The sequence below is a fragment of the Triplophysa rosa genome, linkage group LG18, assembly GCF_024868665.1.
Source record: "Triplophysa rosa linkage group LG18, Trosa_1v2, whole genome shotgun sequence".
NCBI lineage: Eukaryota > Metazoa > Chordata > Actinopteri > Cypriniformes > Nemacheilidae > Triplophysa > Triplophysa rosa.
This window is the reverse complement of record NC_079907.1, coordinates 5,261,390-5,405,568: the sequence shown is the minus strand read 5'-3', so window position 1 is coordinate 5,405,568 and position 144,179 is coordinate 5,261,390. Positions and strand designations below refer to the sequence as shown.

General features: G+C 38.7%; 5 protein-coding genes across 30 annotated transcripts in view; 2 read left to right on the top strand and 3 right to left on the bottom strand.

The window, feature by feature from the left end:
* camk2g1 (calcium/calmodulin-dependent protein kinase (CaM kinase) II gamma 1) overlaps window positions 1-4,292 on the bottom strand; it is a 74,086-nt gene extending 69,794 nt beyond the window's left edge. For 7 of the 12 annotated variants that reach the window (XM_057358829.1, XM_057358836.1, XM_057358830.1 and 4 more), the window contains exons 1-2: window positions 4,106-4,291; window positions 3,042-3,136 (exon numbers count right to left, since the gene is read on the bottom strand). In XM_057358829.1, the coding sequence (XP_057214812.1) occupies window positions 3,042-3,136; window positions 4,106-4,242 (232 nt within the window). In that variant the 5' untranslated portion in view covers window positions 4,243-4,291. Of the gene's footprint in view, window positions 1-3,041; window positions 3,137-4,105 lie in introns of all 12 variants that reach the window. The other 5 variants (XM_057358837.1, XM_057358841.1, XM_057358839.1 and 2 more) reach the window with 2 other exon arrangements.
* Window positions 4,293-23,160: 18,868 nt separating this feature from the next.
* Window positions 23,161-40,160, bottom strand: sec24c (SEC24 homolog C, COPII coat complex component). Of its 4 annotated transcripts, XM_057358822.1 has the most exons (25): window positions 40,023-40,160; window positions 37,585-37,745; window positions 37,247-37,333; window positions 35,525-35,642; window positions 35,213-35,382; window positions 34,316-35,107; window positions 34,059-34,201; window positions 33,448-33,516; window positions 31,803-31,914; window positions 31,417-31,544; window positions 31,131-31,269; window positions 30,923-31,038; window positions 30,686-30,810; window positions 30,282-30,473; window positions 30,086-30,179; window positions 29,745-29,861; window positions 29,415-29,585; window positions 29,209-29,305; window positions 28,798-28,943; window positions 28,564-28,702; window positions 28,279-28,397; window positions 27,118-27,297; window positions 25,524-25,715; window positions 24,996-25,085; window positions 23,161-24,792 (listed from the first exon to the last, which is right to left on the bottom strand). In XM_057358822.1, the coding sequence occupies exons 2-25, from the start codon at window positions 37,730-37,732 to the stop codon at window positions 24,652-24,654; spliced, it is 3,825 nt and encodes a 1,274-aa protein (XP_057214805.1). In that variant the 5' UTR covers window positions 37,733-37,745; window positions 40,023-40,160; the 3' UTR covers window positions 23,161-24,651. The 4 variants fall into 4 exon arrangements, with proteins under 4 accessions (XP_057214805.1, XP_057214806.1, XP_057214807.1 ...); XM_057358823.1 differs by lacking the exon at window positions 33,448-33,516; XM_057358824.1 differs by lacking the exon at window positions 37,247-37,333.
* Window positions 40,161-40,623: 463 nt separating this feature from the next.
* On the top strand, window positions 40,624-43,838 carry chmp6b (charged multivesicular body protein 6b). The gene is made up of 8 exons (XM_057358862.1): window positions 40,624-40,842; window positions 41,343-41,452; window positions 41,542-41,629; window positions 41,946-42,032; window positions 42,191-42,256; window positions 42,392-42,472; window positions 42,603-42,672; window positions 42,867-43,838. The coding sequence occupies exons 1-8, from the start codon at window positions 40,780-40,782 to the stop codon at window positions 42,920-42,922; spliced, it is 621 nt and encodes a 206-aa protein (XP_057214845.1). The 5' UTR covers window positions 40,624-40,779; the 3' UTR covers window positions 42,923-43,838.
* Window positions 43,839-46,592: 2,754 nt separating this feature from the next.
* On the top strand, window positions 46,593-99,452 carry baiap2b (BAR/IMD domain containing adaptor protein 2b). 9 transcript variants are annotated; one of them, XM_057358847.1, is made up of 16 exons: window positions 46,594-46,995; window positions 58,697-58,772; window positions 61,957-62,043; window positions 71,555-71,566; window positions 72,174-72,235; window positions 72,782-72,853; window positions 73,597-73,734; window positions 79,193-79,345; window positions 83,650-83,880; window positions 84,305-84,503; window positions 85,799-86,000; window positions 86,304-86,372; window positions 86,487-86,649; window positions 87,356-87,393; window positions 93,114-93,141; window positions 99,229-99,344. In XM_057358847.1, exons 1-15 carry the CDS (start codon window positions 46,924-46,926, stop codon window positions 93,139-93,141), a joined length of 1,602 nt encoding a protein of 533 aa, XP_057214830.1. In that variant the 5' UTR covers window positions 46,594-46,923; the 3' UTR covers window positions 99,229-99,344. The 9 variants fall into 9 exon arrangements, with proteins under 9 accessions (XP_057214826.1, XP_057214828.1, XP_057214832.1 ...); XM_057358843.1 differs by lacking the exon at window positions 93,114-93,141 and having other exon boundaries at window positions 46,593-46,995; window positions 99,229-99,452; XM_057358845.1 differs by lacking the exons at window positions 93,114-93,141; window positions 99,229-99,344 and adding an exon at window positions 91,628-91,927 and having other exon boundaries at window positions 46,593-46,995.
* Window positions 99,453-100,300: 848 nt separating this feature from the next.
* aatkb (apoptosis-associated tyrosine kinase b) lies at window positions 100,301-142,643 on the bottom strand. 4 transcript variants are annotated; one of them, XM_057358819.1, is made up of 14 exons: window positions 141,991-142,643; window positions 121,322-121,455; window positions 115,534-115,675; window positions 110,290-110,369; window positions 109,459-109,577; window positions 108,922-109,009; window positions 108,504-108,622; window positions 107,568-107,652; window positions 107,303-107,424; window positions 106,875-107,024; window positions 103,263-106,770; window positions 103,032-103,176; window positions 102,719-102,928; window positions 100,301-102,058 (listed from the first exon to the last, which is right to left on the bottom strand). In XM_057358819.1, exons 1-14 carry the CDS (start codon window positions 142,070-142,072, stop codon window positions 102,030-102,032), a joined length of 5,013 nt encoding a protein of 1,670 aa, XP_057214802.1. In that variant the 5' UTR covers window positions 142,073-142,643; the 3' UTR covers window positions 100,301-102,029. The 4 variants fall into 4 exon arrangements, with proteins under 4 accessions (XP_057214802.1, XP_057214803.1, XP_057214804.1 ...); XM_057358820.1 differs by lacking the exon at window positions 141,991-142,643 and adding an exon at window positions 139,925-140,019; XM_057358821.1 differs by lacking the exons at window positions 121,322-121,455; window positions 141,991-142,643 and adding an exon at window positions 118,553-118,799 and having other exon boundaries at window positions 100,302-102,058.
* Between the last annotated feature and the right edge of the window lie 1,536 nt (window positions 142,644-144,179).

Here is a 144,179-nt window from a genome sequence, read left to right as displayed (position 1 = left end):
GAACAGTATCACAAATATCACAAAATGCAGAGACAATTCCGATCCTATGCTGGTTTTCTTTAAATAAAACATGCAACTAGACGTTTAGGTGACTGGAGCTCAAGTCAGCCTAAGGGAGGTTAAGTGTTGTCAACAACGGCTTAATCTGAATCCACTGGATTAATTCAGATAGTTCAGTCCATCGTGCTGTATCCAAACATAACCACTCAATTTAAAACAATGTAATTCTGCAAGGACAAAGAAACAGGACCAAAAAAATTACGTGTGAAGAGATGGTTTTGGCACCCATCCCCCCCGATCTGAGCCAATGGACTACAATTAAATAAGTGGATTAACCTAAATACAAAGCAATCCTCCATGCAACAGTACAACAGACAAACACATAAATGAGAAAGCCAAAAACACACACATACAGTCTTCTCTGGATAATAATGGAAGCTGCAATAATGTTAAGAAAATCCTGGCCACCGCCCATCAAAAAACATATTTAGGTCCCCAATCCCTACAGGGACAAAAAGGACAGATTCTTGGCACTCCTAAAAATAAATAAACAGGCATATTAAAAAGTGCACTATGACGCCACTCCTTTATAGAAAATTAGTCAGCAAAAACCCTTCGGAGATCGACAGCAACCCCAGGAAGGGGACACACACACGTGTCTAGCAGACCTATGCTATAGTGACTCACAGAAATGAAGCCGAGCTACTTGCTTTATGTATACAGCTGATTTCATAAAGGCATACATCATCATCATCATCACAGAGAAACCCGCCCACCCACTAATAAGGTCATTGTGTGACCTGGTCAGTGCACTAATCACACAAATATTTATATGGTGAGGCCCCCAAGGCCGTGTGTCTCGCAAAGAACTAGTCAACCGAAATTAACTTTTCGGTAAACTGTTTGACACAAGCAGGCGGAAGGTTTGCTTCATGAAACTACTACTCTAAGCTTCCGTCAAGCTCACGTGCGGCTATTCTGCAAACATGTGGTCAGGGCACTGAGGGATTATGGGAGATTTTTTCCTTTTACATTCATCCTCAACCGAGACCATCAACACAAGTCTGGAGCTCCTCGTTTGAGGCAGCCAATCAAACACACCCCAAGCGAAAAGCGTTGCCTAGCTACAGCAACAAGCGCTTCGTCGAAACCCCCACAACCGTCGAATTATGCGCAACTCCTGCTTACTGTTCAAATGAACTCAGAATAAAAGGGATGTAAAAGACAGAATAGATTCGATTTACTGTTGTAATTAACACGGTACCACATCTGGGCGTCAAGAAAGTTCGATAGTAATTTGAATTTAGTTGGCAAGTGCACTCATCACATCTCTACAATACAATAAATCCAACATGATTTAAGACATGAAAAACACTTTGGGTAGGGCTTATTGATCTATTCAAATTGAATAGATATCAACCAAAAATTAAATGCACGCACATCAGAGCCGAGGGGATCATTAAACCAACCATCCAGACACAGATGAATTGATATAGACCAACACCAGGGCAGGCTAACAAGAACCACACCTCTCCGCTGCTAACTTCCAGAATCTTCATATTAGCGGTTAAAGGGTTTCCGTCATGCCTCTCTTCCTCGGCTAACAGGACGTCTGCAGTATGCTCCAGTCCTGAAGCCCTTAATTGGCAGGGCTGCTGGAGACAAGCACTCAACAAAGAAAATGGCTGGGCCATAAACAAGACCCTCGCTGTCCATACTCTCTGCTTAATTTCACATTAACTGAACGAAAAACTGCTAATCAGCAAATCGAGAGTGGGAGAAAGACATAGCGCATAAGGTACCTCGCTGGCTAACCTCCTGCCATTATGACAAATGAGCACCTCCGACCTGCTGAGGCAGGAACAATTAGTTATAAAACAGCAAACCAAAAGTCAACAAGCTAAAGCGGAGCTAAAGCTCATTTCATTAAAAATGGAAATAATTGAGCCTTGTTCGCCTAAAAGTGGTCTGAACGATTTTTCAGGCAATCGATGGGTTGGAACTGACGGCGACACTGTCATCTTTTAACACGGCAATAAAAAGTGTACTATAGGCTCAAATTACCCAGAATCCTCATCAGCATATGACTCAGATTGTAGGCCTTTCTGTCATTTACGTTGTACCGCAACTTTCCTAGGAATCAGGGAAGCAACGGCAAAAATTAACATATGGCATTTAGAAAAATCCTGCCACAGTAACCACCGCAGTGCCTTTACGCATCTTGGGCCTTAAGTGTGCCTGTTCCTGGAAAATCCATCCTTCATTATTTACCTGAAATAACTAAATTTCTCATCAAAAGCAGCTTTTCAGGAGCATGCGGGTCTGCGACACCACACGGTACTGATAAACACGTGCTTGAGCGAAAAGGTTTAAGAAATTATTGCAAAACTGCAGGTGGGACTATTTGCCAGATTTTTGCTGCAGGGCAGAGAACAAACATTCATGTGTCTCCCACTTCATGTTCTAAGAAATCAGGGCTGAAAAGAGGCAGAAAGAGACTTTCTTCGCTCTCATTTAGCTATGCAAGACTTCTGCATGCCTTTTCCCCTAGAAACAAGGCTGTCTGAGAACATATGAACACATTGGGACCTATTTGAACAATTGCGGTCATCCCAGAGGGCCAAGTTTCAAAGCACAGATCCTGAACTAAACAGGTAGGTACAGAACAGAGCTCAAAGGGAATTCTGGGTGCATCCACCTTTCTGTTAAATAGCAAATCGTTTGCATTATCTATTGACAAGACTGGAAGAGTTGTACCTTTTACAGGTACAAATGTTACAGGAACATTAGCCCATAGTGTTCCTGTGACTCGATTGGTAGAGCACTGTGTTAGCCACGCAAAGGTTGTGGAAACACACATACCGATTTTAAAAATATATCTTTTTGGGGATAAAATTGTCTGTAAAATGCATAAAGCAAGGAAACTGACAAAAGCCACAAAACTATGATCTCACGGGTCCTCAAAAACTTGATAGCTCAGTCAGGGAAAAAACACGATCTGCACTGTATGTACCAATGAACTGCTGAATCCAATGCCTTACCTCTTGCTGACAGTTTCTTTGTGTTAATAATTTTAGCAGCATATTCCTGGCCAGTGGATTTTTTCACACATCTCCGCACCACGGAGAACGCGCCCCTGCGAATGAAGAACACACACACTTTGATTTCCCTCGAAAGTCAAATATTATGTATCTGAAGAACGCGGAAAGAGCTGTCAATCGTCGGTGACGTAACAGCAGCGTCATTACAAATGCCCGCATCGGTCATGATTTTGAAAGGTGTAAATCACTGAATACTGTCTGCAAGATATTAAAACAGATTTATGTACAAAAAAACTTAACATAAGCTACAAAAAAATAGGAGAAATGGACGGCAAGCAAGGAGGTTCACATCTGCATGTCAGAAAAAACTCTGTAATTCTCTCCCCAAAAGTGATATTGAATTCTCAGAAAAGGCGTCATTGTTCATTGATTGATTTATTAAATCCCTCTTTATCGCTCCCCTCCTAAAATATTAAAGTGTGATGAACTGTGCGACACACTCAATATTTCATTTTAATATCATATAAACGTTGATATATCCTTTAGTGCACTACATAGTGCATTTGCAATTTCAAAGAGCTGCACAACACATTCATTTCGCCCGCGGATACGAGCACAAAACAATATACAGTACAGAGAAACAGCGATGTCGTTACATGTCAGGCAAAGTGCCAACAAAATACACAAAGTAACAAAAAAAGCTATCCGTCAAACTACAAGCCCTTAAAATAAAACAAGGTGTGGACATTCAACATTGCATACACACTATATCCAACGTTCTATGCTACACGTACCCAAAAGCCACTACGGACCAGCAGTAAAGCTGAAATTAATCATCTTTAAACCTCCGTCAGTCACGCAGAGGGGCTTGATCGGATCAAGTCCAGAACCGACACAGTCCCAGACCTGAACCGACGAAGACCCCGATGCGTGGCTGTCGGAAAGGTTTACGAGTCTCTTTGCAAGTCATAGCCGCTGTCAACATCCAAGTACAGAAACGGAACGAAACAAACAAGAGTAACTTGCGCCGATTACGTCACAATGCCACAATGTTGCGCACTTACTTTCCCAGCTCTTCGTAAAGCTGATACTCGTCCGTAAACCTGGTCGAGGTTACGATTGTAGCCATGTTGTGTGTGCGTGTGGGGAGGGGGTCGATGCCTCTGCTGCTGCGGTTCAGGTTTCGGGAGGAGAATCTCATGTGTTCCAGTGAGAGAAAGAAGGGAGAGATACAGACGGAAAGAGCCGAGGGGAGGGGCCGCTCTGTGGGGGTGGAGAGAAAACAACGCGGGATAACGCGAGACTTCCTCGCAATCGGCAAAGTCACGGGTAGAGTGACAGACTGAATGAAGTATGCGAGCCGAAATAGCTGGGTGTGTGCGGTGTCCCCTACATACAAAAATAAACAAAATTTAGAAGTGTGATCACAGTATTATGAAGTTTAAATGCACGTACAATATTCAGAGAACAAGTACTTTACTCGTAAGGTTTCCATGAACTATTTATCATTTGGAATTTTAGGTTAAAATGTCACTTATTGTTTATTTTATATAGTGCATTGTTCACTGTTTTGTATTTGTTTACCTCTGTAATTAATATTACACTTTTAATTAGACATTTGAAGATGCCAATATTAATGTAATATACATCTACCCATTTAGACTGAAATCATCAATACTACCGGTAAGTGGATAACATGTATTATTATGAAATAACATATTTTACACACATCTTTTTTAAACGTGGACTCAGCATGCTTCTTTCCTGCATTTAACATCATGATACTAATGCACTTTCTTTTTCGCCGGCTGGCCATAATGGTCTTATAAATCTCCATTGAATGCTCGAAACTTTTTAAAAAGGCTTTGCTTGTCAGGTTGTCTCACCTTGTAAGTGCTTCTATTACTTTGCTCAAGGGACGGCTTGTTCTCTCACTGTCGTGCCAGATTGCAAAGATGAAAGTCTGTTCTCCATTTAAAGTGTCAGGCATTAGAGTTTGTATTTTGAAAACAAACCGAGAGAGGACAATTACATCAACGTAATAACATTTGTTATGAACTCTGAAGATCCGTTCATGTGATTGATTCCCGGGAAATCGTAGTAAAAGATATTGCAGTGATGCAACATTATTCAGCCCATGTCATGACTGCCATTCTAGCAATGTTCTTAGTCACTTTAGTTTCTTTCATCCACAAAACAGCTGTATTAGTAATGAGATGTGGTGTGTTTTGCAAATAAGCGTTTTATTGATATTCCTTAGTAAACTCTCTAATTATTAATCCCAAGTAATCAATAAATACAAGCAAACATTCATAATTGATGCAGTTTTACTATTCATCTTAAATATTCAGCACTCCTCCATTAGTCCATGAACATAAATCCGCTTTGTCCATCTGAATGCCTCTTTCAAAAAGCTCATATTCAAAAGTAACTATATTCTGATAAGCAAACATCCTTTAAGGTTTGTTCAGACTTTTCGTTTCTTTGTTGGCATATTTGCATATTTAACACACATTGTTTCATCGCTGTCAGCTATTGTAGCTTGGCACCTGCTTACGCACATGCATTACTGCACAGAACATCCAAATGCTTAACATGAACATAAAACTCATATCATCATGCATGCATATCGGAATACGTGGAGGTATGCCTCTGACATCACTGCGGACATTTAGCCAATGACATCATTATCATCACAGTCAGATCTCAAAACAAATGAATGAACACATGGAAATAAGATGAGGCTTATTCCATCTCCAAATATAGTAGCCATCCAAAGCACCCACATGCTGCCAGGTTACTCATTTACTTATCAAACTACCGAAGTGATTCAAACAATACTGTTTGCAGCTTCGAATCCACTGCAGTTGTTCTGCTTATTTAGACTTTACACTGGCAGCCAAATGAAGTAAACTCTGGACAACTCATGCTGCAAGACATAGCACTCTGTTCAGAGGCCCATAAATTAGTCATCAATCAATATAGATCAATGGGCTTATTTTCACCAGGCAGGAATTAGGAGCACAGGGTTCAGCTCTCGTCTGGAAGATGGAGAGAGAGATCTAAACACATGGACAAACAGGTAAGGTTTCACTGTATTTATAAAGAATACTAGATAAACAGTTTGTGGCAGCTCAATGAAACATTCAACAATTCGAAGCACTACGGTGGCTGACACAGAACTAAGATATCGTCGCATTTTCTCTTTTATGCAGAAGGAGATAAGGTATTTACGAAATGCGCTCTGTAGAGCAGTTTGTCCGTTTAGGGCTACTGTAGAAACAACATGGAGAATTCCATGTAAAGGGACCCGCGGTGTGTGTAGATAGAAATATCTCACATAACCCTTCATTATATAAGGTCTTTATACACCTCTGAAGACATTGTTATGTATATTATATTGCATTTCTGTCAATAGTTCCTCCAAAAATGTACACATTGGACCGTTAAAGGGCTAGTTACTTAATATTACAAACATGCACATACTTTCAATACGTAATTCTCAAGAATATCGCCTAGTTATATGACTTATATAGCCTATTTTTTCGGCATTGCAGGTAAGAGAGTGTGAAAGAGATTGAAAGTGACCGAAAGAGACGTTAACAGGTTGAAAAAACACATGACCGAGTTTTTTCCAACTGTTAATGTCACTGGCCCTTATTTTCTGACGTGTCATTGTGGAGGACGCGGCTGATGTCATCAGTCATTCTTGATGCGATGCTGCCAGCGTCTCCACATGGTGCCTGCAGGAACACTTTCACTCCTGCACGTACACTTGCGAGCACATGGCACACCCGTAGCATGAAGTGCAGTCTGTTTATTATACGCTCAGTGTCACAGGATCCTCGCTGTCGTGACTGATCTTGCATCAGTGGCTATCGGACGGATGTGTTGGCCAGGCTGATTAATTGGCCGATATCTGTCCGTTTTAAGCATCGTCTGATAACTGCGTCTGGCCGATTAACAGATGTGATAGATTTCACAAGAGTACGTTTTGAAGTTTCATGGTGTGTTAAATAGATAATGCGCATTTTTGTTTTAGATTTCATTTTGAGTGAATATATAAAATATCATCTACTGCCCACACACAAGAGGACACAGAATAGATAGAAATACTAAGGTAATAAAAACATAACGCTTCATTATGTAAGGTCTTTATACACCTCTGACGACATGCGTAGTTATGTTTAATATATTTCATTTCTGTCAAAAGATCCTCCAAAAATTGCACAAAGCACCTTTAAAAAATGTAGTACAGCTATAACCATGTATTGTCCAATCAGCATCCAGAACCGGAACCACCCATTTAATAATGTTACTAAAATCAATAAATTATGCACCATTTTGTAATTTGCTCATCTTGGTATATTTCATAACGCAATCATTCTCAGTATAACTTCATATGTAATAAATAAACTGTACCTCAGAGAGCTTTGTGTATAGATATGCTTATCGATTAATGTATTTTGTAACCTAATATATCCGGAGCCTTTTAATATAGATCAAAAATGCCCTTGAACCCACAATGACTCGAAGTGTTCTTTAAGTGGTGTTTTTATCATATTATTGACCGGAGCCCTTAAGTGACAGTGGTTGTGTACATCAGAGGAATTCAGCGGGCCGGGTGTATGAGGACGGAGCATTGCACGATAGAGTTAGCTTCAGTGTTAGCGAGCACAGGCCTGTGGGAAGGTGTCCAGAGGTTCTCCCACAGTGTTTATGTAACAGAGCACACTTCAGTTTGTGTTAGCATCTTCCCCCTCAATGCTCCCAACTGACCTGCTAAACACAGTACACCAATAAGAGACGAGCAGAGAGGTGAAATAAAACCAGCAGCGAAAGCTACGAGAGAAAGATTGCAATTTATACTGAGCTCAGCAGTGATAAGAGTGAAAGCTTGAAAATGAGACAGAGAGAGAGAGAGAGAGAGAGAGAGAGAGAGGAGGTGAGGGAAGAGAGCAATAAAGAGAGATATTGCTGATGTGATGACAGAGCAACTGGATTATGAAGTCTAGTGTGGTGGATTTTGTGAGTGTGTGACTACCTTACTTTTGATACTGTGAAGTATAAACTGTATGCTGTTTACTTTTTAAGAAAGTGCGATTCCAAACACTTTTGTGTAAAATATCCTAATTGCCTAACAAAAAAAGATGTTTTTTTTTCATCAACGTGGAGATTTTAGTGGCATCTAGTGGTGATCTTGGGAATTGCAACCAACGGCAGTCGTCACCTTTTCGCTTCTTTACTGAAGGAGATACCGTGTTTACGAAGCGCGTTCTGTAGAGCAGTTTGTCCATTTATAAGGCTAATGTAGAAACAACATGGCGAATTCCATATTCCATAGAAATATCTCATTCTAAGGTAATAAAAACATAACGCTTCATTATGTAAGGTATTTATACACCTCTGAAGCCATAGCTATGTATATTATATTGCATTTCTGTCAATAGATCCTTCAAAAAAATTACACATTGGACCTATATATTCCATTCCAACAGACCCATTCATTCCACATAAACCTGCACATCACAGAAATATCGTAGTACGGCGGTATGCAATAGTTAATGCCTGTGTGTTTTCCGAGATCAGCTCAATAAGTGGTGACAAGCAGGACTGTTCTACAAACAGAAGAGCTACTGAAGGTTTGGCCACTGTAACCGTACCACACACACCTCTTCGGCTCTGAATTATTAAAGAGAGAAATGGAAAGAGTCTTCCTGGACAGAATGAAAAGTGTCGAGAGATGAAGGGAGAAAGAATATGATGGAGAGCAGTGCACGTTAGATGCTGAAATGAAAGGCATAAAGGAGACAAACGCAGAAAGGCCGAATCGAATGCAATTGTTGTCTGCTCTCCGGAGAGCCGTCTCTCGTTCACAGAGCACATTGCTCTGTGATTCCCGCATTCTTATTCTACCGTCTGCGGCTGTTGTGATGAGATGTGACTGTACTTGATCTCTGTATAGCCTCTAGACAATAAATGTAGGCTATTTCTTTATTTGTTAATAAGAGCACAGGCCCTTAAAATGTCAGTGTCTGGAAAGTCATTATTTGGATTTACATTGGTTTGCGCAAGGGGTGTGTGCTTGCTTGAGGGAATAAAGCTCAAACGCCCTTTATGTTTAAACCTGTGTAGCTGTTGTAAGTGTGTGTTGTAATGTGAGGGTTTAGTGTCAGAGAGTTTACCATGTTTTACTGTATTGTATTTATTAAGGTCTTATCATTGTGTTTATTTAACGTAAGCTGGGTGTGTGAGCATTTACTCGTTTCTCTTCTGTGAAAAGACAAACTTTCATGTGAATATTCAGTGGGAAGTTGCGTAAGGTGGTATTTGATTGGTTAATATTGATGTTAGAGGTAGCTTAATTGAATAAACCTGGAATGTTTGTGAAGAAAGTAATTGGTAAGTAATTTGTTTTTCATATTGACTTTGATGGCTCCTGGGTATTTTGTGTTAGTATGATTTAGTTTTTCGGACACATTCACAAACGTTGATTTTGAAATTGGCAAACGTGTGTGAATGAATGGAAATGTAAGGGACTAAAAGCATGTTTGCGGATTGAAGGTTTTGACAGTAATATGTGAATAATGCATGAAGATACAAACAGTGATGTATACTTAGCTGCAAAATAACTGCACTGCTCATGTCGTGTTGTGTGTGTTTGTGCTTTTTGTGTGAGTGTGGACAGAGGAAAATCGTAAGAGTCTGTTGTGATATCAGTTATGTGCGTTTGTGTGTGTGATGTGCGTGGGTCGATGTATTGCTATGAGATGGGCTGCAGTTCTGATGGTACATGACAGTTCAAATGCCTTTCGTACACCCACAGAGCAAACGCAAAGAGGCTTCCTCCGTCTCTGAGTGCATATTTATTCAAGATTACAATATATAACTCATGAATCAAGAACTAGTACTATTTCATGAATAGTGTGTATTGTCTTAGTTGTGCAAAGGTCATGGGTTCAGAAATGCATATCAATTGCAATTGCATAATTTCAAATATAAATTTGTGTTATAATTTGCACATTGCAATTCAGGTAGCAAGGTAAAGCAAAGGCCTGAAAATTATATGAGATAGTTGCTGTCTCTCTCTCTTTTTCTTCTGCAGAACACGAATTAAGGTATTTCGAAGAAAGTCGGTAACCGAACAACGGCGGTACCCATTCATTTCTATTATATGGACACAAAACCAATGCAAGTCAATGCTGTCGTCACTCTTCGGTTACCAACATTGTTTAAAATATCTTCTTTTGTGTTCTGCAGAAGAAAGAAAGCCATACAGCTTTAAAATGACAAGAGGAGGAGTAAATGATGATATAATTATTTATTTTGGGGTAGGGATGCAACGATTATAGATTTTGTTGGTACGATTATAGTCTGAGGAATAATCACGGTTGCACGATTATGACGATTATTATGCATACATTCATTTCTACATTTTGGCCCTGACAAATATTTTACTTGCCCGCCACAAAAAGTAATAAATAAATAATAATTTCTAGTTATTATTTTGTTTTTTTACCTATGCAATCTTAATAAATAAGCTCATAAAACCATAACACTATTAGCCTAACTCTAATAATAATAGTCAATCAGTTAGTAATAAAATAAGAACAAAAGATCAAATTATGAGCAATAACACAAATAAATGTAATAAAGCACACACACAAATTAAATGAACAGTTCTTTTTAGGTGTTTCAGGTTGGTCTAACTGTGGTTATCAGGTACAGAAACTGAATAAAGGAATCAAATGTAAAATACTGTAAAAAAACACTTCATAGTCTTCACAGTATACTGAAATATAGATCAAACCATATTAAAGTTATTAAAGTTGATCAGTCAGGAGCAGTGAGTCTGTTTCGTCTTCGTTTTTTGTTGTTTGATGAGCATTAAAACAGATATATTTATTATGCTGCTGTCCCTTTAAGTGCTAGTGCGCACTGATCACATGCTTTTTTTCCACTAGCCTATTCGCTAAATAATAACATAAAATAAGTTAAATTGGTTCAACTTGTGTCAGGAGTAGACTTTGAATTTGAGCTTGCGCATACAGAATGTAAGCATCCTGAGAGCTGTCCTCCACGCTTCTTGTCTGGTGTGCTACTCCGTTAACTTACATGCCGCTTTGTTTGTTTACGTTGTACGGCCTTGATTGTGAATGTACATGCAAGATTGGCTGTTTGGTCTCTCTGCCATAGTTAATATAGTATGTGTCGTGGCCTCCGTGTCTCTGATAAGCACGGCTCTTTAAGCTGATGCACCGCTGGTGTAACTTTGTTTTCATTTTGTGCAAGTTGCAACATTTCCATTCCGTGCAACAGAAACATGCGGTGTAACGGAGGCTTTACGATTAATTAACCATGACGTTTTTAAGCACGGTTAATAGTGAACCTCGGTAATCACAGCGTCCCTATTTTGGGGTGTACTATCCCTTTAAATACACAGTATTCACTGAAGGACTGCAGCACAAAATGTTGTCTCATATCAGATCTTCTATATCATAATTCTCTGCTCTAATCAGACTCTGGAGTGGCTTGTAGATCAGACACGGTCAGCACTTCTTCTCACTGCTTCTCACTGCTTCAGAGTTTCACTATAAAATCCACTGGGTTGGAAGAATCTGAGCTGTATTGCTCACAGGAGATATTAAAAGGGCCGTATAATCATTTTGATTACTTTCGCCCTGGAGTATAGCCAACTTATAACGTTAAGATCAGCAAGATTCTTCTTTTGTTTCACAGAATAAAGAAACTCATAAAGTAAGGGTAGGAATAGATTAGGATTAGAAATAAATTATAAATTTGTACGTATATTATTTTGGTTTACAAAGACACAAATATCAAAACAGGTTTTTCGTTCTGAAGAGAACACATTACACAATGCACACTGTTATTTCAGAAGGTGAAGAAAAATGTGATTTCTCACAACATGAGCCACTTTAGAGGACAGATTGAAGTAAACAATGTTCGAAGGGCAGGCTGAAGTGTTATTGGTCTAAATAAATGCTCCATTTTCCATCACTTTGAAATAATGATCAACTATCAACTGGAAATTCAAGAAGCGCTAAAGACAACATAAGATCGGAAATCGAGCCTTATTTGCTTTCTTAACAAATGTCCCTGGTCTATTATTGTGCACAATTCATCAGTCACTTGAAATGTTGGGGCCATCTAATGTAGAAATTAAATAGCTTTATCTAAGCCACTGACTGGAGAAAACATTAATTCATGAGTAAATATATAAACAAGGTCATTTCCAGGTTGCCAATGCAAATCTATACAATCTGTTTATTAATTTTATCCAAAGCAACTTGCACAAATAAAAAAAATCAGCTAGTTGGATTTGCTTATTTTTTGGGTTAAAGGGCTAGTTGAATGAAAATTCGGTCATCATTTACTCACCCTCAGGTTGTTTCAAACCTACAGTATATACATTTCTTTGTTCTATTAAACACAAAGAAAGAAATTTGTAAGAATGTTTGACATTTTCAGTTCTCATCCACTACCATAGTAGGAAAAATAATAGTGTAGCTTTAAAATGAAATATTTTGAAGAATTTAGGAAAACAAACATTTCTGGGGCACATTTGACCAGGGGCGTCACTACGTGATGGCCATAAGTGACCACGGCTACCCCTGAATGATGGATGGCCACCTATCTGGCCACCTCTGTTGTGCAAAGCAGTTTTAAGATGTGTGTCGGAGTTTATGGAGTGCTGCGCAGATCATTTAGCGAATGCACCGAAAGTAACGCGAGAACATTACTCTGGCGTTAATATGATGTCATACACTGACGCACTGACGCAAACAGTCTGAGCGCTATAGCTGAACAGCTGCTAACCGCTTCGTGACAGTGTACTGTCTGTGTACCATGGAAGTTCATCGCGAGCTAGAAGGATCGGGTCAGTAAAATTTTTTTAACTGTCTTGTTTAACTGGATTTCATTCATTAATTACATTTTCATGAAAGTTTATGTTGGGGTACTGAAATGTTTATTTTTTATAAAAAATGCTAACTTACTGCAAATGATAGCTAGCAAATTATTTTAAAATAATGTTAGCACACGAAAGCATTGCAAATAAATTGTTTACTTCACGTTCTCTTTGTGTATGTTTTTGACCAGCAAATGTGTAATGAAGAATTGGTGTAAATTACAGTAGAAGTTAAAGAATTTCTGTCTGTAAGGATTTTTTGGTCACCCTAATAAAATCACCGGGTCTTACCTGACCACCTCTAAAAAAAAGTTCTGGCTATGCCCCTGCCTTTGACTTTGACTACCATTTCATTTTTCCTACTGTGGCAGTTAATGATGTCACAGCATTGAAAATTGATAACATTCTTCTAAATATCTTTATATGTGTTCATCAGAACAAAGAATTGTATACAGGTGAAATGACATCAGGCTGAGTGAATGATGACAGAATTTTCATTTTTTGGGTGAACTATTACTTTAATTTACTTACAGATCTAGTGAAAATTAGCGGCGTCTAGAGGTGAGATTGCAAATTGCAACAACTTGCTCACACAACCATTCCCACCCTCCCTTTCGAAGCTACAGTGACTGACACAGAACTAAGATGTCGTCACGTTTTCGCTTCTTTGCCGAAAGAGATTTCGCACACAGTTTAAAAAATCCTTAAAAACTATGTGCAAAAGTAATTTAACAACAGCAAAAAAAATTGTAAATCCTATCTTTATTTTTGTGTTTAAATGTGTCATAATGCGGCACCAGGTGAGTTACAGTATATAGGAATAATACAATTCACTTCATTCAGCCATTATTTTCATGGTTATTTTTTGGATTTTTCACATGATTCTTTCAAAGAAAATATGTTCACTTTCTCATATTGTATGAAAATTTCCAAAAGTCAAAACTATGGAGTGAAAATTGTGCCAAAATCCAGCGTTTTGCAAACAAACACAACCTTTTTTGCAAAAGAAACTAAACTCTGAAACAAACAGAAAGCGTATTACAAATACATAATGCAATTCGAGAGAAAATGCAAAGGTGTAACATATAAATGTACTGTGTTTAAGTCTCACCTTTTTATGAGATTCTCTCAGCTTGATTTTCTCACAAATGTGACGTCCAGATTTTCTCACAAATGTGACTTCCAGATTTTCTCACAAATGGGATCCTGCAGATTTTCTCACAAATGCATGTGTAACTTCCTCTTACAAAACAGCAGGTGGTGCTATTGGGAATTTGACACTAGTTTCTATAGGAAGAAGCCATGAATACTACCTTATTAATTTCATTCATCAAGTTTCATTCAGTTAGTCTCATGAAATTTATTGAAACTGTTAATAATAATCAGTTGCTGTTCTTAATAATAAATAATGAATTATGCATTGGTTTTAATATACAAATAACGTACAACAAACTGGATGCATTTGCAATGTTGTCACCCCTTCCACCCCATCTCATTCTCTCGTTCTTGTTTTCCAACTGTTTACGTTCACGAAACACACTACTTTTACAAGGATACTTTCTTATAAGGGAATTTTGACATAATTTTCTGTTTATATCAGGGCCGGCTCTAGGCATGGGCATGGGCATGGGCATGGGCATGGGCAGGGGTGGGCTGACCTAAACGTCTGTCTTGCCCACCCAATGAGAATCAAAAAATAACACGAAAAATTGTTGTATTTTCTATTGGCTGAAAGCAATGTCTCACTTCACTGCTCTGGCTTTAGTTTGAAGCATGCTACATGCTACAGGTGGAAGCAAAATACTGGAAGCAAAAGGAATTTTAGATGCACTGCACATATGTAAAATTAAGCATGTAAAATTAATTGTGCAGTTAAATCTGATTAATTTATCAGTTTTTGCGCTCTTATTTTGTGCTGTTAACAAACAGCTATTATTTGCCTGCAATATATAGGCTAGATTTTAACCTATTGACTTTCAGTAATGACTGAAAGCTCCATCTTCCGAAGCTCCCGCTTCAGAAATAAATCTGTGTCTCTCCATCTCAAACACCCCAATTCACACTGCAGGTGGTAGCGAAACAATGTGCAAAATAGTTTAGTTTAGGCGTGATGCGCGCTCACGATACCAAAAAACAGCAGACACAATGTAAAGTTCATTGTGCAGTGTAATAAGATTGATTCATTCAATTCATTAAACGAAATTAAACAGAAATCAGTGATCGTTCAGTGATGGGGAATGTTCTTAGCCCGCTTTCTTTTGTAGGCTTCTATTTATGTCCAGTTTACATAACCGCTTTATTTAAGTTGTAAAACATCAACAAAATTACTATATAATTTATACACAATTACTATATAAGAGGCAATAATCAACAATATTTTTTTGTTTGTTTTAAACTCACAGTTTTCTGTAATGAATGCCTGTTTTTTATATTTATAAAATCATAAATCATTTAAATCCTGCATGTATTGCAGTCATATACTGCAGTGTTTGTTGAATTCCAACAAATTCATGAGAGCATGATAATAAACTAATTTTTAAAAATCTGGCTTATTTCATAAAACATTTTTTTTTTACATTTTCTAACGTATACAAACATTAGTTTTGTGTTGCTTAAAACTAAATATGAACTTGTTTTTTGCTGTGTTTCTGTTTTAAAAATACAGATCATCTTTTCTGTTTCTCCAGTTCATTTTCTCCAAATAAATAAAAATAAATTATATAAAATTTGGGAGAAATGTTGTCAGAAGTTCACAGAAATAAACAAAAATGATAATTTTACCAAAACACATTTTTATCAGAAAAAAAGGAAAATACTTTTTAAATGGACTCTTAATTTTGTCTGCAGCTATACTGTCTGTGTGGTTGGGGTATATGCCCACCCAGGATATCTGCTAGTCCACCCTTCTGCACCTGGCAGGAACCGGGCCTGGTTTATATGTCAATTTTTTAATAAGATTTCAGTATGGTATTTTGCGCTCTTTCTGAGATGCGACTCGGTTTTTAGTGATTTTTCTGCATGAAAGTTGCATTGATATATATGTTAGATTTTTATCCATAGCAACTCATAAATAAAAAGTATTTAACATTATGTCTAAATTCTATGGCATTAAAGAGAGTTTTCTAGGCTATAAAAGATGAAAAAGCTAATAAATCGTCGTGGCAGTTGATTCAGTCAGTCGTCCACATTGTTTGGTTGCCATTAGTGTCAGGGTTGCGGACAGAGAACCCAGACGCAGACAGCTAAATAACCAAAAAATACTTCTATTAAACGTAAACACAAAACACACAATGGGGCAAAACAGGAATTCTTAATAATAAAACAAACAGAACACTTCCCACGAGGGGGAATAAACTCAAGGACTCAAAAAGAAACAAAAACGTATACTTCACGAAACACGACAGGGCAGGGCAGGATCACAGCAAGGACAAAGTTCCAGATAAGGGTAACGCAGGGCAAGATAAGGAACGGCAAATACAACAATGATCTGACACAGGACGAGGAATTCACTGGGCTTATAAAGGGGAACACTAACAAGGGATGATGACGCAAGGAGGGTGACGGCTAGGTGACGGGGATAAACACTAATGGGGAGATTACCGGGAAACAAGGGGGGCGGGGCCAAGGCAAGAGACAGGAGGAAACACGCGCAATGTCAAAACAAACTGCCACGTACCCCCCCACACAAGACGTAACACACACAAGACATGGTGCTGTCATGACCCTGCTACAAGGCTCGAAAACACCGGACAGGATCCTGTCAATTAACTTATTTAGGTTTAAAATGAAGGCTGCTTTTTTTGGCTATTTCAAGCTAATTGGGCATTTTTTTACAATAAAATAAACCAGCACAAAAAAACTGTAATATAAGTGTAAGTCAAACAATTGAACTATCTGCTGTTTTGGGAGAAGTTGCATAACTGAGAAAATCTGCACGGTAAAATTTGTGAGAAAATCTGCACGAATCACATTTGTGAGAAAAGCAGCACGATCACATTTGTGAGAAAATCTGGACGTCACATTTGTGAGAAAATCTGGACGTCACATTTGTGAGAAAATCTGCACGGTCACATTTGTGAGAAAATCTGGACGTCACATTTGTGAGAAAATCTGGACGTCACATTTGTGAGAAAATCAAGCTGAGAGAATCTCATAAAAAGGTGAGACTTAAACACAGTACATTTATATGTTACACCTTTGCATTTTCTCTCGAATTGCATTATGTATTTGTAATACGCTTTGTGTTTGTTTCAGAGTTTAGTTTCTTTTGCAAAAAAGGTTGTGTTTGTTTGCAAAACGCTGGATTTGTTTGTTAAGTTTTGGCACAATTTTCGCTTCATACAAAACACCCAGCCAGGTTATGGAGTGTGTATGTTAAAGTGTGAGTCTCTGAGCCGCGAGCTGTTTGGTGCCCTTGACAGATAACTGCTGAGAGCAAAGCAAGCTTCCGGAGCGCGAGCACAAACGGGCTAATGATAATATGGGTCAAGCCCAAGCACGCCTGCTCCGGGGTAGAGAAGCCCCTTTAAAAGCTGACTCCGGATTAGTTCATGTTTCGCTTCCACTCTGTGGCTTATCTCGCACAGTGCATCAGAACTGATCCCAGGTCAGGCAGAGATGACGCTGGGAGCTGCACTCCAGGGTTCTCCTTGACAAGTCCTCGGCGGCGCTGAACGCGGTGATAGACGAGTCAGGGGACCGAGGGAGTGCAGCAGCAGCATCCCCCCCTCTCTCTCTCTCTCTCGTTAGCAAAAACTCTTGCTATCTATAGCGCACCTCTCTGACCTCATTGGATGACAATGCACACACCTGCAATGTCTCAGCAGTAATTGGTTTCAAAACTTTAGCAGCGTTGTCATGTACACAAGTTCGCTAAAAAAAGCAGGTAAAGTGTGTAATTTCTATGACATTATAGGTTTTTAAACACTCCACATCACCCCAAAACATTTTTATGCATTATAATAAATTGTATTATGAAGAATATTGTGAGCAAATGTAAGATCCAATTAAACAGGACATTAGGGCGGGGCATACTGAGCGGCCCCTCCTCCTTTTTAAATAGCCAGTAGCGTTTAGTTTACCTCACAACCTGGAATTTGACGAGCAGTTGAAGTGCAACTGATGTCATAAAATTATTAATCCGTATTAGTGGAAGTAAAAACACTCTACATGGATGCTTAATATAAATGTAAATAAATGTACATTTTTCGAAATGTTTCTAGTTTATAAATAATATTAACAAACTATGAATATCAGAGCCAGGGCTGCATTCAGCACCGACAAAACGTTGCAAAGCGTTTTTTGAACGGAAACGGTGGTGCGGCCTATCGCCTGTTGTGATGACGCAAGAGTTGAACTGGCAGCTGAGAAGGCCATTTTTTGTGTTCTTTTTGAAGAATTTTCGGAGCCTGGTGAAATCAGTACAAATACATGTTTAATACTGCAAAATACATGTCTTCTCATATCTTAAATTGTTGCCTATACCGAGTTGCAGCGGACACATTTGTAGACGACTGTACTTGGACAGATTGAGCGAGCTGTCTCTTTAATACCGCGTGGGTTATATATATGTTGCTGCCGATTGGACAGACATTCTTGACACACCCACCAAACAAGAGAATACGTATCTCAAACCCTGTTGCACACCGTTTCCCGGGAACCATAGCAAAACATTGCGCACCGGTTTGAGCTTGAACTTGCCCCAGGTTTTTAAAACAGTGAAACAAAAGCAGTCAGCATGTCACATGATATTTACAGCGATTGTGATTGGACGTACAAAATCGTGTCTGAGCGCAAATGAATAAAGATTGAAAATTACAGGCCCTCTGGGTCAACACGTGCCACTTGAGGAAGAGCGCTGACAGAAAGAACTTTAGAACAACTTTCATTCCTCGGCTGGATAAATATAGATGTGAAAGAACATGTTCTGGCTTACTTTGGAATCAGGGTTGGCTCTCACACACTTAAACAAACAATCGTATGTATATGCGCAGCTGTGACCCATATAGCTGACAAGTGATGATGCTGTTGAAGGCAGGTGGTCATCCTGGTGGGTGGGGAAATCTGTCCTTACATACGGATGCACAGACACGCACGCAGATGGTGCAAGGACGGTGCCTTCATTTCATCCTGTGTGAACTAACTAACGTTAGTTGACGAGATCTCAAATGAGGACAGGAGGGTGTGACGCTGCTGTGTGAATACTCCGTTATTTTGATGTGTTATGACCAGTGTTGGGTGTAACTAGTTACTAAGTAATTAGTTACTGTAATTTAATTACTTTTCCCTTGAAAAAGTAAAGTAAGGGATTCCTCTTATTTTTTCTGTAATTTAATTACAGTTACTTTTGATGTAATTAAACTAAATACTTTGTGTAATATATGTGTGTGTAATAGTGGAATTGACATCAAAATTCAGAGTCTAACTTTAAAATCTGTGCTTTAATGTATATTTGTCACATTTGTAATACTTTGGTCAGTTAATAATATTACTTTATGTAGTTTAATATTATTTATTTGAATGAATTAAAAGAGCCCTTTCATGCCTATCCTTGAATCACTTAACTAATCAAGATTGATATAGGATATAGAAAGTAATTAGTAATAAGTAACTAAATACTTTTTGAGAGTAACTTACCCAACACTGGTTATGACCAGGGGCGTAAATCCCGGGAGGGACACGTCCCCCTCCATCCGAGGGTTGTCCCCCCAAATCATTAAAAATCGCACTGTCTATTGTGCTAAATATATTTATTTATACCTAAACTAATTGCGTAATTAGAAAAAAAAATACAAACGCAAAAAATGCGTTTTAAGTTTAGAAACAGTTGAGTTCCTCCTCCCCTCCCTCACAGTGGTTTCCCCGATCATCTCACCTACGCTATGTGCAGTGTGTGCGCGGCGGATAAGCTAAACATTCAGTTGACTGAAACTCGACGATTCATCAACGAGTACAACTCAGATGGGTAGTGTGTTTTTATACTTGTTTCCTGTCTTGACAACAGAGACAAAAAAAATGGAAATGGAAACAGCTTTATTAGGCGTTCACTTGTATTACAGTACGTGGCAGTTCAGTTCAGTTATAATATGACTGCAAGTCTGCATGATAAACTTATGAACCTAACGCATATTGTCGCTTTGTGACGTAGTAAGTACAATTTTGACTGTACTATTTGTCCCCCCTTCAAAAATTGCTCTTGAGAAATTTTATGTTTATTGTCCCCTCCACTGTTAAATGAGATTTACGCTCCTGGTTATGACGGAATGAGGCTATGAGAGGACAGAGTTTGTGCTAGTTGGCCGTCTACAGCACAATGACACCAGAGGAGCGACACCTGCTGGACAAACAGTGTAGATGCTTTCATGAATCTGTGAATCTGTCAAGCAAAATTATTAATATGTGTACAATTTTATTGTATGGTATAGCATTGATATTTGTTTTGAATGAAATTACTGGAATAGATAAACGTGTTTTTGAGAAGGGAGCGTCGCAATCCATTTCATTCACTTTTTCTGCCATGCAGCTATGAAATTTGGCAATGCATACTACAATTATGAGTGTTTGCATTAATATAATTTTGGATTTTACCATCCCAACATGTCATCCTTTAACAACCTTTCATTTCAACTTTGTCATTCAAGATTTTGTCACTTACACAGTTGCATATATACTGTACAACCTGTAGTGAAATGTTATTCTGTCTCTCTTTATTTAGTTAAAAAAAAACTATATATAAAATGAAAGTGAATATAAAATTAAACCAAAGATTAAAAAATAAATTAAACACTGAAGCTTGAACATGTGCATGTTGCAACAGAGAAAAATAAGTATACTTCCAAGACTGCCTTAAGATGACCTAAAACAATTTAAAATTATAAAATATACTAAGAATCAAGATATTTCCTATTAATTGTCAATTTTATAATGAACATACTTTCTACTTATACCAAGCTTTAGAATATTTTATTGGGTAGAAATTGCGGGGTGTGGCATGTGATTTGTCTAAACAAATGTGACAAATCACACGCCACGGTATGACAGTACTGCAGTAGAATATACATTATACAGATGTATTTGGTGATTTGACACCAGTCACACACAGCTCTTTCAGCAGGAGAGCTGAACAAATCCACCGGTAGACTCTAATCAGCAGTGGACTTAGAGAAGCAGAATGTACGGAGTGAGTGAATGAGTGAGAGAGATAGGGCGAGGGTGGCAGGGGCCTTGTTAAAGCTAAACGTCTGATGTGGTTGCAACTGATCTCACAGCAGGTGTCAAAGGCCTGATTTGCTCCACACAAACAGGGAAGTCTCCATGAGCCACGGTCTCCATGGACTGACTCTCCATTACATCACATATCCAGCAGAGGTCTAATTGGACAACATGTACAAGCTACAACCTATGAGCTTTTTAACTGTGTTTATATTTAAGCTGAGGGTGGAAAAAGTGGGAATATATAGCAAATATATTCACATGATGGCAGAAAATGATTGTGATGGGCATTAATGCATGCAAGGACAAAAATCTTATTGCAACAATAACGAATTGTTCTTAAAGGGACAGTTTGCTCTAAAAATAAAATTCATTATTTAATCACCCTAATGCCATTCCAAACCTGTATGACTTTCTTCTGCAGAACAAAAGATATTTTAAAGTTGGTAAATAAACATTCTTCCCCATTGACTTCCATTGTATGGAAACAAATCCCATAGAATAGCCATAAGCAACCCTCCCCCATTCTCTCTTTATGATATTCTTGTCCCTAGATACACATAGTGTCTCTTTTCAAAGTAACGAGTGGTTTAATCACCCTGTCTCTCTGAAAAGTTATAGCTTAAGCCACACAATAGGATGTACTATTCACATCCATAGCACAACTGACGTTTAATATTTAGAGGTTTATTATCCGTAAATCCCTAAACCTATGTAACAATGCTTGCCTTAGTAGATGCTACTAAAAACAGCACATGCCGTGAATGCTACATCTGAATTTATAAACACACCTTTAATACAACCATCACATCACATCCCTTGAAGTACAGATCATTCCATTACATAATGCAGCTTAAGGTTTATTTTGAGCCAGTCTGATGCTGCTACAGGGCATGTGCTTTGAAGCGACATCGAGTTTAGAGATCACAAATGTTTCATCTCATCGAAAACAAATCGAAGCCATTTCAATTAGGCCAGGATGTTAAAACTTAAACTTTTATTTAAGAGCTGAATGTGTGTCCAGGAAGCACGCCTCTCACGGACATTTCTGCAATGCTTACCCAACACAGGTGTTCAGTCAAATACAATTTGTGGTGCTTATTAAAGGGACAGGTCACCCAAAATGTTTTTTTTCCACTTATGCACTCTCATGTCATCCAAACTTGTATGACTTTTTTATTCTACAGAATACAAAAGCTGTTCCTGTGGCTCATTGGAAGAGCATTTCGTTAGCAGCGCAAAAGGTTGTGGGTTTGATACCCAGGGAACATAAGATACAAAAAGAAAAAAAATTATAAAGAATTTATATCTTGTTATATCCAAGTAGGTTTGGATAAAATCGTCTGCTAAATGTAAATGGAAGATATTTTGCATAATGTTGGTAACCGAACAACGGCGGTACCCATTGACTTGCATTGTTTTTTTGTCTGTACAATAGAAGTGAATGGGTACTGCCGTTGTTCGGTTACCAGCATTCTTCAAAATATCTTCTTTTGTGTTCTGCAAAAGAAAGAAAGTCAGTTTGAAATGACAATAGGTCAAGAGTAAGATGACAGAATTTGTATTTCTGGGTGAACTATCACTTTAAACTGAATTTGTAGGAGGGCAAGAGTCAACAGTAAATTATATAGGTATTTATTTGCAGTCAGGTGGCATGGAACATGAAGACAACTCCGAAACACAGCGAGGACATGGGTTAGATTACAAACACAAAAATAAAATTCAAGACACAAACTTTCTGATTCTGATCCCTCCGTTCCAAGGGGAACTTCACTAGGATATGCACAAGCACACCCCTTTATATAAAAGAGCTTAGATATAGATATATTTCATAATCCCTTTCGATGACTAACATGAGGTTATAAAAGAATCACTGAAAAACTTCTAAAGAAAAAGTGTCGTTCAAAAGAACCGTTCTTCATCCCACACAAACACGTGCATTCCTGTTCATGTAAAAGATTCAAAGCACACTAACAGTAGTCATTTTTAAAATGTGATTTTTAATTCTGTACATGTAATAAATGTGATGACAAGGAATTCAGTGTTGATTGCTTTTAAGGTCACAACTCTGCATGTGCTTGAAAACGTTCGCTTTGGAAAACTGTTAGAAATGGTCAGTTTCCCAGAGTCCCACACTCGAGTCTTAGCACAAGGCTTCAATTGCACAAAGATTAATACCCTACAAACCCTGAGCAGGAGATCTCAGCCGTGAGACACCACATAGCCCAGGATTACAAACCTTCCAAACAGATTTAAACATAACATTAAATCATAAAAGATACATGATTGAGCACATTTGTAGAACAGGTTACTAGCAGGAAAAGAAGATTTTTTTTAACAGGGAACCGAATGAATGCCTGAAGCATTCGTCAGTGCTTCTATAATATATGCCCAATTAATGAACCATCTGTTGAGAAATCGCCACCATTCTCCTAACAAGCTCATCTGAAATTCATCTCCCTGTTAGAGAGGCATCTGAAGGTGATCCGTACCCTCTCCGCAATGGGAAAATTCAGGATGTAGAAGTGACACTGTTATGGAGTGATAATGCTTATGGAGGCAGGTGGCGACGCTAAGCATAAAAGGGTACAAATAAATTCGGCTTCCGTTTCATTTAGTCGGCAGGCTTGTATACTGCCTTCCCTATTTTCAAGGATAAGCTGATGCATAGACTTTTATTTTGAAAGAGTAAAAGACAGCACACTTCAAAATCCCACAGAGTCTATTAGGCAAGGGTATTTGCACACATTTACAAAATGAATAATGGTGACCACAGAAGAAAACAAATTTGACATGATAAACAGAATTATGGATGAGAAAATAAAGACTGCATCGGTAAGGCCAAGGTTAAGAGATAATCTATCAAAGACAAGCTGAACACAGAATCGGATAAAGAAAGCAAATTGATTCTAAAATGTATTCATACTGGAATTTCATTTTACTGTATTGAGAAGGTCTAGATTCATTTCTAACACGCTTAATTATTCTGTCTCCCTGTACCTAGAGACCATGAATCAGTGCTAGCGTTTCTTACAGAACACCCAGTACAATCAACATCGACGTTCACAGTCAACCATCATGCGCACATGCGCTCTAAAACCCAGTAGAGGACAGTGTTAATTTCACACACTCTAATTGAGGCTTCACAAACTGATCCCAAATCAGATGTGGACTGGAAGGGTGGGCAACTAAACGCAATTCCTCCCTTCCGACCACATGCTCATAGATGCACAGTCTCAAACAGAGAAGAGAAGATCGGGCCAAAACTCCCATCACTAAAACCAAAAGAACACCATAATCTGATGGAGCAATATATCCTGTAAGGGTATAAGGCTTCCTCCGTATGAGTCACGGTGGGTGGGCGAGATTATATTTGAGGAAGAGGAGATGATGGGCAAAGGTGTCTATTATGTAAAATAAAAAGATAAAGCGCTTCTCAGAAGAGAGCCAGGGAAGGAGGACGTGGCGGTCCTAGCTCAGGAGCTGCCGAATCTCCTTGTGCATGTGACACAGGAAGTCCACATAAGAGGCCCCGCCGTTGTTGCTCTTATCTTCCACCAGGAAGTGCTTGAAGATCAGCTCCAGTTTGTCTTCCTGTTTCACCACCATGAGCTGAAAAACATCAAAAGACTTATTTATTCTTAGACAAATAGGTTTTATAAAATGTCTGATATTGGGAAAGGGTCAAGACCAGGATCATTCCAATTTGTAACTTTTATTGTATCAAAGGTGAAGCTTTCAGATGTAACAAACTTTGCTTGACTAAATAACAAGCACCATGAAAAGCATAACGTGGAGCTCTGTGACGCATTTACCTTCATGTATCGTGAGCGCTGTGTCCTGATGGTCTCGATAATCTCCCTCAGTCTCTTTGAAAAAGGATTATCCAAAGCCGGCAGAGACGTCTAAACCAGCAGAACACACACAAAAAAAAACACACACCAATATTTACATAATGTTCCCATATATATAAAATAAACAAAGGAATGCAGAAATAGTTTTTGCCTCTAGTAAAGAACTCAAGTTTCATGTGCAACGCATAATCTGCATATTATGTCAGTATGAGCTACAAAAGAAATTTATAAGCAATGTATGAGTACATTTTTAGTTTACATATATATATATATATATATATTTATTTTTTTTACATATTTTGGCTAATCCGATTATGCACTCAGATGCCAATAAGAGTGCAATACTTCCAGCTATATTTACTAAATGACACCAAGTTAAGATGCATTATCCCTTCAAATCAGCTCTGAAATGTTTCCATCCAAGCCTATATAACACAAACTGCTGAACAATAACTCAGAATCCTGCTGTGCATTTAACAAATATCATACCATGCTGGGGTCTATATGGTTGAATGAAGGCATTCCGAAGATATTCTGAAGCAACTCTTGTTGGGCATTCGCCCCGACCCAAAGGAAAAGGTTCATTCCGTTCTCTAACAGGTACACTCCTCCTCTAGACAGTCTCTCCTCTGAGTCTCTCACGGCTACAGGTAGAGTCGTGCTCTCAACATCCAGCTTTTGCTGTAGAAAAACAGAGAAAAAAAACTGTAACCATTACAGTTGAATTCATACAGTGGGGCAAAAAAGTATTTAGTCAGCCACCAATTGTGCAAGTTCTCCCACTTAAAAAGATGAGAAAGGCCTGTAATTTTCATCATAAGTACACTTCAACTATGAGAGACAGAATGAGAAAAAAAATCCAGAAAATCACATTGTCTGATTTTTAAAGAATTTATTTGCAAGTTATGGTGGAAAATAAGTATTTGGTCAATAACAAAGTTCATCTCAATACTTTGTTATATAGCCTTTGTTGGCAATGACAGAGGTCAAACGTTTTCTGTAAGTCGCCACAAGGTTTTTACACACTGTTGCTGGTAGTTTGGCCCATTCCTCCATGCAGATCTCCTCTAGAGCAGTGATGTTTTGGGGCTGTCACTGGGCAACACGGATTTCCAAATATTTTCTATGGGGTTGAGATCTGGAGACTGGCTAGGCCACTCCAGGACCTTGAAATGCTTCTTATGAAGCCACTCCTTCGTTGCCCGGGCGGTGTGTTTGGGATCATTGTCATGCTGAAAGACCCAGCCACGTTTCATCTTCAATGCCCTTGCTGATGGAAGGAGGTTTTTACTCAAAATCTCACGATACATGGCCCCATTCATTCTTTCCTTTCCACGGATCAGTCGTCCTGGTCCCTTTGCAGAAAAACAGCCCCAAAGCATGATGTTTCCACCCCCATGCTTCACAGTAGGTATGGTGTTCTTTGGATGCAACTCAGCATTCTTTCTCCTCCAAACACGACAAGTTCTATTTTGGTTTCATCTGACCATATGACATTCTCCCAATCCTCTTCTGGGTCATCCAAATGCTCTCTAGCAAACTTCAGACGGGCCCGGACATGTACTGGCTTAAACAGGGGGACACGTCTGGCACTGCAGGATTTGAGTCCCTGGCGGCGTAGTGTGTTACTGATGGTAGCCTTTGTTACTTTGGTCCCAGCTCTCTGCAGGTCATTCACTAGGTCCCCCCGTGTGGTTCTGGGATTTTTGCTCACCGTTCTTGTGATCATTTTGACCCCACGGGGTGAGATCTTGCGTGGAGCCCCAGATCGAGGGAGATTATCAGTGGTCTTGTATGTCTTCCATTTTCTAATAATTGCTCCCACAGTTGATTTCTTATTTACTTATCAAATACTTATTTTCCACCATAATTTGCAAATAAATTCTTTAAAAATCAGACAATGTGATTTTCTGGATTTTTTTTCTCATTCTGTCTCTCATAGTTGAAGTGTACCTATGATGAAAATTACAGGCCTCTCTCATCTTTTTAAGTGGGAGAACTTGCACAATTGGTGGCTGACTAAATACTTTTTTGCCCCACTGTACATCAATATAAAGTGGGTTGCCGCATGCTTGTCTCTCACCAGTGGAAGCAGTCGAGGGTAGAAGAACACGTGGCTCTCGGCTACATCCATGGTGCTGATCAGCTGTCTCAGATAGGCACGATCGTCCAGAGAGACGTCTGCCCCCGGCTGCAGAACGTCACTCTTCAGCATGCAGTTCAGATACACGGGCAGCAGCTTCATGCACTCAGGCAGAATCAACTGTGCACAGGTAGATAAACAGTATGTATTAAATGAAGTGTTTGGTTCCAAAACGCCATAAATTTTTTTAAAAAGAGTTTCCGCCAAAATCAGTATTGCATCAGGTCGGTATTGGTCACTTTTTAATTTTACGCAAAATGCGATATCCGCCGTGTTATTCTGTCATGTTTTCTCCTTTTTTTCCAAAACCGCAATATACGCCAGTCTCACATCTCTGCAGAATGCGATATATCCGCTCAACCAATCACAGCACACCATTCCACGCATTGTAAACTATAATGGCGGCGCTCTGAATACGGTCGGCTCCTAGTTTCCCTGATCTACTTTGTACTTTGTGTTCAACAAACAAACAAAAAAATGAATAATTTTGACGGCATTGATGAACGTGTGCTGGTTTCTGCAGTGGGGAAGAAACGTAAGCCATCGAAATCTAATCATTTACGTGAGGAGATTAAGAAGATGAGGCACTAATTTATAGCATTAAAAAGATGACCCGTTGAATTCATTTTAGGAGCGATGACTGATTGAATGTATTTTTAGTCCAGTGCCTGTATGTAAGATTAGTATTGCATTGAGTTCAGAGGCTGTCATATGTGGATCAACTCACTTTGTTGTGTATTTTCGACAGTTTCGACAGATATGAAAAATAACTTTTATATTGATTCAATGGATTTATTGCATTTTGAAAAAAAAAATGTTATGGATTTATTGCATTTTGGGGAAAAAATTATCAGAAATCTTTTAAAATCAAAATCTGGATGTGAATTTTTTTATGTTACTAGAACCTAAACATGCTATGTGAAACTTTACAAAGAAAATGGCAAGATGAAAACCACTATTTTCTGTTTCAAAGAAAACAATTTTACTCAAATGAATCAAAATGGATTTATAGCGTTTTGGAACCAAACTCTTACACATTAAAGAATCATTTCAATCCAGCCCTGTGTCATAGGTTATGTCTCTGTGATGTCCTGTACTCACCTGTCCCGCTGAAGATGGACTGGCACAGTGCTTGCGGTAGCAGGCCAAGATCTGTGCACACTGATTCACCAGGCTGTCACGTACATTCTTGGTGGGACTGCTGAGTAGACTGCGATATGCTGTAAACACATACAAACTCAAATCAAACTTGCCAAAACACTAGGCACGGATGCGTAAATATATTTATTGCACAATGGCAGACTGATATAACATCCGCAGCCCCACAATCCCAGCACAGGATACCGCGAGCGTCCGCTGTGAGAGGATGTGTGTAGTTTTACTCACCATATTTGGCGAAGAAGTTGATGATGGTGTCTGTCTCGCAGTTCCTGTACAGATCTGCCAGCTGAGAGCAGCAGTTTACTGCCATGTTATGGATGAGAAGGCGTCGCTGGCCGCTGCAGCTTGTGTACAGAACCGCACACTGACGAGAGAGAATGCACATACAGTCATAAAACGTTGCCATCGATAATTTCAGTGTAGCTGATGTTTCACACGAGTGTGCGTGACTTCACCCACCTGCATTAGAGCTCCGGTCTCCTCGCTGAGCTTGTCGTCGTGTCTGAACTCCACGGTAACCGTCTTGTCGCAGTCTAGTCCTGCCAGCTCTACATCTGTGGTGTTGCTCATGTAAAAGGAACCGAAGAAGTCTGTCGCCCGGATACCTGCGGCAGAGTCACACTCAGGTTAAACTCAACCATTTTTATTAGATTTACCTCTAATCAGCATTTCACCATCAATATCAAAGTGTGTATAAGCTTTAAAGTATACAAAAGACATTCTTTACAGAAGGACCCCCATGCTAATGAGAATTTGCAGTAAAATGTGCTTTATTTCCACGCAAATAGAACTTAGTGTAAAATATGACAGACATCTCTCCAGGAAGATCACATTATTCTTAACGTCGGGTTTGCAAGTCTCTCATCTCACCTGTGCTGGTGCGGACCCTCATTACGGCATCGAAGCCCATCTGTTTCTGCACATCTCTCCTCAGGTCATTGAGGAAACGCTCCTGGTCAGTCGGGGCCTAAATCAAAGTCCATAGGTGTTAATCACAATGCATGTATTTTTGGAAACCCAGGCAACTTTGGTATGAGTCAAATGACCAATAAGCACGACAATTGTGCTTCCCTCACCTGGAAGTAGGTGTATTTGTAGATGGAGCCACCCGTTGAAGTGGGCACTACCCCTAACGTTGCTACATCAACATACTGGTTAGGAAACAGGAAGAGGTCCACACAGCAACCCTGGGCCACGCATTCCTTTGCCAGAGTGTTGTAAAAACCAACCTGTGGCTGGAAAAGTGACTGAAACAGACAGGAAGACGGCAACTCAACATCATACATCAAACTCTCCTTACGGCCCAAAAACGACCAAAACAAAAAACTCTCGCATTCAAATAACTGCAGACTCTATAATACATACTATCAGTAGAGTTCCGAGAGAAATAAAACAGGTCAAGGTACCTTCTCTTTATCAGTGCCCACTAGTTTCTTATCCTCCCGGTTCTTCAGTTTGCCTGGAGCCTCTGCGATCGGCAGAGAGGAGTGGAAAATAAAGAGCTTTCCAGCACAGTCTGCAGCCTGGATGACAATTCACAAGTGTCATTATTACTGTACGACTCCACTTGATGCTTAAACCCAAATACAGAAGAGACTTGCAATGCATAATCCACTACACAGATGTTCTACTGAACTTGCTAACTGTCAGCCAGACAACAATACATCTCAATTACAGACAACTGTAAATCACAATATTCTCAATGCCAGTATCTGCTTTGTAAAGCTATTTAAAAACACACACACACCTTGAGTGCCTCCAGCCCCGCCTGAATGACAGGCCCAAACACAGTATCTGTTTCCCGCGTGTCTGCGAACATCTCAGGGATCTGATCCAACAAACTGGATCACACATGTTCATAATCAATACACTTTGATTCTCATTGTATCTGAGTTTTAAATGTATTTACTTAAAGGCAAAACAAACCAGAAACAAAAAAGTACCTCTCAATAACCACCCTTGACTCCTGGACATTGACCAGAAAACCATCTAACAGTGGAACAAACATATCGGCCACATCCGATACAACCATCATCTGCGGCTGGGCGAGCGAGGCCTTTACGTTATAGAAATGAAGCACTTTATTGTAGGTGACAAAGCCGACTCGAATGTTCGACTCCATGTCAGGGTTCTCTCTGAAAGAACAAGTCAACATGGGACAACGTTAAATTGTACAGTTTCATTATGCACAACAGTAGGGTCCAACAAAGAATAAATAGCTATTTGGCTCCTGGTTAGCATTATTTTCATCATGCGGCAAGGTGATGTCAGCAGAAAAGTATGGTTGCTTTACAACATTGTTCTTCTGATTTTGTTTAGTTGTACTGTCCTATGTTAAAATTTTCACCTGGGCAAGTAATCCAAGAGTGTCTTCAGCTCCTGGCAAACCATTCCCACCATGCCGCTCTTCACGGCGTTGTAGGACACATCGATCAGGAAGATGAAGGCTGGCGGCTGAGGAAACTTATTGTTCTATAAACAAATAGTCAATTATATTACACTTCAACACATTTCAGTACAGAGTGAAAAAACGAATACCTTGCAGTGGTATGACGGGGACCTATAATATACTAATATACTGTACCTTACAGTAGTCCACAGTAGCCAGAAACTCATAACTTCCCATTGAGAGCTCTGGTCGCTCATAGCAGTCCACTCTCTTCCCAGTGTGATCCAGATGCTGGAAGTAATGGGGAGGCACTGGGAGAGGGAAATAAACATGTCAAACTTGAGTTAATGTAGATTTGATGTATTCAACAGGAACATGTTAACGGTGCACACATTTGACTCACCCTCGGTGACGCAGCTGCAGAAGCCGCACTGGAAACGGCGTCCGCCTTCGATAAACTGCATGTACGGACACATGTAGGCTTTACAGCGATTACAGCGGATGGGACCGCTTTCTCCATGATCCACGAGATATGGTGGTGTCTGTGGAACAAAAATACGCTTAAAATGATTTCTGAAATCCATCGTGGCATCACTACTGGGATGCTCACTCTGATCCCAATCACAACATTACCATTACCCATAAGCCCTTTCCTTGTGATATTCAAGAACGGTAATGTGGTCTTTTACCTCATCTGGGGGAAGAGTGGCCAGGGGTTTGATGACAGCAGCCAGGGGCACCTGTGACTGCTTGGCCATGTCGGAATTACAGGGCACGTTGTAGGCTGTGCACCGGATGTAGCGTGGACTTGAATTCCCTTTAAAGACAAATCACGATACAGTTGTATAGTTTATTACAGCTCGTTTAGATTTCTGTACAAAACAACAAAATGCATAGACCTGTATCCCGCTCACTAAATTAAACATGTGACATGACGTCATTTAACAACGTAGCATGTTACTGTTTGAAACATTTATCATGGAATAATGTTTCACCTAGACAGTCTACAGTGTATACTGCAGGGCTTTTAAATAGTAAATTAGCAATCTGATAGGAATAAAGCCTAAAAAAATACCTTGATCTTTAACCTGGAAGTTGGTGGTGACGAGAGGTGGGGCTTGACCTCTGACGCCTGTAGTAAAAGGTTCACTTCCCTTGTTTGCTTTGTCATCCTCAATAACCTGAATCTGTAGAAACAAAGAGCAGTCTATAAAAGGAATGACACGCCTTTATTCTTGAACAAACACACACCCTGACTTTTCGCCCAATAAACATCCTCCTTATACTAGAATAGAACCGGTCCAAGTGAGTTTGAATATTAGCACTACATCTGATCATCCTAACCAGATTAAAGGAATATCTACAACTGAATACAATTTAAGATCTAACAACAGATGCTATGCTATTGCTGTGCTGTGGTTTATCACAGGAAATAATTCTAACTCCTTCGATTTGTGGAAAACAACATACACACAATGCATTTACAATGGAAGCCTATGGTGTGAGTGCACAACACCTGAACAAACCTGAAGTGCGCAACTGTGTTTGTAAAAGTACCTGAAGTTCACTTGCTTATGTAAATAAGATCTGAGTTTAAATCAGTTTAAAATCAATAAACGTTGAATACATTGTTAATGTAAATGAGCTTCAATAAGCTTCACATTGTTTTTAACAAAGGTACAATCACTCCATAATCTTCAATTGTAAGGTATTAACCGTGTCCAGATATTATTTGTTTTCAGACACTGAGGAACCAGGATGAAATTATGTAAATATAACTGCTTACAATGCTAAGTGTTTTTCCTTCACATCTAAACAATAGTCATGCAAAGACATGTAGCATGCAGGAGTGTGTGTAAATTTTGGGCAGGAACCAAAGAAAAACGTAAAATCTGCCCAAACAATCTCCCAGGACCGTCTTATGGAGATGTATATGACAACGAATAATATAAAAGTGTTCATAACAGAAAATGAAACATCACTCGTGAAAAAACAACAAGAAATGTCTAGGTCATGTTTAATCCCAAAATCAAAAGAAAGACATTTTTGGATTTATAGTAAAAAGTATTTTGTTAAAGTGATACTTCACCCGAAAATGAAAATTCTGTCATCATTTACTCACCATAGAGTTGTTCGAAATCTGTATAAATTTCTTTGTTCTGATGAACACAGAGAGAGATATTTGGAAGAATGCTAATAACCAAACAGATCTTGCCTCCGCCCCATTGACTCCCATAGTAGGAAAAATGATTTTAGCACTTTTTTGTTCTGTTGAACACAAAAGACATTTTGAAGAATGTAGGACATCAAACAGTTCTGGGGCACTTTTGACTACCATTTTTTTTCCTACTATGAGAGTCAATGGGGGACAAAATCTGTCAGGTTATACGTAAGCATTCTTCCAAATATCTTTCTCTATGTTCACCAGAACAAATACATTTATACAGATTTGGAACAAGTCGAAGGTGAGTAAATGACAGAATTATCATTTTTGGGTGAAGTATCCCAAATTTAGACATTAATTTCTATGTTCTATTTGATGTTATGGTAAAACATAACCCTGAAGACATTTCTGTGAGATTTAACCACAACCGCTACTCAAAATGTAATAATAAAAATATCTACTGAATGTTTATCTAGACAGAGTCATTCCTCTAAAGAGAAACAATGAGTTCGTGCATGAACACAGAACAGCATAGAGACACAGCAGAGGCACTTACTGGACTGGGGATTGCGTCTGGGTCTATTCTATGTCTTGTTTTCTGCACAGGCGGTATGTCAGAGGCTTGCTTTACATTTAACAATTTAGTCAGCAAATTATAAGAGAAAAAGACAGGAGCCAAAACAAAAGAAAAAGAGAGAAAGAGCAGACAAGATAAACAGAAGAGTAACCACTGTTACAGTTCCTCTGTTTTTGTCAAACCTAGAATTACTGATGATTAATCACACTTTAGCAGGCAGCATAAGAGACAAAGATGCAGTTATTGCAAGGCAGCGTGTGCAGAATTTCCAAGCCTTGAAAAATCTCTGAATCTTAACGTTATCGTTACTGATGATACAGGATCTGGGTTAAGCCGCCATAGTGCATGCACATCAGACACAGGAGACTCCAGAGCGAAGCCTTTCGTAACACAAACACATCACACAACTATAAACAATTTATTACAGACGGTGTATGCCTGTGTGTTTATGCAAGTGTGTTAGTACAGAAGATGATGGATAAATACATTAAAAACACACTTGAAAAATCAACACAGCAGATGTACGAGACACTGGTATGGTGAATGTGTGTGTGACTGTGTGCGTGTTGAAAGGTTTGGACTGGTCATACCGGGCCTGGGATTGAATCTGGATCGAGCCTCTTTGGAGCGGATGGTGCTGGAGCAGGCGCAGCAGAAGGTGCGCCATAGTTCTGCTGCCCAGCATATGGCCCTGCATAGCCAGGCTGAGGACCTCTGACCTGCCCGAAAGCACCTGAATAAGAAATACTAAGTTTACTAACAAAAATAAAAAATTGGGCCTACCCAGACGGTCATGAGGATTTTTAAGAGGAAGACAATGATTAATTAATGCCAAGTCCGTGCTCACCATTTTGCTGAGGAGGATAGGCCTGCAGTCCCGGCTGTGGTGGCGGTCCTGACATACTAGCGTTGGGAGGAACAGGTGGCATGCCAGGTTGTGATGGGGGTACATGGTTCGCCTGTACCATTGGAGGACCTTGAGAGGTCATATGAGGGGGAGCTTGCATTCCAGAAAGGGGAGGCCTCTGTGGAGGACCCCCTTGCGGTGTAAACCCAGCTGCGGTAGGGGGAGGACCTGAGTGGTAAGACGTAGGTTGAGAAACTGGCGGCTGGGGTGGAATGACCCCCGGCATCTGAGAAGGTGCAGAGGTGGGTGGTGGACCTCCAGGGAACGCAGAGGGGTGGGAGGTGGGACCTCCTGGGAACGCAGCGGGGTGGGAGGTGGGACCTCCTGGGAACGCAGCGGGGTGGGAGGCAGGAAGAGGAGGTCTTTGGAAAGATGCCTGTGCGCCAGGAGGTGGGCCACCGTACGAATGGGTCCTGGGTCCTGGAATGGGACCTGGAGGTGGGCCTGTTGAAAAAGGAGGCTGAGAGACAGGTGGAGCTTGAGGGAAGGATTGCTGAGAGACAGGGGGCGGGGCTTGGGGGTGGGTGGGGCCAGCAGCAGAGTAAGCCGGAGCGGCGTTTGGGAATGACTGCTGGGCAGAATGTGGTGCTCCGTAGTAGGATTGAGGGGGAGGCTGAGCCACACCTTCAGTAGGCGGAGGATGTGTGGGAGCAGCAGATGTGGGTGGAAAAGTGGGAGGAGCTGAATGTGTGTAGGCAGCAGAAACAGGAGAGTGGGATACAGAGGGAGGAGCTAGAAAAACAAAAACAAATGTTACAACACTGCTCTATGTATATATGATATTTAGGGAATAATTCACCCCCCTAAAAATGGTCAAATTGTCAAAGACAGTTTTACCATAGCCTGGGCCAGCAGGAGAGGGAGCCGTGGATCCAACCTGCATGCTGGCCATTTGATTGGTCATCTGTTGCATGCTGTTGGGTAGCGCTCCGAACTGTTGGTTGTATGGGGGCTGAGGACCGGACAGGTTTACTGCTCCTGGAGTGTATGGCTGAGACACTGAAGGCCTAAATGACCAATAAAAACAACAAAGTAAAAAAATACAATTTACAACCTTTTAAAGTTCCAACAACACATCAAAAGTGAAATATGAAATAATTGTAAAAGGTAGTAATATAACATCAATAAGGGAGCTGACGGGACACTGACCTCTGTGGTGGAGCACCCATCGGAGGTGGGCCGTTCTGAGTGTCTCCTTGCCCAAACTGAGAATAGTTCTGGGCAGGTGTAACAGGTGGTGCTCCTGATGTTGGGGGTCCTCTCATACCTGTAGGAGCACAGGAAGTGGTTTAGATTTACAATATTCATTCATTTAAATACTCATAACTATCATCACTATGCTAGCATCCACCATAACACGCTCTATTTGTACCCAGCTACCTGCTGAAATCATTTTCACAACACAATAGTGGTCTGCATTCCTGCAGGATTCCTGCAGAGCCTGATTAGATTAGATTTGTTGCGGCATGGAATTAAATTTCTGATTTGTAGACTGTAGCAAACAGTTCTCCTGAGCGTTGCTGGTGGAACAGGCAGTCTAAAAGCAGCTTTTTTAAATGCATATGTGAAACATATCAGTTCTGTGTGATGCTGAGAAACAGGTCACATAAATGAATTGAAAATAGAATAAAAGTCATTTGGATCACAATTATTATTCTTTATTCCAACAGGGCAAGTTGCCCTGAAACCCCAACAATCGGTGTATTAAACGATTTCAAATATAATACATTCTAAAAATCTCACATATGAGAACAGCAAATAAGGCACACGTTTCTATAAGCTATAGTATAGCTGCTATACAACAACCTTTATGATCCCAGGGCTTTACGTTAACTTTTTTCGCAAGTAGCACCGGTGCTAGGCTTAAAGTTTTTGAACTCTGTGGATAAAGGTCACGTGTTCATGTCCTCGTATAGTGGGATACAGACAAATCCACGAGTGTCACGCTTGTAATATGTTAAAGTGTGCAGCTCATTCACTCGTACACACGCAGAACAAGCGGAGGACATATTTAAATAGAAGAATTCCGCTTACGTGATTCCTTCCACGTTTTCCCACATTACGCGGATCAGGGCTCTAGATAAATGGACTCAAAGCAGCCAGAAACCAAGTTTTAATCGCAAGAACTAAATATAAACGAAAATAAATAGTGGTGCGCCATTAGTCTACCTCACACACGAACAAGCACAACGACAAACGCACATGACACAAACAAGCGGCTCTGTCTAATGCACCTGCCAAACTGTATCGCACACGTGCTACACTATTAAATTTATTCTTAGCACAGACCGATTTTTTCGTAGCACCTGCATATACAGTATATGTCGCACTGTACAGCCCTGGATCCATACAGGCATTGCAAAAACACTACAGTTAAATATATGTGAATGATGAGAGACATTTAAGTTCACAGAACATGAAAGGATGCTATTGTAACTCCAGGATAGATATACTATTGTTGTTTCTTTAGTCAACACACTAGGTAACTTTGAAAACATCCCTAATACAAATGTTGATCCTTAACCTTGAATGAGACAACAGTGAAAATGGAAGGAAGAAAACTCAAGTCATTTATTTCATATATCACTATGATCATGTAGGTTCAAGGGTTTGTGACAGCAGGTCTCAACAGTAAGAATTTTCTTCTGCTCACCCGGTTGGGCCAGTAGTTAAGACTTTCACTTGTTTTAGTTTTACTAAAAAAAATTATCAATCTGCTGTTCACAACATAATTGCAGATAAAGTGTCAGAAGAAAGCGTCAGCATAGCATATTTTTGTGTAACTTGCTGTTTGGAGGCACACTGCAGTCGATAACAAAGCACAAGAAATGAGGAATAGGACAGGCCGCTAGGCAGAATTGAATGAGTTACCTAGATCAAGAGGAGAGGAGGAGGACAGGTCAGAGACTAAGTTTGTTGCGACAGTCTTAGAGGGAAAGCTTGCATAAGGAGAATATCCTGCAATACAAGAGAGAAAGAGCTGTAAAATACCAGAAGAAAATGAAATGTAAGGAAATGATGGCTAAACAGAGGAGGTTGGGATGGAGGAATCTGACTGTTGCTTTCTTCTTCTTCTTCAAAAAAGCTGACATTAATATCTTATGTATTTGACTAATCAGCTCATTTTCATTGCCAATTAAATATGACTATATTCTATGAACAACACATTATGACTATTCAAAGAGAACCATTTGTGCTTTCCTGCTTACCTTGTGGTGGACCTTGTTGGTGAGCTGAGCCTGGACCATTATAAGGAGCGTACTGGGCGGGATAGCCCGCTGGCACGTGTCCACCCCCATAGCCAGGCTGTGGCTGCCCATAAGGAGAGGCCATGTGTGGTTGCTGGTTAACATTCATTCTCAGTTCATCCCTAATTCAGCAGAAAACAGGAAAAAAGGAGCAAGTGAGTGAATAAATCTATATTTATAAAGTACTTTAAGAAGTGCTTAAGGGGTCTTGCTAGAGCTTTCAGGGGTATTAATACATTTGCTGCTAGACTGCTAGCACAGCAAAACTCTAAGCTTAGCTTAGGCCAGTGCAGCAAATGTTGGCATAAAATGGAAATTTGCACAAAAAAAACGGTTGCCTCTACAACAGGCCTTGCAGCAAGCAGGGAAAAGTGGACTCATAAAGAAAACAAAAAAGGAAGTTAAAATAAAAAATACATGAAAAGTGAAAAAAAAATCTCATTAAAAGAAAAAAAAGTGAGTAAGTGACCATAAATGTTTGAATCATAATGTAAATTGATTTAAGTGTGATAAGAATAAACATAATTCATCAATGTTTGCAATTTCTCAGCCGGCATCCTTTCCAGCCCTGACGTCACCCCAGAGTAAAAGTCAATAATGATTCACTCAGCAGCACTACAGAATTACTGCATATTAATACAACCCAATTATATACAAATCTTAATATACGTTTTATTCTAGTAACAAAAACAACAGCCAACATGGCTTTCACAACTTATTTATACCTGTGTGACAAACTATAGTCAACAAATAAACAAGACAGCAAGCGTGACTTGTTTTTATCCATTCTGGAACAGGTCGGGTCATGAGAAGTGGGCATTTCATACCAGAATTTCATGCCAGACCTGAATGAGAGTTTGAGATGGACTGCAAATGAAATGACTACCCAACCTGAAAGACACCCTGCCAGCACCACCCATTTTTTGTCCAGACCTAGTCTCATTATTTGCTATTACCATACAGTATTTAATTACTGTATTGCCAAATTAACAAGAAAGGGTGCATTACTAACTACAGTGGATTAAGACAATGCCTGGACAACATGAAATGAAAATGAAAGTAATTTCAGAGGGAAAGCAAGCGGACATTACACCTTGCTGAAAGGCTACGAAGACCAACTTTTTTATCTGAATTCACATGTACTGATGAATCTTCAGAAAATAATTGTTCATCTAAGCCATGAACTATATATTGAACAAAGCACGACCTAATAACTTTTCTAGAACAAAAACTAAAGACAGCACAGCTGTCCACACCCACCCAAAGCATCTAGGACTCTATCTCACGAGTCCATGATCAAACAGTTCACCCGAACAACTACTGAAAGGATTACACATGGTATTTAATAGTGCCACCCATATCTCAATTTCACAAACATCAATGAAACACAAGCAGAGGGGACTCATATTACACAAATACAGCCAGCACACTTGCTTCTTAATAGCAGGATGTTATAGAGACCACAGAACAAACATAAAAAAGTAGATTTTAAACTTATTACCAAACTTCCAGAGCCACATTTAGACTTCAAAGCGTGGTCTGCTGCAAAAAATACAACTCCTCGGGTTTCTAGTAGAATGTAACAGCTGAGAAGCTTCAGCACAACAAAGCCTTGAATAATGCTGAATAATTCAAGGCTATGGACACCGTAATAGTATACAGTATCCCATGTATGAGGACTTTCAGATATAAACATGCTAATTTTCCATCTGTCTGAAATGAATGACAGACCTGTTGCATGATCTAAACCTGCCTCAGAGAAATTCCTTTGCATTGCGCACACAACAAAAGTGACAACAGCAACAGAAACCACCAGTCTCATGCTAATATTTGCATAGCAAGCAATGCTTAAGAACATGAGTAAAGGAATTTAGAGGCCCTTAAGCACTTAAAAACGATTTAAAATACACTAAACCATTAAAAGACTTATAAGAAAACTTCAAATGTCAAACAGAACATTCAAAAACACAACACACTTGCCAGGCAGATACATTACAGGACCAACACGTACCAATAAAAACTAAATAACATACTTCCAACTAATACGTTCAGAAGGAATTAAAATGTAATTTGCGTTTATTGCTTGTATCACTAATTTATTGGGCATATGAGGACATTACATCCCCTCGCTAAGCTAATTTGGGATGTTTTGCGTAGCTGGTGTTAAAACACCACCGTAAAATGACCCAGTGTGGGTGACAACATTCATTTCACACCACTAACGTTAAACTCTTATATCAGTTAAAGCGAAAAACGTCAATTCAGGGAATAAAAGTGAATCAAACTCGTAAATGACTCGACGTTGCGGCTCGCGCTAGCTGTGCTAGGCTAAGCTACGAGCCACTAAAATATAAACAAACAAAAACTGAACAAATATCGAGCGCCATCTGACAACTGACCTCAATAATAGCTCGGGTAGTTAACGAACGAGTCGTCAGGACGCCGTTCCGGTTGTTGACGCCGGTAAAGTCGACGGGGCTGCAGTTCTTTCACGGAAAGACAGCAGCTCGAGACGGACGTTTAATCCCTTCCTCACGCACACCGGAAGAACTGTCACTGTGTGCCACGTCCACATCCGTTATTGACGATGCTTCTAATCATAAATAACTGTACTTTAAAATAAATAAATATATGAAGAGTTTATTTCCAAAATGAGATAACTCTGTTTAAAAAAATGTGTTATTGTGCATTCCAAGTAATATCAATCAAACTGCAGTTGGTTTGTTTTAATTTAAGCCATAATAACTAAACAAATATTTTTTCAAAAAGATTTTTGATTTTTTTTAAACGGAGTTATCTCATTTTGGAAACAAACTCTTCTTATATTTATTATATATAAAAACCTAGGTGTGTTCCATACTTGATCCATGTAATTTAGTGCTAAGAGGATTTCTAAATGTATGATTATAATAGTAAAAATGTAACGAATAATTTTATTGTTGAACCAGTACAAATTTGTATGTATATCTATGTTAATTAAAGCATGCTTTTATTTTGAAGTACAGTATTTCCGGTCGGACTCGGCAGGCAGGCTCAGCTCTCGCCGGGTCTGTGATGGATTGAGAGGTACGAGGCCTGAGGAATTACCATTTATTTTTTGCATTTTAAAAACACCATCCCTGTCTGGATAGATAGTGGTGGGGATGCGGCATCGAAATGGGAAATCTTTTCGGGAAAAAGAAAGTAACTCGGGTAACCGAGCACGACAGAGCTGTGCTGGTAAGTTAAACAGTGGCTAACTGGCTAGCGTTAAGTTATTCATTTAGATGTTTGAAGTTGACAGTTTATATTCTATTTTTAAACCCTTATAAACACATATATTTAGTATATTATACCCAGATTGTGCGTAAATGTAATGTCTGTTGGCTTGGTTTGCGGTGGGTTCCCAGCTAATTTTATACGATTTTTTGCTACATGGAAGTGGGAGGTGTACTCAGATTTTATGATGTTTACAAAACATTACACAAGTTATAAATAGGTTGCTAAAGGATGTAGTTTGTTCGACCTATTAGTATGGAATAGTAGTGTTTTTTTGTTGTTGTTTTAGTAAGTTGACTCAACAGCTTCTGCAATTGAGACACTGAGATTTTTAAGCCCTCTTTTATTGTGGATCCTATCCGCCCAGCTCAGGGATCAGCTCTGCCATCGGCAGCATTTCTGTACATATACTCTAATTTCTTTACTATATTATTTGTGTATTATTATTTGTGTATGAACAGCAACTGAAGCAGCAGAGAGATAAACTGAGGCAGTATCAAAAGAAGATCACTCTACATATGGAAAAAGAGAGACAGCTGGCCAAACAGTTGGTAAAAGATGGAAAGAAAGAGTAAGTGTGTATGACCGATCATGTCTTATTCTGCTCTATTTTTCTTTTGCATGCACTCATTTATAACACGCTCTTTCATGTTCGTTTAGAAAAGCACTCCTGCTCCTGAAAAAGAAACGCTACCAGGACCAGTTGCTGGACAAGACAGAAAATCAAATAAGCAACTTGGAGCGGATGGTAAATACACAAATTTTACTTGGAGCATATCAAATAGGAACATCTGATATAACAAAGTTTTTAACGTTTTTATTACTGTTTTAGAACATAATGATAAAAAATGCACTGTAAGACTCTTTGGATAAAAGTGTCTGCATAATGTAGAAATGTAGAACTTTTGGGAAGATACATCTTTGCTGATCTTTTCTTTTCTCTCCATCTAACCTAAATGATTGTTTACATTTTCAAATCAATTTTGTGTTGTGCCTAAGGGCACGGATGTGTTTATCAGCCATTCTTTATGCAAATCACATCCAGATTCACTTTTGTTTCACAGGTCCAAGATATTGAATTTGCACAAATAGAGATGAAAGTCATTGAAGGACTGAAAGTTGGCAACGATTGCCTGAAGAAAATGCACGAGGTAACAATAAGAAGGAAAACAGTACTAGTAAACATTGTTTATGTATGTATGTATGTATGCATGCATGAATGTATTCCTAGATTATGTGAATTGCACATAGGATACAGAAATAAGATATAACGTCTCTGTCTGTGTATTTTCTTCTGTTTTCTAACCAGGTGCTGTCAATAGAAGAGGTAGAGAGGATTATGGATGAAACACATGATGCCATTGAGTATCAAAAGGTAATTTGTACGCACAGGACCCTTTTCAATTGGGCATAGGAATCTCTGATTTGTGAGATTCATCAGTGCATAAAATCCGCCCCTCAAATAAATGGTAGAGTGTTTGTTCTCATTACTCTTTGCCTCTGTTTACAGCAAATTGATGAGATTCTGGCAGGATCTCTGAACCAGGAGGATGAAGACGCTGTGCTCGCAGAGCTGGAGGCCATTACTCAGGTGTGTGTGTGTGACATGGGAGGTTCGAGTGATATTAACACAGCCTGACAGCCGTTGTAAATGATGTTGTGTCAGCTGCTGTGTCAGAACAGGGCAGGGTTTTCATCTTGTTGTTTATGTGTGTTCTCAGGGAGAAGCTGACCTTGAACTTCCTGAGGTACCTGGAGAAGAACTGCCAGATGTTCCAGAGCAAGAACCAGGTGTGTGTTCTCTTGATCTGTATGACACATGCATACAGTATGTGTTACTTGTTACTGCTATACTATTTTTACTATTTATAATGTATATAAGCATGTAGTCTATACTCTGCGGAGGTAATTAATTTATGGAATACAAGCAGAGCACATTTCAAACTAATTTAAATGCAATCGTTTTTGGATCTTTCCTGTTTCAGTGCGGGAGAAGGAACGGGTGAAGAAGAAGGCAGAGCGAGAGATGCTGGCTGCGTAAATGCAGATCTGTCCTCCTGCCATCTGTCACATCTCCACATCTTTTCTATAGCCGTTTCACTGGAGATCTCAGTGGGGCGATCCGAAGACCCCCACTTAGATGTTAAAGCCTACAACCATGGCATTTTGTTTTTAATTGTACATACAAAAGCATAGATGATACTGAAGATCATTATTTAATAGTGCCTGGTCTTTATAATCACCCTACAGTTTTGTCCTTCTTTCAATTAAACTGCGAAGGCTTGTCGTGGTAAGCCTGTAACTTTCTAATGCATGCATTGCTTTTACAATAACCTGTGACATTATGCCCAAGCTTTAGTGTCTCAAACCTAGATTCAGGTCTACATGTTGACATCCAGAACACAAAGCCTGTCGAGAATAAGGCAATATAAATACAGTTTTAGAATAAAAACAAATGCTGACTTATTGGTGAATAGACATATCTTCAAGGGTAAATACAGATTTAACACAGCGGTAACACATGTAGCGCAATCAAACCGGGCATCACAAATCTGCAAACCTGTATGTAATACAAATTGGTATTACATGTAAATGTACTGAAATCCTGTAAAGACTCCTTTGTACACAATGCTCTTCAACGTTTGTCTATTCCTCAAAAAAAAATCATCCAGTGCAGTTTCAAATGATTACAGTATGATTCATAGAGACTGTTTGGTTTTTCTTAAGTATGTATGTACAAAGGATTTGATGTGTACAAGCAAAGCTAATGACATTGGCTTCGTAAATAGTGTTTTTTGTCCAGTTTTGACTCCCTGATTTGGTTATTCTTAGAGCTTATCTTTTACTACACTTATTACTGTACTGCGTTTTTATTCTTTAGTAAGACAATTGGCTTATGGTCTGTCATCCTCTTTTCATGTTGTTATTCTGCACCAATAAATTTTATTTTGATCATTTTTAATCCCTGTTGCTGAATGGGTGAGCAAGTATACCAAGCGGCCACCAGAGAGCAGTGTAGTCCAAGTTGCTACCAGTTGTGGATTGGGAGTCATGTGGTCTGATTTTACTTTTAAGGTAGTTTTAATATATTTTTCCAAATGGATACTATATGATGTGTTTTTACAAGCCTTCTTAATTGATTTAGAAATCTTTGATGGGGTCTCCGATTTTAACTTGAGAAAAAGAGACCAGTAACCTCAAATATGTTTCTGCTAGAGTTTCATAAAGGATCTCAATAATGCAGTGGGTTTTAGTTAAGACATTAGTATAAGTTTGCCTGTCAGGTGTGTATTTGGTTAGCACTACTGAGATACTCATGTTTCATTAGAGTGCAAGTTTATTTGAGCACATTGATTATTGTTTGAAAGCAGTGACCTAAAATAAGTACCTGTATTGCTTTGAAAGTCCATTGCCTTCAAGCAGGCAGCTGGAGCTGTGTGTGGTGCTGCTCTCGATCAATTGTGGTTCAGTTTCATACTGTTATATTGTCAAACAATAGACATTGATCAATGAACGAGAGGTGTGAAGGGCATGCGGTAAACCTGAAACATGCTTGGTCAAAAACTATAAAAAAACACTATGCACCGTGTTAAATGCTTCGGTGAGCCATGTTCATGTGGGGCACTTCTTTTATTTAATCTTTATAATGTTTGTTTCCCCCTCCTGTTTGTTGGTTTTTAGTCAATGGATTTCCACTTCAGGTCAGATACAACTGTTCTTAAAAGATGCAGGTTTAAGGTGCCTGTATTGATCTCGGTTCTGCTTTGTTGCTTTTTATTTACTTGTAAATTCGGTCTTGATAGATCAACTAGATAAGACTTATACCATGATGTGAAATCAATTGATGTGTGGCCTCTAGATGTTATACGCAATTGCTGGGAACCTTCATTGGTTTTCAGTGTGGGTTATATGTGCAGCTGGCCAAAAAACAAAACAGAGGAAATTGTCTATTGTATCAGATTTGGTTTCTTGACCTTTGCAATCAAGGAGAGCACACAGTTAAATGCACTTTACTCTCTCATTTGACCTTTCAAATAGGGAAACTCCTGAACTGGGGATCAGATTTGGCTTTAATTGTAATCGAATGGACAATCATCTATGATCAAGGTCTTGGGGTTTATGTGGAATTTATAGGCAGGTGTTCAGACTCTTACATTGATGCCTCTTTTTTTTCTTCCATCAGTCCCAGCAGAGCTGTAAATTGTGTATTGTGTCAGGGTTGTAAGCACCTTCAGTTTGAGGGGTACACATCGGCCAGATTAACGGTCCAACAATGTAGGTTTTTCAGTAGGAGTCTTAAAGGTGGGGTGGTTGATTTGGAAAGGTGCTAATTTTAGCCTGCTAGCACTGAAATTATAATCCCACCCTCTATGCAATTCGCCGTCCAAAACCACTCCTCCTCCAAACACATGAATGTATTTTGAATAAATCCACGTAACGAATTACAAACTAAATCCATTAAATTCTTCTCGAAGCATGTACATACTTGTCCAAAAGAAAGAGAGCAATGGTATGGTCTTTCAGATCCATCCTGTAAAAACTGAACCGATGTTAATTCGAGTTTTTCCTTTTTCATGATTCAGACGTTTTTTCGTCACTGCTTTTTCAAAAACTGACTTTCGTTTTGTAGATTTAGGCTACTTGTTGTCGGTTCCGCAGGAAAGTTCGATTGTGGCTGATTGTCTGCCATTCTCCTTACATTGACACAGCGGATGTGAGCACGCTGAACAGGGTGCGCAGTGGTATGCAAAATACATTGGCTGAAAATGTACACATGACCAGTCACAGCGTTCGGCCAGAACGTTTTGATTTGGCGAATGTTTTTTGGTCCTACGCCTTTCAGACAATATATAATTATAAAAATGTTATAGGACCACTAAACTTTTTGATTGCTATCAGGGTGTAAAGAGATTTCCTACCAGCATGACAAAAAATGTTTCTGGACAGGATCACCTATCCTGCCTTTAATACATTGGTCCCCACAATCCTGATGAATATGTGGATACTTTGTTGAATGTATAGGCTAGTATTTGTGTCTTGTGTAGAGGGGAGAGCAACAATGTTGTGTGTTGGTAGGATCTGTTGAGGGATGAGGAGCATATAAAGGAATCCCTGCCTACATCACACGCGCAGTCCCACGCGCGAAATGCGCAGTGCCCACCCGTATGATCTAATCTGATCCCCCTCCACCTCTGCGTGATGTTCATTTAACACAGATGTTGTGATGATTCAGGGTTAATTATTAAAGCAAAAGCAGGGTTAGAATTAAAACAAATGTTACAAAAACAGCACGCGAGGTACTCAAATCTATAGGTGAATTTATATATGATAGTATAATCATGTCTGATATCCCGTAGGAATTTCAATCGTTTACTTGGAATAAAGCTATTTTTGTGGGGGATGCTCCAGCGCCGTAATGTCGTTTTACCATAACGTCTCGGTTACATTTCAGTTTTTATAACGCGTTTACAAACGGCACTTTGCTTTATAAACACCAAGCATTAAGCAGGCTATCCATAACGCCACATTAGAGAAATAAACATCCTTTTGGATGATGCTGCGTTAAAATAATCGACTTGAATGGATTTTATTACAGTGATGATTCCCCTGAGGCTTAGGCTATATGCGACAAATTTGAACGCTCCCCTATAGCCAAGCTTTCTCTGCAAGCGCGCAATGTGATGTTGTAATAGTGAAGTTTCATTACATCCATTGAAGCGGTCTACGAGCAAGACTAGTTCCGTGACCGTCGCGTCGGGACGCTCGCTCGCAGCGGACCCCGAACAAGAGGCGGAGTCCGTTTGAACATCCAGTTCCAGTGACGCCGAAAAACGCGCACGGTGGATCCCCGCCACTCCGGCTGCTGCGCGTGGGCATCGGTGGGCGCAGTGAGAGAGTTCCGTATAAAAGCTCCCGCATCCTCCTCTGCCTCCGACACTCTCTGGTTGAGTGATACAGTGTCGTCCTCCACCTCCTCATCTCCTTCTTCTCTAGTGTTTTCTCGGAAACCTTTTCCCGCAGTAGTTATTCAAGTCCCCGTCTATGGTTTTGACCCAAGCTTCCAAAATGTCCCGGACCGAAGAGGTGCACCGTATAACGGAGAATGTGTATAAGGTAAGTTTACGTTTTGAGTTGTTCTGACTAGTCTTTCATGGTCCTGTTTTTGTAATTATTCGTTAAAGAATATATTTTATATATTTATATTTGATATAAGCCTATTTATTTGGTAATATGTTTATTAATATGGTAAGCTTAACAAACGCCAAATGAACACTTTTGCTCGTCTCTGTAAACTTTCAAAGTGTTCTGACTGTAGGCTTATCTTATAAAGCTATTAAATAAGGGAAATCAGTGTGGCAAATTTCAGTGTTAAACCAGTTTAGCTAAAAACTTGAATCTGTTTCTCACCTGTAACTTGCAAGACAGGTGAGTTTCGGGTGTCTGTTGTAATTACATCACTTAGCCAATATTGTGAGGAAGTGTTGATTTCAAAACATCCACACAGCTAGTAGATCAATATTTAAATTCTTTGACATGACTTTGTGAAAGAAAGTCAACTGTGTTTGCATAAAATGGATGTCATTGCCGTGAGCGACTTCTCGGTTGGTAATGTGGTATGAAACTGATTGTGTAAAGCAGATGGATAGAGAATGTCCCATCAGAAATTGCTAATGCCTCTTCCTTGGATCCTCATCCACCCCCTGTCCCACATGCATGCACACTTTCTTCTTCTGCCAGCTTTTCCCTCGTGGGACACATGGCCGCTGTAACGCATCTCTTTTAAACCACCTGACTCACCACACCGTGGTAAACCGTGGTGGCTGCAGAGGCTGAATGAGTGAAGTGTGTTAGTTCAATCATTCAGACACCTGTTCAGGGACTTAATGTTTAGGCTGTTAATTCCAACCCATGGAATTAATGTCCTTGGTTACTGAAGGAAGGAACAGAGTATTAATCAGCTGGAGGAAAACTTTGCAGGAAAAAACCGACTGAAAAGAATAATAAAGCCCAAAAGCAGAGCAAATCCAATTTTTGAGGGTAAGACAAGGCATATAATATATGAACTTTGCATGCTTTACATCAACCTTTAGGCTGATCTGCGAATGGTCATGTGATGTTGAGGTCACCATGAGGTCATGTGTCCTGAAGCCCTTGAACTGTCAGTGTTACTTCAGCGTGGATTTATTTTTGAGCCAAAAAACTTGTGTAATGAGCCGTGGAAAGCTTCGGTTTTATAACTGGACCTTTCTCAACCTTATAATCCTCCTTTAGGATTATTTTCAATGTATCAGATATATATTTATGTTGATGCCAAACGTTGTTGAGAGTTGCATTGAAACCTCCTGTTTAACCATTATTCATGACACCATTGGCATTTTTTCTGCTCTGGCACATGGTTTGTTCAGAGATTATGTAGTCATGGAGGTTATATATTACCGAAGATTAATCCCCTCGATTTAATGGATAGGATAGGAGGAGGTCGTAATTTATACAACGGACTGCTTGGTGTTTTTATACTGCAGTGAATCTTTCAAAACCTGGAGTTTAAGCCTCTTTAAGAAGTAATCAGTGGTAGCCCGCTCAAAGAATAATAGATTTCGTTGTGAGGGATTTAGATGTCCCGTGAGTATGTTGTACTGAGTGAGGTGCAGTATGAGCACTGGAAAGTGAGAACTCAAGTAGCATTGATGGTTAGCTTTGGCCTTTTAGATTCTAAATTGGAGGATATTTCTTCTTCATCGGGTCTCTTGACTTTTTTAGACTCTGTAACTTTATAATTGCGGGTATTGTGATGCTGCAGTGGCGTTTATAAGAAATAAGAAATGAAGAAAGAGAATGCAGAGGGGCAGTAAACTGTGTTTAAGGAGAATACAAGAACAAAGTTGTCCATTTGAGACTTGAAGGCTTACTGAAAGACATCTTATAGATTCCTTTAACTGCGTCTTCTTAAATGATTTGCTTTTTCTTTTATCCAACCATATATCACAAAATAAGGCCTGGGAGACTACACAATTTCATTTTATATGTGAGTTTGTAAATGTATGTGTATGTTTATGTCTCCGCGCATGTGCACCTGCCAGCTGCTTAGTAATCTCACAGGTCCTTGGTTGGGAGCCCAAATCCGCCCGTCTGCACTCACGAGTGACTCAGTCTGCATCTGCCAGTGTACGTAGGCAGTGTCTCACGGGCCATAGAGTATGTGTGTCAGTACATGCATGTGCCTCTGTCTGCGTGCGTGTGGGTAGTGTCTCGCAGACCTAACGGTCCGTGTGAGAGAATGTGCCTCTGCCAAAGCGTAGGGGTTGTAAACGTGTGAGAGTTCAGCTTTGTGTATGCCCACGGTGAGTAGGAAAGTCAGGGCTCGTGAAGGACACTGTCATCTGTTGGAGGATGTTTCTTTTATATGACATTCATTGTACTGCCCACACCCTGTCCATGTGTCCACACTTCAACTGGCCTCATTTTGGGATATGGAGGAACATTTTTCCCAATAGGTAGGTAGCTAGCTCACCTGAAATGTGAAGTTATGTCATCATTTACTTAATTTCTTGTGACTGTCTCTAGAATAATGTTAGAGCAAACTTGTGTCCCCTAGTGAAAGTGAATAGGAACAGATGCTCTATAGAACGTATAGGCTAATAGTCCACACATGACTCAATAAATTGTTTGGAAACCAAATAATCGCTGTTGTGTTGGGGACCAACTGACATTTAAAGGGATAGTTCGATCAAAAAGAAAAAAATTATTTTTGAAGAATGTTAGTAACCAAGTAACAGTGGACCTCATTGACTTCCATTATATGAAAACAAAACCGCTAAACTCAATGGAGTCCAATGTTGTTTGGTACCAACATTCTTCAAAATATCTTCTTTTGTGTTCTGCAAAAGAAAGAAAATCATACATGTTTGGAATGGCACAAGGGTGAGTAAATGATGAGATAATTTTCATTTAAATTGTTAAGTCACTCAACAAAGATATCATCATAATTTCATTTACACTAGAAATATTTAAGTTGGCACATAACGTTCATTTTAATGAACGGCAACTTGCATTTTGGACCCCATTCACTATCATTGTGTGGAGAGAAAGGTGAACTCCTCATTAATATTTTGTCTTACTGTACATCTTACATCATTGTAAACAGCCTGCGAAGATGAGTAATGCCAAAGTTTTGGGGCAAACTGTTCCTTTAGGGTCATTTGATTAATGAGATATTACATAATTTCATGGTGCTTGGACACACATAGCATGCTGTTAAGTAAAGAGATTTAACACTGAAAAGGAGAGCGACTAGAACAACTGTTTGCGATCCCTTAAAGTATCAAATCAATTTGTTATTGGAAAACACAATTGCCCCAACAAGTTTTTTGTTGATGGGTTCAGGTGTTTTGTTTGTTTTGGGTTCAGGTGTGGGTTCGGACCAACACTCAGGATGGAATGTGTGCTTTTAGATTTGTGTACCTGTATAAGATGTTAAAGTATTGTTTTGACTTCTGGGTGAGGTTTTTCATCTGTTTCATCGGATTTTTTGTTTATATGCACACCAATTAGAAAAGCACAGTATGTTTCCCAGTGTGCCCTGGTTTTACCAATACATAAGAAGCCCTACTTTCAACTTTTCCTCTCATCTCGGTTCAAGCAGTCTGGAGAACCCAGAATATAGATGTCATTAAAAATGTGTTCTAAATTCATTTTTGTGTTTGTTTTTGCGCTGTAAGCGGGCAGATGGTAGCTTAACAGCATGTTGGAAGATGGCTGTCGTATGTTGGACTGCATGTGTCCGTCTGTTTTTGTGTGTCCGTGAAACCTCTAAAGGAACTGGACTGCTTTCTTGAGAAAAGTAGAATACAAAAGCTTGAGATCTAAATCAAAGGCTAAGCTGTCGGTTTATACAGAAACTTGTTATATACAGATGGCTGCATTGTAAGCGTTCCACCTCCCTTCATTATGCTATTTGTTTATTTATGAATCTGTTGTTTCTTGCTTTCTGGTCTCTTGGCTGAGTAGCACAACCTGTTGTGACCCCTGTTGTTTTCTACTGAAACATGCTTGCATTCACTGAGAGTTTAACATGGCTTTTTAAAGAAATGCGGTCGACCAGTAAATATGTCCACATTGAGTCCAGCTTGACTGACACACGTACTGTCAGTTTCCTGAGGGCCCAGATCAAGATTTGACACACATGCCTGTCATTTAGCAGTAATTGGCACCTACATTAAAGTCCCTGTGAACCGGAAGTTGCGATTACTTCCGTATTTTGATGCATTTCTGAGTGAAATGGAATTTAGAATGATAAAAATAGTGGGCGTGGCTTTCGATTGATTGGACGTATGAAAACAGCCGTGGCATTTTGAAATGGAACTGGCAGCAGACTGACAGTTGAAGGGGAGGAGTTAACGGATGCTCCGCCTAAGCCGTCTAACATACGTCATTTAAAGTCCGGGTAAAGAGAATTCTGAGAATTGTTTCTAAACGCATTATAGATGTTAGGAATGTATTGCTGAAACACATTACAAAGACTCAGAAGTATGTAGTACTGAATTGTGGAGTTAAACCGTTAAACAGTTTTTCACCGATTCTCTGTTCAGGATTTTTTGGGCGGGGCTAAAACGGGGGATCGATGACGCAATGGATTGTCCGAGCATGCATGGCCCCTCCCTCATAACTAGAGCGCCTTGCATCAGGTGTCTGCTCAATCAGGAGCTCAGGAGGATCACTGTGCATTATTGCGACGTGCTTCAGTGAATGATGTTTAATTAACAAATTTCAATAAGATAATCCACCCGGCTGGTTCGCTATCAACAATCCCAGCATCTACCTTATCAGCTCAAGAGAGAACCGCTACAAATAGACAAAGCTGTCAAAACTTGACTTCTTTTTTTGAAGCTGCTAGCGTCTGTTTTAAATTATAATCCTATGGAGTAAACCGTGTTTTCAAAAAAAGGCCTGATCGCTTTTTTAAAACACCAGCGTCTTTTTCTGCAGCTCAGAGCGTCTTTTGAGGTTGAAAAAAGTTCAACTTCTCTGAAAAAACGTCCTGTCAAGCACCTTTTCACAGCTAACCAATGACGGAGACCTGTCGTTTCCATAACAACATGTGAGGAACGTGATTGGTCGAGAAGGCTCAAGCTCGAAAAAATAAAATGGCGGCCGAAACGCCCGTTGGAGCATAGTTTTGTATAAATGTAAGTTAAATTTTCACTTTCAATAACTTTTGATTGCATTTCTAGCGAGAAATTAGTATTGTAGTTTTTAAATATGTGATTGGTTATAGCAAAGACGCTCTCTGTTTATAATTCAAATAGACTTCCGTTACGCAGCCTATGAAACCTGTCTCTCTAAGCGCCTCCGTGCACAAATGCTATCTTTGAACATTGCCCACAACGCGCTCTGGATTCTGGCTAATACCGGGCTTGGAGCCTTCTCCCCGGACATGGGGAGAGTACTCCGAGTTCGGAAGAAACTGCCGGGCTCGGAGCCCTCTCCCCGGACAGCACGCCAAATACGCATACCTTTTAACCTGCTCGTGAATTATCTATTGATGAATATCGTGCGTTTTAATTCAAATCCTCCCATAAAATTTATTCACATAATTCACATATAGCCTACTGGGCTGGGGACTCGGGTTGAGCAATTCGAGTGGGTGTGGCTTCTGCACCAACAGCGGACACACCCCCATCGTTTGAGAGCAGAGAGTTCTGCTTGTTTTTCCAAGATTTTGATAACTTATTTTATTTAATTGGATGTATTTTTCTCCATTCAAATTTGGCTGGGTGGTTAATAACACTTTTCTGTTGTGTGACAAACTCAGAACACATATTTCAATGTCACTTTACTCGGACTTTAAGATGGATAGTCATGACAGGACGGAAGTGCATTTTCAGATTTTAACTGAAGATAATGAGGGCACACTAATTTTACAACGAGAATGACCCAGATTAATACACTATTTACAATAAATGCTGTAATATTTCATGAAAAAATAGGCATTGCATTTTTTTATTTCACTGGGACTTTAAATCCACTTCGTTAAATTTGCTGTTGTCAGATTATTGTGTTCTCACAAGCACAAAATGTTCTGATACTTATAAAATCATAGCCACAGTATTTTGCGTTAGTACAAAATGTTCTGGTACTTTCTTATAAAATCATAGCCACAGTATGTTGCTTTAGTACAATTGCTAAACAGAGACAGCTGCGTGTTCCTAGAAGCTTTTCAACTTTAATGGCCATGAAAAAAATGTCAATAACAGAGAACACGGGAACTCGGAGAAACATCTGTTTCATATTAACATTTGATAAAATTCAGTCATTTCAATTCAACTAAATATTATATTAAAAATTTTATATCAAAAAAATATTTCTGAAACTTAAAATATCTTAACACTTTATACTACATTTTTTACATTTTCTGAAGAAAACTGGAGCGTTTACATGTATGATGTAAATTACAGAGTGGTTGTTGCAATGTGGTTGCCAGGGTATATTTTGGGTACACTGCAAAAACTGATGTGTTAAAAAACAACACACATCACTGTGTTACACATGCTGTGTAGATTTCTACACACATAGTGTGCATTTTATTAAAAAAACACCCCTGGAAAGATTAACACAGTAAATGTGTTATCTCCTGAAGGGAGGGCGTAATTTTAAAACTAAAAATACTTTACATGGTAACACATTAATTGCTTAAAAACACACATTTGTGTGTTAAATTATCTGACACAATTTGTGTGTTAAAATGGCTTGCACACATATTGTGTTAAATTTGACACAACATGTGTTGTCCCTGAACACACTCCCTACATGTGTTAAAATTTGACACAACATGTGTCATTTTTAACACATCACTTTTTGCAGTGTAATTGGCCCAAAAGAGCTCAAATACACTTAAAAATACCTTTAGTCACATATCTGTTTAGTCTTTGACAAACCTAAATGTGATCTGGCTAATATGGCAATATTTTGGCCCAGTCTGACTCATTTTTCTATGTGTGCTAATGTGGTCCTTTGGCAGCCATGATGGATATAATGTGATTGAAGTGGAGTCTGTTTCTGTCATGTCTGTTATGCACAGACACTGGCAGGACAAACATACGACTGATTGGCATGCATGCCAGCAGGCATGGTGGTTTGAGTGGGTACCTGGTTTAGAACGGTATGAAAAGAAACCGATTGGCAAAGAATGAAATTAGAGCAGTCGTCTGATAAACAAACGTATGAGGCATTGAGTATCCTGTAAATTGCAATCTTGAACTGCCAAAGATGTGGCACCACAAGGGCAGAGCGAACCTTGTGAAAACTAACAAGAAAAAGCTATATTTCACCAATTATCAAAAGAACAAATTAACAAAAATAGGAGATTATACTATGCGAAGAAGATCTGACATTGTTTTCATGACAATTTGTTATTACAGCAATTAATAAGAAAAGTTGATTTTTCCCCACTAGAAATGGCATTTTTACACATTATGGAACTGAGAATTTAAAATGAAGTGTGTTTAATTTAATTGTCTTGAAAATAATGTTCAAAAATGAAACAAAGGTAATAAAAAGGCTCACTTCTTTAATAAAGTTGATTTTGGGTGAAATATGACCTGTACATTTCCTCACATTCGCACAGCATATCTTCTAAATAAAGACGGGGAAAGAAAAGCAGGAAAGATTTAACAGAAACAGTCTGAGAGACAAAGAAGGTGAGACAATACAGAAGGTGTGAGTGTGTTTTTGAGAGAGGAGGAGGAGATAATTGGGAAATTCTTCCTGCTGGAATCTCTGCCATGACATTATGTCCGTGATCTCACCGGCAGAAGGACGAAACCGCGTTTGTGCGGAATAATTATTCATCTTACACAGTCACACACATTGGTTCGACACCTCAGCAGCATTCATCATTGTCTCATTGCACCGAAATTGAAAAACTGATTCACTCGTTTCTCTTCTCCTTTTCTGTGAATGGATTAAGCTGTTGGGATGGAGGAGTACACAATGTTCCCGTTGGTCGATGAGCACTAGCTGCACATTAAACCTCCCTTCCCAACCGTGATCAGGTGGTACAATCTGAACGTGCGGAGAATGGGAATGCACTGTAGCAGAGTGTAATGCGGGGGAATTCCGACAGGGCCATATATGGGCAAGGAAGTCCTTCTCCATCTCACCTCTCTTAGCTCGCTCTGAAGTGGGATGCACACGCAGCGCTGATGTTCCCGTCGCACTCGCATATACACCCCCGCAGACACACACTTACATAGACGGGCTCATCTGTAATGGAAATTGGTGAGATGAGGACTAGGGCGGCTCGTAGGAGTGTTGCGGCTGTAACTGAATGACTTGCAGCATCCGCAGTGGACATGGAAGCTCCCGGTCCATGTGGAAAGCTGGAGCGGCCTCTGCAGCATATAAGCGCATTGACTGATCCTAGATCAGGTGTAAAATTGAGTTTGTTTTTTGTAACGCATGCACAATGAGCTATCTGTAATTTAAAGAGTTTTTACATGAAGTCATACATTAACGCATTCCTGTCAGGATTCATTCTAATGACTGTATGATTTCACAATAGCCTCTTATTGTATTTCCAGCACTGGATAATATTTCTAATGGCTAATGTAATGCAATGCTTTTAACAGAAGGTTACCTGTATAAATCAAGCCTGACTTTAAAGATATATACTTCACCCAAAAATGAAAATCATTTTACTCACCTTCGAGTTGTTCCAAATCTGTATACATTTCTTTGTTCTGATGAACACAGAAAAAGATATTTGGAAGAATGCTTATAACCAAACAGATCTTGCCCCCCATTGACTTCCATAGGAATGTGTTCTGTTGAAGACAAAAGATGACATTTTGAAGAATGTAGGACAGCAAACAGTTCTGGAGCACTTTTGACTTTTTTCCTACTATGGAAGTCAATTGGGGGTAAAATCTGTCTGGTTATAAGTATTCTTCCAAATATCTTTCTCTGTGTTCATCAGAACAAAGAAATGTATACAGATTTGGAACAACTCGAAGGTGAGTAAATCATTTTTGAGTGAAGTATCCCTTTAAGGTTAAAAAAACCTACTCGGACATAATGATTTATACCCATCATTATCCGTTACCCAACTCGATTGTCCTGGTGCCGCAGGGCTCAAGAGTATTGCATAACAGTAAACAACAAGTTCTTACTGTAATTCACATCAATAGACTGCTTGCAACAATATTTTCTTGTGTATGTTGAAGACACAATGGTGGAGACAGGAGCTTTTATGCACCCAGATTACATTGAAGCAAAGCTTGACATTAGACTGACACGCACACACAAAAGTTAATTACACCCATCAATCTTTTCCAAGCTGTCTGATACCGTGAGACCCCAACTGCATTAGTTTCGCATCACAGGTTATATACCAAAGGTTTATAGGTGTTGATGTATGAGGGTGTGTTTGTGGTAAATGAGGCGTGTTTATGACCCTGTTAGATGAACAAACACTAACAGTTCCCCCATTCTCAACATGTTACCAAGAGATCTGCATTTTGGGAACTCATCAGAACCAGAGCCATCATATTCTCTCCATGTCTCCATCTCCCAGCTGTTAGGATTGATAAAAATCAAGTACTTTATTTGCCCTTGTAACTGGTAATAATGGTACATTTTCTTCTGTTGGCAAGCTACGTCTTATCCAACCTTTTATATCTAGCCCCACACCTGCTACTGTAATCGATACGATCGAAAGGGGGAAATCTCAATTTCCCATGGCTGTTTCTTAGCCAGCGCGTCTGCTGATTGAATATGAATCAATATTCAATCTTGCTTGTTAGGGATATTAATTATTTCTTAATGAACATGCCTGTTATGAAGTGCTAAACATTACATGGTAATCTATGATTAGTGTCTGGCAGAGGCGTGCTGAGAAGAAAATGTCTTTGAATCGAGGGTTTGGGTGCTCTCGTTCATGCTTGTTTAACATAGATTGATTGCTTTGGGACTAATCAAGGAAAGAGAGGTTAACCAGCGGAGTGTTTTAAGTGCTTGTAATGAGGCGATGTTGGATGGACATCAGCTTGGCGTTGGTTCACGTATAATGTGGGTTTATTTTGGGTCTGTAAAATGTGGTTTATTAAAGTGTTTTAAAGGCAAATTGTGTTAATGTTTAGGACCTCAGATATGCAGAGGCATCTGTAAGGGAGGCATTTGTGTGCTGATTTTTCTAAATAAGTGCTAAATGTAAATCATGTGGTGCTATCAAAACATTGCTCTGATGTTTAAACAGCAACATTAGCTCAACCAATGACTTTGGAGCGTTGGGTCAACCAATGACAGGAGTTTGAAACATTGGCTTGAGTTAGTGGTTTGGAACGTTGGCTTAACCAGTGACATAAGTTGAAAACATTGTCTCAACCAATGGAATAAGTTTGGGGGCGTTATTGATATAAAAGTCTTTTGGTGTTTTGAAAACTTGTTTGAAAACTGTCTTTAGGAGATGCATCCTGTTTTACCAAAACCTGACATGCAAAGTGCACCCTGGCAACACATACCGTTGCATGAATGTCATGCATGCAGTCAGGAATGTGGTATAGTGACATCTGTCACATTGTGTAATTTCTTTTTCTTTGATGAAAGAATTGCAGCTGTGCTTGTACACGGCTTCTTCTCGTGTCTTCCTTCTTAGCTGCTTTTGTGTCTGTATTTCCTTCTCATCTCCTCTGTTTGTGCATGTTGGTTTGTGGTCTCCATTTCATTATACGGCTTTTATGAGGAAGATCAGCGCAGCTGGCCGGACTCAACTCTGTGATTATAAGCAGCAGATGATGAATTACATAAGAAATGATTCTGAAATGTTAGAAATGTAATGAACAATACAAATAGACATAGATATACACAGCATGAGGATTAATGTCCTGACCAATATATACAGATATAAATGTATGATATTTCTAAATATTATTGTTATTTTACTGTAACTCATTTAAAATGGGCAAAAAAAGATATAATTGGGATAATGGCTAAACATAAAAGACATAATTGCTGAATTCCAGTTGGTGCTTCTAGTGGTGCTGAAATCACTCACAAATATCGAAACAGTCTTTGTTCTTACTGGATACCTGCTTTCATGAAGCAAACCTAAAGTGGAATCTTTGTTGTTCACATTTTTACAACTTCAGTCCGTCTCCATAGCTGCTGCAGTATTTGAATTGCACAAAGCTTTGTTGATCGTGGCTCCATTCATGCATCCTCTGTTTTTGGAGCGTTCCAGCATCGTATCCCGGTTTACTTTCCTCCCACCCTGACGTTCCCTTCCACTGTCCTCTATTCATGCCATGCTGCATTATATTCCAAGCTGTGAAAACGGGAACAGTGTGACTCTGGGGGGAGAGGGTCTTAGAACAAATTCATCAAGTTGAGAGCGACCGACCGAGGGAGAGTGAGAGATTAGAGTCCTAATGGAACACTGAAGCTCCGTTGAGAAGAGGTGGATGTCTCAATGAGGGGGAATTTAGTATACCGTAAAGGGCATCTCTTAATGTTGAATTATAGTTTAGTCAGACTGTGGGTAGGTTGTCATAAACTCCCACAGTCTGTGCCCACCAGCAACAACAGAATGGCAAATCCCAGCTGGCATGGTGCCCTCCAAGTCCCGCTAATGAGAGTTTTCTGAATGGTGGGGGTGTCTCTTTTTCTTGATCTTTCTTTATCTTTGTATCTGCACATCTCATCTAGATTCTTTAAGACAGATGGGACCCCCCACACCACTTTTTCTGTACCTCATTTATGTTCTCATTTTTTTGTGTAGTGATGAATGAAGCTGACTAAACCTGTGCTATTTGTGTTGCAGTCCATCATGGAGCAGTTCAACCCTTGCTTGAGGAACTTTGTTGCCATGGGAAAGACCTACGAGAAGGCTCTGTCGAGTGAGTACCCCACCGGCGTCAACCTTAGCACTCTATTAAATAGTGAGGCGGCTATTCAAGCTCTCATTTCATTGGTTTGCACGTTAAACTAATATACAATAGAAAAATATTCACGTTTATGTGGAGCACCTCTCCTCAATTGCATTAAAATCGATTCAAATGTTGTTTAAATGTGTGTTGAATGTTCGTTACGAAGTGTTTTTGTTCGTGGGCCGGAAGACTTCCTGTTCCTCCTGTAGTGATGATGTGATAGCGTCTTAAATGTGAACTTCATCCACACCCCGAATCCCCTGACATCCCTCATGCATGTTGCATCTGCAGAGCCGTCGGATACACTGATGCTCGATGATGTGTTTCTGTTGTGTGTGCGGAGTTTGCATGTGTTGACCAAGTCGTCTGGGCAAGGACAAAGATGTAGGCGTTTCGGAACACCGGAAGGAAGGGAGAACGAAATAGAACGGAGGACAGGCGTAAACTAGGCCAGAGAGAGCTCTGGGAGAAGACAGTCCCGTAGAGAGAGCGAAAGGAGAGCAGATGAGATGTGTATTCAGGACAAGTGTGGGTCTATAGTAGCAACACTTTAACGCCTTATTTTAGATCGCACTTTTCGTTATTCTTTATACTAACAATTTACTAACATTCTCTAATAATTTAATCTAATTATCATGTAATGAAGCTACAACATTGTTGATCAAAAATAGTGTCTGTGTGTGAAGTTCAGCATCAAAAACAGAGTGGAATCTGTGCAGCATCCCTGTTGAGTTTGATCACCGAACCAAGTACTGCAGAGAACCCTTCCACTCATCATTCCACATCTAATATTCTATGAGGCAGAAAACACAAGCAAAAGACCAAAGCCCCGGAGGCTTGACCACAATAATGTGTGTGCATGTGCGTGAGAGTGTCGCAGGCTGATTGATAAATGTAAAAAACAAGCCGAACGGAGGGAGATTTGCACTCCACCCTTGCAGATCAGCCTTGGCTGCAGCTTAGGTGGTACACGGAATCCATCGTGGGGATTTGCCGGAGTTGTAAATGTGCCAGTTCTTGCAGGCAACAGAGCGGAAACCCTCCTCAGTACCCACTAATGACTAGTGCAGATGGCGGCCACTTGGGCATTCACAAACTTTTGGGCCATTTTGGGTTGTTTTAAGCGGTGTTATGTGAATAATAGATTGTTTGGTGAAAATAAATGTCACACAAGAAAGGAGAATGGTTTTTGTTGGCATTTGCAAGCTTTTATTGCTGAAGGTGATGAGAAGAATAGGTCTTGCTTTAAGTAGCATAGAGAGACTCCTTGTTTTCTTGGGAGGTGTTGGGAATTATGTTTTGAGTCTTCGAAGACTCCATTGAACAAGGATTGGAAAACGTGGTAGAACATGACTGAATTATTGGATATTAACCAAATTTTAGTCAGGACTTTTCTTTCTAAAAATGGATCACATATTAACTCGAAATGTGATCGCAGGTTCTTAGCTGTTCTGGAGGTTAAACTTTGGATTGTCTTTTGAGGCTGCATTTCCCCAGAGAGGGTTGAAGAGACTTCTTTGTCTCTGTTGCTGGCCTTATATTTCAGACCTCTGTAATCCTCGTTTCTTCTGCTCTCTGCCTCGTTTCTTTACTCATCAGCGCTCGGCCCATCTCCCCCCAACCGCTGGAGCACCAAAGCCCCCAGCTTTCCCCCTCTAATCCGCCACAACCAGGACACACCTTGTCTTGAGCCAGGGATTTGCACGGACAGTATCACATAAGTCCATACATTCATATGTGACTGGGCTGCTATCGGTCTAGATTTTATATCTCCACCCAGATGCTCTCTTTGCACTGAATGTAGATTAAACCCAAAAATGAAAATTCTGTCATCATTTACTCTCTTGTCTTTTCAAACCTGTATGACTTTCTTTCTTCCGCAGCACACAAAAGAAGATATTTTGTAGAAAGTTGGTAACCGAACAGCACTGGCCCCCATTAGCTTCTATTGTATGGACACAAAACCAATGGGAGTGAATGGGGGCCAGTTAACAACATTCTTCAAAATATCATCTTTTGTGTTCTGCGGAAGAAAGAAACGCGTACAGGTTTGAAATTACAAGAGGGTGAGTAAATGATGAAAGAAATTTTATTTCTTGGTGAACTATCACTTTAAATGTACAGTACTGATAGACAATTTTGTGCATTTAGCATCGTAGCATGCTATTGACAAAACATTTAAGGAAGCAAATGGGAGTATATATCTGTAACATTGAGACAGTACAGTTTGATCAGTATGTCATACTGTGTATCAAGAGGCATAATATGGATATACTGTATAAGAAACTTTAAGAAACACGAAAACATACAAATCCACACAAATTGATTTCTTCACTGAAATGACTTCATTTTCAATACACAGAGTAGTTAAAGGGATAGGTCACCCCAAAATAAAAATTCAAAATTAATTCATCGCTCAAAACCTGCGTATATGACTTTCTTCTGTGGAACACAAAAGAAGATATTTTGAGAAATGTCTCGGTGGTCTTATTAGGTTTTGTGTCCATACAATGGAAGTCAATAGAGGCCGATGTTGTTTGATTACAAACATTTTTTTAAATATCTTTTGTGTTCTGAAAGTCATACAGGTCTGGAATTATGTGGAATTACATGGCCGAGTAAATGACAAATTTTCATTATTGGGTGAACTGTCCCTTTAAAATGAATCTCTACTGCTGCACATTACCTTCACTAACCTCTTGTTCTGAAACTTTTAAATTCGCTATACGTTCCAAGACACTTTCTGCTTCTTTGCATACTGTCGGACCGCTAAACTGCCGTGATCCTCTGGTTTAGAGAGAGCCTGATTTTGAACCCTTTTCTGCCATAGGGATGTAGTAGAAGAAGCGCTGCCCCTGTGGCGAGACCTCACACAGAATGAGTGATGCTCTCAGTAATGCGCTTTCTGATGTGAATGTGAAGCTTTTTTTTAAGTAGTATCTCTGCCTCTCATTGCTTACCAATCACAAGCTTCACCCCCACCCCCCTCAGTTCTCTGGCAGAGCCATCCCAGAACATATAGTTTAAGACTTTCCCATCCACCACTCCTGTATCCATAGATGCAACACCTGTGGGTTAAGGGAAGCTTCGGGTGTGATAGAGAGACATTAGAACACTCTCGATTCTTATGTCCCAAATGCTTCCATGTTTCCAGGTGTGACATTTGCAGCAAAAGGCTACTTCGACGCACTGGTGCGGATGGGAGAGCTGGCCAGCGAAAGTCACGGCTCTAAGGATCTTGGTGAGTTATAGACTGTAGCCGCGGTGCCCCCTGTGGTTGGAAGGGGTATTGCAAAATAGAATCATTTGAAGTGTGAATGGTCGGATGCCTGAAAACATAGCACAGCATAACTAAGACTGTAACGTTGGACATAACACATATGTACAATCGTGTACATTTACGTACTCTGCGCTGCGGGTTCACTCGTAGCTCATTGGTGATTGCATTGTGTTCATTCTTCCCTTTTGTCTTATTTACACGTCTCTCGATAAATAACCTTACTACCTCATAAATTAGGCTCTTTAGACACAATTCCTTTAGCTTTCGAAAAAGGGGTTAAAATGCAGTTATGAGTCTTAAAGTTATAGTTCACCTTTAAAATGAAAAATTATGTCATCATTTACTTAGAATGTTGTCATTGTAAACCTGTGTGATTTTCTTTCTTCTGCAAAGCACAAAAGAGGATATTTTGATAAATGTTGGTAACAAAAACCGTTGGTCCCCATTGACTTCTATTGTATGGACACAAAATCAATGCAAGTCAATGGGGACCAACGGTTTTCTGTTACCAACATTTTTCCAAATATCTTCTTTTGTGTTCTGCAGAAGAAAGAAAGTCATACAGGTTTAAAATGACAAGAGAGCATGTAAATGAAGACAGAATTTTCATTTAGAAGGTGAACGATTCCTTTAAAGCATTGATGCATGGTAAATTTCCAACAATACAGTAATGGATTGTTTTGTATTAAAGGTCCAGTGTGTCATTTTTGGGATGATCTATTGACAGAAATGCAATATAATATACATACCTATGCCTTCAGAGGTGTATAAAGAGCTTACACAATGAAGCGTTATGTTTTTATTACCTCAGAACGAGCTATTTCTATCTTCATACACCGCGGGTCCCCTTGCATGTAATTCTCCATGTTCTGTCAGCCGTCGTAGTGTTTCGAAAAGGAAGGGGAAGGGAATTCACAACCTTGCGGCTAGATTTCACTGACTGGACCTTTAAAACATGCATTTGTTAATTTTTATTATTAATTCATTTGAATTAATTAATTGGGCATAAATGCAAAACTGTTTGATAAAGCATCCCAATGCATCTATGCGTTTTCTTTCCGACCTAATCAATTATTTCTTTGAAATGCAACATGCCCATGAGAAATATAATACGCAAATTCATCTCATTCATGACGTGAGATTCAGAAAATCTATCTGAAGTTAAATTATGAACATTTTTCCTCTCACTGGACTTTCTGTCTATTTATTATTTATAAGTGACTATATTTATAAGGTTGTGCCATAGCAAGCAGTTACTAAACTGAACAGTCAACACTATAGCAACTATTGGTTAATGGAAGCACCAGATACTTAAGAATAACTTAAGGATATTTCGCTTTCCAGGATGTATAGATCTGTAGCTAGAGAGGCTCACCTCTTTAATTTATAGCCGGAGCGATTGTCAGGCTTTATTGATGCCCATGGGGAATTTATTGACCAGAGAGTGGGTTTGTTGTTTCAATGATCAATCTTAAACAAGCAAGTCTAGTTGTCTGGTCATAGATCCAGTGTATCACTCCAGATGCAGTGTGAGAATTTTAGAATTTTCATAGAAAGTGAATTTTTGGAAAGTTTGATATACTGTAGAGTCTCCACTATAGCCTGCCACCCTTCAGAATGTCACTAAAAACTCATCAAAGTCGGAAGTTTAATCTTAGAAGGGGACAGGAGGGTGGTAGCCTAGTGAGGAAGATCATGAAAACAGGTTATACTTTCATTATTAATCTCAGAAACATTTTCCTCCTTTTCTTCTGAGCATTCATCAGTCGGTGTGCCATTGACTGCTCATTGAATGGAGTTCACCATCCCAGCTCTAATTTGAACAGTAAAAGGCTATTATTGAATGAATTCAACCTCATCTCATCCTGAGGTTGGATTACCCGATTTCCAACTTTTCAATATCTAAACAATATACCCTGGCGGCACTGGAGGCCTTATGAGATTATATTTTGGGTCTAGTCTGCTGCTAGCTCAGCATTGTTAAAAAGCAGCAATATCTGTGTGTGAAGAAGTAGTTTAATGAGAAAAGTTTTATGAGATTTTTATGAGACCGAGGCAAAATACAGCAAGTCTGTGTTTGTTTTTGTGCGTTTGCTTAAATAAACTTGCATTTGTGCATCATTTCCTCTGTAGTATGCTTGCTGATAATGCATATATTTGCATAGTCGCTTTGGATAAAAGCGTCTGCCAAATTAATAAATGTCCATGTAAATATATCAATCTTTTAATCTTGTTTAGTTTATTTAAAATGTATTTGCATGAAAGACTGTCTTGTGTGTGTGTTTTTTTTTACAATGAATGACAAGCAAGATTGTTTCTGCATGTCAACATTATCATGAAGATTTCATAACTATTAATTAACAGTGCTCGGCATTGTGCATGTTTGTTTTGTCTTGTTTCTCATCATATTTCTTGATGCTTGAAATTCTTTCTGTTCACACGGGCAAAGAACATTCCTGATGTGTCTCATAGCCAAGTACCTGCACTTTGTTTGTCTAGTGTTTGGATGTGTACTGTAGTTGATTTGTATGGTGTTTGTCTTTGAGTTTGTTTTGATAGGCTTTGAAGGAAATGTGTACAACACACTCTTAAAGGTCCAGTGTATAAAATGTAGCGGCATCTAGCGGTGAGGTTGCGAATTGCAACCAAAGGCTCACTCCACCCCTCCCTTTCGAAGCGCTACGACAGCTGACACAGCACAAATATGTCGTCTCATTTTAGCTTATTTGCCGAAGGGGATAACGTATTTACGAAACGCGTTCTGTAGAGCAGTTTGTCTGTTTAGGGCTACTGTAGAAACAACATGGCGAATTCTGCTGTAGATTGAAGTAGCTCATTCTAAGGTAATAAAAACATTATGTAAGGTCTTTATACACTTCTGAAGACATAGTTATGTGTATTATATTGCATTTCTGTCAAAAGATCCTCCAAAAAATGACACATTGGACCTTTAAAAATAAAGGTTCTAAAAGAGTTTTTTGATTCTCAAAGAACCTTTTAAGTCAAAGGTTCTTAAAAGAACCATTTCTTTCTTACGTTTTTATAGTCATCAGAACATTTGATCACTATAAATGGTATAAAGGTTCTTTATGGAACCAGACGGCCAAAGATGGTTTTTAAATGGCATCACTTAACACCTTTTTTTTTTAGTGTGAATATGATGTTCGTGTAGATTATTCAACTAACAATGAAAATGTCCCAGGTAATGCAAAACAGAAAAAATGCAAAAATCATCATTAATGTTACATTATATTAATGTACAATACCGGTGGAATTTAGATGCTCCAACGTGCACAAGCTTTAACGAAAACAGTGTTGTGATCCAGAAACTTCGGATCAACTCAGCCACAGGCAAAATGTGTTTTACAGTTAGACCTTCACATGTGTTTGAGCATGTGAGACCTAATCGCACCACATTTGCTGTACGCTTAAGTAATCCTTTAAATGAGATCCTAATACAGCGTTAATAATTAATGCAGATATATTTTTGCCTTTAGCCCTGTGTTTCTCTTTAAATAAAATTATCCAGAGTACTGGATGCGGGGAGAGTTCCTTAATTTGCACTGTGAGGAACTTCCTGTTTTCATGGTCTTGTTAGAACATCAGAGATGGACTGTTTTTATAAAGCAGGGATGTTGTGCGAAGAGCCTCAGGTGTGCATTAATAATGTAAGGTTTGAAGCACGGACCACACGGGCAGCACAGTTCACATGCTCAAGATGTGTGTGTGTGTGTGTGTTTCTTACTACTTGTGTTGTAATATTGCTCATTTCTGTATCAGAAAATGTGGGATTTTGTGGGAAAATCAGGACAGAAAGGGTTTATATTAATGTTCTTATTGTGTCTTAAGTGGCTCAAGTTCATGTAGAAAGACAACCATTAACCTTTTGCTAAAAGACACTGATAGATTATATAAATTCTAGGTCATGATAAATCATGGGCTGAATCATGGGGTTTAAGCATGTCTGCTTTTTATTGCATCACCCAAGATGTATGTTAGCACCCGAATTAAACAGGAGCATAGACTTGCACTAATCTATTTCAAAGTCAGTCTTAAATCTCACCTGGCCATTTTAATCGTATTCTAAAATCAAATGAACAGGAGGTAATACAAATTATGAAATTCCTGTACAGCATTGCAAAAGCATCACTCTCGGTGTAGTGGGTAATGGTGTGATCTCTTTAAGTACCGCCCTCTGCCTCCTCACGGCATCCTCAAATCGGAGTAAATCTCAATCTCTTGCTGGGAAGAGAGATGTGCGGTGATTCTTTAATGCAGCACTTGTGCGTATCGCATCACCCGCCGCCTGCAGTCAGCCCACGCACTGATGCAGGAACGCAGCCGGCCACAGAGAGAGAGAGAGAGCAGCGAGCTAAAAATAGATTAAATACTGGCCTTAACAGGAGAAGTTCCGCTAGAGAGAGAAAGACAGAGCAAAGCAAGGAGGATGCGGCTCGTGCCTATTTGGTGATGTCAGCGTTGCCAAAAACAGCCTCTCCTGTCTGCTTCCTCCAATGCTGCACGAGTGTGCTTAATACTAAACAGTTTCCTGTTTCCTCTGCCCAAATATGGGTATCAGTTGTCATACCTGTGAGATACCAGCAGGTTGTCGTCTTTTCACATTTGTAGTTTTGTCTTTAGGAGTTTTCTACGGTTTTGACTTGAAGGGATACAGCTACCTCCACTGGGCATGCGCACTTCAATACCGCATCATTTTTGTCACGCTGACAACAGTTAATTACTATTTTTTTATTATTGTAGGTTAGGTTTAGGGTTGGGGTAGGTGTAGGCATTAGGTAATTTAATTTATTGTAATTGTATGGCGAGATTTTGCATCACTTCTAGCCGCAACTGTTTTCTATAGTGTTTACGCTGATAATTAGTTTAAATCCAGGATATTCTCAATCTAGTACAAATATTTGTTGAGGGACGATTGAGTTCACGGTCTAAACTCGATTAACTCTTTAGGCTTACTAAAGTTGTGAAATTACTCTGGGGCGTTTGAATTGTTAATGTTGGCTAATCTTACACTGAAATGGAACTTATGCAGACTCATTCTTGTTAAGATATTAAAATCAATCCCTCACAAAGAGATCAGAATTTCAATTCAGACATTAAGAACTAAAAGGATCTTATGGTACAATATCGTAGTAGAAGTTATTGTGTGCAGAATGGCTGCAGGGCCAAATCATCCGTTAAATGAGTTTAGAATGAAAAGAAATGAAGAAACGTTCACGCAACTATTAACTCTTGCTGAACATGCTGAATAATTATTGTTTTAGCCAAGAGGATGAAATAAGAAAGATGCGTTTTTAATAGATGGAACTAAGGGCTTCTATATACTTCAATAGTAATCTATAAGACATTAAGTTGTGCTTATTTATCAAACATATACCGTGTAGAGAGGACAGAAAATTATAGTGGGAATAGAATAGAATGAAACAACAAACAACCAACCAAATATGTCAAATATAATATTTCTTTTTTCTTGCTTTCTTCGTAATAGAATATAATAACAATAAAATAACAACAATTATGATTAATAATTTATTACTATTATTATCTATATATCTATAAATTATATATAATTATAAATAAATAATAAATAAATCAATTGTAATTATTATGAATAATAATAATGACAATGATTATTATAAATCAATATTATAAACAAACAAACAAACAATAATAATATAATAATAATTATTATTATTATTTAGAATTATTAATAGTATCTTGGCGTTTTTTTACTTACAATAATAATAATAATAATAATAATAAGACATTAGAGTAGGGTGAACAGTATGGAAATACAAAGAAAGTTCTCTTTCTTTCTCTCTTCATTTCTTTCACTAGCTCTCTCTCAGTTCTCAAACCCTCTACTGCAGCTTTTGCAGGTTTAAATTATGTGACTGACTCTATCCTGATGTTAGACGTACAGCTGCAGGTCAACACAGTTTCATTTTCACTCAGAGCAAGTGGGATACGTAGTGTTATGTACATGATTTCAGTATTTCCTCATCGTCTCACCTTTGGGATTCTGCCAAACACAAACACAAACAAAACAAAAGGCAAATATCTCAAACACCTCTGAGGAATGAGTCACAGAACTTATAATTGCTGCTATTGGTGCCGTTATCAACATAAGCTCACTGAAGTGAAGAGATGCCTGGAAATAGATCCACCACGGTGCCTACATCACAACACAAAGAAGCAGCTTTGGATTATTGTTGTGGAATTAATGAGTTGTGTTGTAGAAAATGCATAGCTCATGAATATTAATGCACTGGTGTGTTTTGATAACTTTGGTATTCATGAGCCTTCACTAGTATTTGTTAATTATTTTTTTTGCAGAGAAGTCAATTCCACAATCCATAATTAAAAGGCATCACTGTAGTAGGACACAATTTTACCACCTTTAAGATCCAATATTATGGATAGATATTAATAATAACAATCATGTTTCTTTTATCTGACAGTCTTATGGATCTGGCTACCCAACAGATCGAACCCCCCTGCCAGATATTATTTCTACTGCAGTAATGTGTCTCCATTATGACCATCAGCGGCTCTCTAATAGCCATCTACACAGACTTCTGTCACATAATGACTACAAAAGAAGTATTCAAGCCTCTGGGGTTTGAGTTCAACGAGGCATCACTACATTTCGTTTTGGGTCAACGAGTTAACAGTTTCAAACATGAGCATTCTGAAGGATGTATGATTTCTTACAGCTGATTTTGTTTTTTTTTCTATAGATTTAGTGCACATACTGTATGTCTTATCTGTCGAGTGCGAAGAAATTGGTTTATGTCAAGTATATGGATGAAGTGTCAAAGCAAGCGTCTGTCAGAATGTGCTTTTGTTTAGAAGCGTTCAGTGGAGAAGAGTTCAGTCCAGAAGTGCTGAAATTTATCACAGCCGTCTGTGCGCAGTTTAATTCCCAACAATATTGATGTTTACTACCTCTATACCAAGGTCACAGAAGAGTGAAATATATTATGTAGAACATTATTGTTCGTGAACCAGACCGACATTAACCATCATAAACTAACATAGAAACTCTGATTTATGCTTTCTTTATTCTTAAAAAAAGTTAAAGTTATATTTAGTAGTGATGGATGAAAGTCAAGCCAAAACGTTTCTGTGCACCACTGAATAAAACCATTCCTGGCTAAGTTGTGCATCTATGCGGTGTTTAGCTTTGAATGCAGTCAGTCTTGGGTTAACGGATCATCTTTTATTCTAAACAGGATCTAAATCTACATTCCTCATATTTAGAGTGCTGTGGGCTACAGAGTTTTTGCAGACTATACTTTAATTGATTTGGATCTTTAGGAGTGCAACAACAATACGCTTAAATCTTTCAAAGCTGCAGATGTTGTGATCCCCGCTGATTACCGGTAAGCGGATTAGAGCCCTGCCGAGCATGGCTGAATTACAGCAGGCGGAGATGAAGGGTGAAGGGGTTGGTATTAGACCATTGTGCTGACTTGGACAGGAAATGAGAGTATGTTGACCTAGAGACAAGATCTGGGTTCCAAGGTCAGGTTAGAAGTAAATTCTACAAGTAATTTTTGTCAGTAATGCTTAGCTTTTATGTGAACCTGTTAGATGGACTTGTTGAAAGACACATGTCAATATCTGACTTGTTTCTTGTAGACAGTAATGAGATTGAATGAAGTCTTTTTCTGAGGTGTTCTGCCTGTTAATCTGAAATGTTAATTATTTGGGATATGCCATCGATTCATTTGGAATATCTATTGACAGAAATGCAATGTAATAAACCTAACTATGTCTTGAGAGGTGTATAAAGGCCTTACATAATGAAGGATAATGTTTTTATGACCTTAGAATGAGCTATTTCTATCTACACACACCACGGGTTCCCTTACATGGAATTCACCATGTTGTTTCTACAGTAGCCCTAAATGGACAAACTGCTCTACAGAGCGCGTTTCGTAAATACACTATCTCCTTCGGTAAAGAAATGAAAATGTGGCGAGATCTTAGTGCTGTGTCAGCCACCGTAGTGCTACAAAAGGAAGGGGGAGGAGTGGAGTGAGCCATTGGTTGCAGTTCGCAACCTCACCACTAGATGCCGCTAAATTTCATACACTGAACTTTTCATTGGGAAACGATGGGATTGGGCAAAGACAACTAGAAGTTGGATGTTTTAGCATGTCTCTTCTCCCGTCCTGGTACAATAGTTACTCAGTGGATTTGGGTACATTGAGTTTGTCCTTGTTTCGCATATGTGTAACTCCTGTGTGGATCCACCCTCTTATTAATGTCCCTCCTTTGATGTACATTGCTTATTGGATGGCTTCTGTTGACCTTGATCTGAAAACGTTTCATAAAACGAATCGTTCCACTGTTTGTAAGAGCTTAAGAGGGCGGCTTGATTGGATATGTACTGCAGGCTGGCGCAGTTTTCCCGGGTCAGGCATGATGGATTCAGAGACAGGCAGGGTCACTCTTTGCGAAACATGTTGTGTAGCTCAGCAGCTCAAATTTATGAGGGACGTGCATATTTTACACCACATGAAAAGCTTTGTGTTAAAGGTATTAGATAAAGCGGACGAGTTACAGTTTAAGTTTAAAACTCTGTATGAGCCACTAATAAGATTGATGCTTGATTTACCAACGCCGTTAATATAATTATTAGCATAATAGACGTATTATATAATAGCCAGTGTATAGAAACTAGCACAAATATTTACATTTTTACACGCTCAGGAGGTAGAGAGACATCATGCCCATTGGATGTCATGCGAGTTCATGTGTGTGACTGTCAAACTGTAGTTTCTTGACTACAGAAGAGTTCTGTCTGTAAGGACCTTGTCTTAAAGTTCCCAGTGTGTTTGTGGCTAATGCTGCCCTCTGCGTCACATGCTGTGTGTGCGTTTTTGTTATTTCATTATTTTATTAAGCCAGTTAAAACCTGGTTTATGCAAAGTCAGACAAGAATTTGATGGATGGACGGAAGATATCTCAGCATGTTATATCCGTCCCTGTGGGACTTCAGAAGAGTGTGTCTTGACTTGTAATGTAATGAAATGTTTGTTTTTTGGGCTGCTTTGATCACTCTACAAGAAAAAACGACATTATTACAAGGCTGAGCTTTTAACCTTTAAACACATTGCAATAAGAAATGTGTGCTTTGCCGACCCTTGCACCAGAAAAAAAGCGATATATTTCAGCCGAGCCAGCCAGATATTTGCACCTAAACCCACTGTGGCTGTTTTAAACACATACAAAATACCAAACAAAATCATTTTTTTGTTGTTGAGAAAACATTACGAGAAAACCCCTCTGTTCTCTGTTGTACAGTATGCAAAGATGTCTAATACTTTCCCTCTGGTTGGCTGTAACTCTTTCTCTCTTGACACTGTCTTAAGGTCTTTTGTACTTTATTCCTGCTCAAACTAGGTCTTTTGTTCCTTTTCTTTACAATGCATTGCCTACTCAGAAGAGGCAGCATGTAGGTACCAAAACACAGCACACATGCCTTAACATGGCTGCATGATTCACTTGTTCTCTTTCTTTCTTTCTTTCTTTCTTTCTTTCTTTCTTTCTTTCTTTCTTTCTTTCTTTCTTTTGATTTGATTTTTCTTTCACAGAGTATTCATCTGACATGAGAAATTATGTGCTAACATTTTTGTGTAATCTTTTTCATAATTCTGCTCATGTTTCTTTATTTATGTATCGAACATGCACTTGCACTATGCTTTTCTTGTCAGTGTAATCATTAATATTATTTTTTTCCTGTGATGGAATAACCAACCATTTTGCTGATATTTCTACTGATTTTTCTTTTGTTCGTCTCTTACATTAAGCCATACTGTACAATTCATTTTTCCATATTTGTCTGACATTTTCTTGCACCCGACTGTTGGACCGTCTTGTTCATCTATTGTTTTATTTTCACTCTCTCTACCTCCTCTGTTTCTCTCACTTGCACCTTTGTGTCGCTGCATGGTGTTTTGATAACAGGTGCAAACATTGTAATGAGAATATAATCTCTACCTTTCTCTCTCTCCCTCTCTCGCTCTACCTGTATCTTTGTATGTCTCTCTCTCTTTCTCAAGGGGATGTGCTTTTTCAGATGGCCGAGGTTCACAGACAGATCCAAATGCAGCTCGAGGATATGGTGAGTAATACGCTGATTGTATTGAACTTTTGTTTTCTCATTACGTTTTCTTACAAACTCATTTTCCTACTCATGTCGCATCAGAGGATATGGAAGGGTGCGACATTTGAAAATGTCAGACGCTTCCATGTATATCTACGGTCACATGTGTAAACAGTCACAGCATAGACCTTCCTGTACTCATGGCTATAGATGCTAAAACAAGCCATATCGCTGCTGTCCTTCTGAAACCTTGTATCTCCATATTTTGTGACTTTTATTTTTGCCATAAATCATTATTATTATAATCATTATATAATCATATATCATTTGGTTTTGCAAATATCTAACCAACAAAAGTGTTAAAAAGATCTTGTCAACTTTGACAACACTGTATTTATTCATTTAAAAAGTACAGTGTTATTTCCATTTCCTGAAAAAGCGAATTCGGACATCCAAGGTTTCAGAAGGACGGCAATGATTTTTGAGTCTCTTATCATAAGTATCTGTTATTGGGTAAATGATGATAATTGTTTTTTTATATTAAAATAAATTCTTTTTGTACAGCTGAAATCATTCCACAATGAATTACTCACAGAACTGGAGAAAAAAGTGGAATTGGATGTGCGCTACCTGAATGTAAGTGTAAACACAAATACACAAAGGTTCAACATAGCTTGCTTGAGAAAGAAAATATTCAGAAGCTAAATGTTATGACATCTGTTTACAGTTGACAAGATCAACAGTCAATCTGAGAAGGCATCTTAGTAGGGATTCTAACAGGCTTGTTTGCAAATACATTAGATTGACTCTCAAGCTTTGCAGGTTCACGAACGGCTCCGCGACTTGGCCAGAAATCAAACCCGCATTTATCCTGTGACTCATTACCAGCGTTGACAGAAACAATTAACTACGTGCCCGTGGTTCTCAGATAGAAAAAATGGAAAAATAAACGGTGTTAGGATCAGTCAAACGTAGCAGAAGGTTTTGGCAGCGGTGAGCATCTGAAACACAAAGAATCTGTGAAGCAAAGAATTCTGGGAAGACACTTGGTTTGAGGACAATGAAGGAACTGATTGGGCTGACTCCCATTAGCACAGAACACACGACGACCTCTCGGTTATTTAAACAGTTGACTCTCAATAGGTGCGCTAAACATTCCTTCTGGGAGCTTTTTTAGCTCAGGATGTGCTGAGAATGAGTCGTCAAGGATAGTATAAGAGAGGCTCAGCTCATTTCACTATGGTTGGCCTTTACAGTATCTACCCCAGGTCTTTGTGGAATAGATGCATGCCAAAAATATACAACCAATAAAGTCCCTCATTTTGGTTGTTCTAGTTAGTTTTTGTTTGCGATGAGAGCTGTGTTATTGTGTCCGACAGGCCGCTCTGAAGAAATATCAGATGGAACACAAGAGTAAAGGAGAGAGTCTGGAGAAGTGCCAGGCCGAGCTGAAGAAACTGCGCAGGAAGAGTCAGGGCAGCAAGAACCCCTCCAAATACGTAGACAAGGAGATGCAGGTGAGTTAGCGCTGCTCTTCAGATTTCAATGGAATAGAGGTTTATTTGTGCTACTTGAAAAAATTCAGAACACTTGGGTTAGTTCACCCAAATTGGAAAATCCTGTCATCATTTACTCACCCTCACATCGTTCCAGAATTTTCATTTTTGGAGCGAACTGTTCTAGAAACGGCAGTAGTTGCAGGCATTTGATTTGTTTGTGATATGTGTTGCAGTATATAAAAGCGTGACTCTAAATGAGACTTCCCGCTGCGTTGTAATGTCATGGGAATTGTATAAATCCATCTGTTTCCATAAATAATTTCTATAAATCCCACTCGTTCTCTTCACAACTTAAATATACACCTTCAAACACACTTGAGAGAATATGATAAAATGAAACAAGATGGAACATGTTAAAATGTACCAAAATGTGTGATCTCACACTTGCAGGCTACGTTGATGATGTCATTCATCAGTCTGTCATAGTTTTATTAGTGGCGCATGCCAAGTCAAGCCCCCTTGTGTTCCCCTGCCAGCTTTCCCCGTGTTTTCACCCCATGGACTCATATTCACTGAACCTTTAACGGTCATGGACTACACCCCCCATAATCCTTTGCACCAGTTCGTCACCATCTTTGATTGCACCCACACCTGATCATCATTCCCTGGACTCTTTATATCCCTTGTGTTTTGTTCTGATCAGCCTGACATCTTGTTGTTCAGCGTGACGTTGTATTGTTTCCATTCCAGTCCAGTGTCTGTTGATTGTCAACAAAATCAAACCTCAGGAGTGACAAAGTCATCCAACAGCAATGTGAAAGACTGACAGCATGACAAGACGCATGAAAACTGTGATCAAATTAAATAAAACGTTTTTTTTACTTTTCCTAAATACACGTACAAATATTACTATTGTATTGTTTAAAAGTGAATATATATTTGCAGTATTTGAGGTCTTAAAAAATACAGAGCATCTTTTCTGTTATTCTGTTATGCACCGGTCTTCTGCGAGACCTGGGTGCTGACACTCATTATCACTCGCGTCACCGGCCTCGCACCGTCCCCTCACGGCTCTCGTCCCGCCTTCCTCGTTACAAATATTTTTATTTGAAATTTGGGAGAAATATTGTTAGTAGTTCATAGAATGAAACAAAAAGGATCATTTCATCTAAACACATACTAATAAATAGTAAATTAAATAAACAAAAAATAATTTTGAGATTGTTCTCAAAATTAATTAAAAAATATTGGTAATTTTTTCAATATATATATATATATTGTTTTTTTTTCCAAGTTATCACCCCTACAATGTGTACATTTTTTATTCAGCTCTGCGATAGTGCTGCCAGAATATCTTAACAGCAGCATAGCAAAGGTAATGGCGAGTTTCACACGGGCAAGCAACGCATTTCTCACATTATGGACCTGTGCACTTTTTTTCAAGGTCTGTATTTCAAATAAAGGTGTATTTGTGTTTTGGCGTAGCACTCTTCCGGGTTTAGTCTGGCTGAAGTCCTTTTCCACAATATTGTGCATGTTTTGTATGGGCTTCATTATTCTCAGTGTCCTTGCGGTTTCGTTCACCGAGACCTTGTTTCACGGGGGTTGAATTGTCGGAGGCCGTTTGTTTTGAAAGTACGCCTCTCACTACCGTCGTCACCAGGTGTGAGGTCGGAGGGAAGTGGGAGTATTTTGCTTCAGGCTGACATAAGGTCAGTTCACAATATGAGCAGTAGGTGCGCTCCTCGTAATGGCGTGGGAACACACTGTTGCGTAAATTGTTGTGGGCTCTGTTTGCTTCATGGACGCACTCCACAGGTGTACTCCAGAAGAAGAGAAGTTAAGTGGCTTGTTAAAGTAGATGGAACACAATAACAGAATGATGCGAATTTCCGGTTCCGAGTATCACAGTGAACCAAACATGATAGGTAATTTGATATTCTGTTCATTCTCTTTTATTCTTTCTACTTTTAATTCAGACTTTAAAGCGGACATAACGCACACAGTTACTGCCAGTCTCATATTAATCTTGAGTAGAGTAGTACTGAATACTTTTCGTATCTTCGAAGTCTTTAGTTTGATGACATTTATAAAAGACAGATACAGCTGTATGACTATGTCTTGTTGAAATCTTAGTCCTGTGTCAGCTACCGTAGTGCTTCAAAAGGGAGGGGAAGTGAAAGGACGCTGTTGGTTGCAATTCACAAACCCGACTGCTAGATGTCGCTAAATTTCATACACTCAACCTTTAAAGGCTCTTTTTAAATGTTTTTTCATGCACTTTTGGGGCTGCATTACAAAACTGAGACAAGCTAACTTAAACATTTAGTTTTGTTTATTGAACTTTTGTTGTTTTGTGCACATTTTAATATATCCAAATTGTAAGATTATCTAGCTAGCTAACAAAAATAAGGCTTGACAAAGTTAAAAGAATGACTGTCATTGTCTTGGAAGGTTGGAAACAAAGTCATGTTTTGCCCCATCTGTCATTACTTATAACAAAAATGAGTCACATTATTATAGTTTGTAGTTTTTATGTTGCTAATATAAGAATGTACAGTATTGTTTTTGTTTGTGGTGGAGCCAGTGGAAATGTTGGCTAGTGAAAATTCAACTTACTCTTCTTATTGGGTCACCGAAAGAAATCCTTATTGTTGAGCTGCTTGATTTATGAACTAGGGCAATTGTTTAAAACCGAAGTACATTTTTAAAAACAAAAGGAAATCACAGTCTCATTATAAGTGTTGCTTGTGACATACAGCTCTCTGTGGCTCAGGGATTTGGAGAGGTTTTCAGAAATCGATATTCTGAGCTGTAAGCAGTTTCATCTCAGGCCCCCAGACGCTCCCCCAGGATTTTTTGCAGTTTACCAGGTGTGAAAGCTAAGGTTTACCCTAGAGAAATCCCATAGTGACATTTTGTGTGTATGTGTGCGTGCGTGTATCTTAAACCCTTCACAGGCTCTCATATACTGTTATATGTCCTGTCCTTTGTTCACATGCCCCTCTTCAACGAAAGCTATTTTTCAGTCCTAGGTTTCGTCAACCTTTGTTTTTGCCGGCGGCCCCCCCCCAAAAAGTCACTGGCCCCCCAACCAGAATGAGATTTTTAAATAATTTTATTTTAGAATAATAGTAGTAATATTTATTAATCATAATACTAGTAAAAACGTTATATGTTCCCAGTAGTATTAATGGCAATGTCAAAACTCTTAACCATTAGATTCAGGCATAATACATTTTTTGAAATGTGCCACCCTAAGATTTGTACTGGCCCCTTTGTGCCACCCCATAAAAAAATCCTGGGGGCGCCACTGGGTGTGTCTGCGTGTCTCTGTGTGTGTACATGTATGTTCATGCCAGTTAGCAGCTCAGTACGAGCCGTGGATGAATTTTACATGTGGGTCCCATGGTCCCACCCGTGCGTCATGCTGAGGGGGGCTTTTTTTCAGAGACTACATGAGCAGAATGCTGTTTGTGACCTCATATATATATATAAAGCAAGAAATATATCAAATGAATTCTGCAGCGCTTTTCACAATGTTACAAAACAGCTGTAAAGAAGACATTTAAGCATAAAAACAGATACAGAAAAAAGGATAAAACATAATACAATGTTCCAATACATCTCTATGATTACTAAGAAATACAAGTCTGTTCCAGCTCCCTGCAGGATGGATGCCAGTATTAATCCAGTGACAAATGTAATGCAGTCGATTTCCCTTCTTTCCTAGAGGAGTTGTAATGCACAGAAATGATGCTGGACTGCAATCTTATCCTGCATTCATAATTCAACACATGCTCAAATGAGGGCACACACGGGGCAAGCAGATTGATTTGGACATTTATAATTTTGTGTGTGTAGTAGGGTAGGGACTCATGTTGCATCATCTTTGTGTGTGTGCATGCGTGCGTGTGTGTGTGTGTTGGTATTTCCCTCGTGTACTTTTAGCGAAGGGACATTGTGCAGAAGAATTGATCTGAATGATCTAATCCCATTCACCCTATACCTGATCTATGAGTCATACAGCTACATACAAACTGTACCCAGCATACAAAGACATGCAGTGCAGTGGCAATTGTAGATGTTTACCAGCTGTGTAAATCAGTAGTTGACAGTTTTTGAAAGATGGTGTTTAAGTGTTGTTTGCGTGTGTATGGTCATTTCAACCACTTTGACACAAATGTGGTACTTAGCATCATAAACAGCCTATCATTACCTGATACACCGATCATAAATATAGATTTTTTGCTAGGTGATTTCTCATGTCTGGCGCAAACATGCCTCTGTGATGTTAAATACAGTACACCATTATCTGACAGAAGTGATATTGACTTTCATACATGATGTTTGAAATAAATAGTTGAAAACAAATAGTTGACATTCATTCAGCTGCATCTGTCCCCTGGTTTAAGCTTAGACCAACCAGCTGAACCAACTGAAGACCGTATTAAACCATCTTAGACCATTTTTGTTTTTATATTCAGCACCGTTTCTAGGTTTGCAGTTGTGTAAGTGCACTCATTGGACGTTTTTATCTTAATTCATGACTGTACATGTAACTGTCCTCAATGACTCACACGCTGAAGGAATATTTAATGTGAGCAGAAAAGTGGTCTTGACCACAGGTCATTAAATACAAAGCACATACGGCTGTCATTATCCAGAGAAAAGGAGACATTCTTTCATCCATTAGCCCAAAAAACCTGCAGTGTACACACAGATACATAACTACATATTCACACTTAGATGTCTCCAAAAAATGCTGGGTTGATTTCAACCCACAATCCTAGGTTTGCTTCAATTTGAACCGTTTGGGTTTGACCATATTTTATCCAACCTTGGGTTGAAACAACCCTGCATTTTTTCAGATATGTATATTCATACATCACTATGAGCCCATGACACCTTTTACATAATAAGATGACCTTTTCTAACCTTAGGCTAAAAATAGACTCGCAAACAGTGATCACGGTCTTGTTCATTTGCACTTGGTTGGAAGGTACCAATAGAACGCACTGTGATATCAGCACAGGTTGCGTAAACATTGTGTCTGTGTTTTGTTGGATCACACCTCGTCCTGGCAAGGTAAATGTTCATGTTTAAAGATGTTTTGGCAGGAGTTTGGTCTCTATTGAGGCAGCAGCCTTGGCAATGTAAAAAACATCAAATAGTTTACCTTTTCAAAGTAGAAAAGCATCTTTCAATGCTATTTCTATCCGACTTTTGTGCTTTTATTTGAATGAATCTCTTGTTTGAGACTTGGGTTTTCAAATCAAACCAAACAGGCTTGTTGAGTTTCTGAGCTTTGCGTGGACCACTGCATGAATCATTTAGCTTCATTTGCCATCATACAATTCGACAGCAAGCTTATGTGTTTGCCATCCAAAAGTGCGGTTTCTTTAAGCATGGCCTCCTGACTGGTGCATGGTTTGCCATTTTCTGTGTCTGCTTCACGCCACCTTCCTGTCCCCAGTACGTCGAGACCATCAGCAGCAAACAAAATGAGCTGGATAACTACATCGCCGAGAACTACAAGACTGCCATGTCTGAGGAAAGGAGGAGGTATTGCTTCCTCGTTGCCCGTCAGTGCGCCGTGGCCAAAAGTAACAGCTCTTACCACACCAAGGTAAGAGTCCACGTCATAGAGTGTAGAAAAACATTTGGGTTGCAGAAACACTGAAATGTCAAGTTAAACATTTAAGGTATACATTTAAATGTGGACAACATGAAATCTAATGTCTAAAATGTGACAAGTCTTGCTGAAATGTTCATATCCGTTAAGTTTTGATTGGATCATTTGGAATTGATAGAATCATTCAGCACATCATTGGTTACGTCAGAATTTGCAAACGTTATTGACCTTTTATCAAAGAATTTGGCTTTCATGTTGTCTTTATAGTCATGTAGTCTAAACATGAAAACAGATCATATACAGTGCATTCCAATAATACACAATATTCATATGACTGCCAAACAAATGACACACCTGGACAAATCCAGATTTTGTGCTCAGTTGTTTCTGCCCCAAATTCCATTTATTCATTCGTTCATGTCATTTTACCGCCTTCACATTGATCATTCATCACGCTTGCTATTGAATGTGCCGCATCTGGAAATGCTCTTTTATTGGGTGAAAACAGCTATTGTTCTGTATCATGATTTATAATGAAACATTTGATTGCACATCAAGTTTGAGGTTTGTGCTGCACAAATATTATACAGTAAAGAATATTTATTTCTCCTGGAATGAGGAAATAGAGCAGAGATTCACCAGTGATGTCTGGTAGATTCACCAGTGATGTCTGGTGGATTCACCAGCACGTCAAAGAACACCAGTCATTGCCAAGTAGGCGAGTTTCTGCCCTCTACTGTTACGCCCACGCTTCAGAGCCGGTGATAGACGGAGCATTGGCAAGAGAAGGGAGGGCCAGGCAGGCAGAGAGTGGCCCACTTTTACAAGAACAGACTGTTCAGACCATAATCGCTGTTTGCGTGGATGCCTTGAAGAAATTTCTCTGCGCACGAGTGGAAACACTTTTGGATGTCAAAGGAGGAATTTCTTCACCGTGTAAAATTGCATTAGATAACGAAATTTTCACCTACGTTAGGCTCTTATCATGTGATCACGCCACTTGCCTTATGAGAACAAAATCATGTGAAATAAACAGACCATCTGCCAGAGTTTGTCGTGGCGGGATGTTCACACAACCTCCCATGCAAGTCACGCAAAGCAACAGTTGATACTTGCTCACTTACAAGTGAGATTGGAAGGAACAAAGAGAATATAAAGACATTCTCTAACACATTAAAATAGAAATGTGAGAATGTAGGATTGGGAAAAAGACCTCAAAGTTAACCTTATACGGTAAATGTATAAGGGGCGTTTTATGGGTTTGCTGATATAATGGGAATTCTTTGGTACAGCGTATAGATTGCATTTATGTGAAAAGACAGTAAGTAGTCATTTAGATGCTTTTATCCTAAATGACAGTACCCTTATTACAGGAGCTATTCCCCTGCGAAAGCCAGGTGTTAAGCATCATGCTCAAGGGCACAATGGTGATGGCTCATGTCTCACTCTATATGGAGATTAAACCAGTAGGCCTGGTGTTCTGGGTAATAGCCCTACAGAACATGGTGATCAATCATTGTAGTAACATTTCTTAAAGCATAGTTCACACAAAAATGAAAAATGTAATGCTTTGCTCTCATGTCACTCAAAAGCATTGGAGTTCGTAGAATGCAAAAAAATTGATAGAATGTTTTCCAGGAATAAAAAATACATTTTTGGCCTGCTTTTGTGTTACTGGCATAATTTCATTTAAAGGCGCAATGCGTGATATTTAGTAGGATCTATTGACAGAAATGCAATATAATATGCATAACTATGTCTTCAGAGGTGTATGAAGTATGAAGAGTTTTTATTACCTTAGAATGAGCCATTTCTATCTACAGCAGCAGTGGAGTGAGCCGTTGGTTGCAGTTTGTAACCTCACCGCTAGATGCCACTAAATTTCACACTCTGGACCTTTAAAAAACATTTCAATAGATTTTCATATATCACTGTTACAGTGAATTCTGTTGGCTACGATACCCATGTAGTGAAAATTTGATATTGTGATGTTTTGTACACATACACACTGTTATGGCATTCTGTATCTCTAAAATTTTTCAGAACGCAATCAAAACAGCGGTAGTGTTTTTGCCTCTGTGAACCCAATGAGTTCGTGATGGAGTCGGCAGGTGTTCGGACAGGCAGCCGGGTGATAATTGCTTTCGCTGGGTGGTGTGTGGTCGTGACTTAGAAGACGACAATGGGGGTCCGTACTGACCTGTGCTGACTGGTACAAACAGAGACTGTGGCGGTATTATAACTAAATAAGGGGAAAAGGTGGAAAACAGATATTAAAGCAAAGATGTTGAGACTGTTCAGTGTCCACAAAAGCTGGATTCCAAGGATATTACGTCTGGAACAAACTAGAATAGTTTAAAAGAATAGTACACCCCCCAAATAAAATGTCATTATTTAGTCACCCGAATGTCATTCCAAGCTCTTTTGCAGTTTTGTGGAGTACAAAAAGATAAAGACACAGCTCTCTGTCGGGCAGCACTGTAAAAAACCTGTAATGGTACAGAATTTTACTGTTATTTACTTTTACAGATTTTTCATGTATAAAGTCCAAAACATATTTTTGAAAATATGGTCACATATTTTTCACATTCACAAATATGTGAATTTTTCACATTCACGTTATATTTTTGAAATATGGTCAAAAACTGTCAAGTTAAAGAAAAAGACCACAAATTTACAAGAAAAACAGGGGAAAGTGTAAACTTACAGGGGGGACATTATTTTACAGAATATTTCTGGCACCCCAGCTGCCACAAACATTTTTTTACTGGATTTTTTTACAGTGAGGAAAACTGTGAATCTATTGGAAGCAACTGAGCAGAATTGGAAATGAAATATTGCTGAACTATATATTTGTGCCGATAGATGTCTGGGGGCCCTAAGCAAACCTTTGTGTGGGCCCTTGTCGTAGTTAAATTTAGAACAACATAACTGTAAACTATAAGAAATAAAAATAATAAATCAATTAACACACTTAAATTAATGAAAACTGAAAGACAAAAAACATTCAACTGACAGTTAGAACAATTAAGTTTTAAAATTAAATTCACATTTTGATTCACATGTAAATAATTCTTTACCCAAAGTAACGCGTGGCTCTGGAACCATCTAGCTATCCAAAAAAAACTGAAACTAACCAAATGAGTGATTAGCAAAAATAAAACATGATAAATATAGTTTACTCAAGAAAGCTAAGCATACGAAAACACATCAATAATTCTCTAAAAGTGATGACACAAAAATGACATATTCTCATGGGCAAACGAAATACAGTGGATTGCAGTGGTGACACCCACATGAACACTGTACATGTTCCTTTAAATGCTATTGAAGTTAGAAACGTGTATATTAATGTGTAGCCTATGTAACTTTGGAGACGGTCCCTAAATTCAGACTATCGAACGTACGTCAAACCAAGTTTATGCCAGTGGACAAATACTGCATTTGTAAATCTGTACTTGTATAATTTGGCAAACTAAATAAGACTTTGAAAATAGTACAACACATGCCTTCTTGTTCTTTTGCTTCGCGTTTTTGGCGTTTTTTCCGCTATAGCTCCGTTTTATAGCCACGGTCAGATATATGTAAACGTGCATCATCACATCACGTGCATGTCATCGCCTGCTGCGCACTACACGATGTCCGAGACCGAGTATGTCAAAGTAATTAAATAAATGAAGTATTAAAAATGAAATTTACAAATGATTCCTGTAAAGGTGAACCCGCAAGTCATAAAAAGTCATAAAAATAGCGTATCGTGTTTTGGATTCGGTGCTCAAGGGGGCCCCCTGGTGGTGCAGAGGCCCTACGCAACCTGCGTAGTCTTCGTATAGGGAGGATCGGCTGTAAACATCCGTAAACGGCTAAAACAGAGGATCATGTGCTCTAGATTGGGTGGTCTCTAGGCGTTCCTCATCTCTCTATTACAGCTGCTGGTTGTAGAGTTTAGCCGAGCTCACTGTCTGTGCACAGGGCAAAGTAATGAGGCTATTTCAAGCTTCAGGCTACAGGGAATGGAGGTTGTCATGATGGAAGGGGACGTTTTAGAGCTTCAGGGGACAGATGGTGAGAGGGCATCATTTTACTGTATAACACTTTATTGCTTTTCCTCTGTCTGTCAGTCCATCATTGAAAAGCTTAAACCCTGAAACCCCAGTTTTTCAAACAGATAGAGTACATATCTCAGACTCTATTTATGCTGTTATCCCCAATTGCCTACATGGAGTTTCTGTTCCAGGCGCGTAATGTTCGGGTCATCCGTAGTGGGCACTAAAACTAGTCTGTTTGTTTGTTTTTAGGGCAGAGATCTGCTAACACAAAAAATACCTTTGTGGCAACAAGCGTGCGCTGACCCAAATAAACTCCCGGAGCGGGCGATGCTGCTGGCCCAACGGATGGGATCTGGAGCAATGGGAGCCAGCTCTCACCACACCTCCAGATCTGCCTTGACAATCTCAGACCCCATCCCCGGGGCCAAGCCACTTCCCGTGCCACCTGAACTCGCGGCTCTCATGGGGAACCAACATACGGTGAGTTGCACCTCTTTTTATAAGAATCTGCCTGTCGGCGAAGCTTCCAATAAGTGTCCAGTTTGACTCGAAAAGAAGTTGCAGAATGTAACAAATTGTAGAGCAATAGTGAGCTTGAAATGTAATAGTTTCAGCTAGAAGATTTGTAAATAGTAACATTAATGATGTGTGTAATTAAGTCCTGAGGCTGTTTGTGTGTGTGTGTGTGTGCGTGCGTGTGCGTGTTTGTGGGGGGGGCAAGCTTAGTATAAATGGATATAGTCATTAAATCGAGTTTGCTAATGACCACATTGTGAAATATTCGGAAACCTGCAGGCATTCACACTTACAATTCCCTTTAGTTTATTTCTACGATTTATTTCAAATTCATCTCTCAATGAGTTACAACTAGGAGTTTTTAAAAACATAAAAACGATTCTTCCAGAGGATGATGGGAGCAGAAATTGTCCCCATAAAAAACGGCACAGCAGGGGTACATGGAGGAGACGACTACCAACGCTGGATGGAAACCAGAGCTGCACACGAGAAACCATCACCGGCGACCCACAGACACGGCGCTGAGACCTTCTCCAACACCCTGCCTGTCCGCAAGGTTGCTCCCGTAAAGCCCAAGAACACGCTGGGTAAGACATGTTATAGCAACTCACTTCTAAACCTATATGCTAGAAGCTAATATTTTTTCGATCTTGTTAAGATGAATGCCATTGAATTCAGTTCATTTATTTCTATAGTCTATATATTTCTATACATTTATTTCTATAGTGCTTTTCACAATTTTGTATTGTTGTGAAGCAGCTTTACATATAGATAGAAGTAACAGAAGTAAAAATATAAAAAAATACAGAAAACAAAATATAGAATTTTTTTAATACAATGTACTGTACATTGACGAAACATAACCAAAGCTGTCTACGTTTGTAATCTGTATTCACAGTGCTAGTAAGCGCTGTATCCAAATTTTCGTGGGATGTATATTGTAAAATAAAGTGTCCATAAGACCAAGTACAGTTGTTGACAAATACATAAAATTAAAACCTTTCCAAGAAATGGACGGGCATCAGAAATACCAGTGTCATTTCATCTGAAGGCTTGTATTTACTGTACATCAATACTTTCTGAAAAGTATTTTAAAAATGTATCAAAAACGGTGTGTGACATAAAAAGTGAGACTTTAAGACATCAAACGTCAGATTCAGAGGTGTTATGTGTTTGAAAACGAAAGTCTCCATAACGCTACTACAAGACTGTAAAGGGCTCGTCCTCGCATGCAACGGTTATTTGAAGCTCTCGTCTGTATTCATAAATGTGTCGTGTCTGTGCACCTGTGTGCCCACCTGTCTCCCTCTCTCTCTCCTTCAAAGAGAAGTGAGTATTCTTCACTGCCTGGACAATAACAGGCCAAACGCTGCTGAAATGAAAACAGGGCAGGGCGGCTGGGAATAGAGAGGACAGCTTTAAAAATGGATGAAAAATAGGTGAAGGGTATAGTTCTCTCTTTAAGGAAAGTCGAGAATTCGAGCTGATTTCAGTGTCGTACGCCAGCTTTTGGTAGACTTTTAAGGCCGTTCCAAAACCTAGTGACCTAAGGCAGCATCCTTACTAAACTGAAACCCCATAAGCGAATGATTTAGAACACAGGCAGCAAAATAAATAATAACACACACTTAGCTCAAAATAGGTCCCAGCAGAGCTGAACATGAACCTAACAACGTAATTTTCTAAAAAGCTAAGTAACAGTACTTCCTGTGGCTCAGTGGTTAGAGCATGGCACTAGCAATGCCAAGGTCATGGGTTCGATCCCAGGGGATTGCACATAGTCAGAAACATACAATGCAAAGCAAGTCGCTTTGGATAAAAGCGTCTGCCAAATGCGTAAATATAAATGTACTAACCTCAGACCTTTGACCCTTCACCGCAGCAGAGACCCAGACCCTGCCCAGATCCAGCTCAATGGCAGCTGGTCTAGAGAGAAACGGCCGGACGCGTGTTCAGGCCCTCTTCTCCCACGCCGCAGGAGACAACAGCACCCTCCTCAGCTTCACAGAAGGAGACATCATCACGTTGTTGGTACCTGAAGCCCGAGACGGCTGGCACTACGGAGAGAATGAGAAAAACAGAATGTAAGTACTCAAGGTTTCAATATAATCATTGCTCTTTTGAATGATTTTGCTCTTTTGTCAGTAAGCATTCACCGAAAACACCACCTGAACAGTTTAGAAATCAACATCCTAGCAACAACCTGCCATTGTGGTGGTCACTTTTGCCACTCAAAGCCATTTTCTTTTGAACATGTAAAGTCTCCAAAAATCGTATTCCGTCTTAGCATTTAAATGGTGTTTGTGCAGAAATGCACAATTTTTGATGGATGGTTTTAAAAGAGAATTCATGCTACAGTTTTCATTGTGTAATATGTGTTCTGTCAGGCGAGGCTGGTTCCCGTTCTCCTACACCCGCGTGATAGCCGAACCAGACACCAATAAACTCCAAGTCAGGTGAGTCTGAATATCAATGAGTTTACAAAAGCCCTTTTAAAGCCTAAATGACATTTCATTTTGTGCTGGAACAGCCTATGAAGTGTAGTCAAAGAAGAACACGTGTGTTTGTAGTTTGCAGCCCAGTCGGAGCAGCAGCACAGGAAATCTCCTGGAGAGAGAGATGGCTTTACCCACACCTGACTACGGCATGCCCACCCGCTTCCTCACACAGCCACAGAGCACACAACACAGCCGACAGAGACCCTACAGCGTGACAATGCCTGGATTCTCACAGGTAAGATATGCGCAGAAAAAAATACCCGGCCAAATGTATGCAGATTAGTCGAGATTTACCAAAGTGTTTTACTCAGCTTTCGTATTTGGGGGCAGGCTGAAATATAGCCCGACGACAGTTCGATTAGAGAAGCCTGAGCTCCAGCTACAGAAAGCGTTTCAGGACATTCTGAATTAGGATCGGTTCTTCAGCGTGTGTGTGTGCGTGTTATTTTAGCTGGCAGTGCCGAGATTAAAAAAGATCTTTCCTGTTTGATTAAACTTCCTTATAAGAGGCCATTCTGAGACACCAATTAGGGGAGGAATCGATAGACGAAACTAAAATGAGATAAGGTATTATTTTGTGATTTTTTTTAGTTTAAATATAAGTGTCACTGTATAGATATCAAAACCTTTACATCGGAATCTCACCCATGTTGAAACACGTTGGCTTTATGTAATGAAGCCTATAATACATGCAACTCTCATCAAAACTTCATGACCCCCTTCCAAGTGCTTTAAAAATGAATTATTGAAAATGTCATGCGTGTAAAACAACACAGACTGTTGTGTTTGTCTCAGCTTAAAATTTCATTGGCTTATCATAGCTCATGTTTAGTGTGCACTCAATGACCCCCTTTTTCACATTTGTAAGTGTTCTGCTACTGTCATCTGCTGGCCATAGGAAGAAAAGTCGATCACTAAAAGATTCCTCTCTTTCTTTACAGCAAGGGTTGGAAAACTATGAATCCCGATTCCAAACAAGGTAAGACTTTATTTATGTATGAATTTTATTCCCCCTGAACAGTGACACATATTGAGAAAAAATCATTTGTCTATAATTTCTCTGTGCTGTTTTGTTTGAATTATTCCTCTCTGGTTTTGTTTACATTTAAAATGCCACATCAATATCTGAATCATGGCGATTTTGGCAAGCAAAAGTCTCCTTTGCTTGACCTCCAGATGGCTCAGACGAACATAGCAGATGTTTCTGAAGGTCTAGCCCAAACGTAAGGTGGGCGGGTGACCACACAGGGCACCTAAACCCATGTTGAACAAAACCTCTCAGATTGTTTAAATGGGTTTCATAAAACTCGCAAATAATTTAATGGTCGAGCATCGACTGTCCTGGTCATTTCCCATAGAGAGACATTTTGTGAACTTTAGTAATATAATTCATTTTCTGACTCCGATCAGATTGTAGAACGTGTAAGATCACTATAAATAAAACAAAAAGTGAACAAATCTCTTTAGGTCATCTATGGGAAAATTTCCTAGCATCACATCTTATTCCAAATTTCCTAGCATCACAAAGTTGAAAGTAGCAGATAAACAGTTTTTTAAATACACGTTTCCATTTCGTTCTTGCTTTGGCTGTCCATTTGTTTGTGTAAGTCTTTAAGTGTCTACCGTGTCCAATTTTAGTGTCTGCCCAATGCTAAATTTGTCCCTTAGTATCCCAATATTTAAAAAGCTATACTGTATATACACACCATTTAGATTTTACTTCCATGATGTATTTCAAGTAGTGGGCTTCATTTTCACAATACAAGTGTAACCTCTTTTTTTGGTATGCAATATTACCAACTTTCTTCATAAAATGACCATAACATTGCATTGCTTAACCTCACACTTGTCTTGCAGAGAATGCAGCCCATCGTGTATTTTTAGGTGCAGAGAGAAAATTAATATTAGCAGTAACAGAAAAGAAACAGTTCACCCAAAAATACAAATTCGCTCATAAACCTCATGACGTTCCGAACCCATATGTCTGTTTTTGTTGCCTGGAAATCAAAAAGAAGTTATTTAAAAAATAAACTGTGATCTTTCAATTCCAAATTATACTTTAAATTGTATGAAAACAAGCACCCAGCATCAAAAATTGTGTTTCACAGAAGTCATCCGGGTTTGCAATGACATGACTTTCATTTTTGGCCGAACCGTTTCTTTCACATTAGTGCTTTGTGCTCCCTGTGCTTCGATATGTATGTGTCCAAACCCGTCCTGGCAGCTTCTCCCTCTCTTTGTTCCACAGTACGGAGGGCAAATTGATATCTACAGTGTGAGAGGACAGACAGACACACAGACAGACAGACAGCACCTTCCCCTTCCGAACACTCACACCACCCTGTCTTGCTTTATATCTCAACAATCCACCTCCCGTTCACTCCACCCACACAGGAAGAGGATACAGTCTATCAACCCCTCCCTCCTTCTCCATAACCTTATTTTATCCCAGCTGGAAGCGGCCGGGTGATCATGAAAGAGACTAACTTCAATATTCCATGTTGACCTTCCTCAGTATCCTCGCTCCTATCATGTGCTCTCGGAGGAATTGTCCTGCTTGTCTTTCATGCATGTACAGAACATGTCAGCTGTGTACAATCCAAATGCATCACTTCTGCCTATCCAGATGATATTGACATCTGTTGTAGTAACATTATCCGGGGGTTTAAACATGTTAATAGCTAAAACCGACTTGAGAAAGATGTGTTCTATATTTTGGGTGGTTATTATACTTTTTTTTGATGTCATTATATGCACCTTTAAATGTTTATTTCATTTCATTGAGGTAAAGTGCGCTCCATGATCTCATTATGTATCATTTTGGAGCGCTTTCAATAAAGGAGTTCGTTTTGAATGTGTCAAGTCTTGCCGGGATAACGTCAGCCACGGGAATACAGATGTACAGTAAATATTTGACCTTCACTGTGTCTCAAGTGAAGACTGTTATGTGTTCTTAAAGCCTTATTGGACTAAAGCAAACCCTTTGGATTGCATATAAAAAAGGATTTTCCCTAAGTGATGTAGGGGCATGTTTCATGCCCGAAAGAAAAGAGAACTCGTATCTACATAGGCCATATCACCATTTCCTGCTGTGATTTAACTAAAAGTGACACACCTCACAAATGAATACATCAATTCTGCCAACTGTAGGCTAGTTTATGGTTGCTAAGTAATGCCATTGACCAGATATATTAATTTAGAAAGAGATCGCAAGCTGCGTCTCAATTCGCTAGTTGCCCAAGATGGTAGTGATGTTACGTTCTGTGCTGAGGCTTCGGGGCGTGTCGAGAAATCCCGGAAGCTTTCAGTGAAGCGCGTATCTTTTTTTGTTTTTTATTGAACTTCAAAGAAATACAAGACATGTTCACATACAGGTAAAACTTAAGTAAACATTTTGTGAAGCGCGTATCGAGGCTTGTATCGCTTTAGACCACTGACATCATAGATGACGTTTGAAGCCTCGCTTCCGCCTGAGTGGTTCAAGTAAGCGGTTCGAATCTTGCCGCGACATTTTGACAGCTATATAAACCAAGTTACACAAGCACACATTTGATAGCCCCATTCATTTCAGGCCAATACGTTTATTACACAGTTATGTTATACAATAGTTATATACCACCAGAAAATACACATTATATTCATATAAATAGATTAGTCTATGTGGAAATTGATTTTTTTCTTCACCGTTATTTCTAAGCCTTAACTGGCGCAAAATAAAGTGTATCAGAGACCACATCAGGCACATCTGTAATGTATCGGCTTGTTTTACACTATTTGGCCACCAGAAGCTTCAATGCTTCATCTCGCCACCACTACTTTTGGGACACGAGGGTTGGCAGACTAGTTTCCGGTCGTACACTGTATGGGAAAAGGAGGATTTTGGGCCGGCCAATATGGGTGTTTTTTAGATAAAAAAGAAGAAAGTAATATATCAGCGATATGACAGATCCTCTTTACATTGCTGCACTTCGTTAAGCCAAAACAACTCGATAGTGTTATATGACCGAAAATTAGTCTGCCGACTCTGGCGTCACAAAAGCTCACCGGTGCCATCTTGTGCAACTAGCCCATTCGAAGAAGGCTGCGTCCTCCGGAGGTCGCATTTGTCGAGCGTTTTGTCGTCATCGAGGATTTCAAGTTTTATTTCAGATAAGCGAACGTTACATTTCAAGGTAAGATCTACAATGATTACGTCTTAAGAGAAATAAGCGTTTTAAATATTTTTTTTCTGAAATGAGACAATTGATGACGTATGCACTCGACAAATGCGACCTCTGGAGGACACAGCCTTCGAATTGAGACGCAACTTTCCTTATGTTTACAAGTTTACTGATTACACTGATATTTCCGTCCAGGTGTACTGTAGCGTAGCTAATACAATATATCTATATAAATAAACTTTAAACTCATGAGCCAGTGCCTTGTACATAGCAAATGTTATTTTTAATGTATCACACGTTTGTTCAAAACTGTTGAATTATAATCATGCAGGTTTCTTACTGATAGCCTACATTTTTTGCTTTCGACACAATCTCTGTAAATACAGTTTTTTATTTTTAAAAACATGTAAATACTTGCAGAAATCACATCGGATAACAAATTTGATAAACATCTTTGTCAACACACACTCATCTGCACACACATACAGCACTTGTGTAGGATATTTTTAGCCGGGAGGGAGAGATGAAATCTTGTAATGAAAAGGATCTAATTAAAGACTTTGAAATTGCCTCTTTATAAACACAAAATGCTCATAATTATAAGGTGATAGTGTTTCTCTGGTGTGATATAAATACCGCTTTGCTTGTCTCTAGTCAGTCACTTAACAGAAAATAATTGATTTTCTCTGTATTATATGCCTACCTGAAAATAAGTATCATCATGAAAATGAAGCACAATTAAAATACACCTTTAGTATTACACAAATGTTGTAATGCACACTCGTTTTTATACTTTTCCTCATTTTTGTTTAAAAAAATGGTAAAAGACTTGGTAAAAAGATGTGGTCATTTATTTTAAAGGTTTATTTTCGAGTGCAATCTTCAGTAGCCTATATTGTTCTTTTTAAAGCCAGACCTGCCTGGTGCATCGTGTCTGTCTCTCCTCTGCCTGTAGGTTTATTCATTTGCTTTTCGTTTGTCTTTGTGTGTAACTAAACCAACGTCTTGCTGTAGCTCTGCCAACATTCTCCATCTCTGTTTTGACGAATTTAGAGACAAAAGCAGTAAGATGTCAAGGACTGGAAGCCATTGCCAGTGTTTCTTCTTTCTGCACTAGAGTAAAGCCGCGGTACGGCTGCCACGCTCACTGAACCCTGGGTAGAAATCTCCACCTGTCTGTTTTTATTGTCATTTTCTTCTGGAATGTAAAGAGGAGAAAGTACAACGTACAGAAAACTATATACTCCAATATGCATGTGTTTTGAGGGACACCAAAACAGTGTAATGTTCCTTAATGGCCATGTATGGTGACTTTTGACTCTTGAAAAGATGAATAAAAGTTTCTTCAGATGACAGCAGTCTCATTTTTTTATTTGTAATTTCCCCCTCTCATCATAATGTGCGTTGTAAAGCAATATGAGCAGTACTGTATGAAAATGTAAGTTTAAATCATTTGTCTCTAAATTGATCTGAAATGGTCAGGTAGCCTACTTGTCTTCTAACCATCTTAATGTGCTGTTTTAGTGGTTGTCAGAATTCTTTAGTCATTATCACTGTAAAACACTTCACTCACATCACTAATACTTCATCATCTTATTACAACTTTTCAACTTAAAGGGATAGTTCACCCAAAAATAAATATTCTGAGAGCATTTATTCACCCTCACATAGGTTCAAAATCTGTATATAGCTCTTTCCACTGTGGAACACAAAATAAGATATTTTGAGAAATGTCTCAGTGGTTTTGTGTCCATACAATGGAAGTCAATGTGGGGCAATGTTGCTTGGTTACCAACATTGTTCAAAACATCATATTTGTAGATAAAAATTGCAATATCCAAGAACATCAGTTATAATGATGTTTCATTTAAAAAATATAATAGATCATTTTTCGAGGTGGCAAATTTGTACACTTATTAGAAAAAGCAATAATGGGGTCTCGCTCCAAACATCCTTCAAAGAAGATTGAGCTAAAAATGTACTACATGAACGCGATCATACGAATTCTATTCCATTTTGAACTTACATGTATCTTAAAAAAACTAGATCCTCACAAACGCCTGACTGCATCATATGTCTGCACATTTTCTAATACCTTCAAATTGAAATGCATGTGTTTGCAGGCTGCATTTCTGAGTCTAATTAACCCAGTTCATCCCCTGCAGAACTTTATTGTGCTTTTATGTTAATGTGTGTTTGCTAGCGAAGGGTCTGTGTGTTGTTTGTGTCATTTTGTTTTGTCTAGTAAGCGGCTTTGATCTGTCTTGTATATTTCCTGCATGTCTGTACGACAAATAACTGCACATTTGCGAAACATTTATTTGTATAAACAACTCTTTTCTAAATACTGGTAAAGCAATACTGTGTCATAAATATAAAACAGAATTTCTGCAAATCCTTGATCTTTCACAGAACATGCATATGAAAAAAGCATATGGTGCTTTTTATTGTATTGTGTAGAAAATGTTAAGTATATCTGACAGTAGTAATAGCAATTTAAGACAAATAGTAAAATTCCAGTCTGTTTTGACTCTTTCAGTATGGTTCCTGAATTTGAACGCTTTTGAGTGAGTAAACCATGTATTCTTTTCTCCCCATTCTTTATTTCATCGCTTTTGTTTGTTAATCCTTATTTATACAGAAAGGGATTATACAGCATGTATACATACATACTGTATGTACATGCATTTATACGGTTTGTGGTTAGTACAGGTAATTTTAGGAATTTATTTTTGGGCAGCAAAAGTCCACCATTGAGGAAAATCACCAGGGAACATTGCATGCTATTGAGACCACTTGATATTTCATTATTAGAAATCTGTACATTATATAGAGGCCCCAAAGAAATTTTGGATATTCAAAGGTATGGACACTTTCTAGGTGTCAAACACCTGTGAACCTGTGTTGACTTCATACCTGAGTATGTTTTCTTGAAATGACTTTGGGATCAGTTGGTTAGAAAAGAGAAGCTATAGCATCATTTGGTTGCAGACGTCATTCAGTGTGATATTTTGTTATCTAATGCAACAACTTTATATACTGTACATTAAGTGTCCAAATGCTTTTTGGGACCTCTGTATGTTACTGAGAATATAAAGTTAAAGAATATAAGGGTTGGCATCTCAGTCCACAGCATGCTAAAATTGTGACCATATGATTATTTCAATCATGACTGATATGTTATTACTTGACTTCTGCATTCTGCATGTAACAGAATTGAAATTATTTGAAATTATATTACATTTTAAATATTTAAATTACTGTATCTAATTTGGTTATGGCATGCATAATTGTTTTTTCCTATAATTGTATTATTTTAAAAGAGATCTTAGAACATAATTTATAATTTTTTGCATGTTTTCTTTTCTTTTTTTAAACCATGGTACATGTTTTGATTATCAGGAGACTTAAGCCTGGCTCAGACTACAGGATACTCAGCCAGATTTTACCCCGATTTCCCCCTCCTGAGAATCATTGAAAAAATATTATCCATGGCCTCGATCGGGTCTGATGTTCGGTACAGATTATCACGTAATATGAGGCATTTACAGATCAAATCTTACACCTCCCGACAGGCACGTGCAGAGGGGAGGGGGAGGATTCTTGAGCACTTGCCTCTTTGGCCCGTAATGCCGAAAGTGCACTTTTGTCAAGGCAATTTTTTCGTAATTAAAGGCCATTTTGTGAAGGCCTGCTCAATCTAACTATTAGTAAAATTAATGATTAATAATTTATCGCTAAATAAATGACTCAACCCAGATAGCACAATCCATCTGGTTTATGTCTATTTGACGTCTGCATTTACATCTGCAAGACATCTTAAATACATAGTTTGCTCATCTGCAATACGTCTCGGAGACGTCTGAATGTCTGTAATACGTCTGCTAAAGATCTGGAGATCTGCTGCTTAAAAACATCTGCTAAACATCTTAGAAAGAGCTGTTGTACATCCATTCTAAATCATAAACATCTTACAGACATCTTCTAGATGTCTATATGACGTCTGACAGCAGACATCTCCGAGACGTATTGCAGATGAGCAAACGATGTATTGTAGATGTCTTGCAGATGTAAATGCAGACGTTAAATAGACGTAAACCAGATGTATGTGTGCTATCAGGGAAGTGATGACCTTTCACCTGACGACCTCATCTGGGAGGACTCCTCACGTTCAGACGCCTGCAATAGGCCCTTTTCACAATGACGTCACTTAACTTCCGCCTTTTCGCAAAGCAGTGTATCATAACATCCGTCTTGCAACAAACAAGAAGAAGAAGAAGAAGAACTTCCGTTTTGCCGTCGCGCTGGAATTTAACAACAGTGAAAAAAAACTGACAGAACACGTATTCAACTACTTATCCTAGCACCTTCGCTAACACAAAAGAAAACAAAACACTTACCTTCATAATCAAATAGGTACTGTTCAACGAAGAATTTGTAGACCGGCAGAACGGAAGATGCGTGACGTCATGTGAAAAGGGCATATAGATTAGCGCATTTCCAGGATAGCCTACATACTGTTCGCGGCTGCCGGGTAAGTGGTGTTTTCAGGGGAGCGGTGTGCTTGTTTACTTATTAGTAGGGATGTAACGGTATTGTAAATATCGAAGTATCGCGATAGCATTTTTTTTCCGATACTATCGTGGTCGCATGACGATAGATCTTCCAGGCAAAGTGTAGTTTTTTCAGCCGAATGGAGCGAGTTGAGGGAAGCGGGAACTACAATTCCCATCAACCCATGCGTGCCCATCATCCTCTGCTCTCTGCTGCTGCTCGCTACAGATCAAGTTGAGCGAAAATGGCGGATGCCGCTAGTGGCATAGAAACGGATTTACAAGTTGTTGAAGCTAGGGCTGGGCGGAATGACGGAATATTCCGTTACCGCGGAATAAAATGTCAACCGTAAGAGATTTTTCTATTCCATGTATTCAGCGGAATGTAAATAAGTAGGCGTGGTTAACTCGGCACTCTGCAAATTAGGCGCTATTCTGAAAAAAACGAATGAATTAATCCACCCGTAACAAATGAACGTATCAAACATTCTTTTGACCTTCTTTCAGTCTGTAGTTTAGTGATCCGCTCCAGTCCGGCGCTTCTCTCACCCGCAGTGCTCGTGCAGGGATCTGCGCCAACATTTAAAAAAGCTTATTCTCAACACGTATTTCAGAAGTCAGGTTGTTGTGAAAAGCTGTTAATAGTTTTATAAAGTTTAACTTCAGGCGAGCCAAGGTGAAACTTGCGTTGAAATGCACGATGATGCTCGCAAGCGCTTTGAAATGACGCGCTTCTACCTCCAGTTTTGGGAGACGCGTGAGGAGTCACCAGAGACTCGCAGTGCGAAAACAAGCCCGAGAATAAACAAACCTAAAGACAGAGAGTCGCAACACACTAAAAGTGCTCATCTAATAGAGAGTGAAGAGCGATTAAGACCTACAGTACAGACCCCATGAACACCAGTTTAGTCATATACTGTACTCTCATTGTTTGTGCATATTCATACTTTATTGTTATATATGTTGTCTATCTTCCTACTGTATACATATGATATAGCCAGAAGATATATATGAATAAATAATACATCTGATTATCAGAACTTAATTTGATATCTTTAGTACATTTTCATAACTTACCTACATTTTAACTATGGTGAGCATTTAAATGAACTGTAATAAATAAATTAGTTAAATCAATCTAAGAAAAATGAGGTATAAAATATAGAATTATAAAGGGAGATTGTTTCATGAAATATATCGTTACCGTGAAATAAAATTACTCATTCCTTGAAATAGATTTTTGGCCATTCCGCCCACCTCTAGTTGAAGCTAAAGCGAATTATAAATCGCATGTGTGGAAGCATTTCGGTTTTCCCGTAACAAGAAACGAGAAAAGGTGACGGACAGACAAAAAACAATATGCAGACACTGCCAGACTGCGGTGAAGTACAATTTGGGGAATACGACTAATATGAAGAGCCATTTGTTACATCACCCCGAAAAGTTTCATGATGATACGAGGAGAAAAAAAATAGCAGTGAGTGAAGCAGTGAATGAGGTGAGTACCTGACTGGTTGTGAGTTGTTAAAAGTTGACAAACAACTCAAACTTTTTTCATTTTAATTTTTTCATGTTTCATGTTCTCAATTTTTATGTTATTAATTTTTATGCTATTATATTACTGTTCTTTGCACTTTAAAATTACCTAATCTAAAAATAATAAATGTGATCTTTGTTCAGTCATAGTTTAATAAACACTTATGCCACATTTTTTCAAGTCTTCATTTGTTTTGTTTTTTTTCCTGCACAAAATTCAATAAATATCGTATCGTAGTCTTCATATCGAGGTACTATCGTATCGTGAAATGTTGATACCGTTACATCCCTACTTATTAGTGTATTTATTATTGTTATAAGTAGTAGTATTTCACAAGAACGCCGTGAAAAGAGCATGCACGGCTGTTGTGTGTAGCCTGCTCTGAACTAGCATGACGTTAGCTGCAGCTAATGTTACTTCTACACACAGCAATATAAACAAAGGTGCTTGTTCACTTCTTGAATCGATGTTTGCTGTTTGGGGGAGAAAAGTTTCACGCGCGTCGAGTGTTCTGGTCTTTTATATTCTTTGACTAAAACTATTAAAACTTTGAAGTATTATTATTAGTATTTACAGTAGAGTGCCTTCAAAACCCTGGTAAAACAAGGCTTAGGCCATGTTCAGACATGACTTCTTTTTTGACAAAAGTTGACAAAGGCGCTTTTTTAGTAAAAAAAATACAAATATAAGCAGAACGCCATGACTTCGGAGGCACGAAGGCAGCCCAGAGAAACAGATAGACAGCGTAACAGAAGTCTATTTGAATTAGAAACAGAGTACGTCTTGCAATAACTAATCACATATTTAAAAACAACATTACTTATTTCTCGCTAGAAATGCATTCAGAAGTTGCTGAAAGTGAAAATTAAACTTACATTTATACAAAACTATCCTCCAACGGGCGTTTCGGCCGCCATTTTATTTTTTCGATCTTGAGCCTTCTCGACCAATCACGTTCCTCGCATGTTATTATGGAAACGACAGTCTCTATCATTGGTTTGCTGTGAAAAGGGAGCTTGACGTAGGGCGTTTTTTCAGTAAAATTGAACTTTTTTTCAACCTCTAAAGACGCTCTGAGCTGCAGAAAAAGACGCCGGCGCTGGCGTTTAAAAAAGCGCTCAGGACTTTTTTTGAAAACACGGTTTATTACATAGGATTATAATGTAACAGACGCTAGCAGCTTCGAAAAAGAAGTCAAGTCTGAACATGGCCCAATTCAGATTTTCTCATCCTCCGAATTAAACTTATCAACGCTTATCATTATAATAAAAAAAATGCAGAAGAGGGTTAGAACAGAATTATATTTGTAATATGACAAAACAATTTTTTCTACAACAGCAAAGACAGCAGCAGCCCCCTCAACATCAGCTAAGATATTTGGAAGAATGTCAGTAACTAGACAGATCCATCCCCCATTGACTCCCATAGTATTTATTTTCCCTCCCGTGGCAGTAAATGGGGGATGAGATCTGTTTGGTTACTGACATTCTTCCAAATATCTTTTGTTGTGTTCAACAGAACAAAAACATTTACACAGGTTTGGAATAATCTGAGGGTGAGTAATGATGACAGAATTTTCCTTTTTGGGTGAACTATACCTTTAAGGTTTTTGTACAACTTTATTCACTTAAGTTTCTAATCCCAGACTTGTTAATAGGTGCAACTAAAATATTTTAAAACTTTTAAACATTAGAATGGTCTTTTCTGTTCTGTTTCTTTTTCAAAACAGCATCATGGCATTTGCTGCTTTATCAATTACAGAAGCATCCGTATTGATACACGTATCAGCAAGGAATGCATCGCGATATACAGTATTGCTGTATTGATGTTTTGAGCACAGCCATATTTAAAACCTTGTTCCATGTGCCCCTTTTATACTTTGAGCACCTGCCCCTTTAAAGGTCTCTGCAGGACCCTGCCTCCCGACCTGCTCTGATAAAAGGTTGATCGGCTGCCCCGATCATATCAAACATGTTTGATTTTGAGGATTTTAATCGGGATGATGACGTTGGTACTTTTACAACAACCAATGAGAGACAAGACTGCAAGATGACAGAGTGACTGACAGAACAGTAAAAATGTAAACGCAGTGCGTTTATACCTCTATAATGCGTCCTTAAAGTTGTCCATTGTGTTCTGTGTTTTACATAGTGAACACGAGCTGCTGCTTTCTCACACAACTTTATTTAACTGCTACCAGAAACAAAACATCACGGCATGACCACCAGTTGACATAACGCCATACTACCACTAGATGTCCCCATGTCATCACATTATTTACATCCGCTTTCTGGTGAAATCACGTGATGCGCGCGTCCTCTGGTACGATAATCTTAAAATGATCTTGTATGTGAAGTGACAGAAATGTCAAATATTTTGGTTTGAGCATGGTTAAGATTTTAAATATGTGAATCTATCAAGATTCTCCTTATGTGTGTGCTGCAGCCAGATTTTATAATCGGTCAGGATATTAAAACTCCTGTAGTGTGAGCCAGCCTTTAGAAAACCTCATGTGATGGTCTTTCTTACAAGATGAAGAATCATTGTTATGGTTTGTGTTTTAGAGGAAAGGAACCTCCTCTTTTCACCACGTTTGCACGCGCATCTCACCAAAGACGCAGCAGTTCCACCTGTGAGCAGAAACAAACTCATCATTACTGAAGACCTCAGTTCTCCACTCCTTCATTAGGACCTCCTAAAGTTCTGTTGTGAACACATGGACTTGTGTCTTGCAAGCAAATGCCCCAAGATTCAAGATTCAGAGCCACATTTCTTATTCTCATTTAATTTTTTTCGTTTTGTGTATACAAAAAACATATTATGTAAATACATTTAGTATGTTTCTTTTTAGAAGACCAAGAAGCATTGTGTAAATATCTTGTACAGTATAAATATTGTTTTTCTATGATGTGTCATAAGGTTGTTGCATAGTCTTCACTTTAAAATAATGGTCTAGCCTCTTGGTCATAAAGGGAGTCCGCTTGTTTGGATTTGATATTATAACTGAAATGTACGTAATAAATTTTACTATGAGCAATTAAGAAATAATATTTATTTAAATGTACTAAAACCTACTTTTTCCATATAGTCAGTCTGACAAAGATCACATTGTTATTCTGGTGTTTATTAATGTAAAGCGTTACTTCAATTGCATGAATTTGAATGGAACCTTTTGTGGATGATGGACTTTGGGTCTAAGTTTGTGTCTGTGTTGTAAAAGGTAAAAATCCTAAAAATCTGCTACTCTTAAAGAGTTTTATGACTTTCAAAGGTGATGATGCTTTAAGATGATGAAACTGAGATGAAGTACTGTATTCAAATTCAGTAAAGAACACTTTTCAACATGTTACGATCACTTTAAAAATGATAATATGCACCGTAGACTCAACATCAAAGGGTTAGTAGTGTAGTCGCAAAGTAAATCCACTGTATATGTGTGTGCACCTGTATGTAAAAAATGTAAATATAAATTGAGAGAGGGCAATGTCCAATTTTGATCATCTTTGCATGCATGGTCCAGTCAGTAGTTTATTTTAACATAAAAAATAACATAAGTTAAAAAGTTAATTCCACTTACATGCAAAATACTATAATCACTCCAATAAAACAATTACATCAAGGCGAATGTGTTTTATTGTATTTATCCTGCTGAACACGATATATATCACCGCCATGTACTTAAATCTATTTAACCTTGAAGAAATATATAGTAGTTGTAATGCAATTTGTATATTAAAGTAAACTGAAAGAGAGAAGCCTGTTAAACAAGAGTAAACTGTTAAACAGAATTGTTTAATTTTTCTCACTAAGGTTGTGACACATTTGAGAAACATACAGTCACTCTCGCTTATTATACTGCAACCCAAAACCATCATATGGCCAGATTTCACCAGCTATACTCCGTCAGTAGTTTAAAATGGTTTTATCCAATACAAAAATAGTACAGACTGTTGTCTAGTTCAATCTAAGCTAGACGATTACATATAATAAATCCTTAAAAGGCAAACAAACATGGAACATATTTAAGAATATTTCATGAAGATTTCTGCTTGGCCCTCCGGCTGCCAGGCTTAGGGTCAGACGCACAGAAAAGTGCAGGTCGCTTCGAGTTCCTCAGTACTGTACACTGTTCTCCTTTACATCTGTGAGTCCATAAAGATGTGGCGATGTTGTTCCCAAAGTCAATATGATGGCAATACCGTAAGTCCATTTTGTTCAAAAGTTTTAATTGTTCCTATTGAGTCCAACACGTAGGCCAGCGTTGATTAAGCATTGCAGCGTACAATGATAAAGAGCATTAATTGTTCTTTAACATTCAAGAAAATATAAAAAGTGTCGTGAATAAATAACACTCTTAAAACAAGACGTGTTTAACACACAGTTCATAACACAAGTCCGCTCCAACTCTCAAAAGACAGCAGGCATGTACAGCATCACTTTTTGATAAGTACATCATCATAAATGCAAACCATGAACTGCCCCATAATAATGCAAATACATCTTCTCCATTACATGATGTTTGATAAAAGATATTTAAGTATTAAGAGTATAATGTTGATTTTATAATTGCGTGGTAAAACTTCCACGCTTTTAAAAGGCAATTTCTTTTTTATTCCATGGGTTTAGATGCTGACTTTTTAAACGTTTAAAACGTTTTAAATGTTTAAATTTGGTCTCCAAACTGGGATACTGCAATCAAATAATCTGCCTTAAATGAATGACAAATAAATACAGAAAACAGCTAAAAACATACACTAAGCAATTCAATGCTCAAAAGAAAACAAATTGAAATCTGTAATAAACTCAAAACTGGTTTCAGATTGCCACATCACCATAACACTATGCTACTCTGGGTAGGTGACAAACACAAGGCCGTGTGTGATAAACTTATTTTTAGTCATAGAAACCCACAGTTAATTACCAACTTTTTTAAAAATCCTTCATTCGTCTAGAAAGACACTACTGCATTGCTACTTCACAGCAAAAAATCAGTTTTGTTGCATTTTGCTCATCTTCTTGTCGGTTTGTGATGCAGCCATGCTTTAGTGTCTTCTGAACACGTTCCAAAATGACAATATCTGATGTTTTGTCAAACAGTCACAGTTGATTTCCAGTAGCTCCATACTAACCAGATCCATCCAAACTTCAATTGAAAATGCTTCATCTTAAGAAAGATTGTGTGTATGATCTGTCTTTGTTCGGGTGGTTTTTCTAAAGAGATTGATAATGTGCAGAGGCACAGTCTTTGAGGGAATCCAAATACTGTAGGAAATGCAACCTTTACACTTTGTTGTCCTCATTCAAAAAAGCAAAAGTAAATAAGGGGTCTGTGAGTGCAGCTCTCTGTTGGCAGTAGAATGATGATCTACTCCTTTTCCCCATCGTCACTGCTTCCTTTAACAGACAAAGCACAACTAATTATTTTTTGGACCTACCCCATACGTGCACTATAATATACTTAAATGTACTTAAAGCACTCTCTATCATGCACTAATTTTATACTTAATACACAAAAATTTGCTTTTAGTACTGCTTAAGATAAATTTAAAAGATATTAGGAAAATTAGGATATTAGACTTAGAGCTTAATCTAGGACTATGTCCTAGGTAAATTATGATATATAAGTCTCTTTTAATAAAATGCCTTAGATAAAAACATTACTGGTGTGCATCTTGAGATAAAACAATGGCAATTACATGTTTTAAGATATGTTTGGGCAAGTTATTTTTTTTGTTAAAACAGCTCAAACTTTCATTTTGGTCTGGGACTAGTCTTAAGCCTTGTCTGTGAAACCAGGCATAAGTACTCAACTAAACCAAGAATAGAAGTACAATTACTATATTTTTAGTAAATTAAAAACAAAATGAACATGTGAAAATAGACCGCTTTAAGAACATTATGGAAGTGTACTTAAAATAAAGATCGTCTAAGGCACAAAGGCAAAAAGGTAACATTTAACTATAAAAAATGTTTCTAAACATACTGTTCGTACCGCATATTACTATTGCAGTAAATAAGAATACACAACAAATGAAAAGCTTTTAAGTTTCTGACCTCCAGCAGAATCCATATCTGAATCCGAGACATGCGTGATGGAGAAACGTGACACATTGGATGGAGAGACGGTGAAACGGGAGACCTGAGCCACAGGTTTACTGCTACTGGATGGTAGGCTCGGCTTTGTGGTTACATCCGGCGGAGACCCCTTGGAAGATGTGGGGAGGGGTAACAGGGAGAAATCATCTTCCCATTCAAACCCAGCACCTGAAATCAAAGACAATAGATGGCAGAAAGGTAAATAGGTGTATTATAGATACAAACAAAACAAACTCTTTAGCCCAAAAAAGGAAATGAACGAGGCTCTTACTCTCTTCTGAGATGTTTCCATCAGAAGAATCATCAGAGACATTGACCCGTTCCTGCAGGTTTGGCACTTTGCTCTTTGCACTCGCTTTGCCTGACTCTCCACCAAGAGGAAAGCTGTGATCGGCAAGCTCTCTGGTAGGACTTTCCTAGAGAGATTCAAACAAAAATATTTTTGTTTCATAATTACAGTGAAATAAAATGATTTAATGAAAACTGTTACTATTCATTTTACCTGGTCAAACAGATAAACTGTGACATCATCAAAGAAGGACACCACCTTCTTTTTGGTCTCCATTTCATCACACAGTGAATCGCTGGCCAGCGTTGGCATCTTCAGTAGGCTTCTGAGTTTGTGTGCATCGCTGCAATCGCTCACAATAATAGGTACAGGCAAGATCTCGTCCTCGCTTTCTTCACTTTGCTCCTGAATGCTGTAAGTGCGCAGCTCCTCATCTGATTCATCGCTGTCCTCCGAGTCGCCATCTTCCTCATCTGCCTCCTCTCCATCTGTGGGAGATGCCCGTCCTTCTAATGGAGGGGGAGGAGAGCAAGAACGTGAGGAGCTTCTTTTACGTCCACCATCTTCAGAATTTTCATTCTTGGATTCTAGCTGCTCCTGTGTAGTGGAATCGGATGCACGTTGGCTTTCTTCAAATACCACAACCTCCTTTTCGGGTTCCTTCACTGGGCTCACTGGTTCTTCTTGGGACATGACGGCACAGCTCAGGTCATTGACTGTGTCATTCTCTTCATCAATGAGAACTTCTGGAATGGATTCGTTGATGCACACATTGGTGTTTGCAACATCTTCTTCAGGGGTTTGTGGGTCAAGAGGATTTTCCTCATTCCCTACGTGTTTACAAGGTTCCTCCTTTGCACTGGGACTAAAGGAGGCATCTGAATCAAATATTTGAGTTTCTGGTTGTTCAAATTCAGCAGAATGATCGGATTCTATCCCAAGATCTTCAGCATCAACGTGATCTCTTGTCGTTGAAACTTCATTCTCAAAAGACGGGAGAGACATGACTGCAGCGTCACCAGCAGAAGAACTTTCATCTACTTGTGTGGAGGTTACGTCTTCAGTCTGTTCAAGCGGTTTTTCACTCTCCTTTGTAGCTGGCAAAAGAGTTTCATCTACATTGATCTTCTCTTGAGGAAGCGGCTCCTCCATATTTATAATTTCTTCTGATTCATCTCTCTGATCCTCAAGTTCATTGATGTCCTCTTCACTTTCTTTATCTTTGCCCGCATCATAATCAGAGAAGTAGGCTGAATCTCTGTATGGAGTTTTATCACTCAGTGCTTTCAGCTCTCCATCGCTGCTCTCAGATTTAGTCAAGGGAATTTCAATATCAACATCTATCTGCTCTGCCTCTGCACTGTCAATCTCTTGTTCTTTGCTGACAAATGTAGTCCCAGGTGTTACCTTTACCAAGGGCTGGATTAAGGCTTTGGAATCTTGTGGTTCATGGGGTTCCTTTAAGACAAACTCTGGAGATTCATTGTTTTCTGTGTCATAGCCACTGTCGACAGTTTTAGGAGAGCTAGACGGATGAATCGAGGCAGGACTGAGTATCTCACTGGAACATGCTGTAGATGGTATGTCAATAGAGTCCATTGAGTCTGGGGTACCGACCTGCTTTTGTAAAGACTTGAATGTTGGATTGGTGTAGTCAACGGTTTCCACTTCTACTGTGAAGTCACCAAAAATCCCTGAGGTTACGTCGGTGATGTCATCATCGCTACAGTCATCAATCTCCACAAGACTGATACTAGAGCGTCCACGATCCACGCCACTGTCCACAGTTTTGCTAAACTCTGATTCTGGTTCTAAACTAGGTAATTCAGCTGGGGTTTTCTCCAGCTGTGGTGTGACGGTAACGGCTTCAGTTTTAGGGTCTGCTGGAACTGTATCTTGATGCAAAACTTTTTCATGTTTGGAGATTGTGCCCACCACTGCAACATCCACATACTGTTCCGAGACATCAAATTGTTTCACACCGTCCCTTGATGACTCTATTTTGGAGACTAGATGTTCAGCAGATAAAGGTGCTTGACCTGGATGTTGGTCTTTTTGGGTCAACCCAATGATTTTCCCTGGAACACAGTCGATCATAAAGCAGTTTCTCACAAGCGCCCCTGTTAAAGGATCCACAAAATGTGAACTGCTCAAAGCCTGACAGCATGGCACGGGATATACTTCAGCCTCTCTGGGTTCATGGCACATATGTAGATATGAGCTACACTCCGGTGAAGGGTTTGAAGGTATATGTCTTCCGTGAACCAAACATGTGTTACTCTTAACTGTCGCCTCTAAGTAGTCAACTGGTTTGGCCATATGGTATGCCAAGCTTTCCTCTTCTGGCCAAGTATCTTCAACATCTGTCATCGGCATTGTGTAGTGGAAGTCTGCATACGATTCTTGCCCGCAAGACCCTTGCCTCTGATACACCCTTGTGTTATTAGCCGGTTTGCTGGCGGACCAGCTCCTTCCTCGCCTCTCTACAAATATATCCTCTTCTTCTGATTCACTGTCATCTCGACCTACAAATATAGCTCCACCTGATGCCATGTCAATACAAACTGAGTGGTTGCCTGGCATTGTCTTCCTCAATGAGCCCATCATATCATAGTATCCTCCTGTAGCATTCTTTCCTATAATGGCACCTTGAACGTTCTCCAAGTAAGGATCAGCATAGTCTTGCGGAGGACTGCCGACTAATGGGGAGACACCTAAAGGGTCCTCTAGTTCTCCAAGAGCTTGTCTTAGGCTTCGAGACCCCCAGCTCTCTTGTGGAGGTTCAACGGAGTCTCCAATCAGGTAGGGGTTCATTCTCTTGGGCGGTGATGGTTCGTAATAGTAACCTCCATCTCTGTCTTTGTACGAGACGTAGTGACCAGACTCCCATGGCCTGGGAGGGCTACCGTGGCTTAAAAGAGGCTCCATAGTTAGAGACATAGCAGGACTGGTGTCTGAATCATAGGCACTGCATTTATGAACATCTGCTGACCAATACATGTCTGGCTTAGTTTCAGAGGGACAGTTGATACACTCCCCCGAGTCACCACTACCTGTTAAAAAGCTCCCATTGCTGCCTCCAAATTCTGGACTGTAAGCACACATGGTGAAATTCATATCAATATTGCTTTGTATGGGTTCCTCGATGCGGATGTAGTACTCACTGCTCACTGATGGACTGTGAGCACTTAGGACAGGTACCACAACAGGGGTCTGCAGTTGCTTGGGGTCGTAGTACGAAGGGGAAACCCCTAAGGCCAGTCCTTCAACTGCACAGCCCCCCACTATTCCGTCAGGTGGGTAGAAGACCTCCTGACAATGAGGATTGCCTTGACCCAAAGTGCCAGTGGTGGATGAAGAATGATAGTGCTGTTCAGCTCTAGCCTGTTCCCACTTGTACTCAAAGTTGAGGCCATGGCTGGTTTCAGTAACTGTAAGGATGTCATCTCCAGATTCAGAGTGGTACCCATCTCCGGTAGGGAACTGCTCCAGGAGTGGGAATGAAGAATTGGAGGATGACATAGGCATGTCAATGGCAAGTGCACCTGATCCGTGTAGATTAGCATGGCTTGTGTTTGGTCTCATTGAGTTCCAGCGTCTTTCGAAGTCCTCCTCTGCCTCACTGGCACCTTTGGCACATAGATAGCTAAGCAGCAGATGAACTTCTTCCGCAGTGGGCCTCTGGTCAGGCTGAAGCCAACAGAATTGCATCACTTCATACCTGAAAAAAATTAAGTTGTGTTAAGGAATGCCACCAATTGGATAGGGTGATATTCAAGCCTCTAATAAATTTGAAGAGTAATATAAAATTTATTAGACACCCACCAGCGGTCAGCAAGAGGGTACTTAAGGAGAGGTTTGGGCAGCTTTAATTGCTGGTCCTTTACAGCATAGCTGAGAACCTGTCTGTCTGAATAATGGCGGTATGGCTGATTGCCCAATTCAAAGAGCTCCCAGATGGTTACTCCAAGAGACCTTAAAGAAAAAAGAAACAAGGTATTCTAATAGTTGTAAACTAAACCGTAACGTTGGAATTGTATATCGAGCATATTTGCAACATCTATGCAAGTACTGATCTCTCTAGATGTATAAAATACTATAATCATCACAAATGTTTTAAGAGGTGGATTCTTCTTCTATATAACCTAACTGCCAAATGCCTAAATTTGTAGTCCTATACTGTATTACAATATATTGTTTCAATTACAATGAGAATTATGCAGCTGCTGTCACTTTTTTGTAGACGTACTGACCAGACGTTGCTTTCCTTTGTTTGGTCCACAACCAGCAGATTACCATGAACCTCATCCACCAGTTCCGGGGCAATCCAGCGTAAAGGAATCCAGGTCTGGTCTGATGTCACAAAGTAGTCATCCTGGAAGAAAATATTTGGAAAATATATTTGTGTTCACATTCATTTACAGTGAAAATCAAATAGACTGCATTGAGATTCATATTAATATTATATCCTTTATATACACTGATGTAATAAAGATAAACAGTTTAAAGGGTACATACTTTATACTTGTTGTGCGATAGTCCATAGTCTCCGATCTTGACATTTATGTCTGATGTTAGTAGGCAATTTCTTAAAGCCAAATCACTGTAGAAAAATAAAAACATTTAAAAAAAAATAAACATTTCCTAAGCACATTCCAGAAACAGCACATGGTGTAAATGAAATCATTTCACTAGTTCGCCTGCCCATTCAGTCTTGCTAGATAATGGTAAACAAACTTGCTGTCCTCGAAGGGGGCTCGAACCTGAGGCTCGGCTCGAGCTCCGAGCTTAAGGCCTTCAGGAAGATGACGTACTTGGAGCTGTGAGTGGTGACCCCCGGCAACAAAATCACTGATGCTGGAGTGGAGTATGCACACTCAGGCAGCATCAGGAGATTGTTGCAGGAAGAAACCATGAGACAAAACAGTCTGGAATGGCAAATTCTGTACTCTGTTTCCCTAAAGGCTAGCTGAGCGATTGAGTTATAAAGAACGCCTTCAGTAACAAATTTGCATCTGGAGAACATTTATTGTATCACAAAAAGTAAAGTAAAGTATTTTATTGAACGTTATTATGTTATTCCTATCATAATCTTAAGATTAATCATGACACTTCATACCGACTTTCAAAAAAGTGATTTGAGCATACAGTATAAAGAGCATATTTTGGCCAAATACATAACACAAACAGTATATGACACATATCATTTTATATACAATTATTTTTACAGTTAGTAGTGCGAATGTACACCTTATTGAAAATTTGCAATAGTATCTTAGTATCTTAATATGTATCATTTTACTGTAAATTGCTTATTTCCATTCATTTTTTCTCTTGTATCCATTGCTAAAATGTGTTTTCTGTAAAGCGGCTTTGAAACGATGTTGAATTATGACATGCACTATAGAAATAAATCTGACTATAATATACAGTAGACATAAGAGGTTGGCACACCTGTGGATGAAGTTGTTTTTGTGAAGGTGCAGTAGGCCTGAGGTGATCTCACACGCCATTCTCTGAAGCAGTAAGGGGTCAGGTAGTGTGCAACTGCGCAGGTAGCCTTTAACATCACCCTGTTGCCATGGATAAAAAAACATTCAGCATCCGCAGATCACAGCCTGATTTTTCTCCACCAACCACAAGGGGGAGATGTATGACAAAATATTTTCAAGGAGTTCTGGGTCATAAGATTCCACCTTCAAGTCTCTATGACAAATAATAGCGATATAATAATTGCCTTGGCAAATGCAGCTAAAAATGAGAAACTATGATATTCCTCTTGACAAAGGCTCAATAATGGCTCAATAAAAAGGATCTCTCGGTTCTTCTAACAGTTGCACATATATAAAACACACAAATCTTTTAGACTAACCAGAGGGCAAAACTCCATGACCAATAAATAGGGCGTGACTTCGGTACACTGGGTGAGGCATTGCACTAGAGCCGGATGCTGTAAAGACCTGTAAAGAATATTTCAGCATCACTGCAATCCATTTATATTAATATTACATCTTCATTAAAGCTAAAGCACATCATTTCGGCAGCACCAGCATCAATAAAAGATAATGACATTTGTTTCCCACCCTCCATCCATCGACAAAACAGATCATTCCACCCAAAGCTCACTTTATTGGCTGAGATAAGCAAACAAACGGAAAAATCAAAACTAAAAATGTAACGCAGGGAAGAAGCAGCATTTTTAACTTGTGCACATAACACGTTTATTGTCTCACATTATTTTTGGATAATCACATCATTTAGCAAACTTTCATCCAAACTATCCTAAAGTTCATTTAGTTGTAATAGGGTGACTTTAGGGTGCTCCACAGTCCCAGAGCTAGATCTGTAACCACTAGGCTCCAAACATCACATTAAAGCAAAAAATGGGAATATATACTGTAGTATTTACCGGTACGGTCGTGCCTCTTCCAGAAAGTGCATCTGATCTTGAACACTCGCGCTGGCTTTCAGTTCCTTAACAACCACCTGGGTACTGCTGAGACCCGAGTGGACCTCCCCCAACAATATCTGTGAAGGACAACAGGCCGACATACACGCACATGTACACAATGTACATACATACACAGACGCACAGAGGAAAGACAACACATACAGGTATAAACAGGGGGAAAGTGGACAACGCGCACAGTTATGAACAAGGGTGACGGACAGATATAAATAGATGCAGACAGGAAGGAAATGGGCAAACAGGAAGGCAATGGAGTACAGATATTCAACACAAACAAAACCCAAAAAAGGATTTAAATCAAGTCCAGGAATCGTGCAATAAGACGCTCGAAAGGAAACAGACGCACACGAAACCAAACCACATGAGGATTGATTAAACATGCAGCCACAGAGAGAGAGACAGACAGACCGATGGACATACCCATTGAATGGAAAGTTGGGGTAATTGGGGTAGTGTGAGAGTGTGTATGTGTGTGTTACAAAAAGACAAAGCAGAGAGAAAGAGAAAATGAGAAGGAAAGAGAAGCAATTGTTCTTATTAACTACTGACGTGAACGGCTTCTGGACTTTACAGCTTAACAGAACTATCAAAAGTCCCAACATCAAAGGTTGAGGATGAGCGCAATATTAGTAAGGTAACGTACTGCAGCGTGGAAAACATTTTCACATCCTCAGGACCAAACCAAACTGGGGAAAGAGCTAACGTTTGATCTGTACAAGCGCATGCGTATGACATTTGTCTGTGAGGTATAAACAAATAAACAGGATTTACCTTGCCGAACCAACCATGTCCAATCTCCTTTATGTAAAGTAAGCTGTGGCGACCAAGATCATTGGACCTCAGCAGCTGGACTAAAGCAAGAAGACAAAGAAAGCAAAAAATTATAAGAAAAACCTAACAGTGAAGATAAATCTCTCTTATGCTACTTTATATTATAGGCTAAATATAAATATTAATCATATAAATTATACTATTAACAATTTGTTTTCTAATTTTTCACACCATAGGACACAACGATGTATTTGTCAACTATACGTACATTAGAATCCAAAAGTTAGAAACTACATTTAAGCCAACACATTTGGAGTCAAGGGCAACTTGAGTGAAGGGTTATAAACAACAGGCCCATAATCTCAGATCACGCTTATTTTTCTTGGACATCAATGAGATTGGAGAGCAAATAGAAGCTGATATGTATCCCGAGAAAAATAAATCTCGTAAAAACTTTCAAAAAAGTTTTAATGTAAGAAAAGCTTATATGTTTTCATGACTTGAATATTTATTTTTGAATGGAATGTAGTATAAAAAAGAAATACTACAATACAAATGTGTCCAGTTTTAGAAGAGCTCTCAATGTCACAGGTAAGCTCAAGTGCCAAGTTTGCAAACAAGTCAATATTATTTAAGATTTCAACAGCAACATTTCTCATCAAATTCATCCAAATCCAAATTCGTTACCTAAAAAAATAACAATTCATTTATGCATATTTGATCTTATTTGCTTTGAAAGTTGAGATGATACTTAAATTAAGCACAACTGAGAACTCTTGAGATATGAAAGAGCAACATGAACATGAGGAACAACTTTCCACTGGAAAATTGGAAAATAAACATTTGAAATATAATTTCTACGCAAGACTTAGGGACAGTATACATTATTGTACTTTGTAGAGTACACGCATAGGTAAGATCCAATGAATGAAAAAACAAGCAAAACTGAAGAAACAACAAGAAAAACAGTAAGAATCTTTACAAATTAACTTCAGCATTACTCCAATATACAGTAACACACCCTTAGTGTACGACACATCTGAAGAACATAAGTGAAGACCCTTCAAAATTCTCCAAGAGAGTCATCCTCCCAATATCCTCTCCAGCAGGTTAAGAGTGAAAATCTCCTGCGTACAAGTGATGTTAAACGGCACAGAAGCACAGACAAAAGTACGTCTGCACAGTTGGTTGAAAATCATTTTTCTAAAATCCAGAAAACGAAGAGAATAAACGGAGAGACACGGCGGCTGTACTAAAGTGATTTTCTGTACCATTCAAGCCCTTGTCTGACAGAGCTGTATCTCTATCATCTCAGAAAGCCATCACAGTCCCTTTCTGTCTCTCTCTTATCTCATCATGGAGACAAACAGATAGTTCATTGTAAGTGATTATGACATAGTTCTCATCCCCTTTTTATGCAACGGCCATATTTTACGCCCATGTGGCAATGCAGAGGCCGTTCAGGCTCTAGCCCCTCACAGAAAGCCTTCGCTGGGGAGAATCGGACTCTTTGTCACCGCTGGTGCTGCCTGGTACTTCTGAGTGTGTAGAAACACTGACGCTATTATTCCTGAGGTTTCTAGTCTGACAGCAGAACGTAAGTGGGCGGTACAAATCAGAAATGTTTGATGTGGGTGAGAGATAGGAGAACAAAAAAAAGATACATAGAAAAAGATACAAATTCAAACAAAATGGGACACTTGGTTGGAAGAGATTCAACGTTTTTACGCTATAAAATTCTTAAACTTAAATTAAATTCAATAACTCAAAAGAGCAATGTGGCTCAATGTGTATAGTAAATCTATCTACAGTATAATAATAAAATACTGTCAACCAGAAAAGTTTAGAAGCATCACCCTCAAAAGATCAGAGTCTTTAAAAAAAAAAATCATATAATCATAAAAATAATGTGGCATAGCAAATATCACAAAAATAAACAGTTATATTAACTTAATAAAATCTTTTAATTTAACAGATTTTTTCAGTGGGACACCTAAAAAAATTGATGAAAAATCCAACAGTTAATTTCTCTAAAATGTACATACTGTATATTTAATGAATATACATTATATATATATATATATAATGAATATTTCTAATAGAAATATTTAGACTTCTTTTTTTATGATTTTACACAAATGAAACAGTATATTTCATTGATTTCACAGCTTTAACATTTACAATTTTTTTAGTCTGATGCTGCCAACAATATGATGACAATATAGTAACAAAATGTATCCAAACACATCCGAATATTCAATGTTTTTGTGTGTCTCTGCGTATAAATAAGCGACAACTTGGCACTAACTGTCTGTCAAATCTATTTTTACATGGAATGCAAATGAATACGATTGATCATTTTGTGAAGTAGTTAATGATGTGATTAATATCTGTGCGAGTAAAAACAGGCTGCGTGCATTTATAAAATGACGTGACCCTGAGAGTATTTGCATGCTCAGAGGTGGATGTGTACGTGAATGAGGGTGTGTTTATGACCACAGCTGTGTAAGGGTGGATGCTGCACACCAGAGTGCAATACAGGAACTATTTGGCTCAAACTTATTGAATCGGATGAAAAATGAAATTAACTTTGTCTGCTTTTTGTCCCACTACTCATCATAAGATAAAGACATGACTGACTACAGGCAAACGCTACAAATGCCAAGGACACTGATGACATAGCCTACTCATTGACTGTGCGCAGTGACGGAGGCAAACATGCTTGGTCCAGCACTGTGAATGACAAGCTGGCAGATTATAGATCTTACTTCATCCTCATTGGCAAGAAGGGATGTCATTTCAGCTACTTTTAAAACTACTATGATCATGATGGGATTTTTTTTACAATAAACATACAGCAACGTGTCAGAGCCTTGGTCTAGCACTTAACACATGTGGGTTTGTGGCCATATTTGCACAAAATTTAGGAATTGGTCCCGTTACAATTCATGATTTAGAAGTGCAAAGTGGCCACGCCTCACAGCATGCTGAGCTGGAATGACAGAAAGAAGAATTTACAGAACTGCATTTCAACACAACAGATGGATTTCATTATTCTGACAGGAGTTTTAGAACAAAACCAATAATGACATCATTTGCTTTGCCTAATAACGCATATGGCTATCAAGTTGAAGACACTGTGTTAAATTAGAGCGTGGATGCAGGCAAATGAACTGATGGCGCTTCAAACATTAGGCTATAATATCTATGCATGTAGGACGACATTTAATTAATACTGAAAAATGAAATGTATTCTAAACATACACAAATAAATGTATTCAAATCACATGCTTCACGTTTGGCACATCAGTTCATATTGAGGAAATGAACTGGATGTAAATCATTTGTGACCCAATCCCACCCCGCCAATACAAAAACCCAATGACTTCCTGTCACATATCAACCAATTACAAAAACCGTCATATATTAAAAAAGTGTTAAATAAAGACCATTACAAATTTTCATTTAAACAACATTCCTAGATGTATTGAGGTCATTCCGGTCCAGTGTCTGTTGGTTTTCAACAAAATCAAACCTCAGTAGTGACAAAGTCATCCAACAGCAATGTGAAAGACTGACAGCATGACAAGACACATGAAAACTGTGATTGAAATATTGAGGTTATCACATGAAAAAACTTTTCCTGAAGTACAAATATTATTGAAGTACTGCATGCTTAAAAGGAATTATGAACTGGTTTTCTTTGCAGTATTTGGGGTCAGAAAAAATTCAGAGATTTTTTTCTGTTATTTTGACCTGTTTCTCCTGTTTTCATTTTCTGCAAATAAATGCAAATAGAAACAATATTCTTATTTGAAAAAAATTGGGAGAAATATTCTTAGCTGTTCACAGAATGAAACAAAAATCATTTTACCCAAACAAATACCTAGTGAATTGAAATCTGAAAACAATTAAAAAATGTTCTCAATTTGATCAGCGGCTGTAAATATAAATCGTAGTTGTCGGAATGATGACCACTTTATCCACTGGAAAAATGTAAACTACATCAATTTATATGCATCTTGTCTCCGCAGTGAGAGATGAACTGATGCATTAACACACATGTCTGTCAGGTGGCAGAACACTACATGCACTATTCTCTTATCACGTAAATGAAATGGGACAGTGAAGTGTTGTGTGAGAACTGAATCTGGCCAACCGCAAACTCCTGACTTCTGACCTTTACTAATCTCAGCGCAATAGCTGGCAGCATCACTGTCAGCCTCTCATGAAGTGAGCTGTTGTTATGTGAAACACAGTAAAAAGAGAGCGAGAGAGAATCTCTGTGGATCTGACTGCACACATCCCCTCGCGGATTCCTCAGATTCCAAGGAATATTTCTGTAGGCTGGCTGAGGCGGAATTATGCAACAGGCAGATGTTTGTTCGGATGAAGTAAGCGAGAGGAAGTGGAAAACGGAGACAGGAAAATGCAATGGTGACAACTTTGTTGGATTTCGACTGAAAATAAATTCTGTTATAAATCAGATTAACATACAAAAGTGTTTAAACCACACAAAGATTATTTCAAATGCCTAAAAAGTCACCTACACACTGCCTGCAGTACATACTGCAGTGACAAATACTTTTCCATTGTCAAACCTTATATTCGATCGAGTTTTGTTGAAAAATTATTGTAATTTCTTCTTAAAAAGATTTAGATAACTCTTCCTTGCAGTGCAAGTGAATTTGTCTCTAAGCCATTTCTTTCTCTTTTCATCCAACTTGCTCCTTGTAGTCTCAGGAAACCCATAGATTATGTTCCAGAGAGACAAAAGTGAATAGCAACACAGGAAAATAAGGAAAATGGTTGAATGATCTGGACCTAAAAACATGTAAAGAACCAAAGCGCCCATTCTCGTCCATGTCTAATCAACACAGAACAGCTGCATTGGGTTGTAAAGGTCCAGTGCAATTCAGGGCTGTGGGAGAGTGTCCACCCCAGGAGGGGAAAGTCGAGGCACAGCAGCAGGGCGTTGGTCCTTTCTGGATTTTACACTGGAGAACTTGTGGGTTGGAAGCAACACATTAACAATGTCCCCTGGAAAAAAAATAAAAACTCTGTCCAGAGAATGTGGAACCCGTGTGGGAGTTGAGTCAGAAAGGATATTGGACTGGGAAGAAAATGCTCGACAGCACGTTGAGCGATATCACATCTGTTCCTGGTCACATGGCATGCTTAAGTCGTGTCTTTGTCATTTAAATACATGCGCAATATCTTTGGACAGGGTGTGTGATGACCCACCTGATCGGCCGGGTTGCTTGGCGACGGGTAGTGAGACTTCGGTGAGAGGAAGGATGTAGACGTCAGGCCCGGCGTGAGATGCAGGCGACGCCGGAGTGGACATGTCCGCTGGGTAATCCTCTCCCTCTGCATTCTCAAACTCCTATGATTGAAATGAAAAAAAGTCAGAGGTCAAAGTACGGTGACATGGATGCATAGGTCTTGATAGTAGGGCTGGGCAAAAAAATCTAAAAATTTATTTATTTTTTTTTTTTTTTTTTTTTTTTTTATTTTTTTTTTTTAAATTTTTTTATTTATTTTTTTTTTTTTTATATTTCCGCAAGCACTGAACATTCTTTAAAGTGAATGTTATTGCTACTACTATCCACTAGATGTCACTTTTCTTTTTACAACGGGTGGATGTTACAACAGAGCATATCTTTCATTCATTGCTTAATTAACTTGGGTGTGTCATGGAATATAACATCACCTTCACATAAAAGGCAGCGGTTCATATTATTGCAGCCCCTCTTTACAGCTAATTCTGTGAAATTTTGTTTATTATACTGTATCTTAAATGTAAAGCAACCCTTTTCTGTTTCAATATACCCAGGTGTGTTTAAAGTTTAGTATACAGGTTTGTGGCTCTTCATTTTATTTTTTTATTCACCATGGTAATGTTATATTTACCGATCTTTTTTAGAAATATCGATAGGATTTGTATTAAATCTATAATCCTCGACTCGAATCGAGAAACGAATCGAGAGCTTGTGAATCGGAATCAAATCGGAACATCAGAATCAATACCCAGACCTATAGATTCATTTCTTAAAAGCAAGTGTGTGTGTGTGTGTGTGTTTTGTAAAGATGATGAAATTCTGACTTGAGGATAAATTTCTTATTTCCTTATACTTTTTTTCTTTATTTTGCTATATATTTACTTTATTAGTTAGGTTATATATTAATTTCTTTCTTCCTAGTTATATTCTACGTTCTGTTGGATATGACTGGGTTACATATACACAAAGAAATATCCAGGTGATTTTTCACAAAAATATATATATACTTCATTAGAAAAATTATATAATTATATTTTTAGGGGCAATAAGATATTTGTCTGCCTGGACACAACTTTTGAAATGAAAAACAGCATAAATGTAATTCAGTAAAACAAATATTTGAGGTGCCATGATGTTTAACTCTTTACAATTGACTTTTTTCCCTTATAGCAATGAAAAATTTGGGGATGTCTAGTTGTCAAAATTCTTATTGTTTGATAAAGCACTAACCTTATATTTACGCAAAATGTGATTTCTTGATTTTCTTTTGATTTTGTGGAGAAAAATGGCAAGTTGAACATCTTTACAGTTTTCAAAGAGTCCCTGTCCAAAAACCCCACATGATTGAATGCTCTTTTCCTCTCTTTGAGCGCATAAACCAACAGCTTCTCAGCTCAATTCCAGCATTGTATGAAGAATTAAAAAGTCCTTTGTGTTTTTCAGACAAGTCATACTAAAATAAAAAAGCAAAATGCATCTTTAAATTGAAGAGAAACAACCGCAGATCTAAACAGCGAATCGTTTTGAACCCGACTAGTTTCCTTGTGAATTAAAGACTTATGCAGTTTATTCAACAGTGCGTTAAAGCATGTGTCACCATAACGAGATCAAATGAAGACTAATCTCAAGAGCTTTCAACTTGTACTTCTACATTCCAATGTGCTTTTCACCCCCACATGGACAAACTACAAAGAGAGATGAGACGGTCTAAGAAAGCACTTGGCAGCATCTGCAAATCGGAAATGCTGGTCCAGATGCAGCAAAGAGGCATTTTCTGTGAACGAGGCTGCAGAGATACAAGGCTTCAAGAAATGGAAAACAGTGACCTGAAGAGGTCACACACACTTACACTTACAAAGCACATGATAACAGACATAAACGCGTCCTCTCACACACACACAAACACTTACAGTAAAGCGTACATAAACCCCAAGTGGCCACACTGTCCACATTCACACGCCCCACACGACTGCAATGTGACCCAGAACACTATATCATAAAATGGACATTAAACTCTGTATATATATTTTTTTACATTGTTTTAAGTATATTTATTGTATAAAATTACTTTTGCTTGTAAAGTTTGACTGCTGACTGCTGAAATTAAAGAACTTCATTACATTTTTGCTTGAAACCACACAGCCATGTCCAAGACACAGGATAAACTTTCCCACCAACAGTATTCTCATTAATTCGCCAACATCTCTGATCTGCAATATTTTATTTGCTGATGTAATTCTTTTTTTTAGCAAGTACATACTAAATAATTCTGTATATCTTAAATCGTAGGACGTAATTTTTTTGGTACAAGCAGCATGTCCATATAAAAACACATACTGCATAATATCTTCTGAGCAAAACTGTTATTTATTTATTTACTTTTAACGCCATATCAGCACTATAAGGCCATTTATGGCACTAAGCTTACTTATGATACAATCAAACTTTACAAGCAAAGGTAATTATATACAATACCTATACTTAAACAATGTCAAAAACCCTAAAATTATATACAGAGAAAGATACATAGTATTCCAAAAAGTTATTTCATTTTAATAATTGATAAAAAATCCAAGATGACAAAACTTTGTTAAAATGAGTTATATAAAACATTGTGGCATTTGTGGTTTTAGGCAAAGTAACATTTAACCAAAATATGCTAAAATATACTAATGACTAACGCTTCAATTTCTTCCCATTACAAATGACAGTATCAGCATTTTTGCATGCGTATTGCATTTCTCTCTTTCGCTTTTTACACTTTCATGCAATGTGGTCTCAAACTTTTGGACGCTGTAAATCACATTTTGAATAGTGTTCTACGTTCACCAACATTAGAGAGTAGTACAGAATTCCTGCAGCATTTTGGAGAAACATTTTCAGATTACCACACAGCAGTTAAATCCAATGTTAAATTCAATGTTTCTCAGGCACTATTGCAAAGATCTAAAGAATTTGAGAATATCAGTTTCTCATCTCACCTGTCCTTAACACACGTGTTTGATCTATTTGAATCTTGAATAACACTCCCCTTCCACCGCTGGGCTCTCCATCGAGCACCTGAAGGTGCCCACATGACCCCATACTGGTAGCTCACTGGATGAAACATTTGTTCTCCAGAACACATCTTAATTCTCCAAAAACATACAAATAAGAAGCAAATTGATTCTGAAGAGCATGTAAGGAAGGGCCGTTCCACTGTTCCTTCTCAGACAGTGTGGCGGACTAAGAATAGTGGAGACGCTCCCACAAAAATGTGTGGCTGAAAAACGCTAACAGGGAAAGAGGGTAAGGCCTTTTACATACTGTGCTTATGACATCACTTCTTTTTTTCATCCTTGATTCCTCGAGCACATTCTATTGCACATGTGCACGACAGGCCCTTTCTTCAGCTATCAGCACACACGAGCGTACACGCACAAAGCTCTCTCTATCTGTGTGGATCTAGTTGTGAAGATCGGATTTTGCATGCGTGTTAAAGCAAACCATCTTTGGGAGGTGTGCAGTTCATGTACAAATACAACTGCTGTGCTAAATTTAGAAGAGAATTATTGAACTGACCTGAATTAAAATCAACATCTAGAGCTAAAATGGACAAGTATACAAATGAACCTGGAAACCTATGCGGCATCCGTAGCCATTTTACACATGGTCCAAGAATATACTTTGCCTACGGTAGCTTAATTATAAAAAACAGATAAATAAACAAATAAATATTTGTTTACTGTGATTCATGCACAAGCATTTATTAAGTTATTAATAACTGTGTGTATCCTAGATAAACATCTGATAACACGTTTCTTTCCACGCAGTTGTAGAGGAAGCACAGTTTGTGCCAGATGTTTCCCAAGCAAATTTACTCCATTCATTCAGCACATGTTCATTTCTGAACCTGTATACACGACAGGTTACTTTAAACGTACCACCTCTGTGTCTTTTTATCTATGTAACGTTACATTCTGTGTCCAGAAGAGATATTAGAAACAATAGAAACAGAAACTGTGTTGGATATTAGATGAAGAGGACGAGAGCGAGAAATAAAAAGATAAAGCGAGTCCCTTTACGGCAGATGCTATTTAAGCAGTGAGCTGTAGTTCCACTGAGGGATTGTAATTACAAATATTTGGCCTTTACTGGAGACCAGGTGCTGAGAAGCATGAAAGAGTCTCTCTCTCTCTTTCTCTCATGCACAGAGATCTTTCTCTTGTGTCTTGACCCACTTTGAAAGTTCTGATGAAAAATGCACAATGTGCTCCGAGATCTTTACACATGTGCTTCGCTGTTAAAAACAGGTCTATAGAGACATGCTTGCAGTCTGTCTTTAACCTTAAGAGACCACCTTCAGTGGTGCACTGCAGAAATGACATTTCTCTGAAACCCTTGGCTTCTCTAACCTCGCAATGGCAAAAGGACATACAAACGTATTTCTCTGTGTTTAATCAAAACATTCTTACACATTTTAAACAGATTCATTTAATTTAAAACAGACACAGATTCATGAATGTATCCTCTACAACTATTTCATTAAAGGAGTCATATGACACGGGTACAACGAATATTATCGTTTGTATCGTATTGATGTAATGCAATGTGTATACACGATTTGAGGTTCAAAAACGCTGTATTTTCCACATACCGTGCATGTTTGTATCTCCTCTTTGCCCCGCCTCTCTGAAACGCGCGGTGTGCTATGATTGGCCAGTTACCCAGTGCGTAGTGATTGGTCGAATACTGCAAGCGTGTGATGGAAATGTAACGCCTCTTACCATATTTGGAACATCATGCTCCCAAGCAATTGTACTGACAGGTACGCCCACCTTACTTGCGTATACATTTGGGCGGTCTTGAGTCAAATCATACCACGAACTGACGTAGATTTGTGGGGGTGTGGTTACACGAGGCGTTTCAGGCAGGTCTGGGTGAGCATTCGCTTTTAGATAGAACGCATCTTTTGTTCTGACACTTGGGCAACTTATAACACACCAAAGACACAGAAAAACATGTGTTCGCACCATATGACCATTTTAATAAATACAGGACAGCATCAGGCCAAGGTGTTAGATAAAGTTTTTTTGTATATAGACCAATTTTCTATTTGCACTTATGCTTTTTGTTGTCCTTATGTTGTTCCAATTGCTTCCATTGTTTCCCTCATCTGTAAGTCTCTTTGGATAAAAGTGTCTGCTAAATGACTAAATGTAAATGTAATAAATGTATATAGTTAATGCTGTAGCCAGATTTATTTGATCAGTACCTTAGTTTTTTTTAATCAGCAGTCTTGTTTTCAGATTAAAATATAATTGATAAATTTGTCAAATCTGAATGCACAATATTATGCACAATTCAGACAAAATGAAATAATATATATATATATATATATATGTTTGTTATCTTTGAGGACATGTATTTGAAATATATTGTGCATGTTGTGTTAAGTACTGATAAGTTTCTCTCTTGCTCCATTGGTATATTCTGTTTGTTTACATTGCAACAAGTGATAATAAAAATGCATTTTAACTTGAAAACAAGAATAAAGATTCAAATTGAAAATCAGATTGGGGTTTTGCACTGTGATTACTTCACGGGTCTGAAGTGAGAATTAATGTAAATATTTTTTTTATTACGCGAGTATTTATTCATTCAAGCCTCATCCTGATGCTGGGCATGTAAAACCATGAACGTTTGCTCCATTCTAAGATAGCAAACTCACTAATGATTAAAAAAGAGGGTGAAATAAGAGCAGGTCCCACCTTAAAACCAATGTCTCCACGTTTGCAGCACAGGCAAGCCAGCATGAGGAAGATAAAAGTAAAGAGGCCAGAGAAAGAGACAGCCACCACAGCCAGAGATGATGACCAGGACAGCTCACTCAGAGGAGCGCCATCTGCAGGACAGGTGTAGTATCATTAGACATTCTGCTATTATAGTAGTCAATCAGAGTAACTTTCAATTCTATTTTATTTTTAGAGCACTTTTACAATTTTGCATTGTTGTATTGCATGTTTTTAAAGAAAAAAATATTTTAGCACAAACAGTAGAGATGTAATAAAAACAGAAAAGAAAAAAGCTGTAGCATAAAGAAAAAGCATCAATTCAAAGAAACACATAACTCCAAGGCTCTATTTATTTGACACATTCATACTAAAGAAACACAGGTTTGTCAATAAAGTCACCACATTTGGGCTTTAAAAAAAGTCTAGTAGAAAATATGGACCTCTTGACTGAACACACACATCACCCCTTCACTTAAGCCTTCTTAGTGATTTGAATCCATTTGAACATGGATTTGAAGGCCTTTCATTTGTGAACAAAATCAACACGTCGGGAAAGACATAATGACACTGTTTAGAGACACAATATTTCTGTATGGATTAGACGGCTATGTTTGGTCTTACTGTACATTCAAGACTGACTCTTTGTCACCACCTACTGGTGAAAGGATCTACTCAAAATAAATGCTCGCTGCCAAAGCAAAAAATCCTGTATTCAGTTCAAAATGTAGATGACTTCAGTTGAGTTTCTTAAATTAGTTTCTCAAATATCTTAATAAACTTCATCATTCGTTCAAGAATGTATGGCTTTCAGCATTCATTTCACCCCACAACACTAAAAATCATAAAGGACCCCACAATAAATGTGGATTAGTCTGATTGGCCCAGATAATGAAGAATATTGTAAGTTATTGCCATTTGATCACATCTTTCACCATTGAACACTTATTAGCCTGCAACTGATCCAAATGTATTTTTGATCTTGAACTGTTATGTAAAAAGCAGGATAAAATAAAGCGCTAAGCCTAATATTTTAGGCAACAAAGAGGATAATTTTCAATATAATAGAAATATGTGCACTAATATGTCACCAAGAAATAAAACATGGAAACTGATATTGTTGTGTAAGGGCGTATTTATTTATTGGACTTCAGGGTCTGGGGTGTATTTTCATTTCAAAATCACTTCTCCAATAGTTGCTGTGGAAACTGAAATGAAGTGCAACTAAGATTTGCAGTTGGCTGCAAATCATCTGGTTTCATCACTTGTCAAATTAATTAAAATGATTTCTACATGATTTAAGAGGTAAAAAGTTGGTTACGTTCTACCCTAAACAATGCCAAAAGAGTTAAACAAATATAAAGATTTTGCCTTACTGTTTCAAAACGATTAAAAATCACTAAACACTTGTACACCTATTTACTACATATGCCTGCTAAGATTAAAAAAACGTGACACAAATTGTAAACTGTTAACATTTAAACGCCACATATTTGATTGAATGTGCAGCTGTTGCCCTTTATTCAAATAACAGACGTTGGCCGACACAAAGAATTGTGGGTTATCTCTAGCAACGAAGGATACAGGTCATGTATCCTCCGAATTCCTGTCAAAGAAGGTCGCATTTGAAGGGTGCCTCCGGAGAGTCCTACCTGATTTTATGAAACGAGACCGCCTTGATGACGTAGCAGCCTTCAAATGAGACCTCTGGAGGACGCAGCCTTACGAAATGAGACACACCCATTGAGTTGGCTCCTGCGATTTCGGTTAAACGTCTTCAAAACTTGTCACGTGATTTCCGGTAAGGGAACATAGGGAGCGTGTCGATGCTCCCTGGTTTTTGCGGCGCATTGTGGGAATTTTTAGGGAACGAACGTTTCAGTGCACTGGAAGGATTTCAGTGCCCTGACTACTGAAGAAGGGAGCTGATTGAGCCACAGCCTTAGTAAAACAGTAACCGTGTGGGTATCTGTCTTGTTTGTCCATGTGGGGACCAACTCACAAATTATTCTAAAATGTAAAAATGTTTCTGTGAGGGTTAGTTTTTAGTGTGTGTTTGTGTGCGTGTTATGAGGTCTCATTCATCTATATTTCACTACTTTTGGATCTTGGAGAGTTTCTAGGCGCAAAACTGCTCACTGCAGCTGAATTACAATCAGACGTATTTACTTAACATCCCAAAAAAAAACATGCACCGAATACCACATATTTAAAACAGCCACTACTTAAACCCTGCTTTAAAGAAAAGTGGATTACACCGACAAGCTTGACAAAGCCGGTTATTCAGACCGTAATGAAGCTAGATCTCCCTTGTTCTGCACATGAGGGTATCTGGTTATTTTAAAGAATAAGTCACAGCATAAATGCCAAAATGTGAGCTGAAATGAAGGTTTGCATATTTATGAATCTGATCTCATGCAGTGAACAGACACAGAGAGGGATCTGATATAAAACAAGCAGCTTTAACAAAGAATGGTTGGAAGAAGTACAGTAACCCTCCTGTGCCAGGGTGCGCACGCACACACACGAACACACACACACGCACACGCACACGCACACACACACACACACACACACACACACGCACGCACGCACGCACACACACACGCACACACACACACGCACACACACACACACCATTGTGAGATCAGTGTTATTGAGTCCTGTCCTAATGAAGCCATTGAGAGGGGCTGAAGAGCAAAGGGCCTCTTCACTGTTAATGAGAATTTGTATTATTAGAAAAAAAGGCACATAGACCATTTTAAGCAACAAGACTTCAAACTCCTACACACATCCATGAATACTTCTATTAATTATCTGATGCCTTATTCACATTGTTCTTTACTTAATAAACTTTACTTTCACTGCCATTAGTTGGAGAAGCAGATAGTCCCGCCTTAAACTCACATCATTGGTTGAGCCTAATGTTACTTTGCTTGATTTTGATAGGGCCACAGTGTTTACACTTAAGCGATGTTTAAAATGCATTATTATCTTTATATGGGAAATGGAATTTATTTAATGTCCCACTGCATTCTGCATCATTTTATCACGTAAAACTCATCTTCAAGCGTTAAAATAGCATATGTAAAAGTTTTTTCCTGTGATGATAATGTCTTCATGCCTTAAAATGACTTGAATGTAATGTGTACACCCTTGCTTCCTTTCGTATACCCAGATTGATCAATATGCAAATTAGCCCCCGCAGGTTTATGGAGAAAATACTCTGCAATGGCTCAAAATGATATTTGCACATGGTTTTTTTCTTAAACTGTAAAACACCACATATACACATAAACAACATTACGATTTAAGGTTAAAAAACGCTGTATTTTCCACATACCGTGCATGTTTGTATCTCCTCTTTGCCCTGCCTCTCTGAAACGTGCGGTGTGCTATGATTGGCCATTTATCCAGTGCGTAGTGATTGGTCGAATACTGCAAGCGTGTGACGGAAATGTAACGCCTCTTACCATATTTGGAACATCATGCTCCCAAGCAATTGTACTGACAGGTACGCCCACCTTACTTGCGTATACATTTGGGCGGTCTTGAGTCAAATCATACTGTCGGTACACGATCCGGGATGCCTGCACGATCCGTCCGCGCATGCGCATAATGACGTAGTAGATAATTCTGTTTAGCGACGACACTGCACGATCTGTTCCACGCTTGAGCACCTTGTACCGCGACTTTCACTGCTGTCCACCTCTGGTCTCATGTCACTTCTGTGTGCACACTATGCGTTGAAATACTCTGTAACGTTTCCCCAGACTTGTTTGTAGTTCTTTCTTCATGTAAGTGCAGATAGTCTAGGCTGAAATGCATATTATGTTCCTTATTGTGTTCTGTAAACACCATTGAAGGGATTATTCCTCATTTAGATTATATAGATAGATATATTAGCCTATATATATATAGACCCATACTAATACAAAACGAGTCGATTTAAAGTTAACTAATATTAGCAGATTTTAATAAAAACCGTCTTTGACAATACTACTGACCTCTGATCGAAACACAGCAAGTTAAGTAGGCCTAATGCCATGCAGCAATGAATCGCAAAGGGGAGTATGGAGGAAACTGAAGGTTTGCAGTGACAGACTCTCAAGACTCAGACTTTATTCCACATGTAACCAAAATCGTGTATGTTTATGTAACAACTCCTTTATTATTTTGGATTGGCAACCACGTAAACACATCGTGATGCATAGCGTAAGCTACATTTTAAAACATCAAAATAGACCCGCCATGAACTGTTAAATGAAAAACACAACGTAGCCTACAAAAATATGCCGCCAGTTGTGCCGTCTGGCCGTCAAGTGTTTCATCGCATGCTTGATACCAATAGTGTAGGGAAACCGTGACGTTGTTTACTACGTCATTATGCGCATGCGCAGAACGGATCGTGCAGGCATCTCGGATCGTGTACCGACACATACCACGAACTGACGTGGATTTGTGGGGGTGTGGTTACACGAGGCATTTCAGGCAGGTCTGGGTGAGCATTCGCTTTTAGATAGAATGCATCTTTTGTTCCGACACTTCAATTTTTGCAATTTTACGTGTCTAATACATGCATGAGCAACTTATAACACACCAAAGACACAGAAAAATACGTATTCGCGCCATATGACCCCCTTTAAAAAAGACGTCAAACTATATATTTAACAAAATAAAGATTATTAGGTTTTATATTATGAAATACCAACACTGGTGGTCAACATACTGAAACTTGAAAAAGTGAAATATTCTGCAAAGAAAAAAATCTCCAGGCATTTTGATGAATGCATTTTATGTACATAATGCAATTGTATACCTATAATGTAGTAAGTTTGGTCTAAGTACACATATTAAGGTAAGCTTAGGCCACAATATAGCATACTAAATAAATAGACAAATCTGTTATATGCAGTATAGAGCACTAACTAAAGCATCAAAGACCACCATTTCAGATATTGCCATGTGAGACATTAAATACCACTCAAACACATTTACGTGTTAATTATCCATAATGAGCAATGTTTCAAATTAAATCTCCCTACAGGCAATTGTGTGTAAATTTAACAAAATTATCATGTAATAGGAAACATAATTACTTAAAGCACTGATCTATTTTAATAGCTAATTCAAAGTATAATCTAAATTCTATCATTACAACCAATTGCTCTGCTTCGCTTTTACCTGCCTAACTGAGAAATCACAATAATTAGATATGCGATGCATATCTACTGCACAATATATGCATCTATCAGTAATTTCTTTATCCCAATCAATTCAGCTTTTACATTAATATAGTCATATTAGTCATGCAGCTTGAGCTTTTTCTAAGATGGACATATTAGTTACATCTTCATTTCAACTCATTCCCTGAAAGACTTTGTCGGGTACCTCTGAGCTTTTATTTTAAGTCATGCGACTCATTCCAGTCTGACTGAGCCATTACAAAGCTTTTAGATTTGAGGTGCACATAGGTTTTATTGCCCTCGACGTTTCATTTGATTCAATCAATCTCTCGATTTGCAGACAAACTATAGTCCAGTGTTTGGTGGAACTGATGCATAAAGAATTCTCATCGTCAAACTCTTGTCATAGCTCACAATAAACTGTAAAGACGGAGGAGAAAATCTGTACATTTCAGGACAATTGGGACTATGAGAAATGTTGCTTTTTTATGTTTTTAATGTTGTAGCAGCACCTAGTGTCCAATTGCTACAACATTGTACATGCTTGTTTAAAATTAAACCTCTAGTTTTCTACCTAGTTTTCTATCATTTCATCACATCTACAACATACAATCCTTGAAGCCTTTGTGTAAACTAGGCCAACTTCTCATAAGCCTTTTTCACATGAATCGGAAACGTCACCGCAGGGTAAAGCAACTTCCTTTACAGATTAAATCCCATTGTAATAGAATGCGCTTATTTAAAGCTACTTTTATGCACTCAGACTGCTAATATTCATTTAAGTGTTTTGAGTTTATACACCCTAGCTCACGTGTTATTTAAACGTGATCGCGTCACTGTATTATAAGAAATTACTTTAAAATGCTGGTACACTGTTAACAGTGTAACACGTTTATATTTGTTAGTAAAGAAGATATCATAAACTGCTAAGGTGGTCTCTTTTTTTTATTATAATTAAAATGCGATTCTTTGTTCATTCATAATACCGAATGTAAAATGTTAAAACTTAAATTGTGAAATGTAATAAATGTAGAACTTTAAAATTAACCAAGGTTAAGAAATACAAAGTATTACATTGCGCTGTAACCAATATGAATAAATTAGACCTTATTATAAAATGCTTACCATAAACAATCTTTTAATGGGTCGCTTTCAATACTGCACATAAGATTCAAATTTGCCTGAATAATCATGGTCTTCCGTTTATTTTAATATACTGTATAGGCTACATAAACAATTATTCACTCCCCTATGACAGTAACACAGAGTAGACATAATAAAACACGCATACATTATGCATGCCAATGATCCAATGCACCCGCGAGTAAAACTTCTGATATGATATATTTTACATTATTAAAATATTTTTGATAATGTCGGAATTTTTTTGAAACAGAAAGTGTGATGCGAGTCTGACCGGAAGGATTGGTTGATGTCTTTCCAGCACAACGCGCTGCCTTTACTGTATCATTTATTTTATCGATATAATGCAGAACCAAACCAGACAGACATAAAGAATAAAATGAGACAGATAACATCATCACTGGATTTATTATATGCAGTCCAGTAGTTAAAATCAGCAAGTACTTGCCTCAGGTTGATGTCCCGTAAACAGTAAGTTACAAACCGTAGGTTAAGACCGAAACGGTAGTACTAGAGCCCCATTAGCTGCGAGGTGTTTTTAAATGAAGATCTTAACTTTAAACAGGCGGTAATAAGGTATTAAGCTGGTTTACATTATTTATACGAAGACATTTAATCCAGACACTCTTGTTAAGACTTGGATACTGCTGTAACCGGAACATTGTTTACCCTGCGTCGAATGATGCGGAAGTCAAAAACCCGGAAGCGTGAAAAAGGCCTATTCTCCTGGGCTCATGGGATGCATTTCTACTATTTCTGGTTTGTTCTGTGCTTTCTGTTTGAAGGTAGAAAGTACATCACGCACCTAAAATAATCATGGCAAATACAACCTGGTTTACAACTCCTGTTCTAGAAAATATGAAAGAGACCGTCAGGAATGCTTTTAAACATCTGATGTCTTTCATTTCATTCTGGAAAAGTAAAAGCGAGAAAAGGAGAGGAATTTATAGTGAAAAGACAAAGAAGAAAAATGTTTTATGTTTTAGAGGAACTAGGATTTTTTGAGAATTTAGACAGTATTTCACAACAGTGAGTAGCTCTCTCTCTCATCCGGAGGAGATCAGGGGTTGGTACCCATCTCAGGCGGTGAGCAGAAGCGCCTCTAATGACTAAATGATGAGAGCGGGGGCAAACAGAGGAGAGCCACGAGGTCTGGAGGAAACGTGTACTCTCTTCCCCGTGGGAAGCCACTTGAGCTGAGCGAAAGAACTCGAGCAGAAATGTTCATTTACAGCAGCCTGGCTTCCTCTGTCAAGCTGTGTCGAAAACAACAGCATTCAGCTGTTCAGATACACCAAAAATAAGTTTTATGCATTAGCATAAACTAAACACAAGCTCTCACTGTTCACTTAACCAGTAAAAATGCAGGACTGTTGCAAACATTTTACGGGACCCAGATGTAATTCATAAGCGGTTCCCCGGAGGACCTTAGTGGGTCCGAGACAACATTCCTGGATGAAGGAGCCACCCGTTTCCATGGAGATGACTGACAGGTGATTTAATCTCTGCAGGCAGGTGTTTACACGGGTCATGCACTTTCACTCAAAACTAAACTGTCAGAGGAGCAAATCAGGGTCATGCAAATCACCACACACCAACAAACACCTGCGGATGAGCAGACAGGGTTTGCTGATTGACAGCCCTGTTTACCAAAATCAGACAGCACGAAGTGACACAAATAAGTGCTTCTTCAGCAACCATTTACATTTGCACACACAGACACAAAGATATTTTTGATATTTTCCTTTATAACTCATAGACTGAATTCTCAACTGCAGTATTCTGGTTTATGTAACAAATACAGTAACAAATATGTTATGTGCCAACTGCCCCTACTCTCCCAAACATGGCAGAAAGCAAAATCAGCTTAAGCTACAAAACAGCCAAAAACAGATCACTATGCCAAAGTGTGTTAATGAATGTATGGGATGAAGTGCTATTGTTAGCTGTAGGTCTTGTCTAGTGCTGATGAGAGTCTGAGAGTAACCACAAACCCTCTGAACTCAGCAGATCAGATTTAACACACACACACGCACGCACGCACGAACACAGGTAGTTTTAAAGGTCCAGTGTATGACATTTAGTGGCATCTAGGGGTGAGGTTGCGAATTTCAACCAACGGCTCACTCCACCAATCCCTTTCGAAGCACTATGGTGGCTCAATACAAAAATGTCATGTTTTCACTTCTTTGCCGAAGAAGACAATGTATTTACGAAGTTTGTCCATTCAGGGCTACTGTAGAAACAACATGGTGATTTCTATGCAAGGGGACCCGCGGTGTATGTAGATAGAAATAGCTCATTCTAAGGTACTAAAAACATAACGCTTCATTATGTAAGGTCTGTATACACATCTGAAGAAATAGTTAGGTATATTAAAATTTACATTTATGTCAATAGATCCTCCAAAAATGACACACTGGACCTTTAATGTGCTGGCTTTGAAAAATATTTTAAACACATCCCTCAATGTCAGATGTGCAGTTGTTTCTGACAGCTTTGCCAAGTCAGTCATAAAGAAAGACAAAACGATAGAGATATAATATATACAATTATACAACAGTTCTTTCTTGTTACGATTCTGAATCTTGTAGTTGTGTGATAGTGCCCCCCATCCAAAAATTTACATCCTTACCCTTTTTCTTTTTTACACAAGTAATTGTTTATTTTTGGCTTGTTTTGTCAGACCAGGTTGCTGGTTGTTTTGTCAGACCAGGTTTCTAGTGAGATCTGGCAACACCGGAGAGAGAGAGAGAGAGACAGTCTGTGTAAACATGATAGAAAGATTAATCTAATAAACTGAAGCCTAATATTGATGAGCAGACAGAATGGACGAGCAGAAGGCGTAAAAGGGAACCGTTGGAGGAGGGAAAGGTGGAGCTGGACTGCAGCCCATAGCAGACGGGCTGGAAACGGCCAGAGACATGAGATGCATATGGTTATAGAACAGCTCTCGCTGTCAGACTGACCCCAAATACAGCATGAGAAACCAGAACCCTGAAGAAACAGAGCACAGAAAACGGCTTCATCTGGGACAAACTTCAGACGTGCCCTAAATCACTCATTGTTTTGTACATTAGGTGTATATGTTCAGCGTTTTAATGGCGGATCACCTTGCATGCATGCACTGTATATTTATATATATCATTATAAGATACTTTCTCCTAACTTTCTAATTCGAGTCAAATTTCATCTACAGTATAAAAACCATTACCATGCTCTTTATAGTAATCTCTCTTGCTGCATTATTTTAAGGGGTAATGATATTTTCAGGCCCAGCGAGGGTTGGTGCGTACCAGCTGTTTTCAGCATTAATAACATGCTGGGTTACAATAGTTAGTCTCCATGGCGACTCTCAAAAAAGCATTTCTGTCTCTCATTACCGACAGCACTAATTATTTTGGCTCCTCTCAAATGCACTCACAGGAAGTAAATAGGAAACATGCACACATACACAACCTTGTAATGGAGGAGCTAATCAGTCTTTACAGATCTCTAAAGCAATGACACATTAAAAGTGTGAAGCAGCCGCGTTGGGTATGCTCCCGCTAGACAGATTTTTTAACGTCTCAAATCTTTCTCCTATGAGACGAGTGAGATTGCATGGAGAGCAAAACTGAATCTCTTTCCCAGAATTCTTTTTTCACCTGCATTATCCAAAATGCACATTTCCGTATATATTTGATTTATTTCTATATATATATATCGCAGTCTATTTTGAAGTGCCTGGATGTATTTTAGAGAGTTGTATGTATGCATGCTTCTAAACACACACACACACGCACACACACCTACACACTATGGTGGTCTATACCCCATGGTGACCCTGTCTTCTTTAAAGCTTGAAGATCCTGGAGTCGTGCTGGGCGTGAGGATTATGTAACTTCCAGTGAAAACAGCAATCTCAAACCTTCAGTAAGTGTAATAAGAGTATGTACTTCCATCCAAACAGCTGCACTATGAGTCCATTACAACATCTAGGAGTTCAAAGATGACAAGATTTCTACTGAAAACATTTAAAGCTTGTTTAAACCTGCATTTTTACTTTTCTTTTGGGTGTAGTTTTAGCTTTAAACAGAAGCCATAGACTGTACTGCGTGTGTTTTGAAGAAGTCTTCTAGAATAATGAAATCAAATAGATATGTTTTACACACTTACAAAGAGCATTTATCATGTAATGTACAGTAGGAACTTTCAAGAAAATTAAATGCATCAACATTGGTAAATGTGCAGTATCAGTATCAGTAAATCTTCCTGAGTGCCACCATTTTCATACAAAAACATTTTGCATGCATCCTCTCACAAGACAAAAAACCCATGGTGACTAGTTTGTTTGCAGTATTGTACACCCTATTTCACATAGTTTGCTAGTCAAGTCTAATACAAAGACATTCGTCCTACTTTTTACAAACTCTGACCCAAATACTAATGGCCTGCTTTCTGTACAGTCACCATCAGCAAATGTGACACATTTTACACCAGGGACACAGATTGGCTTACTTCAGCAGTGCAGGAAATTCTGACACAAACATTTGTGTCAGTGATACCTCGGAGTTCACTGGTAGCTTGTTATTACTTGACCCGTCTGTCTTTCTGATTCTCCTGATACCTTTAAACTTACGTCAAAAAACACTTCATTTAATTTTGTAGGTTGGCACATTTAACAATTCAACAATCCCTTTTCCCACCGTGTCCTTATAGCTGGATTCGGTAAACTACACTTCATCTGTGATCTCATTTTCTTAAAGGTGCTGTGTGTAATTTTTTGGAGGATCTATTGACAGAAATGCAATATAATATACATGGCTATGTCTTCAGAGGTGTATAAAGACCTTACACAACGAAGCGTTATGTTTTTATTAGCTTAGAATGAAATATTTCTATCTACGTACACCGCGGGTCCCCTCACATGGAATTCGCCATGTTGTTTCTACAGTAGCCCTAAATGGACAAACTGCTCTACAGAGCGCATTTCGTAAATACGTTATCTCCTTCAGCAAAGAAGTGAAAGGTGACGACATCTTAGTTCTGTGTCAGCCACTGTACTGCTTTCAAAGGGAGAGGAATGGAGGGAGCCGTTGGTTTGGTCAAGTCTCCTCATCACACTAGCTGAAATAAAGATCTCTTTAAGACATACTGATTCATGAAACAAAGGCATCCCATTGTGTCATATCTTTATTCCTTGCTGCATGGGGTGAATATTAATCATATTTCAAACATGCATCCTCTTGTCTAAGCTATTTGCTGGAAAGCCCAATGAGACAAAAGTGAACTTAGTACACAACTATAGATACATAATTAGAAACAAATGTATAGTATAATGCAATGTAAGTCGCTTTGGATAAAAGCATCTGTCAAATGCATAAATTAATGTAAATGAATGAATGTACTTGCTTGTGTGTGTATATCAATTAAGTAAGTCATGAAAGGTGGGTCGCTGGCTCTTTGGACATGCAGTGGACAGGAATCTGCCAACTAGCACATGCCAGGATACACACCACACATACTGCTGGGCTACTCTGCACAGTAAGAAGCCATTCGAATCAATACCACCCCCCCCCCAATTCAAAGTGTTTACATGATGCTTGTGACAGGAATAGAATCTGAGTTCTCCAAGTCCAACTGTGGTGAGAACCCGTCATTATGCCCTCAAAGACTAAGTGATGGATACAGAAATACAAAATCGATAGAAATAAAGCCCACAAATGGTTCACCTGCCATCCTTCATCTATGCCTCTGTTTCAAAACCTAGTACGCTATGTTGCTTTCTTTCATGGGAGCACCCTTAGAAGACAAAAAACAAAAAGAACTCTCTAAAAGCCTGTGTTGTAATAATATGCTTTTAATCAGCAATAAAATCTGACGGTCTTCACAGTGGGAACCAGCCCAAGGAATCCAAATCGCATAATATTTCATGTCTGATCTTGGTAGACACTCACTACATCATCTCCTCTCAGAAAAGCAAATCTCGGCATGGTTTTGTGCAACTTACGTAACCAAGTTACGTAACCTCTACTAAAAACAAACACTGGCATCCTTTTAAAGTCTTCAAACGCATTCCTGTCTGCTTTGGGTCGGGATATGCTGCGAGGTTCCTCGTGCTTTGAGGACGAGAACATGACATTAAATTTTAAACGTATGTATAAGTGAAGCAGTAGATAATGGCACGTTGTAACAAAGTTCTTAAGAGCTCCTACGATGCAGAGCAGTTTTATAAAATAATTATGAAGAAGTAAAAAGGAAGACAATGTACTATAGAATTCAACGATGCCAAAGATTCTCAAAGATATATTCTGCGATAGAGATCAATTTAGCATTTCCCCGGTTCTCTTAATATCAGAAGCTGGAAAGCATGCAAATGTCCCATCATTGCTTTTAGCCTCGGGGCATATTTCTTGTTAAAATATTTTCTTTGAAACCAGGAGTTACTTGTGTCTGACTAATCATATTTCACTGCAGCTGAATTGTAATGTGAGTTCTTTTTCGTGTTGAAAAGACAGCTTGAACCAGCCTAGGTTGGTTTGCTGGTTCTTATTGGACGGTCTTTTTTGCTGATTTGAAAAGGGTTTGGAGTATTTATAAGATTAGCAGATAAGGTAGACCAGCTTACACCAGCTCAGGATGGTTTAATATGTAAAAAAACATCAACCGACCATCTAAAAAACGGCCCTGGACTTCATGTCCAAGAGCCGCCCCTCCATCTATTCCGTCTGTCCCCGATTGCATTCCGGCCCCATCGCGCTAGTATTTTGCGTTCCAGGGGGACGCTAGCCCCTGGGAGAAGTCCCTATACGCCAAATGGTTATTCCACACCTGCCAACAATTTACCAAAAATAAGCTGCAGAAACATATTTTCTCTAACCTTGTGCAACTCATTAAAGCACGACACAAACACCTATCCATAAATAATTAAAATGAAAAATAATTAATGTTTCAGTGCATATTTCTAAGACTGCAAGGACTAAGCAAACATAAAATAATAAAACATTAGCTGCTATACCCCATTTTAAATGTGAATTTTAGGAGATATTCACTAATTTAGGAGATTTCTCCAATGACTTAAAAAAACACAATGACGTAGTGACTCACTCCAAAGATACAGTATTAATATTAACAAGATGCATCACTGCAATTGAAAGGAATGGGGAGGAATGCAACGCTAAATATGGCCGCCCTAACGAAGCTTTGCGCATGCGTATCTAAAGAAACATGAAATTCAAATTGATCATTGGAAACAAATGTTATGGACAGTTTACGTCATTTTTAAATGTTGTTTTAAATATCAGTATTCCCATTCACGTCTTGTTTGAATTACGTAATAACTGCCCTAACTGCCCGGAGGCAGGTTGCAAAGATGGCCGCCGAGTGGCACGACTTCCCGAAATGATCTTTTCTCACACATACAGTACTGTATATTCACCAAAGAATACACGGGTATGCCGAATTTTGCAGATTTTTTATCAGATTTGTAGAGAATAACATTTTTCCATTTTGGTTCGTCTTTGAATGATGGATCTACAAGACCTCAATGTTGGCAGTGCCTCTAATTCCCTTAAAACCTCAATTGTTGGTCCTGCTGTTGCTGTGGTTATAGATGGCAACAGCGTGATTACGCATTGAGAATGGAAAGCTTAAGTGTGCTCACACTGTGCCATGGATGCTTAACAGCCGTTGCCATGGAGACAGGGAGGCTACATACGTTTCATTAATTTCGATGCATATAACATGATGTGGGCTTTGAAGGTCAGGACTGGATAACAGTTCAATTACTGTATGTATAAATAGCATAGCCTGATCTCTAGAATTTGGGTTTGGACTAGAAACAGTGAAGACTGTAACTGATGATTATGATTATTCTGCGTAACTTTAATAAAATCAAGTGATTTATTTAGCCGCATTAACACTCATATTATCATTGCATCATAATTTCAATCCCATTTAAACACAACGTTGTTTTCAGACTAACTAATAAGACCTGAACGCAAAGGCTAGTCAATCACAACAGGCCATTTAAATACAGACGTCTTCAAGGCACAGCAGCAAAACAGACCGTTTCTCAGTGAGACTATGAAAAACAGTCATGTAGCTGAAATTACAGTTAGATTGCAGGAAAATATATAAAAATGACGTCTTTCAATAACTACACCGACTAGCACCTATGTACTAGGGGTGTAAATCGGGACAGGTCATCATATCGATATTCTCCGCCAGCGATTCGATATTTGCCGATACCTCGGAAATGTTTGCGATTCGATTCGATTAATTTAATTGATATTTTGATATTACTTGCCTAGTTTACACATGCAGTTACATTTTTAATAACTCACAAATGAAACCAAAATATAGAAAATTAATCGATACAGCGATCCATATCGATGTATTGTTACACCCCTACTACGTGCGTCTTCATATGCCCTGCCATTAACTCATCATAAATAACCTCTGGTTGCTCAGGGTGACAGGTGATTCAGCATCCTGTGAATGAAGTCTTCAGGCTATACTAATCAGGATTTGATTAATGAGACCGAAATGATGGGATGGTGTGACATCTGTGTCAGCCCTTGCTATGGATACATAGAGACAAGCATCTGCTGTGTAAACTCAACACTTCTTGATCACACACACAGTCAAACCTGCATGCATGCATTAACAGGGGTTTCCCACACTTTAAAGGGATAGTTCACCCAAAAAGGAAATTTCTTTCATCATTTACTCACCCTCAAGTTGTTTCAAGCATGTACAAATTTAATTTGTAAGAATGTTTTTAACCAAACAGTTCTGGGGCACTATTGACTACCATAGTAGGAACAAATCTATCAATGGTGCCCCAGAACTGATTTGCTTCCCACATTCCCACATCTTTTTTTGTGTTGTACATGACAAATAAATGTATTCAGGTCTGGAACAACTTGAGGGTGAGTAAATGATCACAGAATTTTCATTTTTGGGTGAACTATTCCTTTAATTTATAAATACATAAACACATACACGTTTATGTTTCTCTCACGTTTATATTGACCCTTAACTCGATGCCTAGCTTTCTACAATCTGAAACAAATGTGCAGATATGATCTTGTATTCAACATTGTGTTCATATAATAATATTACACCGGCTGCCCTGATGGCATGATGGAGAGAGAGAGAGAGAGAGAGAGAGAGAGAGAATGTACCAAATGGATTTCATATTGAGCTTGACTGTTTGCTTGCCGTCCATCAACATGCTAAATATATACTGTAGACAAGAAGAGAGCGATGTAATCCCCTCCTATGCAAGGCATCATATGATCTGACTCCATCATACGAAATGACTCCTACAGTCAAACTTCTTGTCTGTACAGTGTACCCCTCCAGCATTTTTGTTCTAACATGAGTGATTTTGCTGTGTAATCCATCTGTATTTTCTGGGTCACTGCAGTCTGGAATGACAGCAACTTTTCTTCAGCAAATGCTTAACTGCTGCATTTTTTACCCTCAATGTCTAAAGGGGGGTTCTGGCCCATCTGTAGGGATTAATTTATTATGTTTGCAAACCTGCTGCCAGTTCTAGATGCATCAATGAAGTGGATAAGTGAAATTTAAAGGGGTCATATGACACGGCTAAAACGAATGTTATCGTTTGTTTTAGATGTAATTCACTGTGTATACACGAGTTAAGGTTCAAAAATGCTGTATTTTCCACATACCGTGCATGTTTGTATCTCCTCTTTGCCCCGCCTCTCTGAAACGCGCGGATTTTTTGCAAAGCTCATCGCTCTGAAAAGCGAGGGGTGCTATGATTGGCCAGTTAACCAGTGCGTAGTGATTGGTCGAATACTGCAAGCGTGTGACAGAAATGTAACATCAGTTTCCAAAGCAATTCTACTGAAAGATACGCCCACCTTACTTGCATATACATTTGGGCGGTCTTAGTCAAATCATACCACGAACTGACGTAGATTTGTGGGGGTGTGGTTTTACGTGTCTAATACATGCATGGGCAACTTATAACCCACTGAAGACACAGAAAAACACCGCGCCATATGACCCCTTTAACATCTGTTTTGAACAGAAATAATCCTATAAATAAATACTTTAGCTTTTTATGAGGATTGAAAATGTTGAAATTGAGGAATCAAAGAACAATATGCCATTCAATGCTGCCCAGTGTACAGCTGGAATAGTGAAAAATGAGAATAAGCTTTAGACTTCTAGTAGTAGGCTATACAGAAATATTATTGTAAAATTGCTCACATTTGGGGTTTCTTTTTAAGAGGAAAATTATGCTTGTATTTAATGCATAATATGAATGCAAGGGTAACACTCAAGCCCAATAAAGCTCTTGCGCTACTCAAAGTTTTTACATGTGTTTTTGGCCTCAGGAAAAAAGAGCTAAGAGTATACAGCATAACACTGAGCATAAAAACGATACGAGTACCTCATTTCTGTTCTAGGTCACCATTTTTCTATTTTCTCGCACTAAATAACCTGCCTACACTCAGCCATGTTTTTCAGACTCAAAAAATATTGTTTACAAGCACAGCACAGGCTTTCAAATGCTTTTTTTCAATACTCAAAGAATACGCGCAGATAACACACTCTTTTGAGTCTTGTTTTTTTTCAACAAACTTTCATGCATCTTAGCAAATAAATGTCTCGCGTCCTATTAAATTCGCATTTATAATACACAGTTGTGCTAGACTTGCATATCTTTCAAGCTTTGTTTGTAAAAGCAAAGACTACTGAGCCATGTTTTGTATATCCATTCTGATGGTTCTTAATCAATAAAGAAATCAATACAAAGAGTAATAAGAAGCCTTTATGAAAGGAAACAGTGTGCAAATTATACAGTGACTTTTGGGAGTTCATGTTTTTCTTTAAGGTTTACTCAATAGGTAAATTTCAAGGGATAATTTATACCCAGCTAACCATTTTTTGGTTCCCAGAACGTTCTTGAAACGTTAGCGCTTGGTTCCCAGAACATATATCCTAACCTTTCCTATTGTTTTTTTTTCAAGAAAGTACTCTTAACGTAAAGAGAACGTTCCCTTCAGGTTTGGGGAAGGTTCCCCTACCTTTGTACTAACGTTAGGGGAACGTACTGTGTTAGCTGGGTATAACCAAATGTCAACTATGTACGAGCTTATAAAAAAATTGGGGATATAGAAATGTTATCTCAATATTCCTAAATATTTCTAAAAAACTGCATAACAGAAAGCGCTCAATCCACTGTTGCTATGGTTACCTCCTCAGGCAAACTTGCTTATTAGAATATATGTGCTCGGTATTATAATCAAACATTTGTGAAGACACAAACATTCAGTCTCCTTGTTTAAACATATAAGTCCTAAACTTACAGTACACAAAACAATTATGGATTTTCATCCATTTTGCACCCCATGGAGAATCTGAAACAGACAAAAGGAAAGATGATGGCCTTGTGTTTTCTATCTCCTCTATTCCTCTCCTCATCAGGATCGATTATCCTCCTCCATCTTCTGAGCACTCCCACAAACTCACTTTCCCTCTTTACACAAACACACACACTTGCACAGTAGTTCTGCAGAAACAGCGCCATTAGCAAAAGCCCTCTTACAATCAAAGCGACTTGTTGGATCCTGGAAAGCAGACTCTCAGATATAGATAGAGCAGTGTAAAATGATAAAGCTCTGAGCAAAAATGTGGGTGTGGAGAGCTTTGCTTACTGTAGAACAGAAGTGCAGAGAGCAAATCCTGAAAGTAACAAAGTCTGCCGAAGCACATACTACAGTGTCAAGTAGGTCTTTACATCCCACAGTGCCAAGTTCTTAAAGCTCGAATGATAGAACATTGTGCTTTTAACATCAAGGATATGGGTTTGACTCCAATACAAAAGAGATCTAAACCTTAAATGCGTTATAAATGTGAATGCATAGGGAGTTGAACTAGAACAGAACAAACATGGTGGGAAACAGCCAAATCTGATTATAAATCAGATTCTGTGGTACTTATTCTAATTCTATTAAATAAGCCAAGCTTAGATAAATCATAGCGGCACTCAACTCACACTGACCTATTCCAGATTGTTTACACCCGATGCCATATTACTGCCCTTCAACCGGCATCCTGTAAGAGCTACGTCCTTCAAAAACAATATCTCAGCACGGTTATGTCTCATACCAGACACGCTCAGCGCAAACACGCTCGCTCAATTTCATTAAATCAAATGTCGCATTTTCATCAAAATCTCTACGATTTATAAGCATGCATCTGGTAGTCTCGTGAAAAATGTTCCTACCGATATGTTGTTTTTGGTCAGCTCTTGCGCACTCACAAGCAGGAAGCAAAACAGCATGAGGTCTTTCAGGAAGAGTCAAATGCTAAAGGCGAGTCTGATTGTCGGGCGGTCAAGAAACTTGAGCTCTGAAGGCTGGCATGGGAGCGCTGCCAACTCTACCACAAATTACCCAACAAACACTGCTTCCAGACAGGTGATGTCATCACTACCATCGCCAGACCTCCCAGTCCTATGCTGTTCCGATTTGTACATTACAGAAAATCTCAAAAACAAACCGGAGCTGCTGACCAAAAGGTAATGTTGTTTTGAAGCTATTTGACGACTTTTTTTATTATATCTTTTATAGTTACTTGTTTTAAAATCCATTAAGAGGATTCTGCTGGAATGATGCTCAGGGTTACATCACCATGATTCACGAAGATGTCTAACATTCTAAACTATCGAAATGATACATCTCATGAATTCAGAGAACAACTGTGAGTCATCTTCAAGCACGATACAACACAATACATGCGAGTACAATGGAAATTATGGTGTAAAAACTATTAATGAATGCAATTCAAGACCTCCTAATAACCAAGTGCACGGTGAAACCGACTGCATTTTTAACACAACTACCACGTTGAATGGATTGAGAAAGAGAGATGAGTAACCTAATAAATATATAGGTAAAATGACTAAAGCAATTTGAATCAGGCTCCAGTAGCATAGTCTGAAACAGACACCAAATGACAGATTCTGTCTTTTATCTCCTTTTAATCATTCCCAGACTTCATGATGTGCCCTCCTTCCATTTATCACCTTGACAGAAACACCCAGTTGACCATTTGATCACTGCTTACGGACAAGATTAGAGTCAAAGATGGGACGAGGTCTGCTAGTCGAAATTAAAAATGCGAAATGGCAGAATGAAATTCCAATGTGAAAGCGAATTTGTGGAAGCCACACAGAACACATTACAATGAAATTAATCAATATCCTAACAGGTAATGCAAAAAAACCCTGAAAACTGAACAGCTTCTTAGGGGGTTCCAAATCTGAGGCTGCGGACCCTCTTGGTAACCATGACAACCATATCAGGAGGCAACAAACACATTGGCGAGGTAAGGGAATACCATTCACTGTTAGCAACCTCCCACCCACAAGATGGCTCATTTTCACACCACGGGGAGATTGTTCGCCCAAAAAATAAAAATAGTTTTATTACATATTCACCATCATGCTGTTCCAAACCAGACATACGGATATAAAATATGATACTGACATAAAACACACCTGGAGGAACATGTTAATAAATAAATAATATTAATTTTAGGATGAACTGCTCCCTAAAATGTAGCTGAAATCTAACCAAAGCACAACTCAAATATCAACTAAATATGGATAACCATAATCAGATGTTTAATACTGTACACACTGAACCAATTTTTTTTTTCATATTTTGAGTAGGCTAAATTATGTGTTATTGTGTGTATGTGTGTTGAGCTTAAACGACTCATAACTTCTATTAATTGAACTTGTAGTTGATCCAAGTTGGATTCTTCCTCATTCACCGGTCATTATATCCCTAATGAACTCTTTACTACACACAAACCTCCCAGGAGGATGATAGTGCCCACCTTATCCAATCAGAAATGGCTACTTGTGCGTCTCTCTGCCAATCTCACACCTCCACCTCTCACCTTTGGCATGCGATTCAGTGGACGTGTGGAGAGGCAAATTGAGTCATTTTGCTTACAGTACCTTAACAGGTCAACATGGCTTGAAGCATTGAATTAGGCATACAATCCTACATTCATTTGATATAAAATTATGGTTGAGGAAAAGAACGGCAAGAAATAAAACGAACCTAATGACATTTTAATTTAAAAAAAAGCGTAATTTCGAAGAGCTTCTTTTAAACCCCCTTGACCATTTGATGCTGGGATGGCGATCTCTACAGAAATCTCGTTACTTGATGAAACGCTACACATTCGTGCACGTGCACTACGGTTTAAATGGCACAAAATATCCATGCATATAAATGTATTTATGAAAAATAGCAGTGGCGTATCGAAACAACCTACCTGAGTCAAAATGAGAGCTCAGTGCAAAACTCGGGTTGAAAAACGACGCAGACATGATCAGCATTGCTAGAGAGGCTGGCATGCTGAAGATAAGATGAAGTCCAGCATTAAAACAGCTTTGATATTAAATAAAAGACTTTAATATCAGTCCAAACGTGTCATTCTCTCGTTTTAAACACAGCTTTCGTTGGTTCTGTGCTCTCTCTCCCCATGTTATAGAAAGACTGCCGAACAGACGGATAAATCCACGGGTTAAGTTGAATATTTCAGTCCATTTCATCGATGTCTGTCATCGCGAGCCATTGATGTGTTCCTCTGAATCTTCTTTGGTCATTCTTTTTGAGAAGGTCTCTGCGGAGGCACCATTGAGGGTCTTCTGTGGTCTCTGCACCAAACGACGCGCACGTCCTGTGGAGCACTGACAGAATGTCAAGATTACGATGAAAAGCTAAATCTGTCATTCATTTTAATGGCTTTGTCCTCCGCTTGATTTAATCTCAAATCAAGCTGTTTAGACGGCTCTTTAATAAGCCTAATGGGAGCTGTCCAGTTCTGAAAGACACAGCGCCATTTTACACATTACGATAGCTCCGCAGAATCACAGTTCTGCTGGAATCCGCTGATGGGAGGGGATTGCGCCAGAACCGCAGCTGGGATTGACGCTTTTGCTTTCTTATACAACGACTAGTTTCCGCTTTCAGCTCTGATTGGACCAAGCTCTCTTGAGACAGAAGCAAGAAAGCCAATCAACGCATATTGGTGACCGCACGATAACTTAATTCTAAATTAATGAGCCAAACTGTGAACTATAGTCCACAATCTAGATTTGGCCAGGCATGACCCAGTGATTTTATTAGGGTGACCAAAAAATCCTTACAGACAGAAACTCTTTCATGTGCTAACATTATTTTAAAATAATTTGCTAGCTATCGTTTGCAGTAAGTTAGCATTTTTTTATAGAAAATAAACATTGCAGTACCCCAACTTAAACTTTCGCGAAAATGTAATTAATGAATGAAATCCAGTTAAACAAGACTGATTTTACTGACCTTATCCTTCTGCTCGCGATGAACTTCCATGGTACACAGACAGTACCTGTCACGAAGCGGTTAGCAGCTGTTCAGCTATAGCGCTCAGACTGTTTGCGTCAGTGCGTCAGCGTATGACATCATATTAACGCGAGAGTAATGTTCTCGCGTTACTTTCAGTGCATACGCACTCCGTAAACTCCGACACACATCTTAAAATTGCTTCGCACAACAGAGGTGGCCAGATAGGTGGCCATCCATCATTCAGGGGTAGCCGTGGCCACCCGTGGCCACCCATGGCCACCATGTAGCTACGCCCCTGCGTGAATTTATTATACTACATATAGGGAGAAATTATAACTAGGCTATTTATTCAACATTGCCGTTAATCGTATTGCTGCTGTCATTTTATTTATTAGTTATTTAAAATCATCCAAGGCTGAGCAATACAGTGATTTAACCACAGATGAAGAATGAGTTGAGATATACAACTTACTGAGGCGAAATCAACTTGTTGGATCTTGATGGAGCTTTTCCCATATTGACAAAAACGCTATAGACCACTTCGAAACGCATTCACAACGCTGGTCCAGAAGAACTTCCTGTTTTAGTTTTTTAACACTGCATAAACGTTTGAACACAATATAACAAACAGAACATTTATAACAAAATCAAAATGTTAAACGAATATATTTAAGACTTAATTATATATGTAAGATAAATGTGCTGCTGGACCAGTGTTAACATCTTCCGAAGAGTATGAAACTGTAGTAAAATTTGTAGATACTATAGTAAAACTAAAGTATTTATAGTGTACTATAATTAACTACATTTTATTATAGTAAAAGCTACAGTAATTTTTAGAGCCCTTGTTTCACACACTATAATCACAGGCTTATTGCTTTTTTAGAACAGTTACAGTATTCCACACCTGGCAAGGCTTTAAAAAATGAACAAAATGTAACAAAATGTAAGCCTACAAATATTGATAAAACAAATATTAATCTTCCGCTAAGCAATGTAGTTTTTCAGAAACAATACAACAAAGTAGTTGCTAGGCAACACAGATGAAGAGGCATGTTGATACAATGACTTTGAACATGGCTTCACTAATCATAATGAGGAACTACTTGTTTTATAATTTGTCATTTAGTTAGTCTG

Bases quoted from the DNA above. Each gene is read 5' to 3' on its own strand.
- sec24c (XM_057358822.1), bottom strand. From the start codon at position 37,732: ATGAATGTTAACCAGCAACCACACATGGCCTCTCCTTATGGGCAGCCA. The intron at 35,108-35,212 runs GTAAAACTGTCT...TTGTTTTTCTAG, and splicing joins TCCTGCTGGCCCAGGCTATG to CTCCTCCCTCTGTATCCCAC. The intron at 33,517-34,058 runs GTATGACCAGTC...TTAAATGTAAAG, and splicing joins CAGATTCAATCCCAGGCCCG to CAAGCCTCTGACATACCGCC.
- chmp6b (XM_057358862.1), top strand. From the start codon at position 40,780: ATGGGAAATCTTTTCGGGAAAAAGAAAGTAACTCGGGTAACCGAGCAC. The intron at 41,453-41,541 runs GTAAGTGTGTAT...ATGTTCGTTTAG, and splicing joins GTAAAAGATGGAAAGAAAGA to AAAAGCACTCCTGCTCCTGA. The intron at 42,257-42,391 runs GTAATTTGTACG...CTCTGTTTACAG, and splicing joins ATGCCATTGAGTATCAAAAG to CAAATTGATGAGATTCTGGC.
- baiap2b (XM_057358843.1), top strand. From the start codon at position 46,924: ATGGTTTTGACCCAAGCTTCCAAAATGTCCCGGACCGAAGAGGTGCAC. The intron at 79,346-83,649 runs GTAAGAGTCCAC...GTTTGTTTTTAG, and splicing joins ACAGCTCTTACCACACCAAG to GGCAGAGATCTGCTAACACA. The intron at 83,881-84,304 runs GTGAGTTGCACC...CGATTCTTCCAG, and splicing joins TCATGGGGAACCAACATACG to AGGATGATGGGAGCAGAAAT.
- aatkb (XM_057358817.1), bottom strand. From the start codon at position 110,120: ATGTTGGGACTTTTGATAGTTCTGTTAAGCTGTAAAGTCCAGAAGCCG. The intron at 107,025-107,302 runs GTCAGTACGTCT...TTTTTCTTTAAG, and splicing joins ACAAAGGAAAGCAACGTCTG to GTCTCTTGGAGTAACCATCT. The intron at 103,177-103,262 runs GTAAAATGAATA...GAATCTCTCTAG, and splicing joins CAGTTTATCTGTTTGACCAG to GAAAGTCCTACCAGAGAGCT.